The following is a 144,179-nucleotide window of genomic DNA, read 5'->3' on the forward strand; positions in this document are numbered from 1 at the left end:
ACCCAGGCACCGAGCGAGCCCCACTGCAGAGGTGACAGCACATGGGGTCACCGGTGCGTGGAGGGTTGAGGCAGTGGGCCACAGGAGGGGACCTCGACCTCCCCGCCTGGTGTCCCCCTTTGCTCCGAGCCCTGAAATACTGCCGCCAGCCCTGAGTGAGGGAACGGTCCGGTCGGGAGGAGAAAGACAGGAGGGGTGGCTATGGGGTGCAGGTGAGAACGGATGCGAAGTGGGGGGATGGGTAGAAGCAGGGCCCGGGAATTGGGTGCGGTCTTGAGGTGAGATCTGAACCCAGTCATGACTCATAGTATAAATACATGAATGAATAAATGAAAATGCTACTTTAGGGGGAAAAAAAAAAAAGGAAACACGCTCATGTTATCTCTTTACCACATTGCACACGAGCGGATTTCCAGCCGGTTCCGCCTCCTCATCAGCGCCAGAAACTCACTTCCACGCGGGCCAAGTTCTCCTCTTCCTGGGACCGTCTCAGAGACTATTCGAATGAACGAATCATAACGTATATTGGGTTCCTGTTCCCGAACTCATATATCAGATGTTCCATAAATACCCTGCAGGTTTTGTCGACAGATTGATTGATCCTGGATTTCCATGGGCCGAGCCCCCTCTGCATCGCTTGAGCCACCCACTGACCTGTGCCCCGGGAGGCAGAGGGCCCGGCCCCTGCTTGCCCAGAGCCGGGAGGAGAGCCTGCGGGTCAGGACAGGCCGCCTGCAGCCACGTGCTGTGACCCCTGCCCCGGCTTTGCCCGGCGGCCTCCTCCATGAGATCACTGAACTGCCTTCTGTCTGCACTACGTGAATTATTACTCCCTCCGCACTACTTTGCGGGAGTGGAAGACATTCATGAACACAGGGGGATTCTCACTTCAAATAAAGCATATCTTCTCGCAATTAGAAATGGAAAAAAGAGGGGAGCATCTGTGTGAGGGAACAGGATGGCCGGGACTCAAGCCTCCGAGTGCTGGCCCCCAGCGTGGGGGATGAGTCATGCTTACTGAGCTCAGGAGCTGAACGGACTCCAACCCCATCCCCCTGGGCAGCCTCTCCGTCTTAATTAAAGTCTCCTACGTTCCCAAATTGACAGAGCGAGGGGGTGCGCCTTAGAGGTGGCCTGGGTGGGTGTGCGAGGCGAACCCCGGTGCCTGAAACGTGATCTGGACCCGGCTGCGAGCTGTACCCCCTGCTGCCGGCACCTGCTCGGGCTCCTCTGCCTTTTCCTTCTTCCTGCTGCAGGCAGAGCCAAGGAATTCAGCTGTCTAAGGCGGGCCTGTCGGCAGAGAGGTCGGACATGAAGTCACGTTCGATGACCTTCCCAGGGCTCTCCTGGTGTGAGAGCCTCCTGAAGGAACCTTCCATGATAAGGTAATTCTGTTGACAGCCAGCCAGGAAGCACGTCAGGGCCGCCTCACTTCCTAGAAACCCCACTGCAAGGCCGCAGGCACCCCCTCCTGCATCGGCCACCTCGCAGTCCAAAGGGACCCTGGAAGAAGTTTGAAATGTTCAAGCACAGAGAGGTTGTGTGACTTGCCAAAGTCACACAGTGAGTAACTAACTCCCTGGTTTCAAACTCAGGTACATCTGATTCTAAAAGCAGACTCTTTCCAATTGACCAGAGTCTCAGAACCTCATCTCCTTAAAGAGTCTCCAAGTATTTCAGAAACAAGTGTTTTCTACTGCCCCCCCCCAAAAGTTCTAATATAATATTTTAATTTTTTAAAAAAAATTTAGTCAAAAATACCACAGCTCCTTGATCTATTTTTAATCAAGATTCCTCATCAGATTTCCCGTCAAAGAAGTTTGAGCCGTGTTACACTGAACCCGACGCCCAGTGTGCTTGGTGAAGACAAAGTGAACCATCCCGTCCAGAGTCCCTGCATTGACTAGGGACTGGCCAACAATACAGCAAAATATAAGAGCACCACTGGCTAGGATACCAGACCTGGGGGTGTGCCCCACCCAGATGTGGAGGGGGTGGCGTTCCCCCAGCTCCTCCTCAGGGCGGAGGATGCTGGCTCTGAGGTCCCACAGTCTTAGGCAGATCTCACCCAAGAGCCCAAGCCTTCGGCAGGTGCAGCTCGGTCCAATCCCTGGCCGGTGCAGAGGAACAGCAACCTCACCTGCAGGACGGCTCAGCCTTTCGCTGCAACTGCATCTCAGCCCAGCTTCTCCTTCTGCTCAGTTCTCACCCCAAACTCCCCACGCTCCTGGGCAGACACCTGCACTGCTGCACGTCTAGTTCCGAGAACCCCACCAGAGACAGGTGGGCACAGCTGTGTCACTCAGGGCTGTAAGACCTGTCATTCAAGAACGACTCTTAAATAGGAAGTAATTCTTGCAATTTTAATACGCAGTGATTTACAGCTAAAACATGGGGTCACATAGATTACTTAATACATACACCGCTCTCCCATGCGGTCACACGCTCCCTCCAGTCAGCACGCGGCACGTGCGTGACGCCACCAGCGAGGGAGCCCTCTGCCAGGCAAGCAGCCCTGACCCTGGGAACAATCCCCCACACATTCAGAAGGGAAGAGACTTCTGTTCTCATAATGACAAGAGATATCTGAAGTCCATGTGACCAAATCTGTTAAAACCGAGCGGCGGATAATTTCTCTGTGTGTCTGACATTTTTTTTATCCTCACCCGAGGACATTTTTGCATTTATCCTCAGATAGAGCGGGAGGGCGAGAGGGAGGAAGAGAGAGAGAGAGACATCGACGTGAGAGAGACACATCGAGTGGTTGCCACCTGCAAGACCCCAACAGGGGCCGGGGACAAACTGCAACCGAGGTACGTGCCCTTAGCAGGAACCGAACCCGGACTCTCCAGTCTGACCGCTGAGCCAAACCGTCCAGGGCATGTCTGGCATTTTATAACTAGAAGACATCATTGTTAATTGTAGGCCTTCGCTTTCAAGCAGGATCCCAGCAGAGGATCACTGGCCATAGAACAGTTATCTGATTGCTGGTCCTGCCATTGACACGCTACCCATCACCCAGGACACGTGTCGCCAGCTCTGTCCCCTCTGAGTTTCCCAGATTATGGAAAAGTGCGGAGGCACGAGCTGGAGTTATGAAAGCGTCTGTTCTATTTTTCCTTTCTTCCTTAGACACAGCAATCCTGATAGCAACGGGTATGGGCTGCCTGCCGGCGTCTCCCACCACACCTGCAGCTACGTGTGGCCACGTGACCAATTTTGACCAATGGTATGTGTGTAGCTCCCTGGCGTGTCCCCAAGGCGAAGAGACATCCCCTTGCTAGCTCTCCCCTTTTCCTGTTGGCTGGAATGAGAACACATCGTGGACAATGCCATCCTGAGGATCACGAAAGGGCAAGACACAGTCCTGGAGCCGGGCGCTCTGTTACCGAAGAAGCAGACCGGTCTCTCTTCATGAAAGCGCTAGGTTTCGGAAGCTTGAAGCGATCTGTCGCATGTAGGTGAACCTAGTCATAATAAAAAACAGTCACTAAAAACGCCATCATTTCTAGATTGGGCCTCACTCCACTTCGGAGAGATGACATTGGTTTCATTCAAACCCTGCAAAGAGGTGGAGTCACAGACACATGCTCAGGAAGGGACTTCATCATCAGAAATCTGCTTTCTTCCCGGATCCCAATCCCTCGGCCACGGGGGTGAGAACTGGTTTGCAGCTGGGTATGTGGAATGTAGTAATGTCGCAGTTAATACAACTGCCTATATTAGTATCTTAATTCTTTACTTCTTTTCACTTTACAGACCAGTTTTTCACACCAGATCATAACATGCCTGAGAATACCTAAATAACAAGGTTTTGTCCATGATAAATGTTCAGGGGGAAATTTTAAATTGCTTATAAAAATTCTAGCTATATTGTAGAGTTCATAATTTAGTTAAGTAAACCTGAAATCGTTTTTGTAAGTGTGCAGCTCAAAGGACGAAGCAACTTCATCCGGTGATTAAAAACAAATAGTACTCGCTTTGATGACGAGAAAGACAAGGACTGAATTTTAGCAACGTCACAATATCGTGAAATTCCTCCTCGCCTCTCCCCACCTTTGGCCAGAGACTGAAAGAAGCAAGATCTATCTTTCAAGTGGAGATTGCAGACTGAACACACATTCAGTCTGCATGTGTGTCACCTTCCCTGAACACCTCAGTGAATAACAGTAAAGCAATGTTTTAAGGTATGAATCGCCGAGGACAAAGAGAACTGGAAAGGAAATAGTGGCCACAGAATTTGGGGAGCTAGGGAACAGAAGAATGACCAATAACTGACTAATGACCCCAGACTGGTGACCGGCAGCCAACTTCAACCAGGGCACCTCTATAATGTTCAGGAATAAGCACCCTCAGCACCCCATGGAGATGGGCATAAACCTGGAGATGAAAATGGGTAAGTAGGTTGAAAATCTCTTTACAAAGCCACTGGGTCTCCATATCCTTGCGACCACTCCGACTCTGGCAGTAATACAAGCATAGTCTCTAGGGAAGGTAGAACAGACAGGATGTCAAGGGGCCAGGGGGTCACCACACCAAGTTCAAGTTTGATGCACACAGAACAAGAAAACTGTGAAAGTCTGCATTCTAATTATTGATATATCCTAGGCTCTCGGGTCTCTAGAAGCCTGGCTTTTATTCTTTAGTCGGGACACTAGAAAGAGTCTTCTCCAGGAAATCTGAGCAGCTCAAGCAAAGTTATATAAAGGTCCTCAAGTCAGAGAAGCCCCTGCCAAAAGCCCAGCCATGGCGCCGTCACATGCAGCCCAGCTCTGCCTCAGACTGCTTCCCAAACTGAGTAAGCACAGAGCTTCTCAAGAGGGACTTGACGCGGGAAGACATGTAGAAATGCCTTCGAGTTATGCAGGGAAAGCGACTGCCAACTGTGACGGTTCATTTTATGTGTAGATTTGACTGGGCCATGTGGTGTCCAGATTTTCGGTCAGAAATGATTCTGGGTGTTTCTGCGAGGGTGTCGTCGGACGAGAGGAACATTTCAGTCCGTAGGCTGAGGAAAGCGTATTGCACTGCCTAGTGTGGTGGGCTTCATCCAGTCGGCGGAAGGCCCGAGGGGAACAGAAGAGCTGACCCTCTGCTGAGTGACAGAGAATTCCCCCTGCCTCCAAGTGTGGACAATGGCTTTCTCCCTGCCTTCAGACTCAATCTCTAACATGGGCTCTTCCTGAGCCTCGAGCTTAATGAACTTCAGACGAGAACTAGCTCACTGGCCGTCCTGGCTCTCAGGCCTCTGCGCTTGGACTGGATCATCGGCTCTCCCAGGCCTCCGGCCAACTCGCCTTGTAGTTCTCGGGACTTGCCAACCTCCAAGACTGTGTGAGCCAGTTCCTTACCGTCCATCAATCGATCTTTCTCTCTACCTACGACATATCTCATTGTTTCTCTTTCCCTAGAGAACCCCGATTAATACACCAACTTAGGCAGTGAAATATTAATTCAGTGTGACGAGAATAATCACATGTCCAATACCTCCCCCAAAAAGTTAACTCTTTTTCTACTTTCCTCAGAAAATTAGAAAAACAGGCCCTCTACCAAAGGGGGCAGACCAAAAACTGTGGAAGTCACAGATACTGGAACTAGAGACTCCCACAAAACAGACAAGAGTATCTCTACAATGATGGTTTAGGGCAATTCTATAGTTACTAGTCCACTAGATTAAACCAAAAGGCTCCAACCGAGCTGTCTCTCAGGTGATAAAGATCAAATGCTACATTGATCTTATTGTATTGAGAGGAGATTCAGCAAATTGGGAGAGAATTTGGGGAAGTTAGTAATAAAGTGTATTAACAAACAAACAAAATTAAGTGTTCTACAATAGAGTGGAAGTATTTACAATGTGCCATATTGCTCGGCTCTTATAAATTAAAACGATTGCCAGTAGTAAAACATTTTTGGCCAAAAATAATGGCAATTTCATAGGCTTCAACCTAATGCAATGCATAGCCATAGGACAGGGATAGTGAAACATGGACATGTTGGCCGAGGCAGGGCATGAAAGAGACCTACGTCTTTGTCTTCCATCCCAGGAACTCGGTCAGTAAGGCCTAAAACGGAGACATCCAGAAACAGGAGGGTGAGCATGTCGTCTAGACAGATGGAGGCACATATTTAAAGGGAAAACCGAACCGGTGAGGACTGCTGCGGGGGTGAGGTTCAGCAGACTGGTGTGGGGGGAACGGCACTGTCCTTGTCCTACTAGACTGTGTGCAGCTCCAAACCACATTGTTCATAGAACTGTAGTCAGAGTTAAATTTAAAGCCAAAAAGCAACTAAGCCAGACATCAGGGTAAAATAACAGCCCTGCTCCTGATGCTGGAACAAAGCCGTCAGCGCTCTGGGCTTGGTAGGGCCAAGGAGAGTTCAAGTCAACCGACTTCAGATCAGCCGGAGAATCAACCGCATGAGTTCCTCTCCACTGCTTCTCACAACCCTTTCCTGAACATTCAGAAAACACCTTGCATTTCAAGGGGCCCGTGTTCCTACATCCAAGCAGAACGCTCACCAAGAAGTATAAAGTTTGGGATGGGCAAGGAAACATGCATAGTTAACCATTGAGTCAAAATGAAAACCTGAGCTAGATTCAACAATGATGGCAAGTTCATAAAGAATCAGTAAAAGCAAATCGCAAGTTTACAAAAGTGCGTTTTCCTGTATATTTTGTTTTAAACGTGTCGCCCTACTGAACCCTATTGTAGTGTTGCAATTTCTGTGCTTAGCTCCTTTCATTTTTTTTTTTTAAGAAAAATCAGTTGAGTGTGGGAGCAATCTTAGTTATTTCCCCTCTGACCAAGACTCTGATTCCTCCAAGCTTTCATATTACAGATCAATAAGCAGTGGTCCCTCTAAGACAAGAGAGTTTCCCCAAATTATATAGAAAATGTCCGTCAAAAATATGTTTTCTCTCTAATAGGCTAGCCAGTACAAACCCATCACGAGTGGGGAAGGCTACCAACACAGAGGTGCTTGTGTACGTGCAGCAGGAGGGTTCATTGATGGGCAGGAAGTATGTGCACCTTGAGCAGAATACTTTCCGTGAAATAGTAGAAGCTGAAGCCTGGCTTCAGGAAGCTAAAGAACGGGTAGGAAATGAGGAGGTGTCGATACCAACTTGTACATAACGCTACCAAATTTAACTATAATGAAATAAACAAAATAAGATAGTAGCAGGAAGGGATGAGATCAAGAAAGTCTGTTTTTCTGTTTTCATTTAAGATGAATTGCCTGTGGGATATGTTTGGAAGCGAATGAAGATCAACCATTGGCAGAAGCAAGACACAGAACCAGTCGTTAGAGTCCAAGTAGCCCATGCTCATGCCTTCGTACCTTCCATGTAACCATGACCCGGAAATGGCATTCAGTGCTTTCAGGAGTGAGGAAAAGTTAGGAAGAAAGATACCCATCCTTTGTCAACTATCCAACTAAATCATTCCTAAAAAGCTGGGTTTGGTGGAGGGAGAAGTTAGGTCAGAGCTGACCGTCGGTGCATACAAAAGGGTGTAAAAACAAGACCAATAGGCAGAGAAATATTCTTGCCAGCCCTTCGGGTATCTCACATCTTCCGCAAAAAGGCTCGCCTTTACCCAACACAGCAGAGCCCTTCGGTATAGGTCACATTCCTCCAACAAAGGGGAAGTCGGCGCAGACAGAACCATTCCTGCATCCGGCAGACTCCCTCACTCCTGCATCTCGGAGCTGTTCCTTGGCCGCTGCTGAAGGTGCCCCTGAGACATCTCAAGCAGCACAATGAAAGGGGAAACTACACACAGCAGATTTGTTAAACCAGGCTAGCACATTCAGAAGGAAATATCACCCCCAAATAGCATTGCCATTAGCAAACAATATAATATTTATTAAGCACTCTACTGCCTGGAGTACCCTCCTGTAACCAGTAAAGATTAGGAGTTAAAGGCCATAGGAAACATGAATTTTCCTTTTGTAAATGCAGACAGGGAGTTCTTTATAGTTTTTCATAAGCCGAAGTAGTGCATGGTCTCTGGGAGAGTGATCATTTTCCCCACCGCCTCAAACACCAAGTCATTCAAGTTCCTGGGGCCCCTCACTCTGGTTTCCTGTCCTTTAGGTCTTCCTCCAAGTCGCAACGCAACTCCCCTTTTGGGAAGTGAAAACAGTTGGAAATGAGTGACGCCGAGGTTATTCATACGTGGAAGGTTCCAGTCCCACAACCTTCAGAGACGGTGGTGGGCCCTGCCCCGCAAGTGGGAGGTGCCTCATCGATGCTTCGTGAAGCTCGGAATGAATGACTGGATGAACACATGAAGAGAGAGCATTCCATTGGCTACTGAGTGAGGCTGCATGCACAAGAAAGATAAAACTGAAATAGAAATCAGGACATCTGGGTTCCAGCCAAGTCAACTCAGAAGAGTCAAGGACCTTGAACTGGTTTGCTTGTTGATCTCTAACGATAAAGGCCGGCCGGACGTGTGTAACACACTCCAGTCCCCTGAAGCTCTCCATCGGTGGCTGATGACAGATGGCATGAAAATGCTCTGCTCCCTCGTCCCTCAGGGGGGACAACTCTGAGGGGCCACATCCGCTTTTAAGATTCAACCTGCATCTGCCTGGATGCCCGAAGTGCTCCCCTGAGCTTTCAACTTGTGTGTCCACCTTGACGCGGACACCTCCACATGGATTTTCCCAGGCACTTCGCCTCCACAGTTAAATTCACGGTGGTGCTCTCTGCATGTTTTCATTCTCAGTATTGGGTGTGCCATTCACTCACCCATCCCGTCAGCAAATCAGGATTCGTGCTCGACTTTCCCCATTCTCTCCCTCTGTGCTCCTTCCTTCCACTCCTTAAATGGCCCTGACTTTACCTCTCACACCGTCTCTCGCCAAATCCTTCTCCCCCACCACCAGTGACGCCAGCCTGTCTTACATGGTTGCCACTGCACAGTCCTAACTGGTTCTGCTCACGGGGCAGCTCACTCTACCCTCTGCCTGTCCTTCCAACTGCATTTCTGACTCCTCGGTGCGTCCTCTTGCCCTGCAGACAGGGGCTCACCCTCTCTGCCCGTTATTCAGCCTCCGGCCTCATCACTGCCCACCGGGCTTCCAAGTTCCACTCTGGTAAATATGGGCTGGTTGTTGCTTCACCAGCCCACAGGGTTTTCTGCCCCAAATTTTTCTTTTTTTTTTTTTGCTGGAAGTTTCCCATCCATCCTTCTTCACCTGGATACAGCTTTATTCTTCAGGACTGAGAGCATCCATTACTCCCGGGAAGATGTCTTTAGCCTGGACCCTTCTATACTCACATAGCATTTTAAGCATCATGTTGAAATAATCTCTTTCCTCAACCTGACCATAAAGTTTTCCAAGCTAAGAACTGTAAAGGCTTGTTCTAATCTCCACAGCACCTAATACCAGTGCACCCAGCCCATAATGGGAAGCCAGTAGAAGTGCATTTGGTCGAGCCATGACCTGAAAGTACTGCAGTGTCCAGCGAGAGCTTGGGAATATATCCCTTGGCTTTGGGAAGCGGATGACGTAGTCCAAGCAGGGTTCCATGATGTCACTCCAGTGGCAGGATGGTGGAGTAAAGGGAAGGGGTCCGTCTTAGAAATGGCATTTTACTCTACCTGTTTTCCCTGTTATGACTATGATCCCTACGTGTAATTATGAACTAATTTCTCCTTACTGTCTTTTAACTCCTGCCTCCCCGTGGCCAGTGAATTTCATTTCTGTGCAGACTGTCCAGTAACTAGCACAATGCCTACTACGATCACCGGACAGGCCTTTGTGGTAAAAGAAATGCATCTAGCATAATTGCAGTTTTTATCTTGGATAGCAGTGGATAGCAAAAGCATTTATGATTGACTGTAACACATTTTAAAATGCATCGGAAAATAATAATATGGATTGATTAGTGGATAGAAGGAGAGAGAGATAAAGAAAGACATGATAAAGGAAGCCGAGCAGATCATTAACGACAGAGTCTAGGTGGTCGGTCCCTTGGTATTCACTGTGAAATTCTTTCCGTGTGTCTGCGGATTTTCATAATAGATGTCGAGGATGAGGAACGCATTTGCGATCAGTACTGACTGTTCTCCAATGGAAATGAACAGTGGTGAGAACAAGACCAGGGAATGAGTCATTCTCTCTTCCAGTTCGAGAAGCCATGCCCCCTCCTGCCTCATCCCACAATTCCAGCTGCCACAGCCCTGAAGGTGCCAATGAACCCTGTGCATCTGTTTGCCATCCGCTGTTCTCCGCTTCCGACACAAATGCTTAATAAATCAAAACAGCCCATTTCGGAGCACATCAGTAATCCAGACTTCACTGTTCACACAAAGCCGAGCAGATAGGCTGTCCCTGCTGAATCCTCCTGTTATTCTTGAAACAGGAAGTTCAACTTCCCCACCTGCAAATGAAACGAGAAACCTCTTCTCCCCACCCTCAAAAGGACTGGGAAGGGGGGGAGGGGCTTTCAATTAGGAAAACTTTTTTACAAATATACAAAATACTTTTCTTCTTTCTTAGCACTTGGCAAGGACATCAACTTTCCCTGAAAATGCTGAAAATGACCTGGGGAAACTTCACGATTGCTCATTAGGAGAAAATCACATCAGTTGTAAAAAGAGGTGGTTATGTTTTGTTTTCCAATCTTCTTGATATTTGGGATTTTTAAGAGTTTTCTTCCAAAAATACAACCTAAGTCAATGTACCTATTCTCCCGGTCCTGAAACATGGGCACTTCTCATAACTTTGCAAAGAGAAGGCGGTTGTTTGCCGGGCCCAAGGTGTACACTGACTCTTTCATGCAAATATATCTTTCTACTCCTGTGGCCAAGTACCTTGCTGTTATTGCCCCGTGTTTGTTCAAGTGGTGAGGAAATATGAAATATCACACGTTCTCAGCAGAGACCAGACAGTAATTGTCAACAGATGTCAGCAGCAGGGGCTGACAGAGCCAGAGTCCTCCCTGCAGGGGGCTTGTGCCCGACCCAGGCGACCCATCGGCCACACACCTGCGGAGGTCAGGTGCGGGTAGCTGCCAGTTCATCTCCCACTTTTCACATCCTCTTAACCTCGCCTAGGTTAGGCAACATCGTAAGCAACTAATTCTATTTCCCCTTGGTGGCTGAGAATGTAACGGTGCTCGGGCCCTGCAGTCATCCCCCGGGGAAGGGAGGTGCCATCGTGAGGATGCTGTGTGCCTTGGGAAATGCTCAGAACACAACCTGCAAAGGGACAGACGTCAGTTCAACAAGTACAGGCCGAAACGCTGCTTCGTTCTAGGAGAGCCGGTCACTTACAATACGATGTCCTAATTGCGGCCATGGAAACATATGTACTAGGTAGAGTGTCATTAAAATATTGTCCTGCCCAGCTGGTGTGGCTCAGTGGTTGAACATCACCCCAGGCACCAAGAGGTCGCTGGTTCGATTCCCAGTCAGGGCACATGCCCAGGTTGTGGGCTGATCCCCAGTGGGGGGCATGCAGGAGGCGGCCAATCGATGTTCTCTCTCATCGATGTTTCTATCTCTCTCTCCCTCTCCCTTCCTCTCTCTCTAAAATCAATAAAGAAAAAAAGACATTTAAAATAAAATAAAATATTGTCCTGATCAACTGTGTCTGGGGTAGACGCTGTGGGGGTGCAGGGAGATGACAAGGATGGCTTCAGGAGCGGTGACATCACTTCTGGGCTCCTACATGAGAATCCATGTGGCCCTGGCCGGTTTGGCTCAGCGGTTGGAGCGTCGGCCTGCGGTACAGAGAGAGAATACATGTGTTCCACAAAAGTGCCAGATGAGGGGTACTTAGCACTGAAGGAGACAGACAGGATGTCAGCCCTAATGAACCTCCATCTGCAGGAAATAGAAAGAACACAAGAGGGATTTTCCCAGCAGACACGGAGGCAAGGGCCATTCCTGAGGGGCAAAGGCACAGAGGTAGGGAAGAATCGGCATGCGGGAGAGTGCAGAACAGCTTGTCGAGTAAAGCCAGCAGCCCTTTCTTTGGTCCATGCATTTATTAAACCAAGGTTTGTGCCAGGGCACAGGCACTGGAAACGCCGGGCTGAACAAGCCTGGTGGGTTGTTTGGATGTGGCCCACCCTCACTGGGGACAGCCTCAGCTATACTCAGTCCACCCATTCAAATGCTAATTGCTTTTGGAACACCCTCACAGATTCACTCAGAGATCATGTCTTCCCGGCCAGGTGGGCATCCCTTACCTCAGTCAAGTTGACACATAAAATTAACTATCACATCAATCTATCATTTTTTTATATACATATTTTTTATTGATTTGAGAAAGAAAGGAAGGGAGAGGGAGAGAGAGATAGAAACATCAGTGAGAGAGAAACATTGATCGGCTGCTTCCTGCATGTCCCCCACCCGGGAACAAGTCAGAAACCCAGGAGTGTGCCCTGACCGGGGATCGGACTGGCGACCTCTTGGTGCATGGGGCTCAACCAACTGAGTCCATGGGTCAGGAAACATCATTCTCTTTTTACTTTTTTGTTCTCAGTTTTTAAGATGTCTACCTTCTTTTTTTCACTGCTGACTTGCAATATATAAATTGTGTTTCTATTTCAGTAGAAATTTCCTAATCTTCTAACACATCTAAACTTATTTACTATTTTTGTCCTCCTACAAAAAGTCAAGGACTTCATCATGTTTTTAAGTGTCCCTTTAAAGCCTTGCATCAACCTTCCGTTTTGTATTTTCTAGACATTAAATTTCACATTTTTATTTTTAAGTTATTTTCACCTTTATTAATTATCCCTTTCACATCGATGTTTCTCTCTCTTCCTCCCACTCTATCTGAACAAAAAATGGAAAAGTGTCCTTGAGGATGAAAAAAAAAAAAAAAAGACCGGTCCTTTTAAAGGTAATGTTCTAGAATTTTACTTTGATAGTTTAGATCTGTTTTTACTTATCCTACTTAGTTCTGACTCTTCTTTCACTCTGGGATATTCATAGCCATTAGGTCTTCCAAAACCTCTTCTCTACAATTCTCATAATTTTTATTTCTTTATATTGTAGATAAATAACTTAGTTACTATCTTCCAATTTATTAACTGTTTTTCAGCCTTGTCCAGTCTAGAATGTATTCCATTTACTGGGTGCTTTAGATCTATGGTTATATTATGTTCCAACATATTTCCTTATATATTTTTAATGTACTTGGTTCACCCCTGGCCTGTTTTTGTTTATACTTTCTTTTCTGGGTTCCTGCTCACCCCTGACATAGTATTTGCCAGTCTTTTCAGACTGTTTCATGAATTTTATTTCCTGCGCCATGACACATCCGATCATGGATTTTATTGACTGCCTGTTAGTACTTCTATACGTTGGTTTTTCTCTCTGAGGGCGGAGTGACTATGTTTGTCTTCATTTACTCCTCCATGTCTAGATGTTTCTGCCTTCGCCCAAGTCCCTAGAGCTTGGGCCAGAACTAGGTCTCATATTAGAAGCTAGGAGTTCTTGCCCTTGGAAGAATTCACAGATACAGTCACTGAGCCACGAGATTCTCTTAGCCCATAATTGAAATGTACAAACTCCATACAAACTAAAAAGCAGCAACTTTTCACACCAGGAGGGGGAACAGCACCGTTGTACTGCTGAGGGGTCCTTGCACTACCAGGGCAGCTAAGTTCCAAGACCCCCCAGGGTTTACATGCTGAGCCTCCCTGGGAATTCAGAGCCCATCAGAGCTTCGTCACAGCTCTCAGCTCCTTTTTGTTTTCCTGAACCACAAAGGTGTGCACCCTCGTTTTGAACTATTGTGGAGGCTCTTCCCCCTTTTATTATATTCTGTCTATCATCTCTATGTCTGGGAAGCAGCAGAGGTGAGCAGCCCCCAAAACATAAAGTTACATCTTATTTCTGACAGAGTACCCGTCATCCGGACACCAGATGATGCCCAGGATCACCTCCCTGCCACGGTCCCCAATTATTCCTCTTGCACATTCCTGCTTCTGACACCCTCACTCTTTAAGACGCTGTTCATGCCTCTTCTTGTTCAAGAATTGCTCCATAACAACCGCCGCCGTGTCCTCCAACCCTTCATCTGCCTCACCCTCAACGGAGCGTGAACTTCCTGAGCACAGAGGTTGGATTGGTTAGATCTCTCATCCCTTCTTAAATTTTATTTTGAGTGCTTGATCAATATTTGGTGAATGAGCAATTAATGAATGCATATTTCTCTGAGTTTTAAAAAGTCCAAATGTACAGGGTCTTATTTTGACTTTCTGAAATCTATCAGCAAGGCTAAAAGCAAAAAGTGAAACTAAAACAACTTTTCTCTCCAAGACATCTCAAACTCCTAAACCCTGCTCATATGTCCTGAAAACGTGCAGAGACTTCGCAGTTTTCCAGCCCCCTGAAACCCAACGCAGTCTGTTCTCCTTGCCATTTAGAAACATAAATAGGATTTGTGGAGAAATTATGCAAGCTTTCCCTGGAAAATAAAAAGATTTCTAAAAAACCCACAGGCAAACTTCTGAAAAGCCAAAGTCAACTAGCTTCATTTTACATGTCGGACTTTCTACACCTCACTGTAAAATAATGTGGATAATTAAATCCACTAAAACTTAAGAAAATCAACGTACCACACTTCACCAAGGAATATTAACACGTACACAGAGAGGTGCGTCCATATGTATACATACATGTGTATGTATATGTCTACAACATGTGAACAACAATAGCATCTTCATGTAACTGAAGAAATAAACAGAGGATGAGAGAATTTAATCGATAATTATTTTTAGTGAACGGGCACTTATACTCTAAAAGTGGAAACAACTTACATTTTGCCCAGTACAGCTTGCTCCCAAGGCCCCATGAATTTGCAGTGTTGTCCCTGGAATGGCCTCCCTTATCCTGATGAACCGGATAAGTCTCAGCAAAATCCTGCCTCCACTGTCTGGGCACCTCTGGCTCCTGGCATACCCTCCTTGCCCATCTCTAGTAGAACAAGTATTGGGATTTCTTTCTTTACAAGTCTGCCCTCCATCAACCCATGGGCCATCAGAGGGCAAAGACCAAGTGTTTTCATCTCTGAATCATAGCCGAGCCTGGTGCCTGATACATGACAGGTATGCAATGCACTTTTGTTGAATGAATGAATGAATGAATGAATGAATGAATGAAACCCATGAGGAGAACCACTCTGCAATGTATTTCAAAGCGTGACGTGATCAACAGCTTCAGCTCAACCAGAGAGTCCTCTGCTGCACACACCTGCAGTGTGAACATCACGGTTCTTCTAAAATTAAAATAGGCACCCCTTCCCCTAAAGAATCTCAGCCATTTTACACAAGCAAATAAACACTCAAATGACATGTTTTTCTATTAAAAACTCATGGGCCTTAAATTTCTTTTTAATCACAGGCTTTAGTATTATTACACGTGTTCCATTAACAGGCATATCCAATGAATTCCCTTTCATAAACACTAGTAAGTTCAGTGCAAACCAGCCAGGTGATTAATTTATAATTCTTGACACATTAGGGAGGTGTGTTGGAGGTAAGAAGTAGCGAGCGAGTCCTGGGATGGACGGCCTTCTATGCCAACACCACGGACACACACAGAGAAGGGCACACGCAAACACCTGAGCTCACGTACACACACACATGCCACCCATGAACACCCACTGTGCTGAACTGGCGTTGGATCCAAATTTGACATACCAACCCCTGAAGGCAAATAGCTGAGCCTAAACTGTTGCAGGTTCCTTTTCCCATAAAAATAATAATAACGAATAAAACTCGCTGGAGCTTGGCCAGAGCCTTGTGCAGCGTGATTTCTAAATTCAGCATCTTCCTTCCCCACACACATGCTCCCCACCGGTTGCACCGCCCCACCCCCCACGTCTTCCGAGTCAGGTTACTCTGCCCCGGATGAAAGGTCATTCGATATCCACTTCCCTTCCCTAATGCTTTCTCCCAGAACCACAGGGACAGAGATTCACTCTGCAGGAAGGAAAAGCTCTTCCGACTGGAACTCAGTGGCCACGAACTTGCTGTGTGACGACAGGGAGTCAACTCGCCTCTCTGTGCCCCGCGAGTGAGGTTACAGATGAGTCGATGAGTTTGGCTGTGCTGATGCCTTTCCCTTCTCATTTTTTATGTAGCAGTTGAGAGCACAGACTTTGAAGCCAGACTGATGGGGTTGAAATCCCAGCCCTGTATGTGTCTGTTACATAGTGACGGTGATCGGCATGAAAATAGATACTGTCTCATCGGTTACAGTGAGTGTTAAATGACATACTCTGTGTAAAGTGTTTACAAGAGGACCTGGCAAGCCTTATTTAAAGAATAACTGGTGTTATAAAAACCAAAAAATTACTTCTGAAGACCATACGATGAACACTTACTATGTCACTTCTCTATTTCTGAATGGGAGAGCAATAAACAAGTCCAAAAATGAACACCCCTGGTCACAAGGGGACAGCTGTTCGGCCTCATCCCTAAACCCTGTGACTCTGGGACCTTGCAAGTCCGTCCGCGCAGCTGGGAGGACGGAGGGCGGAGGCGGGGGCCACGGTGAGGAGCGTGGGCGCTGGCAGAGCGCAGGGAACTCACACGGAGCCGTGGCCACGCGGCTCCTGGCAGCTCCCAGCCCTCTTCATCTCTCAATTTCATGGTCACCAAAAATCACACATAAAAAGCCCAGTGACTAAATGAATATGGAAATTGGACGGCTTAAAAAACCCCGAGATGCGGTCAGTCTGGGTCACCTTCAAGTCGTGCTGTGGCATCCCAGGAGGATGGAGGGCCGGGCTCGGCAGCCCTGGCTGGGGCACGGAAAGGGGGTGGAAACGTTATTCCAACCTCCTGAGCTATCGATGCAGAAACCTTCCCAGGATCTAAGTCCAGGACAGAAAAACAAACACAGTTCAAATTACTCAATCTTCCAATATCCTAGTTCATAGGAGATTTCCTCCTAAATGAGTCACTGGAAACTGCTCTTTAAAAAGCAGGTATTTATTTTTCTTTTATAAAAGTTTGAATACATTGCTTAGTAATAACAAGGAAAAAATAACAGTGATGCAAACTAAGGCGAGAAGACTGGGTGGCAGGACGGTCATCCTTGATGTGTGCATTCAACTTTCTTTATCCACATCCTCCCAGAGCACTGTCCCGGGAGCCCAGGTGTCCCCGGAGGAGCCGTGTCCGGAGGAATCTCTGAGCCACTCTGGGCTGTATCACCATGTGTTCAGTGAGAATGGCAGATCCATTTTGCCCGACTGTTCCATGGTTTCAGGCTGTCGTCCACCTGCCCCACCCTCTGTTGGTTGAAGGTTTTCCCATCACCTGCTTAACACCCTGCCCATCCGGGTTGGCATGTGCCTCATCAGGGTGGCCAGGTGTGCCAGAAGCAGGTAGACGAGCCAGAGCTCAGGCAAAGTAAAAGACAAAGGAGGGCCGAGCGATGCCAGGAGGACGTGCTGCGACACCACCCTGGTTAAACTCCAGCGCACACCTGGGCCTGAGCACCGTGGCCCTCACCTAAATCCTGGGCTCCCTTGGTGATACGCTGTCGATAGGAGTTCATCAGTCAGAACACACCTACCACCCCGAAGTAAGAAGTTAGGAACAGGGGAGCCTGTGCGGGGGAATTCTCTGGACTTCCTGCTCAGTTTCTCTGTCAACGTAAATCTTCCCTAAAAATAGGCAATCGATCCAAAACACTCAGCTCTCCCATTCTCTGGTGCATGTCACAAGGAACCGCGTGTCAGTCAGCGGCGCCGCGGTAACAGGTGCCACAGCCTGGGTGCTGACGCCACAGCCTGCTTCTCGCCGTTCTGCAGAACGAAGCCGGATCAGGGCGCCCTTGGGTCAGGTTCTGGTGTACGCCCTCTTCTCGCTTGTCTCTGTACCCTCACGGGGTCAGCTCTTCAGTCTCTTCTTTTATGGGTACGAGCCCCATTTGTGAGGGCTCCTCCTTCGTGACCTAACATCTTCCAAAGGCCCTGTTCCACACACTGAGGGTTACATTTCAACCTATGAGTGGGGGCAGGGGCACACGCACATTTAGTCATACAGTATCTTGTCCACGATGCTCATTCCTCCTTCTTCCCCGTCACTCAGAGCTATCTGACAGCATTACTGTACCTGTAGTTATGCCTCTTGTTGGTACCCAGCCCTTCCTGACATTAGAACACAGGGCTTCTCAGTCTTTTGCTTACTGGTCTATTCCCCAGCAATGCCTTATATATAACCGATTTTTTAAATAAACCAATGAACTTCAATGGCAGACTGAGTGGAGGAGAACCCAGTGGAGATGGGAATAACCCTTAGGCAAAGGAAAAGGAGGGAAAAGGTTTAAGTTGGTAACTACTCTTCCCCCAAAGCTAATCAAGTCTCCTTCTGCACTCCCCACACCCACGACATGAGTGAGAAATTCACTGGGACGGGCGCGGGAGGGGAGCGTGGTGCAGGACACTGCATCTTGAGGTCCCGCGTGGAAGGCGGCGCTCTTCGTGCTCCACGTGGACGACGCTCGCGGTCCCCACGGCATCCCTGGGCGGGAGGATCATTATCCCCACCGCAGCGGAGGCAACGTCAGGAGCTCACCGCGCCGCTGACTCTCCTCCCACGCACGGGCAGGTCACGTTCCCACCCCTCCCCCTTCGTTGGACAACAGACCGGACTCTGGTTAGTGGAATGTGGGCAGAAAGGGTGCCCCCGCGTGGGGGTGGCTCCTCGGCCACGCATTCACACCGTCCACCCCCTCCTTCATCAGACAGCCACGTGTCCAGCCACTGAGCGCTGTCCTTCCCGGCTCCTGGCATGGATTACCCGGCGAAGCCCCCACTGCACCGAGAGAAAATGAGCTCGCCTACCCACCAGGGCTGGATGGAACGCAGGCCATCCGTCGGAACCAAGAGCTTAATCCGCTCCAAGTGCGGGCTCTGGCGGCCACAGTCCCTTGGTCCGGGGACATTCCCTGACACCGGGGCGGTCACAGAGCTAACACCGGGGAAGGCCTCACACCTCCACGAACCGTGGGCAGACAGAACAGGCAGGTTTGGCAGAATGGGCCGCCCAGGCGTCCTGCGTCCGTACGCAAGGTACATACTTCATTTTGATACAGGTGGTATGTGGCACTTTCTGTTCATTAAATGCCTCGATATAAATTTATGGTAAGAATGCTTCTTATATTTCATAGCGCCCCAGGAGAACTAGGAAAAGGGATTAAGCCACCCAGCAACACCGCATAAACGAAGTAACTGGCAGGATTCACAGGTGCTCGCTCGCCAAAGAGAAGGAGGCAGAAGGGAGAGAGGAAAATGTCTACGGAGAGACGGAAGGAAACGCTGGTTCCTCTCATTCTCGCCAGGCAGCTGGGAAGGAGTGTCTTCAGACTGCGCATCCTTCCCCCCTCCGACAACTCTGGGAGGGGCATCGCTGCCCCTCCAGCATCGGCAAGTCAGGGAGGCGAGAAACTTCCCAAGACTCCCGGACTCACACAGGGGAGAAAAGAAAATCAAGATCAGCTTTGACTGCCCGGCTGGTGTGGCTCAGTGGTTGAACATTGACCCCTGCACGAAGGGGTCGACAGTTCTATTCCCGGTCAGGGCACATGCCCTGGTTGTGGGCCCAGTCCCCAGGGGGGGGCATGCAGGAGGTGGCCAATCGATGTTCTCTCTCATCGATGTTTCTCTCTCTCTCTCTCTCTCTCTCTCTCTCTCCCTCTCCCTTCCTCTCTAAAATCAATAAAGAAAAAAATATTTATTTTTAAATAAAAAATTTTTTTAAAAAAAGAATAACTTTGACTGACTAGAGTCCAAACTCTTGCACTGCAACCGATGGCCCCTTGATAAGATTGTTTTTAACTGATAGAAAATAATCTTCTTGATTATTGTGAAGTTTAATTTTTTTCCTTGCTGTCCCATAACTTAAGTACTATGAGGCAAAATTGATAATAAGTACTATGATATAAAGCCCACATGTGTCATGTTAACATGATAAGGAAATGTAAAAGAGAAAAAATGAAGATACACATATATACATATTCATAAAACAATAAAGAAGAAACACGCATGACAATTGCAGTGTTTTCCTCTGTGACTGGTCACGTGGCCGCAGCTGGGATGACGACCCTCTTCCACCACCCACTCACCTGCCCATGTCCTCAGCAGGCCCCTCCACCGGTCGGCTCTGTCCCAGGAGGACTGACCGAAGCCGTTATTCCTGAAGGGTCTCGGCCATTAGCAGCACTGCCTGGACCGCTCTGGGTTTCCATGGGCCTTGAACACAGGGCAGGGTAGAGCTAAGAGACACCGGCGGGAGCTTCCGTGTCCCTTCCCGGCATCCAGTGTGGCCGCAGTCCAGTTTCCTTCCGGCAGTTCAGATCAATCAGTCCAGCCAGCGCAGTAACTCCACTTTGCCTTTTCTCTTTTAAATATGTTTATATTGATTGTGGGGGAGAAGAAGAGGGAGAGAGAGAGAAACATCAGTTGGCTGCCTCCTGCACGCCCCCTACTGGAGATCCAGCCTGCAGCTGGGGCATGTGCCCTGATGGGAATTAACCAACGACCTCACTGGTGCAGAAAACAAAGCTCAACCGACTGAGCCCTTCTGCCTTTTGATGACGTCACGAGGAACCCGAAGTAGCCGCTGGCAGTCAGCTTCCCTATCAGTGGGGTCACCTCTGTGTCTCCTGGAGGAAGCACCCTCCCTCTGGAACTAAGATGTCCAGGCCAGCAGAGCCCAAGGTCGTGAGAACAAGAAGCGAACATTTGCTGGTAGGTCCCGAAGGGTAAGAGTGAGAGGTCGGTTCCATTGCTACCCCTTGATTCCAGCACCTGTGGATCCTGGCTGTGGCTGGAACAGCACCACATGTTAGATGTCCTTCAGGAGAGCCTTCTGAAGCCCTGAAAGACAGTGTCACCTGATTGGCACTGTAACTGTGTCTTCAAAACACCATTCTCTCAAACCAGCGGTTCAGGATGGCGGGGAACATGGATGACCAGTGAACCCCATGATCATGGGCCCACCCCATTTCCTGTGCTGTGAGGGGAGCTCCCTCCTCGGAAGCAGTGCTGTGCGGGACACTGTGACAGTGACTAAGACACGCTGCACGTCTGTGAGCCGTAGTTGCAGCAGAAGCACTGAGCGCAGAGAAGGCAAACCGATATCCAGAGTAATAGCCTTTTCCAGCAGGAACAAAGGGCTGTCCTTCCATGACAGGTGTGGTCCAGGGCCTCGACCTGCCCCCAGGAAGCTGGTAATCACCTGGGGCAGTGCCATCCTGGGGCCTCTAGTGGTGGCGACCACAGCCAGGCCAGCCTTGGTGAGTAAGTCTGTTACTGAGGCCGTGCGTTACCTCCGTGTCTGTCACTGTGGCAGCTGTTCCCGAGCCCACTGGGAGATGACAAGAGTGTCCGGGAAAGAGGCAGGCTGGTGTCCACAGAGCAGGTCATCTGCACCCCTCCTCTGCTGAGGTCACTTTCAAGTGACCATTCCGATGGGACACAATCATCTTTACATTTTCTGCCCATTCACAGAGGTGTCTCCACAAATGTCTCCTTGTCATGAGTTCTTTCTTCATGTTCCCCCCAAGCCCCCAACCCTGAAGGCAAACCATTGGCCATAACCCACGCCTTGGTCCGTGATCACACATCTGGCCATTTCTCCCTAAAGCCAGGTGAACGGGCGGGTGAGCGGCTGGACGCTCTGCCACCAGGGGACTTCCCGCCATCACTGTCTCAGGAAGGTCCTAGGATGTGGCTGCGGTGCCGTGGTGTCCACACCGGGGTACCTTCCAGACACGAGCAACCGTCTGCAGACCAAATCTCTTCCTGCCGGCTGATCGCAGGAATTCCCGCGAGGCCATGGGTGTGGGCTGGAAGGAGGAAGGCAGCACAGCAGGAGGGGCCCCCCCGAGCATCTGGCCCCTTCATGGGCTAACTTACCTGTGCTCTCGGGGCTGCTCGCGCCCCGTCGGGTCTGTGCCCCTTTCATTTGATGACGGAGTGTTGGCTGTGCACACACAGATTTATGCCGTAGGGGGTCAGATAACACCCAGATCGTGACTGGTAGCTCAGGTCGAATAGCAATCGGTGGTCCATGGTTAAGTATCCAGTCTCTACGAAGGCTCAGCAGCAAGCCAAGAGCTATTTCTCAAAAAGAGAGTAGTTACCTGTGGAGACGGGCAGGGCTTTGCTCCGTGCTGCGATCCATCCACAGGGGCCACCAAAGGCTCCAGCCAGCGTCCCTGTCCGCGTCTGTCGCCGCTGCTGACTTGTACGGACCAAGCAGCAGAGCACGGCAGCCTGGACCCGTGCAGAACCTTCTCTTATTCTGGGCCCCACGCAAAACTGGCAGCTTTTCAGGTCACTGGGTGAATGGACCAGAGTAGCGCACCCAAATGAGGCATATGTTGCCTCCGAAACTGAGAGTCTCACAGGGCATGGTGCCTCTTTTTGGGTTGTCAGGCAGACGGTTGTCAGATGCAAGAAGGGATACCCTGGCACACACCGCACCGCTAGATCGCTAGAAGTCTGGCTGCGAGTCCTCTCCGCACTCTCTAACCTACGAATGTCCTTCCAGTCAGTCTGGAATAACCGCTATCCCTTGCTCACTGGGCCAATCTGCACCACATCATCAGTGTAACGAGCCGCTGTGTACATCATGGAGGGGAACAGTGATCAAGATCCTTGCGAAATCAGTGATGACACAGAGCTGGAGAGACAATATCCCTGAGGCAGGACAGTGAAGCTGTGTTGCTGGCTTGGACGGCCAAGCGCAAACTGCTTTCGGGGGTCCTTACTCACGGTACCGGGGAGAAAGCATTCCCCAGGTCGATAGCTGCGGACCAGACGTCAGGGGGTGTGTTGATTTGCTCAAGCAATGAAGCCACATCTGGCACAGCAGCTGCAACTGCGTCCCCACCTGGTTAAGTTCACGATGATCCACTGTCCTTCTCCAAGGTCCGTCCGTCCTCTGCACGGGCCAAAGAGGTGAGTCAAAGGGGGATTCGGTGGGAATTACCACCCTGGTCCTTCTGATCCTCGGGAGTGGCAGTAATCTGTGCAGTCCCTGCAAAAATTCAGCTCTACTTTTGCTTTCCTATTTTCCAGAGTAGAAGCAATTTGAATGCCTTGCAATCCTGCCGTAACAGCCTTCATTCTGTAGGTCAGGGACCAGCGTGGGGTTTTCGTCAGCTGCTGAGTTTATCTACCCCAATAGTGCACACAGAACTGGGGCGTAAGAGGAACCTCTGGCCTCCCTGTGAGATGAACCTGAGCTAAAATTCCACTGGCCACCTGACCTCCATGAGCCCCTCTTCTGACTGGTGGCCCCAATGACGTTTGGGTCCTTTGGAACGGGTGTCAGTTCAGAGCCATTATCCTGAAGTGTCTGAAAGTTCCGGTTATTCCCTCTCCCCTGACGTGCAGTTACCCTGGGAAAAGGTCACAGCCTTTGGAGGGCTGAGAGATTAACCCTATATATTTTGGGTGGTGTACTGGGATCCTTCCTCCTGGGGACCCCATGTCCCTTTCATTTCATGTCAACCAGCTCCAGGCTGTGACTTTCTGTTTGTATGATTCAAGATCAACTTTTCTTCACTTGACCTAGAACTTTTCCGCTTCTACAGATCAAGGAAGAATTTGGCAGACTTCCTGACTCTTTCACTTCCAAAAGCTCTGTGGCCAGCTACCAGCGCCACTGGCCGGCACAGGTCCGAGTGTTCTGGCGGCCGGGCGGACTCTGCCGTCCGTTATGATAACCCGTCTCCCTCACCTTCGGGGCTTGAGTGCATCACTAGACCCCTGACCTTGGGGATGCGAACACTCCCACTGCAGTTATATGTCCTAGTTTACTGCGGTCCCCAAGGAGAGTGACCACAGAGCGCTTTGCCGATGCCGGGGCTCCCCTCACACATTTGTTTCTCCAAGTACTGTCAACACCGTGTCTTCTGGTCCCTCCTAGTACAATAAGTAAGTCTTAAACGACAAATCCCCTTGAACATTTCCAATCTCCCTAAGCCTGTGAATCCCTCCACCTACATTAAAACAAGCAAGGTCAGCCCGGCTGGTGTGGCTCAGTGGTTGAGTGTCAACCCATGCACCAAGAGGTTGCCAGTTCGATTCCCTGTCAGAGTATATGCCCAGGTTGTAGGCCCGATCCCCAGTGCGGGGCACGCAGGAGGTGGCCAATCAATGTTCTCTCTCATCGATGTTTCTATCTCTCTCCCTCTCCCTTTCTCTCTCTCTAAAATCAATAATAAAAAAAAAACCTTTTTAAAAAACAATAATGTCAGCATTTCTCATTTGCCCACTGTGGCTACCTTTTTCATGTCCACGTTTCAGCCAAACAATCAACAAACCTGTTAGAGACCTTCCTAACTCCCTGAGCTACAACATTAAATACAGAACCTCTGCGTAGTAAGCCCGTATCAATAAGTTCAGACTGATCCAATTCGATGCTTCCTCCACCATGATCCCATACCCTTCACATGCACTCCCACACATGTCTCCCGTATTTATGTCTGTGTAAGTTAGAACACTCGAGTCATTGTATGTGAATGCATCCGACCTCCTTAGAGGGAATACTCTGCACCTCATCTTTAGGTCTAGAGGCAGAGGAGGGGTTGGGGTGGGACCTACGGAGAACACCCTGCCTTGCATGGCAGCTGCCCTGGGGGCAGCATTAAGGTTTCCTCAGGCAAGGCAGGGTCGACCCCCTGAGGGGAGGATGGAGAGGCCTGTCCCATAGGGAATAGGGTGAGCCTCTTCCACGGGCAAAACCGGCTCATCAGAACTTAGAAGCTTACTGTCCCCAGCTTCATCAGCGTCTTCCCACGCGTCCCCATCCCAGCCTACAGGGTCCCCTTCTTCCCCATCTATGACCTCACTTTAAAAGCAGACACCCTGCCCTGGCCAGAGTGGCTCAGTAGGTTGGGCATTGCCTATTCGATTCCCAGTCAGGGCACATGCTGGGATTGAGGACTTGATCCCTTGTAGGGGCATGCAGGAGGCTGCTCACCAATGTTCACTCTTACATCAATGACTCTCTCTCTCCCTTTCAAAAATCAGTCAAAGAGAAAAAGTAGACACTCCATGAGGCTGAGACGTCAACTTGCATTTTCGTTCAGCCCGTTGCAGGATGAGATTCTGCATTTACGTTTCATAAATCTCAGCCCCACACAGAAGCTCCTGGGTCACTCATGCGGCCTGTGAGCTGGGAATACGAATCCCTGTCCAGCAACGTCAGGGGCAACCGGCCAAGTCTATTGTATTCGTTACTTTTCTAAAAATGGTTGAAGTCTCATACGCACAATCGCCCGATCCCTGCTTCTCACAGGCAGGTGGTTAGGCGTCTGCAATGCTGGTATTTTGCATAACTCGATGCAGACCATGCCCTGGACTCTCAGGGCCTTGACTACCGGAAACGGGGTCATTAGCATCTTCAAATCTAATCCGATTAGAGGTCCGATTCCAGAAACCTCAGAACCAAGTCAGAAAATGCATCCCTCACATTCTGTTCCTTGAACCATTCTTACTACCAAAATCTATATTAGTCAGGGTTCCCCAGAGATTTATTATAAGAAATGGATACACACGGTTACGGAGGCTGAGAAGCCCAAACCCTGGAGAACCGATGGCATTGGTTCAGCACAAGTAAGAAGGTCCGAGAACCAGGAGAGAAAGTGGTTCCAGTTCCAGTCCAGGGCCAAGTCCAAAGGCAGTAGATCACCGATTTCCCAGGTCAAAGCCAATCAGAGAGAGAGAGGACAGATCTCACTCTGCCTTTTGTTCTATTCAGGCTTTTGGATTGGGTGTGACCCATGCACACTGAGGAGGGAAATTTGCTTCGCCCAGTCTACCCATTCAGATGTTAGTTACATCCAGAAATACCTACACAGACACACCCAGAAGGATGTTTAACCAAAAATCCGGACACCCCATGACTCAGTCAAGTTGATACATAAAACTATTACAATGCCTGACGCAGAGCAGACTGTCTAGAAATACATTTGGTGACAGCATCTGTCCCACTCCGTACCTGACCCCTTGCTCTTATATTCAATATTCATTTATGAGACCCTCCGGTTCCTAATATCGCCTCTCCGTGGTTTCAAATTTCCTTCTAGAACACTTGTGATTTCATCACACACACACAGTAAGTTTACACTTAATGTCATCAATAGCTTCTGTGACTTTAAGTGAAATGGTGTGTAACGAAACGAATGTTACCACAGGCTAATTGCTGCTAATGAGAGTTAAGCTTCTAGGCATCTCATCAGCCCCGTAACAGCTGGATGTTGAATGAAGTGACGTTATTCCTGCAGCATCTCATCAACATTGTAACAGCACGCCCTTAAATGAACCCGGGTCGTTGGAGGACCCGCTATACTGCGACCATCACAAAAGCCACTTAGTGAGTGCCTTCGCTATGACGATACTGTCTTAAAGGTTTGCTAGTCCATTACTGTTTACTGTCTCAACAACCTAATTAGGGCAGTGTAATAATTAGCTCCCCATTTAGCAAATAAGAAAAGTGAACCTCAAAAGAAGAAGAGCTCTGACTTTGCACCCCAAGAGTTAAGCTCAGAGCCAGGACGTGTCCTCACAGGACCAGCTTCTGCTTCGTGGGGGCGGTGGGAGGCGGACGGGGGGCGAAGGTAGGCGCCCGCAGCTCAGCTCTGCAGCGAGAGCTCTGGGCTGACCCTGTGAGTCTGAGGCGAGAAGTAGGGTTCCCCAGTGAAGAGCAGTAGAAAGAGAGCACCTTACACCTGAAAACACAGAGCCAAGGTAGGAGACCGTGGCTGTGATAGAAGAGGCGGATGCTGAGGCTCCGTGGACGGAGAGAGGGGCGGAAGGCGAGCGCCCCAGAGGAGCGATGGCAGCGTGGTGGCCGCAGGCGCAGCAGAAGCGGGAGGCCCGGCGCTCCCCGCGGGGTTCTGCGTGCGCTCGGGGTTCTGCGGGTGCTGGCCGCTGGCTCCTCTGCTCGCAGGGCCCTGGTCGCCGCCGCCTGGCCCGCTGCTCCCGTCTCCACTCTGTGGACCAGGGGCGTGAGTTGTTAGAGAAGTTAAGAAATTGCCTGTGATTAAGTGAGTAACAAGTTAATTTTTTTTTAAAAGAAGGACATCAAATCTCGTCCGGCACCATTCTGAAGAACGCGGGGTGAAAGTCCGTGTTTAACAAGCAAATCCGATGTCTCCTGTCACCTGGCCGTTGGGCAAACACAGAGCCATCGGGCTGAATCGCACCTCCGTGGTCAGCTGCCGCCCAGCGGCCAGACGCTGGTGGCTGGTGCAGGACAGCTCAGAATCCTGGGCCGGGGTCCCCGACAGCGGAGTCAGCGGGGCCACGGGGACGGAGCTGGCAACACCCCGGAAGGCAGGGTGTCCTGCCCCGAGAAGACTGTCGGCTTTGGGAGTAGACGAACCTGAGTCCAAACCCCAACATCTCATCCAGCAGCTGTGACCAGGCAGGTCACTGAAATGTCCGAGTCTGGGCCGCCTCACCCGTAACACCCGGCGGGATGGCTCCCCACAGGGGCGCCGCGAGGCCCGCCGTCCTGCGGGAAGTGTGCGCCTCACCTCTGCGGTGTCCCCACCTGCCAGGCAGCCGGGACAGAATGCCACAGACGGTGGCTTACAAACGACACGTTTACTTCTCCCCGTTCTGGAGGCTGGAAGCTCGGAAGAGGGGGCAGCGGTTCTGTGTGTGGGCAGCGCCCACTTCTCTCCGTGCTGTGTCCTCGTGTGAAAGAGAGCAGATCGGGCAGCGAACTCTGGACTCGTCTCCAATCCCAGCACAACCTCCTCTATGCCTAGTCCACTCCCAACCCATCACATTGGAGAGGACTGGGGACACAGAAACACTCAGCCATACCAGTGGGGACCCTGGAGAGATCAGAATTTTAGTAACAATAGCGGGCACTTCGTGTGCATATGTGTACACATATGTATGTGTGTGTGTGTGCTCGTGCACGTGTGTGTGCTCGTGCACGTGTGCACACGCGTGCAGTGCTGCTCAGGAAAGAACACCCATGGCCGTATCTGTCCGGGCCTTGTAAGCGGGCAGGACAGGCAAGAATAACGGTCGCAGTTTCAGGGAAGAGTGAACAGAGGCTGGCTGGGGTGGAAGGAGCCACCCAGGGTCTCCCAGAGAGAGGTTGTCTCAGAGCTAAGACTGCAAACTCCTTCTGCTCCCTATTCCTAGATCTTTCTACAGTACCTTTCCCAGAGCTGGAATCTGAGGAATTGGGGAGATTCACTCCCAAAAGCAGGGTGTTGGAAGTGGGGAGGCAGAAAGGGGCGGGGGAGAGGCGAGGCAGAGCGCAGCTGCAGTTACCAGCCAGACACTGACACGAGGTCTTCTAAGCGCTGGGTCTGCTGCTGAAATGCTCAGACCTGAGCTCCAGCCAGCCCCTCCCAGCCGAGCCTGTGGCTCATGGTGCTGTCTCTCTCGCAGGGCGGCCACAGGGCCAGCCTCAGTAACACAGCGCCAACCTTCCCCTTCTTCAGCTCCTTGTCTTGCTGCCCATCGTGAATGGTCAAGAAACCAGGGTGTTGGCCAAGCTCCTGATTCTCTGAGGGGATGGGGGAGGGGCAGTCCCCTTCCAGACACTGGCTCCTCCCCTTTCTCAGTGCAGACACATTGGCAAAGCTAAGTGAGCCTCAGTGTCCTAACCTGGAAAATGGGGGGGGGGGGGGTAAGAGGTGGGAATACATGAGACAATTCAACATACGTTTTGTCACATACATGCTGTGGTGCTGGCACCACCCAGGGTGCAAGAATGCAGTGGTGACAGGCCCAGATGTGAGCCCTGGCCTCCTGGAGCTTACCCCCAGGGGGACATGCATGGAACCTCTTTATACTTCGAGCATGTAATCAATGTCCAGTAAATGTCACCCACTGAAGGAAGTCAAGGAATCAGCAAAGGAACAATGACGCGTCACCATTCATATGATCCCTCCCCCAGTCTCGGTCTCTTTCCCCCACTGAGGACGACTAGCATCGCTTTTGATTCCATTCAGGACAGGAGAAGAGCACAGTCAAGGCAGAGGCCAGTACAGCGAGCACTTCGATCTCTGTCAGCTTTGTAGCTGAGGTAGGAACCTAGACCCTCTTCCCCCACCTCCTACACGCAGACTGATAACTAATTCCTCCAAAGTGCCTGTCTGGGACAGCCCACGTGGCAGGTCCCCCAAGAAGTGCCTGTCTGGGACAGCCCACGTGGCAGGTCCCCCAAGAAGTGCCTGTCTGGGACAGCCCACGTGGCAGGTTGGCCAGGATTTCCGAAAACGATCAGACAGTAAATATTTTAGGCTTTGTGGACCAAGGGACAAAACTGAGGCTATTAGGAAGGCACTTTTGTCACTGGAGAGAAAATAAATTCCCCAGAAATGTTTCATGGTTAAAATTCAAAATATCATTAAAATTGAGCATGTTTTTGTAATATCTGTATGAAGAAACTACAATTCCTTTTTTTTTTCCTTTTAAACTTATCTGTATTGTTGTTGTTTTTTCTTTATTGATTTTAGAGAGAGAGGGAGGGAGAGGGAGAGAGAGATAGAAACATCAATGAGAGAGGACATCGATTGGCCGCCTCCTACATGCCTTCCACTGGGGATCGAGCCCACAACCTGGGAATGTGCCCTGACCGGGAATCAAACCAGCGACCTCTTGGTGCAAGAGTCAATGCTCAACCACTGAGCCACACCAGCTGGGCTATCTTTATTGTTGACTGTATTGCAGATGTCCCCCATTCTTGCCCCTATTGACCCCTCCCACCCACTCCCACCCCTCCCTTGCCTTCTCCACACTCTTGTCTGTGTCCATTGGTTATGCATATATACTTATAAATTCTTCGGTTTAGCCCTGGCCAGTTTGGCTCAGTGGTTAGAGCGTCGGCCTGCGGTCCGGAGAGACCCGGGTTCGGTTCCCGCTAAAGGCACGTACTTCGGTTGCAGTTTGTCCTCGGCCCTGGTTGGTCGTGCGGGTGGCAGCCACTCGATGTGTCCCTTTCACATCGATGTTTCCCTCTCTCTCTCCCTTCCTCTCTCTCCCTCCCACTCTATCTGTACAAAAAATGGAAAAATATCCTCGGGTGAGGATAAAAAAATATATATAAGTTCTTCGGTTTATCTCTTCCCATCCCCTCCTTCCCTTTGAGGTTCATCAGTCTAACAATCAATTTGTTCTTCTTAATTCCTTCACCTTTTTCACCCACCTTTGTTGAGAAATAATATGTGGCATAATTGGGGTTCAAAGCTGCTGTTCCCTGTTATCAGTATCAAAATTGGTTGCAAAGGTTCACCTGTGACTGCTGATCTATAATGGCATCCTATTTCATCTTTGAAAATGTAGTCTTCTTTTGATTTGTAGACTTTTCAACCATTTCAAAATGTAAAACCCAGGCCCTGGGTGGGTAGCTCCATTGGTTAGAGCATCACCCCAATACAACAAGGTTGCAGGTTCAATCATCATTCAGGGCACATACAAGAATCAACCAACGAATGCATAAATAAGTGGAAAAACAAATCAATGTTTCTCTCACTCACTCTCTCTTTCGTTCCCTTCCTCTCTCTCTCTCTCAAATCAATAAATTATGAAAAAAATTAAAAATGTGAAAACTATCGTTGGTTCATGGACCATGCAAACACAGATGGGGCGCCCCGCACCCCTCTCAAGTCCGTCCACTTCTGCAATACAACTGCAGGGCCTGTCCTGGCTCAGCCAGACGACTCGATGGTTATTTCCTGGACGGATACTGCCATTCCCACCTTCGGTTCCGGCGGCTCCTTTCGACGTGAGTTTGACAAGCAACTCCAGCATCCACAGCACTTTTCAGTCAGAGGGAGGGGAGGAAGCCGAAGAAGGAGGGAGGACGGGAAAAGAGTAGATTTTTAAAGGTCAAGTGTATTGCACTGTGCTGATGTTATACATATTATTCCATTTAATCCCAATAACCCTATAAAAATGTGTGATTATCCCATTGTACATATGAGGAAAGTAAAGCTCAGGGAAGTTAAACAGTTGGCCCCAAGTCGTAGAGCAGATTGGGTATCAGAGCCCAGCTCCCGCTCAGGCAAGTTTAACTCAGAAGCCTGGTCCTTCCCCCCTTTACCTGCATCCAATCGACAAGCCCGAAGGCCAGGGACCTCCTACCACTGCATCTGTCTGTTTGTTGCTTGTTTGTTTGGGTGATTTCCATCCATAAGCCTGTTTCTGCAAAAGCCACAGCTGGGCTCATCCAACGTTTCCCTGGAAAACCCGGAGGAAAGCACGTGCTCAAGTTCAAGCAGCGCCTGGCACTGGGGAGTGTTCGAGAAGAAAGGGCTCTTTGTGGCTGGCGTTCACCGTGGACGTAATCTCATTCTCAGCTAATCAATTCATATACAGTAAAAAGCCTAATGCGATTCCTCATTAGCCAAGGGCCGTAAAGAAGCCGGTTCCGAGGCTGCACGGATCCCAGCATGGCTGGCACCTCCTGCCCGGCGATTATCAAATTGGCTGGCATTAATCATTTTTAATGGCCAATCTGTGTTGTTGTGTTTGTGTGTGTGTGTGTGTGTTTTTTTCTTAAGAAAAAATGGTGGTGGGGGCGGGGTGGGGACTCGTCTGATGACTGGTGTAAAAGAAAACAAGCAGGTTTAGTAAAATCTTATTTAAAAAAAAAAAAGTGGGAGAGAACCGAGGTGGGGGCAGGGAGCCCGGATCGCTTCTGTCGGGGGTTTAGCTGCGACCAGCAACGCCGACCGTCAAGAGGGGTCCTGTCAGCAGAGGCCTGCAGGGGGGGCCCGTCAATGGCCCCTTTATTTGTGAAAGATGGATTATTTTAAATAAATTACAGAGCACTTTCGCTGAATAAACAGCGCCTCTGTGGCTCTGTGGAGCTGCGCACGCTTAATTGAGACAGAAAATCCTGAATGACTCCCGAGCCCGGCCGGCCTTCCGTTTCCCCGCGAGGACCTGCGTGGAGGCCGCTGAGCTGGGCCGCGAGGAAGGGGAGCGAGCCTCGCAGGGAATATACGGCTGTGATGTTTCAGAAAACCACAGAGATGGACGGCTCCCAAATCCGGACAAGGCCACCTCAGAACGCAGCCCTCTGCGTGTCATTTTTATTTGCGTTGATATGTTAAGTGCCCTCCATGCTTCTGGTGGGGGAGCCCATTCAAACTCCGCAAAGGTTCTGCGGCCAAAGCAGGACCCTGACCTGCCTTCGCTCCTCCCCCAGGCGCACCCACCTTTCACCGTGGACCCTGTGACGGTCCCTTTTCTGGCCAAAAGGTCTACCGTGAAAAGTGCACGTCTATGGAGATTTTTAAATCCCTTTTTAAGAATCGCAGCACAATCTGACCTTGTTTTGGAAACAGGTTAAAGTGATTTATTATGTGAGGACCCAGAGTGACTACAGGCAGGAGCCAGGCTAATGCTGGAAGCAGGAAAGGGCATTTGAGCCCTTCCCAGGGACAGGGAGCCTGGGTAAGAGACGGTGAAGAGCTCAGACTCGAGCGGTCAAGTCTGGAGAACAGGCTCCCTATGTCTTGTGGGGGGGGGGGGGGATTGGTTCCCACAACCAGCATTACCGAAAGTAAACGACTCTCATCTGCTAATGTCTCCCAAACTGAACTGCAACAAGCAAGCCGCTACCAGATGCCTCGATGAACAGCAGTCAACACACACACACACACACACACACACAACCAACATGGATATAGTCAAGCCTCACAAAAATCATAGAATCTGGGCTTTCTCTTGAGAATTTCAACACATACTACTTTAATAAGGGACTTACCACCCTCCCCCAAGTGTAGCTGTGAAATTCTTCCCCAAAGGTGACACAATTAATGGCATTTGCAGTTAACACAATTAAAGTGCAGCTGAAAGACTGGCTTGCACCTAATAAATCTCAAATGTTAAGAGGGATAATCGAGTTGATAAATCGCCGGGTTGCGCCACCTGAGAAAGTATATGAAAGCCCAAGGTCGTGGGAAAGGATGAGCGACTGATGGTGGACAGCACGTTGGCCCGGCCACCTTCGTGGAGAGGTCGCAATTGTTTTGAGACCTCTTCTTACTTAATTTTGTATAAAATGGTAAAGATTGCTTTAAAGATGTCAAATTTGAACTTGCTCCCCCAGGAGATGCCTGCCTCACTCCCCACACTCCAGATGTCCATCATGAGCTCCCGATCTTTCTTACATAAATCAGTAGGATGGAGTAAGTTAATAACGATGCCTATTCTCAAAGAACGTACAATAGGGTAAGGACCTAGAACATACTCAAAAGAATAATGAATCCTTCCAAAAAGATGTCAGTCTGAACATGTAAAATCTGTAAAATGGGCATCTTCTGGAACAACCTACTTAACATTCTCTGAGAATTCTGTTCCTCGTATAAAAATAGGGTGAGTATGCCCAATTCAACATTCAAACGGTTGTTAAGAACAGAGTGACATCTACAATCGTCAGTGCACAATAAATATCTGCATTGCTTTCCAAGAACGTAAATGCTGTCGGGGAAAAGAAAAGTGTGTTTGGTAACTGAGCAGAGTCTCATTCAGAGGCCCAGGGAGCTAGAACTGATGAGGCAACAACAGCTTGCTTGCAGATCACAGATCTTAAAGGCTGAACTGTGGACTTGGTTCTCAGAGCAGAGAGGAGCCACAGGTGGAATCGGAACTTGGCAGTGCGTGGTGTGGTACAGGCACGTGCCCTGTCCAGGCAGGACAGGCAGGTCTGGAGTGCGAGCGCAATGCGTGGGTTTTGTTGCAATTATGTAGACATGAGGGAAGAACTGGACGGGGCGTTTTCCATATGATTAAGAACGAGAGGACGAGAAGTAACAGCAGGCAGAGGGCAGAGGAAAATCAAATTTGAACCTGAAATCTGAGACCTGCGGGTGGGAAAGTTTGGTCATTACTGATTGATTTAAAATGCCAAAGATGTAGAAGTAGGGTACAGACTGACAACCCTCAGAAGAGGGGGTGGGGGGAGGGAAGAGATAGACCACAGATCTTATATGTATGTACGCATAACCGATGGACATGGGCAACAAAGCTGGGGACGGGGGGGGGGGGGGCATGGGGAGGAGGGTGTCAGTGGGGTAAAAAGGAGAAACATCTGTAACAAAAATAAATTTAAAAAGAAAGAAAGGAAAAAAAATTAAAATGACAAATCTAGGTGCCAGTCAACAAAATCAAATGCATTTAGTGAGCACCTATTGTTGCCAGAGACTGTGCTACAGAATATAAACAAAAAAGAGCTCGCATTCTAAATAGCCTGATGGTCACACAGATAGATAAGGACAAGGTCACGGATCCTGTTATCAGGATACACCTCACAGCACACAGTGTGGATGCAAACTCCGTCATGTGGAGCCCCGGGCAGTTGGAACAAGTCCCCAGAGGTGGGGAAGGTGGTGCTGGGGCTGGATCTAAGAGCTTCCCCAACAGGGAATGAGGGAAGAGTATCCGGGCAGAAGGAGCAGCTTGTACAAGAACATGAAGGCATGCTATTTGGGGGAGCACGGAGAAGTTCAGCATAGCCGGCTTTTAAGTTGCATGGTCAGGAAAATAATTTTAAGTGGCATGGACAGGAAAATAATTTTAAGTTGCATGGTCAGGAAAATGAAGCTGGAGAGGTCAGTGGAGGCCAGATCGTGAAGGCCCTTGTGCATCGTGACAAATAGTCTAAATTTTACCCCACGGGCCACGGTGAAGCCCACAGAAGCTGTCGGCGCTCTAAGCAGGCTGGTGTCATGGACAAACATGGGCCTTCAGAGGGAGAACTCACATCAGAGGAGAGATGCTGGTTCTGATTGCGAACTTGGTGCACTGGAGGGGACACCAGGTCATCCACGTGGACATGGGAAGCGTGGAGTTAGGGGAGTAACTCTAGTCTGTGGGGAAGCAGCCAGGTTGGAAAATGAACCTCCAAGTTGCTTCGTCAAGGTCACTGGTGAAGATTTCAGAGTGGCTGAGATTGGGGGACAGGTACAGAGAGAAGGAGAACCCCGGCTGATCCGTGGAAGCCTGTACTCGAGGAGAGGAAGGCGACAGCGCGTGTAAGAACCAGCACAGGGCTGGGCGGGTGGCCGGGGGCAGGACACCAGCAGAGTCCAGAAAACCAGAGAAGAGACAGACGAGGGAGGCCACAGCCACCAAGACGGCCTTAGCTGGACAGAGCCTGCGGGGTGCTGGGCGTAGCAGAGGGAGAGAGAGCAAGGACAGCACCCCAACGAGGACACACTCTCCTCTCCTCAAGACACCCAGTCCTTCCCTGGTTAACCTCGTTTAAGTAACAAAGAATAAAAGACAAGATATAATTCACTCTGCAGCGTGTGGCACCTTTCCTCAGAGCTATCGAAAACCCGAGGGCAGGTTTTACTATCAGGAAAAGTTCACGGATGCATTTGACTGGCCTTGGCCTTGAAGGACGGGAGAGAACGGGCTCGGGAACGAGATTACAATAGGCCATTCTAGCAGGAGGAAATTCCTGAGCGCAGGCCAAGAGTCAGGAATGAGCGCCGTGTTTTGACAGGACAGCTAGGGGCCCAGACTGTCGGGTGGAGAGTCTGGATTTGGAAGCAGGAGGAAACAAGACAGGATAGGTTGGAATGGCTAGAATGGGGACGGCCTTGAGAGTCAGGGAGAGAAATCTGTGTTTGTGGGCCCAGCCTGCAGCAGGCACACGTGGGGAGCACACACTTGAGCTGCATCGGGCCGGGGGTTCACGGGCATCCATGCATTCGCGTATTCGCTCGTCCGCGCAGCAATCATGAGCTGGATGCCACCGACGGGAAGGCCAGGAAGGCTCAAAATGCCAGAACAATCACCTCCATCCTTACTTCCTCCATAATCTGAATGTCAATTAAGACATTGCAGCAGGACAAGTGCACAGAGCCCGGAAAGGCCAGTCTGCCCTCGGGAAGATCCCCTGTAACTGAGCCCCTTCTCTGAACCTGCCATAGATTTTGTTCTAACGAAAACCTGGCTCTACCCTGAGGACACTGCCTCTGATAACCGGGGGCTGGGGAAGCGGTTTCCGGCCAAGGGCCACTTGGGTATTTATAACATCATTCTCATACAGAGTTATCAGCTGACGCATTAGCCTGCTAGATGTGGTCAGGCATCGAATGAACTCACCCCTGATGTGAGGGCTGGAACTGCTGCTCCGTGGAGAGGCTGTGACGTCAGCTGGTACCGATGATGCTGCTCCTCGCAACTGCTTTTCCAGCTTAGCGTCTGTCAGTCTGGAGCGCAGTCGGCTCTTTGCGATGGTCCGTTTCGGAAAGAACTGCTCACAGCCGTCAGTTGTTCTGCGCCCAGGTGCACGTTTCGGTGCGTGTCTCCTCAAGGCGGGAAATTCATCTTTGCTTATGGAGCGTTTGTAGAACCCCGGCAGAGGGAGGTGGGCGTACCCGCTCTCAGCTCGTCATCGCTCTCAGCTGAACGATTTCCTGTTGCAGGTCAGCAGGCACGTCAGCTGGTTCCACGTCGAACGGTGTAGCAAAGGTGTTCAGTCCCACTTGGTTACGTCCGTGAATCTTTCATTAAATGCCTCAGTTGGTTGCACTTCCCACAGCCTTCACTTACCTTCGGATGGTTTCGTGGGAAGGCAGGGAGCTGAGAAGCTGGTTGGGGCCCCGCAGCCTGACGTTCAGCTCTGAGAGGTACTTGGTCATGTCCACCACGAACGCTAAGTCACACAGCCACTTGCTGTCACTGAGCTCCCTGACAGGGTTTCCCTTCATCTCCATGAACTGCTCGACTTCATCCCGCAGTTCGTAAAACCTCATGCGCATGTTCCCACGACTCAGCCACCGCACTTCAGTGATAAACAAGATCACCGTATGCAGAGTCGAGGTCATTCAGTAACTCCTTCAACTGGCAGCTGTTAAACCCTCTGCTTTTCACAAAATGTAAGCATGACACTGCTGTCGACGTCGTTGAGCCGCAACAGCTGTGCACAGAGACTTTCATGGTGTAGGGTACAGTGGCATAGAATGGAATCACTTGGATCAAGACAGACGATTCAGTTCTTCTTGACAAATGCGTTACCCTCTTTGTGAGCCAGCCATGGCTGGAGCCCCATCTGTAGTAAGGCCACTTACCTTTCCAAGTGTTAGCTCCAGTTTTTCCATGGATAGAATGAGTCTCCAACAAGTCCCTTGTAGTGCCAGGCACGGTTTCCAGGGACAGCAGTTCCTCTCGCGTGTCCAACTCTGCAGTTATCCCACGAACGAAAGTGACCACTTGGGCAGTATTTGTTATGTCCCTGTCTCATCACCAGCCAGAGAGGAAAATTGGAAATCGCCGCAGAATCCTTCAGTGTCTTTTCAATATCCTGTGCTAAGTCAGGAGTCCGATCTGAGATGGTTCTCCAATACAAACTAACCCTCTGGTCCGGCCGGTGTGGCTCAGTGGTTGAGCGTCATCCCCTGCATCAAGAGGTCGCCGGTTCGATTCCCGGTCAGGGCACATGCCCAGGTTGTGGGCCCGATCCCCAGTGGGGGGCCTGCAGGAGGCGGCCAATCGATGTTCTCTCTCATCGATGTTTCTATCTCTCTCTCCCTCTCCCTTCCTCTCTCTCTAAAATTAATAAAGGGAAAAAAAACTAACCCTCTGGAACGATCTGACTTTGTCTGGTGCTAACGACTCCGCGGCAGCCACACGCACACACCCTCCCTACAGGAGCTGCAGCTTCTCTGCGAGGGGCTCGCTCACCACATAGCTGGTCTGAGTAACGTCGTCTCTGCCCCAGCGAGGCCTGGTGAGAGCGGCTTCTGATTCCAGGCTCCGCTGAAGAGCGTTGATTCCATCCGGATGCACTTGGCCTCGCAGTTCATTGCGTTTCCATGTTCTGAGCTGTAATGATGCTCCAGGCTGGCTTTTTCCATCACTGCTAACGCATCACCACAAACTACGCACACAGGTTTACCTTCGACTTCAACAAAAACAATCATTTGTCCATTTCTCTTGGAAAGATCGACACTGCATCAACTTTTCTATGTAGTCGCCATTTGTAGGATGTCACACCCCTTAAGTTTTAATAACTATCCAGTGTGTGTGTCTCCAGCAACATGACTGTTTTGCTTTGATCACTGTCCTAATCCTGCATCTTGGATTTGGAACAGGTCCAGTGTTTGTATGATCAACCCTTGAGGTCTTCTCTGTGTACTGTAATTTCCTTAATCTTGATCTGAGATTCAGTTTTTGCGAGGGTTGTTGATGGTGGACATGTGCATATAGTTTGGATTGGAGTGATCGTTTGTGTCGACAAAGAAGTTGACAACATCATCATCAGTCATTGGAGGCAAGGTCATCAGTGTCACGAGGAATCATCTCGTCGCATCTCGTCTCATCGTCACTGGATGGCTGCAGTTTCTCCACAGTGTCTAACACTTTAGCGACCGGTACACCCCCAGCCTGCCCAGCGCTGACTGAGTCAGCACAGTACAGGCAGACGGGCCCCGGGCAGCCGACGAGAAACACGTGTCTGTCCCGTCATGTACTCGTACATGCCCTGTCTATCCCATAATGAACCTTTATTGCTTGTCCCTCAAAATTTATGTTATTATGATTCATTTACTATAAATATATGTTGCTATAAATAAAGCTCCTAGATTTATTGAATTTTGAGTCCCACCTGTGTTTGCCTGGGCAGGGCCAGACCAAATGATTTTGTGGGCCTTCTACGGCCCGCGGGCCAGACGTCCCCAGGCCTGTGATAACCTATCGATGGCGGCTGCTTCTCTGTCAAGCTCTCTAGAGCCGGAGGGGAAGGGAGTAAACGCCCCATTTCCTCCTTATTCACACCCCCAGCCACCATCTCCTGTTCTCCCCTAAAATCCCACTGCTCCCTGGAAATGCACACCGTCCGCCCACACCACTCCACGGTCCCCTCGTGGCAGTCCTTTGGAGACCACGGGACAACGTCCCCACTCCTTCCTGACAGCAGCTTCTGGGCCACTGCCTCTTTCCAGCACCACTGTCCTTCGAGAATCTGGGGTCTTAGGTCCCTGGCTGTTTTTCTCCAGCGGTCTCGTCTTCCAGCGCCTCAGTCGTGTGGCAAACCCATCACAACCAATTACTCTAGCCCCCTCCCTCATCTCAGCGTCAGCCCCCCAGGGGCTCCCCCTGCCAGCCCTCAGCTCGCTTTCCCTGGTGAGGCTGCTCCGTGGCCCGGGCCCTCCTGCCTGGCTCCGACCCCACGGGCTCCTGCCGAAGCCCTCAACCTCCCTGTGTCTATGACCTCTGCTGGGCTCCCCTAGAAATCCAAGCCCCGGGTACACTGAGGTCTGCCTCTGGACCTGGGCAGATGAAGTGCTGGGGGAACACATCCGTGGTGATGGCTCTCACCATCAGTGCATGACGGCCGTTCTCGGGTATGTCTTTAAAGCTGCCAGGCAAGCCCACGGCCTTTCCCTCTGACGTGTGTTCCCCACTCTCCTGGACAACCTACTGTACGGGCGCCTCGCTTCTGAAACGCCCTCTCAAATGATGACCGTATACATCAGGTATCGGGGAGATTCACGGTAAGAGTCACCGGCGCCCGATTCCTCTCCAGCTGCGAGTCTGCGGAACCAGGGAAGTTACGTGCTTCCCACCTGCAGCATGCGGACAGGTGCAGAAGAGAGGGTCCCATTCCAAGAGAGGGAGATTGGGAGGAAACAGGGATGACGGGTCCCCAAACCTAGCAAGGCAGGTAAGTCTTGAGAATAATCCCCTTTGGTTCAAAGCTGCCTCCTGGACCCCTGGAGCGGTAGTCTCCCCTCAGGACCCACGACGAGGGCAGTGATCCCCGCGACTCCGTCAGGCAGGGGTCGTACCCCACAGCTCCAGGCAGCTGCTGTCTGGCCTGTTGAAACCCCGGAGGCAGCCCAGATCGTCTGAGTCAGCTTCGGGTGGCCCTCCCCTGGCCTCGAACAACAGGGCGTGTTTGCAGGTGCACAGCCCCCAGTGCTGTCGTGCAGAGTCTACGACACCCAGCAGCCTGTCTTCGATGTAGCGCGTCCCCAGCCCATCCTGCTGGCTGGTTCGCCAGACCGCGGTTCACACCCAGCCTGACCTCCTTGGAAATGGCTGTCCCGCCACACCCGTGGTGCTCTCTGAAGTACGCATAGGCTGAGACGTTTCCAAATCTTGGATCCTGGTCCTGTCTGCTCAACAATCCCTTCTTCCCTCCACCCGTCTCCTCTCTATCTCACCAGAGCACTCAGGAGGAGCCAAGCAGTTCCTTCCACCCTCTGCTCAGAGATCTCCTCGGCTAAGTGTCCGGTTTCATCGGTCGCCAGCTTTGCCTCCCATGGAACATCAGCACAGAAAGAGGTCAGCCAGGGCACCAGTCCCTTTGCACCAAGGACTGCTTTTCCCTCGTTTACAAACATGTCCGGTCACAGGTTCCTTGTCCCCCTCTAAGATTTCACCAGAATGGCCTTTCCCATTCATATTCACCAGTATTCTGTTCATGATCAACCACGCACTTTTTCTTTTTTTTCTTTATTGGTTTTAGAGAGAGAGGAAGGGAGAGGGCGAGAGAGACAGAAACATCGAAGAGAGAGAACACTGATTGGCCACCTTCTGCATGCCCCCCACTGGGGATTTTGCCCATAGCCTGGGCATGTGCCCTGACCGGAAATCAAATCAGCGACCTCTTGGTGCAGGGTCGACGCTCAACCCCTGAGCCACACCGGCCAGGCCATCCGTGCGTTCTTTAAGAAGATGGGAGCTTTCTTGGGTTCTCCTCTCTCCTTTCCGAGCCCCCGCCACCGTCTCCTTTAACAACCCCTTTATGGCAAGCCTGCCATGGTCTTTAGCATGCACCTCAATATTTTTTCAGCTTCGACTCACGACCAAGCTCCAAAGCCACTTTTACATTTCTAGGTATTTACGCAGCAGCACCCACCGGTACCCATGACTGTCCTGAGTCAGTTCCGGCCGCTCTGACGAACACTGGGAACTGAGTGGCTTACACCACAGACACTTCTTTGCACAGTGCTGGGGGCTGGGGAGCTCCAGGTCCAGGTGCCGGCTGATGGGGTTCCTGGTGAGGGCTCGCTTGCTGGTTTGCAGGCGGCCACTTCTTGCTGTTTGCTCACGTGGCCTCTCCTTGGTGTGTGACCCGGAAAGGGAATCTGTCTCCACCTTCTTTTGAGGGCACTGCTCCAACTCTCATGACCTCACTAAGCCCGAATACCCCCCAAAGGCACCACCTCCAAATACCATCCCGTGAGAGTGAGGGCTTCCACACACAAATCCGAGAGGGACATCAACCTTCAGCCCATAGCACCCCATGTCTTATTTCCCTGAGAAAATAAACAATCAAAGGAAGTCCACACACCTTGTCCAACCCCCCAATCTGCTGGTGTCCGTGCCCAAGGATTCTCCCTCTTCCACTGTTACCATGAATGACTGAGCGTGCTCCCAGCTAAGGTCAGTAGGCTTGGGCCAATCCCACAGGGCTCTGGGGAGCGGGGGGAGTGGGAGGGTGTGCGGCGGGGAGAGAGTGCTCGCCCCCTCTGCTGGGCACTGTGAGGGGCAGTGTGGCTGGGGGTCTGGGCTGACAAGCAGGGCTGTGCCGTGAAGGACGGACGTACCCACACAAATCCCACCCACAGCAGCACTGAGCCACTGCTGCCTGAGCTCCGGCCCCAGCTCCTCCCCTCACCAGCTGCTCCCTCCAGGTTCTCCACACGGACAAGGAAGCGGCTTAGTCTGGTCCGCTCTATCCCTTTGTTCCCAGCACAGCCCCGGGAAATGGGGCCCCCGTGGTAAAGAACAGAGACTGTCACCTGAAGTCACCGCTCCGGGTCAGACTCTGATGCCACCTTTCATTAGCTGTGCGACCTCAGGCCAACTATTACCTGTCCGAGCTGAGTTTCCTCGTCCACAGTATAGAGCTAACACTGATACTTCCATGTGGGGCTGAAGAAGAAACTGGATACTATGTGTCGGATATCCAGCGCCTGACAGAGCAGGTTCTCAGTAAGTGCTATTGACAGCAGGTTTGCCTTCAGAGCTCTCACGAGGTACTGTTTGCACCAGGTGCTCATCGGTTTACTTCCCGTAACACGGCTTTTATAAGCCCTCGAGCGCCCAGGGCAGTTGCTTCACGTGTAGATAAGCGGAGCTCCTGACACGGGCTCTCCTCCGACCACGCTGTGCAGCTCAGCCGAAGAACAGGGGCTCAGCAGCCGTGTGCGGGTGGCAGGCTCTGCTCCGGCCCCTCCATGGAGAGCAAACCCCTCCATCCCCCCTTTCAGGGGTCCCTGCTGCTTCCTCTCTCGCTTCCTTCCTTCTTCTTTCCCGTTGCCGCCTTGTCTGAGCACTAAGCCTCAGGTAGGGGTCTCGCCTTCAGCGCCACGCCAGACTCTAAGATTACTGTTTTCATTTCTCCGACTGCTTGGTGACCGGGCTGTGGCCCTCGGGGTGAGGGAGCCCAGGAGAGGGTGTGACCAGCAGGGATCCCATTAAAATACAGAGCAGTCATGCAGGCCAGGCTACTTGGCTCCTTCCCGCCTGCTCTGGCCACCCCGCCCCCAAATATGATCATAACAGCACAGAGCTATAAAGTTGCTTTTCATAGCACACATCGCCCGGCTCCCTAACAAGGTCCGACTGTCAGGAAGAAAAGGAGGACATTGTAAGGAGGGGATTAGAGGACGGAGCGGTGAGCTGAAGGGGAGCAGTGGGGTGCAGTGGGGAGATCCCCCACCTGTGACGCGGGACCCGGTGAGAATTGCTGTATGCTGCAGCCAGCTTACTCTCTGATTGGAGGAAGGTGCCTCCTGCTTGGGCCTTGGTTTCTCCACTTATAAAATTACAGTCTGGGTCTAGATTGTCTTCATGTCTTTTCCAGCCTCTGGATGCTGAGAAACGCTGGTGGACACCAAGCGTAACAGGAAGATGTAAACCCTGCTTGCTCCGAGGCCTGCTGCTCAGAGGTAATCTAGCTCGTAAACAGCCCTGGGGTTCGGGCTCTGGAATGGGGACACCGAGTCATGGATTTTGAACCACGGACATCTGGGTCATCTCAGTCTGCCCCGGTCGTCATTGAGAGGCTCAGGTTTCTAGCACCAGCCCTTCAAAGACGTTAGTAAGTGCATCCTAACACATAGGCGATGCTTGATAAATATGCGTTCAATTATGTCCAGCTGGTGTGGCTCAGTGGTTGAGTGTCATCCCATGTCCCAAGAGGTCGCGGCTTCGATTCCCGGTCAGGGCACATGCCCAGGTCGTGGGCCCGATCCCCAGTGGGGGCATGCAGGAGGCGGCCAGTCGATGTTCTCTGTCATCAGTGTTTCTATCTCTCTCTCCCTCTCACTTCCTCTCTCACTAAAAATCAATAAAGGAAAAAGAACATATTCGTTGAATTAATAAATGAGCACATAGAGTGGCTTGGTGCTAGATTCTTTTGCATCATGTACAATTCCTTCACTCACTGCTTATTGAGCGGTTATTATGTGTCAGAACCCGGAGATGCATTCGCGAACAAACCAGCCAAAGACGCCGCCCTGGTGGCGTTTCCATTCTAACAGGAAGATGCAGAAAACACGAATGAGAGAGTGATGCCTCGCTGCGTGGTGACAAGTGCTAGAGGAGGAATAAGGGAGAGTGAGGGACAGAGGACTAGCAGGTCCACATTGCCGTTCTGCACAGTGTGATCAAGGCGGGACTCCTCAGAAGGGTGACACTGGAGCACAGACCTAAGAGAAGGAAAGGATCCGCCACAGCACTGTTGGAGGAAGTCAACTGCCGGGTCAAAATGGTAGTAAGTGCAACGCCCCTGAGGCCGGAGTCTGCTCGGTGCATTTAAGAACCGGCACAGAGATCTGTGTGAGCAAGTTGGGGGCCCTTGGATGATGTCAGAGGGCCAGTGGGGGTGCGGAGTGCAATGAGAATTTGACGTGAATCCAGGGAAGTTGGCATCTGGGAAGGTTTGCAACCAAGAAGAGCCAGGATGGGATCGAGTTTAGAACTGGCCAGAGTGAACAGCATCGGCAGGAGATCACCTGGGAAGCCAATGAAATGATCCAGGAGCGAAGCGACGCGGACTCCGGCCAGCACCGTGTGGTAGGGGTGCGAGAAGGGGGTGGACTTAGGACACAGACTGAAGAGTCCGTCAGAGCGTCTGTCCAGTGTAACCACCTCTGCAACGTGTCGCTAACTTTCTTCTCACTGCATCACAAGTCCTCGAAGGCAAGGGCAGACCCCGATAAACCTCTGCTCATCTGACCTGACGCTGAGGAAGGTCAAGCTCCAAAGTCCTCTCCCAACCTGCACAACTGCACCTGCTGTCCAGCTCCCCAGACAAGCATTTCCCCTTCCAGCCCCTTGGAAGAAGGACCCGGGTGGTCAGTCGAGTGGAAGAGAGAGGTAAAGAAGCACTTTTTTCTTTGGTGATGGAGGGAAAGAACAAAATGCTTACATGCTGATCAGAAGCACCTTCTACAAGGAGGAGCTGTTGAAGGAACCATCAGGAGAGCAGTGATTACAACAGGAAGTCCCGGACACACGGGGAGAGGACGCTACAGAGGAAAAGCATCACAAGGGTTGCTTTCCGGTTTCCCGGCAGAAGATGGGAAGATGTCTCCTCCGACGGGCTTCTGAGGCTGAGCCTGAGCACACAGGGCGGGGTCGAGGCAGGAGGAGAGGGGAGCATGTGAAACGCCGGCGGAGAGCAGACGGGGCGTGGAGAGTGGAGCAGAGGGTGGCCCCCGGCGCGGAGGCAGCGCTGAGGGTCAGGGCGTTGCTCCGCAGCGGCCTCCAGCTGCAGGCGAGAGCTGACCTGGCCTGGAGGGGCTGGGCGGCCGGGGTGCGCTAGCTCCCTCCGGGGGTGAGACAGTCCGCCAAGCTGGCGTTGGAGCTGCCGGCTGCTGAAGGGCTGGAGCGCGGGAGCTGGGAAGGAGGGTGAGAGGACAGACAAGGAAGAGGCCCCGACTCGCAGTCCCACCCGAGAGCCAGAAGGTGAGCTGGGTGAGCGAGGGCACAGGGAGAAGGGGGCTGTGGTCAGGCAGTGGGAGGCGTGAGTCCTGTGGCTTCCGATGTGGAGCAGTTCCCGGGAATGACCAAGTCCAGGGTGGAGCCACAAGACTGGGTGAAGAAGCAGCTTGGAGGAGAAGCCACCGGAGGCTGAGAGGACAAGGGGTTGGCGGGCACATCGGCACAGTCCTCCCAGAGAGTGGCAGGGAAGGAGGGGGTGTGTGACAGACACCAGCTCCTGCCGCGTGAAGGGGCGGGTCCAGGAAGGGCCGAAGAGGGTCCCAGTGAACCAGGGGGCACCCACGGAGCAGACTCTGTTTACAGATGTCGCGTCAGGCCATAGGAAAGAAAACTGTTGAGTCACCTACATCACCACCAAAGTCGTGTCCTCGTCTCCAGACCACAGGATCTAGTGGGGGACATGGAAGTGTTAACTTTGGGTGCACACCAGCCAGGATACAATCTGAATTCAACTGAAGAGACTGTTCAGTAGATGTTGTGGCTCGTGCGTGGAATCGTGCGAGGCCCGTTAGCTGGTAACCATCACTGCAGTCACTACACCGAGAATTCAAGTGAGAAACCAGGAGACTCGAAGGTGGGCTGGAGAAGGTGAGGAGGCTGCTGGAGGGGGTGGAGTGGCCCGAGAGCATCCAGACTGGGTAGAAAAAGTGGGGAAGGGCACAGATGAGAGGCAGGGGGAAGACTGTCACCCTATGGGTCCTGGAGCTACCAAGAAGCAAAAGTCCTTCTTCGGAGACGTGAAGAAGAGCCCAGACGGTCTGCTTGGCTCCACGTCCTATAAACCTCGCAGAAACCTCTAGGGCGAAAGGAGAACCTTGAGGATGAACCCCTGCAGGAGCTCGGCCTGTGTTGTGAGGAATGGGAAGCCGTGGGTGCAGAGGAGACGTATGTAAGAAAGATCACACGTGTCCTTCTGGAGGATTCGCCGGCGGACCTGGGAGGGGGTCCCAAGGAAAGAGCCGCAGCCAGGCTGCTGTGGTTGCCCAGAGAGGCTCAGGAGCCTGACTGGGGCGGGCGGGAGGGAAAGGGGCAACCGGGAGAGGCGGAGGTCTCTGCAGAGGCACACACAGCAGGACTCGCCACCTGCCTGCGTCTGCACCCGGCCGAGCACCGCGGAGGCTCTAACGCGTCCGTGTCCACACAAAGATCCCTGACGCCGCCTGGAACCAAGTCTGCTGTTCCTGTCTTAGGAGAAGAAAATCAGACACCAAGAGGGGAAATTAACCTTTCCCTCCCAGAAGCCATAAACAGCATCCAAATGTGGCCGAGACTGAAACGACCGGCCATGTGTTCCAGGGAAACCCGATATCATTGGCCGACGGACACGGGACCCAACCAGGAAACAGACGCCGCATTAAATTCTCGTGCACAGGGGCTTGGGGTCATAAAAAATAGACACAGTGGGCTAGAGAGACTATCTGAACGGATGCGGCAGGGAGAGGTCGGGTCTGCCAAGCCACCGCCGAGAGGTCGCTGGGCGGAGGTGACGGGAACCGGGAAACAGCCATCGGAGGAAAGGTTCTTGGCCACCAACGAGCGATGACACAAAAGGGATTCAAAACTGCTGCGTCGGAGAGAAGCAGGGAGACAAGGCCATGACCGGTTGGGGTGTACTATATTCCAGAGGGGGGGCCAGGCTCCAGAGACCCCCCTGCCTCGACTCCCCACTCCACCCAGGAAGCTCTGTGCCACCCAAGGCAAGTGATAGAAATCCCCCGTGACCTCCAGGCGCCTTACCTGTGAATGAGGACAGTCCCTTCCATTTCATGAAACTGGAAATGAAGTCAGACGTGTGGGTGACCGGAGGGCCTGTCAACATTGATTGTTTTTCAATTCATGGAAAACCACTGGCATGAGAGTGGTTCCCAGCTGATGATTCTGACATTAAAGCTCTCAGGGGACCCTTGGAACGGGCCTTTTTGCCCAGGAGGTCATATAAATGAAGAGCCAAGAAGCCTGCAGGGGGAGGTGCTCAGGATGCTTCTGGTAGGGGCGCAGCGGTTGCCGCTACCAACAGCTCCCCCTCTGGCCAGGCCATAGGAGTCTGAGGGCGTAGACCGCACGTCTGTTTCCCGTACATCTCAGTCCATGTCCAGGACAGTGCCAGACACGAAAGAGACACAGACTCAGTATTTATTGAACTGATGAGTTGTTACAGCAAAGTCTACAAAGCTGGGAACCCCACGTCCGTTCTCGGCCTCTAGAAGAAACCCTGACCTGCAGTGGTGACACGCAGCGGGTGTTCCTTAGGTGACAATAAGTGACCAAGCAGAGCTCGATGTTGGTCAGCACCACATGCATTACCACCGACAGGCTCCCCTTCCCTCCGGCGTGGTTAGAAGGGACACAACACTCTGGCCTAAATGTATCTACCTACACGATTTCTGTGCGATATCTAAGCATGCTGTACATGCACCAGCACCTGCGCACACCCGCATAGAGCCCTGGTCCCCCAGGCATGAGGGTCGGTGGCAAATTCACCCACCAGCGTTCTTTGTCACCATTTGAACTGCAAAGACTAGTGAAGGAAGTCCCAGAGAACCAAATAACAAGTGAAAAGAATAACTGTCTCCATAGCAGGCTCCACGCTCAGTACCACACGGGTATTCTCCCAGGAAGACCTACAACAGTCTTGGGAAGACAACAGAGTCATTGTCCCCATTTGATGAAGAACCTGAGACTCAGAGGGGTTGAGAAATTTGCTGGAGTCACACAGCCCGACCGCCGACCTGTCCTCAGCGCACCGTTTGGCGAGCGTGGGAATTCCCCTGTGTCGGAGGGAGCCCCGTGGACAGTCCTCTTCGGCCCTGTCCTTCCCCTTTGCTGTCCTCTGTCTCTGGCCCAGCCATTCTGAGTGCACAGAGACCTAGACGCTGTCGAGACCCAGAGGACTGCTTGGCGCGCCGGAGGGAAAGCTGCAGGTAGGTCTGTTCCCGCCACCAGCCACCAGAGGAAGCTGCCGCAGGCGCAGAGCAGGGCTGCTCAGGACTGGCTCAGTTCCCTCGCATCCTTCCCTGCGCAAGGCTCTGACCACCCACAGCCCTCTGAGAGCCCCCGCACTCCTGACCTGACGCCAGATCCGCCCTCAGCCCTCTGCGAGCAGATGGGGCGTCTCCAAAGGCACTGAGGGCCCCAGGGTCACCCCAAGGCCTGAGCCAGGCCTGGAGCTGCGGCCTGGACGCCTGCAGAAGGGCCCCCGGAGGTGCTGCAGTGGCAAAGGGCCAGCGCATCTGTTCAAAGCAGAGGAGACTTCGTTCAGCTGAAATCCCCAATGGAAAAGGCAAGTGAGAGCACACTGCTGGGGTGGAGCAGCGGTGGGGTCCCCCGTCCCACGAGGGGCCCTCGGGGCTCCCCAGGACACTGTCCCAGCATCTCTGCAGCTCCTCAGAGCGCAGTTGAAATGCTCTGATCTGGTCTATGCAGCCTGCTTCCATCAGGGACAAAGAGCAAGGTATAGCGAGACCAGGGACAGTGGCCGAGGTCCTCGCTCTCAGGCGCTGGGACCGGCGCTCCTCACACTCCGCCGTCATGTGACACTGTCTCAGCTTCAGAGGGGCAAACAGCCTCTCCTTGCTGGCCAGTTCTGCCCGTCCTGCTTTCCGTCACCGTGGGCATCACTGTCTACCAGCATCCGTTCCCTTCTAAGACATCCCCATTTGCGGCCGGAGGAGAGAGCATCCTGGATCCGGCCCCCAAGGGGACGAGAAAGAACAAGACTCACACTGCGGCGACCCGTAAAAGCACAGGAAGACACCCCTGTCCTTGGAAAGGAGAGACAGGAGGTCTGAGGGGAGATTTCCTGGGTCTGGGAAGCTCTCTCCTGTCCCCAAGCCCCTGTGGGCTCCTGTCCCCCCAGAACCTCTGTGCCCTTGCCATGACACCCTCTGAAGGGCACACTCCAGCAGCCGCTCTCCTCACAACCGTTAATTGTGTGGCTCCCACATTTGTCCCTGTCCCTGTGGAGCCCCTGGGTGGAGAACTGGGGTCCCACGCGTCACTGCCACACCCTGAAGGGCAGGTTCTGCACCGATCATTTTATGAGCTTCACGCATGGTGCTCAAAGTTGCACCAACGGGCTGGCCCCCCTGTGGTCACGCTTTCTTGCACCTTGTAGAATAGAATTCTAGAGATTTATCGGTCCTGAGTTCAAGGCCCAGCTCTGCCACCTCCTAGCTGTGTGGCCTCAGCCAGGCCAGTGCGCCTGCCCCAGAGACTGCCTCCACCTGCACAGCATGGTCACGACAACCCACAGGGCCTTTGCAAAGACGAGAGATCATGAGTTTAAACCACTTGGCTCATGGAGGAACCCAGAAAGGGGCAGCTGGCTTGTCTTTTCTACTAGATGATAAGCTTTTGTTCACAATTATGTCACCAGCCACCAGCAGGGTGCTCAGCCAAGGTTTGTGGCAGTCACAAGGGGTAAAGAGCAAACGGATGAACTAAGGAACAATGTCTACACGTAAGGAACCGTAAAGGGCACCAGACCTCACCTCCCAGCCACTCAGGGTGCTCCTCCAGCACGCGCCCAGGGTGGACACTCAGAGTTCCACAGGGCCAGCTCGCCGCTCACTCCTGCCCTTTGGGGGAGGGTTAGTCAGAAAGGCAACCTGGTATTGAACAGAAATGTCACCGTGGTTCACCGTCCACCCGGCTTTGCTCATCCTGCCCTCCTCCACCATGCCGCACACAGTAGGTGCTCATCCCCACCCTGCCGCACACAGTAGGTGCTTGTCCCCCATCCCCTGCCACACACGGTAGGTGCTTGTCCCCCATCCCCTGCCACACACGGTAGGTGCTTGTCCCCCATCCCCTGCCACACACAGTAGGTGCTTGTCCCCCACCCTGCAGCACATGGTAGGTGCTCGTCCCCACCCCCTGCAGCACACAGTAGGTGCTCATCCCCCCTGCTGCACACTGTAGGTGCTCATCCCCACCCCTGCAGCACACAGTAGGTGCTCATCCCCACCCCTGCCGCATACAGTAGGTGCTCATCCTCCCCCGCGCTGCACACAGTAAGTGCTCATCCCCCACTACACACAGTAGGTGCTCATTTCTCCCGCTAGCCTTGCTGACCAGCCAGCCAGGGTCTGGGTCAGGCTGAGTGTGCGGAGGCAGCCGTGTCATTGGGGGCTCACCTTATAGCCAGATAGACGTTAAGCAACTAAGTGGATAATTAATTGCTTAACAGCAGTTACAAGGAGCACACTGACAGAGAAGAGCTGGGTACCATGGAGGGAGAGACCGGGAACCCTAACCTCTCCGTAAGGTGGCCGGAGATTTGATTGAAGAAGTGTTGGGAGGGAAGGATGGAGGAATGAGGGAGGAAGGGAGGGGGGAGAGAACTTTTTAACAGACTGTGAAAGTCACCTCTAATCCTTCCTGAAAACCCATTTATGTTAATGCTCTTTGTCGCCAATCCACGATTATTCATAGATTCGTGAAATCTCAGCAAGCCAGGGCTGAGGCCCCCCAGAGCCTGTTATTAACACCTTTAGCAATGACGACTGCTCCCCTGCAGCCCGAGGAGGAGGGGCTCCTGTCCGGTTCCACGGACACTAAAGGCAGGAGCCCCCAGAGCTCTCAGCGCAGGGTCCCCACAGGGCAGCGTGTGCCCTCGTCACCGTGGGACCCAGGTCTCACTGCCGCACACTCCCTGGGGCGGCAGCGCGGGGTGTCAGCGACGGCGTCACAGGCTCCCTGAGCCGAGCAGCCACAGAGAAGACTATTGCACGCATTTCTCAACGTTCATCATCAGAAATAAAAGGTATCCGTGAACGAACACGAACACTTTCCTCGGGTCCAGTGAGGACCACGTGGAAAGTTCAGAGTGTGAAATGTAGGTTTGAAATTTTTTTTAATCCTCACCCGAAGACATTTTTGCATTTTTCTTCAGATAGAGTGGGAGGGAGAAAGAGAGGAAGAGAGAGAGAGAAACATCGATGTGAAAGAGAGACATCGAGTGGCTGCCACCCACACGACCCCAACCGGGGCCGGGGACGAACTGCAACGGAGGTACGTGCCCTTAGGGAGAACTGAACCCGGGTGAACTGAACCCGGTCTCTCTGGTCCACAGGCCAACGCTGTAACCGCTGAGCTAAACCAGCCAAGGCTAGATTTGAAAGTTTAAAAAAAAATCTTCAGCTCTGGCCGGTTTGGCTCAGTGGTTGGAGCATCGGCCCGCGGACCAGAGAGTCCTGGGTTCAGTTCCCGTTAGGGGCAAGTACCAAAATAAATAAAAAAATAAAAAAACTTTACTCTTTTTATAATTAACTCACAAGTCTTTAGTGGGCCCAGGACTGTTCTAGAAGCTGAACAGGGCACAAAGCATAGGACAGACCTCTTACCTCAGAGGTCTTATCTTCCCGTCGAATACCCCACAAAAGGCCAGAGCATGGACCTTTTTGTGTGGGAGGATTATTTAAAAGCTGAAGGGAATATTGCCCAATGCTCAGAAGCCCCGGCTCGGGTATTTCTGGACACCGATTTACAGGAAAACCTCTGCCTCTGACCAGCCACCCACCGTAGAACTCATCCACACTACTGACACCAACAAAACAAGTTCCCCTTGGATGTCAGAGCGTTTAACCTCCAGTGTTTATTTCAGGACATTGACCATCACAGGAAAGTAATTCCTCTCCACTTAATAATAACCTACTAATAGAAACTAATTATAGGTAGGTCAAGAAACAGACATTCTGAACCAAATAAACACCTTCCTGTGAGCAGGCTTCCTGAGACTGTCACACACTAACATCCATTCATCGGCCTGTCAGTAAACAGTTCTGGAACACCTCCTAGTCACAGCCCACCGTAACGAGGGCTCACCACGGCCAGCTCCTGAGTAAACCACCACATCCCTAGGAGGCAGGAACTATTCTTATCCCCATTTGACAGATGAGAAAACAGAGTCACAGAGCGCTCAGCTACTTTCCCTAAGGCCACACAGCAAGGAAGGGGTGACGTCCGGCTTCCCGGGAGGGGTGCCGGTCCCTGCTCTTCGCTACCACTTCTGAGAAGCCCTGTCCGGATGCTGACAGCAGGCCCCTTCAAACCGTACCTTACAACATTCTCTTCCACGGGGGATGCTCTCCTTCAAAGTGGGTGCTGGCAAAGCCCTCTGGACTCATGCCCACGTTCTGTGCCCCCCCCATTCCCTAGCATACGTGCCCCGCTTACTAACCAGGCCAGCCTCTGTCTTTCCCCATCACCCGAGTCAACTCCAGGCTCACGGCCACATCTCTGTCTGTCCAGACTCCTCCGTGCCCTCCCCACCCCAGCTCCCCATCCTCCAACGTCCTTCAGAGTCCTGCGTCACCTTCTCAGCACCCTGCCCCTCCACAAACTCCCACTGCCGCCCGAAGCCCCCCTTTTGTCGTTCATCCTTAACTGTGTGTCATATTTTGGCTCCTTGGTCTAGACTATGGTGCAGTAAATTTTAAAAATAATAAGAATATCTGCACTCATTGAGCATGGCTTTATGCTAAGGCCCTGGGTTTTACACATAGTCTATCTCATCCTAAGAGGTAAACATTGTGTGCCCGAGCTGTAGATGAAGAACCCAGGGATCAGAGAGGGTGAAATATAAGCCAAACAAATGCCCCCCCCCCCCGAATTCCACCTCTTCTACTCCTAACTCCGCCCTCCTTCCCCTACTCAGTGTAGCACTGAAGGGTGACAGTATTCTGCTTGATCATCAGACATGACATTTAAAGCGGCAGCTCATGTGTCCGGAACCTCTGGAAGTACTTCTTAAAAGAGCTGCAGAGTGTTTCACAGGATACATACGTATCAGGTTTTACGTAACTTGTATCACTGGACATGGAGTTCCTCCCAGCTTTGTTTTTACCTATAAGAAACAGAGCCGCCCAAAAACTAGTGGCTTCCCCTTGTTTTGGATTATTTCCTCATAATAATCTCCCAGGAGAAGCATTACTGTGTCGAAACATGTTTTATGACTGATGGTGCACACTGTCAACAGCAAAGTCCTGCACCGAGGCACACTGCTGTCCCCAACGCAGACGCCACCCCAGTCACAGCACCCTCAGCAAAGTCCTGCACCGAGGCACACTGCTGTCCCCAACGCAGACGCCACCCCGGTCACAGCACCCTCAGCAAAGTCCTGCACCGAGGCACACTGCTGTCCCCAACGCAGACGCCACCCCGGTCACACCCCCCTCAGCAAAGTCCTGCACCGAGGCACACTGCTGTGCCCAACGCAGACGCCGCCCCGGTCACAGCACCCTCAGCAAAGGGCATGATTGCTTTGCTTTCTTATAACTAATGAAGCGAAACAATGTCTGTTAATCTATGTGCTGTGAATCACCTCGTCTAGTCATTTCTATGTGTGCCTGTCTGCATTCTGATGGCATTTTTACTCATTAGTAGCAGTTCTTCATAACATGGTGTAAGTCTTGGGCTGGGCAGACTGTGCTGGACCTAGATTGGTTCCGCTAATTACACTCATTTGGCAATGGATACTTGTATCAACTACAGTGTGCCACCATGCTGGCACTGGGGACACCCAGATGAAAATGATATGACTTCAGGAAACCAGAGACCACAGAAGCAGGTCAGATGGTCGGCCCTGTAAGACAAACTCGAGTTCCGATGACGAGCTCCTTCTACTCAAGATGAGGAGACGGAGCATGAGAAGGACCGTGAATTGGAAGGGGTGAGGGCACCCTGGCTGGGGTGTTTGGAGCGTCACCCAGAACTCCAGAAGGATGCAGGTTTGATTCCTGGACAGGGCACACACCTAGGTTGCGGGTTCGATCCCCTGTCAGGGCACGTGTGGGAGGCAACCGATTGACGTTCCTCTCTCATCGATGTTTAAAAGAAGAAAAAAGAAAGTGGTGGAGACAGCCAGGGAGGGTTCTACAGCTTCAGAAGAGCAGAGAATGGGGAGCCAGGGCCTCTTCATGGAAGATGCAAGGTTTAAACCAGGCCTGAGGGACAGTGGGCCTGGGGGAGGGGCAGAAGGAGGGATTTCTGGCTGAGAAGCCTTGTGGATCGGGGCCAGAGCTGGTATCGCAGCTGCGAGAGCAAGCCGGGGAGCAAGCCGGGGAGCAAGCCCGGGAGCAGGGGTGGCTGGCGCACCTGGGGACCATCGCTGCACGCGGACCCAGGAGACTTGTTTGTCCCCTGCAGCCTGGACGCTCTCATGGGGGTCCATGAGAACAAGACCACGTGGATGACGTGGACATCTCTCTCTCCGAAGTTTCTCCTTGTGAACGCAGCTCAGCCGACCTTGTGTTTGACCGGCCCATGAAGGACTTATTAAGTTCTGACCTAAATGTTCCAGGGCAATGAAGATTTTTTTTCCCCAAGGCCTGGCGGTGAGGCTCAGGAACTTAACCAGATTATTTTCCTGAGTCAAGACAGGGTCTTGCAGACATGAGGAGGAGCTGCCCACCCCCTGAGTACTCTGAGAAGTGGGGTGAGTCCCCGAGACAGTCAGCTTACTTCCCAGTTGAATACGCACCCGTCGCCCAAGGTGAGAAGTCGACCTGATTGGACCGACTCAGGGAGATGACTGTGACTCTCGCTTGTAGGTGGCTTTGGGTATCTCAGCGACAACTTGGGTGTTCCTTAACTCCAGCCAATAGTCTGCTCTGAGCGCCAGCAGAGAACCTGTCTTCACTGTCCTGCCTCCCGAGAGCTGATCAGGAGAGATCTTACACACAGGAAATGGCCCTGTGTCCACAGTGACCGGCACCAAAGGACCATCCAACAGCAATGGGGAGTTTTCTGGAATTAGTGGGAAGACTGTTCCCAGGCTACGCAAACCAGGTTCCGAGAGGCTGACACAGACTCTTAGGATCACAGATGGCCAGTCCTCCAGGGAATGCTCAGTGACCGCTCACAGGCTCGGAGGCTCACCCACCACCGGGTCAGCAGGCTGGCCTCAGAGGCAAGTGTGGAACAGGCATAAGGGCGCCTGCTCAGCATCAGACTCTAGTCCAACTTTCGGCCGGGGCGTCCTCAAACACACCTTCTATGTCCAGGCCTCTGCACTGGTGGTTGTGCCCACCTGAAATACTCTTCCCCCAGCATATGGTAACATGCTTCCCTCCTTCACTCCATTCTGGCTCTGCTGCAACACCACCTCCTCCGAGCAGGCTTCCCTGACCACCTTGCATAAAACCGCAGCTCTTCACCCTCCTCTTGGTACGCTAGACTTTCTTCCCGGCACTTGTAACTACACAAAATCCTAACGATTTAAACTCCGTGATGCCAGGGATCTGTCTTGCCTGTCCCCTGCTATATACCAAGCACCTAGAACAGAGCTTGGCATATAGTAAAATTTCCATAATTATTTGTTGACTAAAACACTCCATTTCTCACATGAGCTTCAAGTAGTCCCATTAGGCTTGTCCTTAAGTCCCCTAAGGCTTAGTCAGCTGCCAGTCTTAGGTCCTCAAGACAAATTTTACTCCTTCCGATGTCTATTTTCCTCCCTCCAGACAGAGTGCTCTGCTCATGCCTGTCTGGCTGTCCACCTCTGTTATGCCCGGAGCCCAGGCACGAAGCTGACTCCATTAGAGATCCCAGGAGGGGATGACACACTGATCTTATCCAAGCTTCTCAGAAAACTGCCCATCAGAGAGGTGAGGGGCTTCCCAATGTCACACAGGACTAAGTGAGTGGCAGTCGGGACGAAGGACCCAGGTTTCCTGACTTCTGCCGAATGGTTGCACCCAACACACCCGCCTTTCTCCCTTAGCTGCCAACTGGACCCCATTTAGAGAAAGGCATGGGCACTGCTAACGGGGGGGACTCTGTAAAGGAGGCGGAGAGATGCGGAGGACGGCCCCGCTGGACGAGGAAGAAGGCAAGGCCTGGCTATCACAACCAATTGTGGAATAAGCGCCCTGTCCACACAGGCGCTCAGGTGGCCCCACCTCGGCAGCTCCTGGACAGCCTGCCCACGGCCTTGCCAACCCCAGGGCGCCACAGGCAAACCACAGCGCCCGCGGCCAGCAGGACCAACCACATCCGACCCGACATGGGTCTGAACACGTGCAGCGGGCGGACGGCGAGAACGCCGAGGGGTCCGGGAGGAAAAGGAAGGCCCCGGGCAGAGGCCGGCCGGCCAGGAAACCAGCTCCGACTTTGACGGACACAGGCAAACACAATAGACACAAAAACCTGGCACGACAAAAAAAAATAAAAATAAAAACGGCAAAGGAAAGCAAGCTGGTGAAAAATAAAGGCGGTCCCAAAACACAACAAAACATTTTTTAAAGTTTATTTTACCTAGAATTAATGACAGGAAAACCCCATAAACATGCAGAATGTTCAATGCCCCGCCGAGTGCCAACATAATGCCATTCATCTGTCCTTGCAGGTGTATTTTTTCTGGTCCCCGGGATGAAAAGCAAAACTGCTTTTCACATCTTTTATAGTACTTAAAAATACATATTTCCAGGGCTTTATTGCCAAAGGCCCCGCGTTCTTCCAGAGCCCACAATAACTAATCATGTTACTGCCACCGAGTCTAGAAATTGGAATTAATAGTAGGTGGGAGGGTTCGCTTCCATCCTGTGAGCGATCTTTGCTTTAACGACCCTCAGACTTAGTGATTTTGCCTAAATATTTATTTCTCCCTGAGGGAAAGATTTCTCTAAGAACTTTCTCTCTGCCCGAAATAGTCACAATTCTCGATCTGTTTTTCTTCTATTTGTCCACTTAGAGTTTTTGCTGGAATCAATTTTATTAATTTCCTTCTGAAAATTAGCAAGTCAGAGTAAATCACAGGGAGCTTTTCCCCTCTTTACCATGTGAATCCGCTCCCTCCACTTTCTGCGTCTTTCTTTCAACAGCCTGGATTGGCTTCAGTTTTTCTCCAGAAGAGCGTCTCTTCCAATTAAAAAGAAGAAGAAAAAAAAATGTTAGAGAAGAAAGAGACAGAGATCGAAAGGAGGAAGATAGGGAGGGAGGAAGAAATCTAAACTAACCTTAAAAATCATTGCGACTTAGACATCGCAACCCACGGCTATGCCTCTGTCATTTTCCCAAATGGTGCCCGGTTTAAGATTCAACAGACTGCCTCCATCAGAAAAAGGATCACCCAACACTGTCTCGGGATCTCGCCGGTCCACGCTGACCGTCATGCAGGAACTTCTGGTATCGGCCCCCTTCCTCGAAGATTCCTGTTCAAATGATTGGAGTAACTCGACTACCATCAAAATCACGTGTCACAGCTGGCCGCCACCACGGGGTCTCTGGTTCCATAAGTTTGGGCCGGTCGCCTACACTCTCTGCACGGACGGGCTCCCCCTGTGCGAAATGAAGGCGCTAGACCAGATGGCTCCGAGGTCCTCTGAAACTCATATTCTGTCCGCACGTTGCTTCTCAAATCAATGACTTTCGCTTACTTTGATGAGGACACGGTATTCGCCAGTGATCCAGGGACTTGACCTCCCGATTTAAAAGGTAATAGAGATAAAATAAAGTTTTTCAATGAATGCTTTACCAGCCTAGAATCTGTTACCAGAACCCCAAACCCAGAGAGTGAGAGTCACCTCGAGGCCATCTGCAGCCTCAGTTTTTCTCTCTTGTTTCACAACAACCCGAGACCCCCTTCGAGTCGACAGTGAGGGCAGAGCATGTCACCCAGCCGGCAGTTAGGCATCTAGATCTCCGGCTGCAAGGGAAGGCCCACTGGTGCTGGGGAAGGAGTCACCGGGAGGTTAAGTGACTTATGCAATCGGACAGAGCGAGCCAGCGTCCGCGACGGGATTCTGGACCCGGAGCCCTGGCTCTTGGGGCGGCGGTCTGTCCTCCCAGCCGCACTTCTTCCCTGAACGCTTTCTAATCTGGCACGATCCACAAATGAAGGAAACTGTGGTTTTCACGTCATGACGGGGGTTATTTTTCCGCTGTGAATAATAAAAGCAGAGGGACCCACGCGGAGCTTCAAAAACGTTCCCCTTCCAGCCCGCATTGTTTACTCCTCGGGCCTTCAGCAGTTTTTGCTTCGAGATGTCAGTTTTTAACGCGTTTGCATAATTCTGCATTTTATTTCGGGATCCTCTGTCATAACCGTTCATTTCCCCCCACCGCCTGAGTTGTTGAAAAAGAAAACGGTGTTTGGAGGCCTGTCCAATCCTACAATTTAAAAGCTGGCCGGATCCGTCTTCCTTTTTTCCCCAAGGAGGATTAATTTGCTTCTTTTTTATTCTCGAAGTTTTATGATTCCAAATAAAGGATATAATGGTACCATTGAGAGTTGGGGAAATGTGGAAGATAAATAGTCTATGTGGGAACTGCTTAAAATGAGAATGGAAGTTCTGGGGGGGGACGCGGGGACGGTTTTTAGCATGTGAGTGTGGCCTATTAATGATAAAGGAAATTTCCTCCTAATGAGTCCTGCTTTATAGACTGAAGTGAGGGCGAACGGTTCCATTCGTGTCATAAATGTAAAGAAGCTGAAATCGTACTCCCAAGAATGTAATATGTTTAATTTTGAAGCTGGGGGAGCGGCTGTTAAAATGTGTGTTTTTTCTGGGCCCTGCAACATGGAGTCTGGGCTTTTCATCCCCTTTCATTGCCTGGATGCCGACACGGTTAAGAAACACGCTAACATCATCTGCAGGAAAACTAACGGACGGAGGGGAATCACTTGAATAAATTCTTGGGGGCGAGTTAACCCTACTCAGCTCCCGACCTGTGGGGCCATCTGTGGGAGGAGCCATTCATACAGCTTCAAGGGCCCAGCTCATGACCAAAGAACTATTCGTGAGAGCCCCTTGGCATTTTACAGAATAAACCGGGCAGACGTTACCAACCTCCGGGAGCTAATAATTCAGGTCAGGGCAGTAGACCTCGACTGGCTAGCACTGTGTGCCAAGTGCCGCTGGAGAAACAGCCTGCCAGGCTGGTCCCTGCCCTCACGGAGCTCGCGGGCAGCGGGGAAGGAAGAGCATGTCCCTTCATTCGTCCACGGTCACCCTGGAATCTCGTGCAGCAGAGAGCCGTGCTGTGGGTTTTCCATCCCAGGCGACGGGCGAAGAGGCCTCCAGCAGAGAGACACAGGGCGCGGATCTGCTCACGGTGCATCATTGCTCACACGCGCTTGGCATCAAATCCTGCCCCTTGCTGTGACCTCCAGCGCCTGTGTCCTCTGGGCCCTCCCCAGGTCTTTGACCACATCTCCTACATGCCCCCGTGCTCACCCCTCCTGCCTTCCAGGCCTCCTGGTGTTTCTCAAGCAACGCAGACTTGATCCTGCCCTTGGCCGCCTCTCCAAAGAGCTTCTGCCTCCAGAGCTGCTGCCCCCTACCGTGGGGCCCGGGGGGTTGGGGGGAGGGGGTCCTTCCGTGAGACCTCCCCGACCACGACCACCCCACCCGGCTCGGCAGGCCCTCGCCAGCACCACTCTCCCCATCCCCGTCTCTCCATCCCTGCCGCCTCGCTTCCGTCACAGGTCACCGTCAGGGAGGGGTCCCCTGTGCACCGTCTGTGTCAGCCCTGCCCAGCCCAGAACACGCCTCCGTGACAACAGGGAGTCTCCCGAGTTGTGTACGGCTGATTCCCTTCACCGGAGCCAGGACCGGCCTGCAGTTAACATCAGGTGAGTGACTAAATGAATCACGGAATAAATCAGCGAAAATAAAAGATCAAAGACAGGTCCTTTCAGCGGAGGGTGGGGCGACGGGAGCACTGAACCAGCCGTGAAGTCCAGGCGGGGAGGCCAGCTGGCCGCCTGGGGGACCAGCAAACGGGACGTCGTCAGCAGTCCGTGGCCTGGGAGCAGCAATCCACTGCCCAGCCTCCCCACACTGGGCCCCTAAGAATCGAAGTTCGAGATGGTCAAGGCTGCGGGTCTCTGCCTAACCTCCATATCCCTCAAAATTCCCACCATGGATGAAGCGCGTGCATCTCATCGTTATTCCCCTTCCGCATCCAACGAAGTTGCTGCACGCTCCCTCCAGCCGTGGCCGCCCCCTCCCCCGCGCCAGGTTTTACCCTCGGCTCACGGGGGAAGAGACCTTTGACCCACGTGGAAAGCCCTGAAAAGAACCACTCGCTTCTCAGCACGAGCTGCAGAGGCTGTAACTTTGGAATGTGTGGTCTCCATCCTCCGCGTCGGGGGACGGGCCCATCCTAAGAGTATCCAGAGATGTCAGCTGTCACGTCTGAGGGCAGACACCCCGCCGGCTGCCCCGCAAAGGTGGGCCTGTTATCAGAAGGCCATCGCGGAGCACTTAATGGACTCCGCTCCTAGACAGACACGGAGGGGCAGGCGGGCCAGCCGGCCATCCCGGTTGTTTGTGTTCCTGTCAGACTCGGCAGTTTCCCTGGTCTGCGACATTGCATGTACCTCCCGGAACGGGCCACCGCCTTCGTGGGCACTGGCGGCTGAACTGGGAACAGTTTCATGACTTGCAAGTCGTCACGAGGCGACAGCCAGGCTCTGCTCGGCAGGGAAGATTGATCTTCCCGGGTGAGACCATGATCCTGGGCTCCCTCTGCCTCCCTTCACGGCATAACACTGTCATCTTCGTCCCTCAGGGCCCGTGAGGTCTTGGGGGAGGCCCTTTAAAGTCTGGAGCTGGAGGATTCTCCCAGTGTCGAAATGACCTTTTAATGGCACTGGCCACCGTTAGGTGCTACCTTAACTCTTTCGGGGAAACAGCAGTTTCACAAAGATGGGCTGAATCAGGAATGCACGACCGCTGTCCTGGCCAGCCGAGAGCACTGGATCCGTGCCTCCATGGTCCCTCTGACCGCTGAGCTCAGAGGGGTCCAGTGAATGAGTCTGCTTTGGGGCATCTCCCAGCCGCCCAGGCTTCTGCAGCCCACGCACCCCCATTATACACACTCTTATTGGCTAAGGTCTTTGTGCCCCTTCCCACGTGTTAAATAAAACTACGCTTGGCCTCGCTGGTGTGGCTCAGCGGTTGAGCATCAACTCACGCACCCAGAGGTCACCAGTTCGATTCCCATTCAGGGTATGTGCCCAGGTTGTGGGCCTGATTCCCAGTGGGGGGCGTGCAGGAGGCGGCCAATCAATGTTCTCTCTCATCGATGTTTCTATCTCTCTCTCCCTCTCTCTTCCCCTCTCTCTAAAGTGAATAAAGGAAAAATATTAAAAAAAAAAAAAAAACTATGCCTGTTTGGAATTGTCTGTCGTTTCATCTAAAGCAAACAAGTCCGCCCAAGTGTCAGAAGGGGCGAATCGGTCTGCTAACATCCTTCCAATCCAGTGAGCCGGGCCTGCGAGAACCGTTCCGATGGGCCTCGTTCCTCTTCCTTCTGCCTGCTTCCAGGTCCCAACTCCAGCCCCCCAACAACTGGAACAGAGCTTAGCAGGTCCCGTCAGAAACATGTTGGGAGACACCCGCCACTGCCCGGTCCCCTCACCTGGTGCGGGCCATCCAGCCCAGAGGGACAGGAGGCCTCCGCCCCATCTCCGGTACCTAACTGGACCAACCCCAAAGACTGCCCTCGCTGCGGGACGCCTCATTGAGGGGACACTGCCGTTAGTCTCTCTCCTGAAGGGCTGGGAGGGGGCCCCCTTCCGGCGGGACCCCTGAGTGCTGAGACCTGCAGGGTTAGGCCAGGGCGGGGCAGGGTCTTCCCTTTCCCCTGATGGGACCGCCCTCTCTCTGCACGAGGACATCCAAATGCCAGCCCACGAGGCAGCGATGTCCGCGTGCAGGAGGCCCCTGCTCCAGTCTCTCTACTTCCAGTTCAGTTACCGGCACGCAACCTCTGTCCAAAAATACTAAACGGGAAATCCCAGAAACAATTTCTAGGTTTAAAATTGCACGCCGTTCTAAGTACAGTGGTGAAATCTCGCACCCCCTGCTCTGGGACACTGGACATGCGCCGCCCCTTGGTCCAGGGCACCCAGCCGCATGTGGGTACCGCAGGGTCCTCAGAGCGGGAGAACACGTTCACGTAACTGTTACAGCGCATTGGTATCATCGTTCTGTTTATTGCAGTCGCTGTTCATCTCCTGCTGTGCCTTACTGACTAGTTACACTTCATCGTAGTACGTATGAACAGGGAAAACGCAGCGCATACAGGGCTCGGTACTCTCCCGGGGTTCAGGCGCCCACCGGGGGCCTGGCCCTTGGTCCCCACGGTAAGGGAGCAAAACTGTAGAAGACACTCAAGGTGCCTGCTCCCCTTTTCTTCCTAAAACGCAGCCCTCAAGCCCATGTCTGTCCCCACTTCCCAGAGAGCAGTGTTTTTCTATTTACAGCAAAAACAAGTGTATGCGCACATCACAGGTGACCCCTGGCCCTCGGCTCCCTTCGAGGGGTCTGGGAGAAGTAGACAGCACTGCCCCTGTGCACTGAGCAGACACCACTCGCTTCCAGCAGGTTCATACCAAACAGAAAAAGAAAAATTAAAGAAGCCTCCAAACCCATTTTTAGAAGAAATCCCCTAATTCATAGATATTAATTTAAATCTAAAATAAACATAAAGCCTGGCCGGTGTGGCTCAGTGGATTGAGCATCGTCCCATGGACTGAGAGGTCCCAGTTCGATTCCGGGTCAGGGCACAGGCCTGGGTTTCGGACTCGATCCCCAGTAGGCGGCATGCAGGAGGCAGTCAATCGATGTTTCTCTCTCTCTCTCCAAAAAAAAAATTAATAAAAACATATTAAAAAATAAATAAAAACAAACATAAAACAACATGGGTCGTGGTCACTACAGCCTCAGACAGAAGCCATTCGGGAATGGATTGGAGCGAACGTCTCCTGAAATACAGTTTATGATGGTTCTTAGACTCTTAGGGGCTGCAGGTTCCAGGGTCCTATAAGTTTAGAGAACAGGGACCTAAATAACGTGAGGCAGGTTTCTCGTCTCAGGCTCTGATCTCCAGTGTGCGCTGCGCGTTCTGAGAGGCCGTCTCGCAGGCGAGGTCTCCCTCGTGCCCGTGACCATGAGGCCCTCTTTCCGGACCGTCTCAAGGGGCCGCTGAGCCACAGAGCAGCCTGGGGTGCTGGCCTAGGCTCAGGGGTCTCATGCTGCCCAAGTGCTAGGTTGCTGGCTGCAGGCCAGGAGCACCAAAGAAGGAAGCCTTTGTGGTCCACGCAAAGCCCGGCAGCTCCCCGGGAGGCGACCCGAGGCGTGGGGACAAAGCCCTTTCCTGTGATAACATGCTTGTCAGCTGGGCCTTGCACATCTCTCTCCTCCGGGGACCTCCCGTGTGACCCTGTAGGTCTTTCCTTCCTGTCACACAAACACTAGGTGGGGGTGGTGGGGGCAGAGACTCAAGGACACGCCTCCTTGTACAACATTTAAGTTTGGTTGGATGGTGGAAGTGAAGGCGGAAAAACACAGAAAAACACGACACTCTGCTCCCCAGGGTCTGGGCGGAATCCTACAGGGGTCATGGAGAAGCCCCAGACTTGAGTGAGAATCAAGAACGACTTCACGAGCTTGCCAGACGGCCAAGGGCGACAGTGTCCCGGCAGAGATGTACCAGCCACCAGCAGATCTCAACTGGGTGTAGTCCTGCTACCCCAAGGGGTATATATTCGGCAATGTCTGGATATGTGGGGGTTTTTTCATTTTTTTTCTTTATTGATTTTAGAGAGAAAGAAAGGGAGAGGGAGAGGGAGAGAAACATTGATAAGAGAGAACATCAACTGGCTGCCTCCTGCATGCCCCCCACTGGGGATCGGGCCCACAACCTGGGCCTGGGCCCTGACCGAGAATCGAACCAGTGACCTCTTAGTGCGTGGGTCAACGCTCAACACTGAGCCAACTGGCCGGGCATGGATGTGTTTTGATGGTCACAATGGAGGGGGGTTGCCCCTGCATAGATCAGGTGGAGGCCAGGGATGCTGCTAAATACCCTCCAATGAACAGAGCAACCCAACCGCCAAGATGTATCCGTCGCAAATGTCTACAGCGTGAAGGCTGAGAGGCCCTGCCACGGGCAAAGCACACAGGTATGAGGACAGGTAACCTGGGGACCTGCCAGCACCTGGCATTGGAACAGGGGCCCCAGGGGCCTGTCTCCCTGGCCCACCATGGCCAGGTGAGAAACGCCTCGAAAGCGCGGACTTGCTCCACCAGAGTGTCTGCTTCCAGAGCCCAGACTACGGTAAGGGCAGGATGAGTGGCCACAGAGGGCACCCCGAGGGGAAACAGTGATGAGAGCGGTGCAAAGAACACAGGTGTCTTCAGCTCCCGGGCAGCCAGGACAAATGGCCATAACACAACGGCTGGAACAACCGGACTGGAGGCCCCTGTGGTCCCGGAGACCAGAAGTCTGCCGTCAAAGCTGCGGGCGGGCCGTGTTCCTTCTGGAGCCTCCCAGGGAGACGCATGATTCCAGCCTCTGTCCCCGTCTGTCCGTGCGTCTTCACCTGGCCTTCTCCTCCGGTCTGTCACCTCCTTCCCTTTCCCTTGAAAGGACATATGTCACTAGATTCAGGGCCTGCTCGGCTACTCCAGGAGGATGTCATCTTGAGATCTGTCAATTACAACTGCAAAGAACCCTTTTCCACATAAGGTCACTGTCACAGGGCCGGGGAGTTAGGATTGACCAGGGGGGGGGGCCCATTCCAGACACTGCAGCAGGGACCATGGACCTGGAAGTCAGACGAGGAAAACACACACAGGAAGCAAAATGAATCCTCCACCTGGGCCATAGTGTCTGTAAAAGTTGCCCACTTCCGTTCTCACTTCAATAAGGCAGCAAGACGAAATGTTAGGAGCAGTTTTTTTTAAAATGCAAACTATTTGCGTACAGATACATGAGCCCAAAATACTCCCCATGCTGAACGAGCCTGCTGGGAGCGAACCCGGGGGAGTCAACAGAGCCCCCCACGTCGCGCGGCACCCCGAGACGTCCCGGGTCTGGAGCCGCCCTGGGCAGATCCCACCCTGCTGTCGGAGGAAAACCTCGCTCTCCTGGGCGCGCAGGGTAAACCTGAAACTCTCTAAGAAGCCGGAGATGCCACAGAGCAGCTCAGTCTGAGCCCAGTCCCCAAAATAAGGAACACTGGGCCTCTGTTTTAAAATTGGCCCTGTCACCGTAAATTATTCCCGCTTTCTCGTCTTGACACGGCCTCGAATGGCTGGCGTGAGACACGGTGGCATCGAAGCCGTGCTGGGCAAGGGCCGCGGGCTTCCAAACGACAGGCCTAAGAAGAAAGCCCTCGGCGTCTACATGGACAGATTCTTTTAAAGATGAAAATGACTCCTGGAACACCCCGTACCCCAACATTCTCGATAAGCCTCCTGGAACCCGGGCTCCGCAGGTCTGAAGACCCGGACTCGGGGGAAGCTCCCGTACCCTGCAGCCCCCCGGAGGGGAATCAAAACAAGTGTGACAGAGAGCAGGGCCCGGGGACCTTTGAAAGTGACTCCAGGGTCACGTCACCAAAGCCAGCGTGATTTCAGAGGACGGAAGACGCACGGCCGGTGTGACCTAGCTCCCCCCCGACCTGGACTGTCCCACTTCACGCAAATACCCCGGGCCCTTGCTCCCCAGGAAGGCTGGAGGTTGGTTTCCCAGTCTGAATGGCTTTCAATGTAATAATATTTAATACTCTTTTTTGAAACGGTTTCCTCTTTTTCCGAATATTTTCACGGGACTGTAACCCATTTGTACGTAAAATTGGTTGAAAGTGACATGTTGAAAAGTCCAGAAAACACTGCAGCGCGCTCTGTTTCCAAGGAATATAGAAGCGGGCCGTCTGACACCTCGAGCGCGCTTGTGAGAACAGACTGTCACGTCTCAAAGGGTTATTCTTGATAGTTTCTTAAAAAAATAAAATAAAATAAACAGACCTCTCTCGGCCAACAGCCCCTTTGTACTCCGTTTCCATGGAAGCGCTGGCGATTGTCCTTTCCACGGCAGGGACTACCCACTGGCTTGTCCACGGTCTGGGTGAAGCGGCTGCTTAGTGACCTCAACACCCAGGAAAGGGGCGTTCTCTGGGCAGCGCATGGCGTGTGACGGATCTTGAAGGGAGTGCCCATGCCCAGCCCATGGGGCTCAGTGCTTGAGCATCATCCCATGGGCCAAGAAGCCACCAGTTCGATTCCCGGTCAGGGCACATGCCCAAGTTGTGGGCTCAATCCCCAGTGGGGGCATGCAGGAGGCAGCCCAATCGATGTTCTCTCTCATCGATGTTTCTCTCTCTCCCTTCCTCTCTGTCTAAAAATCAATAAAAACATACTTTTTAAAAAAAGAAAGAAAGTGTCCACGCTGTGGGCCCTGCTGAAAAGAAGAAGCTGTGTATTTGTGGACCAAGCCAGAGGAAGGGGTCCCCATTTCTTCCTGAGCAACATTGCTACGATTATCCATCTTATCCCGCATCTCTGTTTTGAAAAGTTCTGGATTTAAAAGACCAGACGTTTGCTATTTGGAATCTTTACAGAAGAATACCCGGTACTATGTCAACACTCCATTCCCCAGAAGGTGAAGTTTAACTCCCCTCCCCTTGAGTGGCTGGACTTAGTGACCCACGTGAAAGAGTAGAGTGTGGAGGGAGAGAAGTGGCAGCTTCCGGTGAGGACACCTGGTGGACACACCTTGACCCAATGCTGAAGGTTAATATCCCCAGTGGTAAGTCACGTTGACCCACTGTTCTCCCTGACGTGAACCACTGAGAAAGGTACAGTACTTCGCCTTGGCCAACTTGGCTCAGCAGTTAGAGTGTCGGCCTGCACACCAGAGAGCCCCGGGTTTGGTTCTGCTAAGGGCACATACCTCAGCCGCAGTTTGTCCCCAGCCCCAGTTGGGGTGGTTTGGGTGGCAACCAGTCAATGTGTCTCTCTCACATCCATGTTTCACTCTCTCTCTCCTCCTCCTTCTCTACCTCCCGCTCTATCTGAAGATAAATGCAGCAAAAAATGTCCTCAGGTGAGGATTAAAAAAAAGAAGGGTGTTTCACCTCTGCAGAATTTTTCCCCAAACACAAAACCCCAATCTAATCACGGCAGAGGGGAGGAAGACATTGGAGGGACATTCTACAAAGTACTTGACCAGTAATCTTCAGAGCTGTCAAGATCATAGAAAACAAGGGATGCGCCCGGCTGGTGTGGCTCCGTGGCTGAGCGTCAACCCCTGCACCAAGAGGTCACCGTTTCTATTCCCAGTCAGGACACATGCCCAGGTTGTCGGCTAGATCCCCAGTGGGGGGCTTGCAGGAGGTGGCCAATGGATGTTTCTCTCTCATTGATGTTTCTATCTCTCTCTCCCTCTTCCTTCCTCTCTCTCTAAAAAATCTATTTAAGAAAAAAGAGAAATAAGTGACTGTTGCAGAGCAGGGAGACTAAGGAGACAGATTTCCTGAATTAAAGCCTGTAATATGGAAAAGGACATGATGTGACAGCTAGTTAATTCCAAACTCGTCCGCAGCCAGGGCAGGTCGTGCCTGGTGAGCTCCTCAGTCTGACGGCGGCGCCATGCTCGCCCGTTAGGGACCAGGAGGCGGGAAGGAGTAAATGGCAGCCCTCTGTGCTGTCTCCACAGCTTCCCTACAAACGTAAAATTATTTTGCCATTAAAAAGCATATCTCAAACACAAGATAAATGAGCACATTTCAAGGCTAAAAACAAAAAGACCAAACAAAAAATAAGAGAAAGATCCTGTCTTTTGTGCGATGAGGCGACGTGTTTCGAGATGACATACTGAGACGGGACTAGAGGAGCAGGAAGTGGAAAAGACAAGGCAGAGATCTTTCAGACAAAGGTCCAAGTGCTGAAGAAGAATCAGAGTTGGAGAGAAATCCAAAACCAACTGGCAGATGGTTCCCATTGCTCAGGACATGGATCCCCAAACCACGATCTTTGAGGAAGCTTCGTAAAAATGCATGTTCCTGGGCCCCTCCTTCTTGATCCTAAATCAACAGATAGGAGGTGGGGCCCAGTCATGCATATTTCACAGAGATGTTAGCACCTCTCTGCAGGAAAACACAGACTCCGAAAGAAGTGGAGTCTCTTCCTACTCCCACTACCTCACTGATAATGGACTTTGACCAATAGAAACAGGAGAAATGACTTGACCTAACTGTGATGGTTAATGTTATGTGTCAGTTTACGTGGGCTTTGGGGTGCCCAGGTGTTTGGTCAACACTTACTCTGTGTGTCCCTGAGAGGTGCTCCCGGGTGAGGTTCCCATTTGAGTTGTAAACTGGGGGAAGCAGATTGCCCTCCCTAGGGCAGGTGGGCCTCATCCAATCAGTTGAAGGCCTGAGTAGAACATAAACGCTGACTCTCCCCATCCAGAAAGAGGGAATTCCTCCTTCCAGGCGGCCTTCAGTGAGACAGTTCTCCTCTGCCTTCTGACTCGAACTGAAAGATGGACTCCTCCTGGTCTGGAGCCTGCCCGCCTTCGGATCGAAACTACACACCAGCCCTCTTGGGTCTCCCGCTGCCCAACTGCCAACCTTGGGGCTTGTCAACCTCCATAATCACATGAGCCATTTCCTTATAATAAATACCTTTACGTATACACGCACACGCATCCTATTGGTTCTGTGTCTCTGGAGAACACTGTCCAATACGATAATTTACACAGCTAAGCATTGAGAGACCACAGCATCTTTGATTCTGTGTTTGGAGGGCTCCTTCTTGTTGCCCAGCCACCATGCTGTGAGGAAGCCAAAGCAGTTTCATGGAAAGCCCCCACCAGAGCAGGGCTGAGGCCCCACAGGCGGTCCAGTTAAGCTCCAGCCAACAGCCAGCCCAGCTGCCAGTCAAGAGAGTCAGCCATTCCCACCGGTCCAGCTCCAAGGAGGCGCCCAGCGGTCCTCCGCCCTGGGCACCAGGCGGAACAGAAGAACTGCTGGGGCGAACCTGACCAGTCCAGACTGGCGAGAGCCGCTGCGTGGAGTTCTCACACAGACCAGCCTGAGCTCTCCCTGCGAGGATCTGACGAGGGGACGGACCGAGACAGAGGTCCAGACAGAGGCAGCAGGAACCATCCACGTGGGTGGGCGGCATCCTGTGCTGGGAGCATCTTTTATAAAATACTGTTTATTTCATTTACTTTTTTTAAAAAAGGGATTACTATTATGCCAGATATGTAAAAATACAAAGAAGCAGCCCAACTCTAACTTTTCAGAACTAGATAGGTTGCAAACGCGTTTCCCAGACAAACGCCAGCTGTCCTCCCCAGAGGCATTTTGTCACTACCTTTACACCAACAATGGAAGTTTCCCACCTGTTTACCATCCCTCCGAATTTAATGAAGAGGGGGTGTATTTTAATGAGCCCTGTGTTTATTCCCAGTTAGTGTGGGGGAGGCACGGTGGAGGGCAATGTTAATTCTTTGTTTATTGAGGATATCAAAACTTTGTAATAAGTTTTGAAATCTTTTTGCCCTCCATTATTTGCATTTAGATTTAGTGTAGGTTTTTGACATGGAGAGTTCTGAAGTATGTTGTTAAAATAGCATTCTTGCCCTGGCCGGTTTGGCTCAGCGATTAGAGCGTCATCCTGTAGACTGGAGAGTCCCGGGGTTTGGTTCCCACTAAGGGCACGTACCTCGATTGCGGTTTGTCCCTGGCCCTGGTTGGGGTTGTGTGGGTGGCAGCCACTCAATGTGTCTCTCTCTCTTCCTCCTTCTCTCCCTCCCACTCTATCTGAAGATAAATGCTAAAATGTCTACGAGTGAGGATAAAAAATAAATAGCATTATTTTGCATTTGCAATTCCTCCCATTGTTTTTATGCTCAGAACAGTTACCCATCTGGAGATTAGAGGACTGTGTATGTGTCCTTCCAGTTTACATACATGATGCACAGCCCACCTGGAATGCACGGAGAGCCCCTCTTTCGGCCCCTGGAGCAGGTCTCCCCGGCCGCGGGGCCCATTTCAAAGGCCCATTTCTCTGACTCTAGTACACTGCGACAAAATGATTTTAATCAAATTTTAAAATAACATGGAAAGATAAAAATTACATAATTTATAGCCACAGCAAGCCTGCTCTATAGAGAACAATTTAGAAACTAAAATGACCTCATAAAAGTAAGTATTCATGAAATCAAATATTTGAAAGCCCAAATATTATTTTTTTATGTGACAGGAACCTCTGATTTATCACTTCTTGGCTGTGTGATCTTGACTATGGTCCTTAACTTCCCTGAGCCTTAGTGTCCACTCTGCAAAATGCTAGCACCTATCCTGAAAGGTTATTAAGAGCAATAGATCAAAATTACATGCAGAACTCATCACGGGACCTCGAACATCAGCTACTGAACACGTAAAGTATAAATTCTTTTCTCCTCCACCCTATTTGGAGGCATGGACAGACTTCAACATATGCACTTACTGTCCTCCACTCTCCCCATTTATGTTGGGTCCATCCCCCTTCTGGATTAACAATCCTTAATGGCAAGCCTGTGACTTTATTTCTGCATCCGTAGTTCCCATATGGCCCAGTAGGCCCTCAAATCATGTGTTGAGTAAATATATGATTCTAAAATATTAAGTGAAATACCAATAAGTGCGAGAGAATATCATCTACACTCAATACAAAAAATATTGAATATCAGACTACGGAGAACACAACTTAACTAAGTTTTAAAGGAATCACCCAACAGCCAAGATCTATGTGCAGGTGTGATTAGGGGGAACTGGAACATTTTGGTTGCAGATAAAAGTGTGTTAACATGACAATGTTCACAGGCGTCCCCTTGCCGCCACTGTGCTCTGATGTTGCCCTCCCCTCTCCACCACTCCTGAGGAATGGGCTCAGCCTGACCCACTCTGAGGCTGTAGGGTGCAGACTGGGAGACTAGAAGGAGAAGAATAGCCCAGAGGGTGAGAAGGACTTAGGGAGAGGTTAGGACTAGCTTCAGAGTAAAAGCTGGGACTGGTGTGCAGGGGAAGGGGGAATATTCCAACACACTCAAGAGTAGAGAGAAGAGTATAACGGACCCCTATTTATTTATCATCGAACTACAATTATCCACATTTTATGGGTTTTATTTTATGTAATCCCCACCATTACGCTATTTTTGGCTGAATCATTCAAAAGCAGACTTCAGCTATCATGCCATTCTATCTGCAGATACATGAGTGTGCATGTCTACTGATAAGGATACAACATAGTCTCCATGTTATCAAACCTAACAAAAGGAACGAGACTTCAATCAAGTAAATCCTAGACCAGATTCAAGGTTCCCGGTTATTTCTAAAGTGGAAAAAGAAAAAGATTCTTTGATGGGAGGGGAGTGTTTGTGGAGAATGAGACACTTTGAGGAAAGAAAGCAGAAAGCTGTGAAAGGCAACGTGAAACATCGCTGAGTATCACGTAGACGGTCTCCGTCCATTCCTTCTGGAGAAATGCATAAGGATTGGTTAGTTTGGGGCTATTGCAGTGAACCGCGGGAGTAGCCCAATCACTCAAGGATTCCACAGGATTGCACGTTGATATAGCAGAAGAGAATTGAGATACAAATTGCCACTTGCCAAAAATATTCTTTTAAAATATATGTATATGTTTTTATTGATTTTTTTAGAGAGAGGAAGGAGAGAGAGGTAGAAACATTGATGTGAGAGACGAACATTGGTCAGCTGTCTCCTGCACGCCCCCTACTGGGAACTGAGCCCGAAACTCGGGCATGTGCCCTGACCGGAAATTGAACTAGGACCTCTCAGTCCATGGGAAGATGCTCAATCCAATAACCAACACTGGCTGGGCACCCAAAGTAGTCTCTATCAGGTATGACAAAGGTTAATTAGCCATGATAGAGAACAAAATAGAAGTCATTTAAATGTATGAGAAAGAAAATCAAGACCCGTAGTGAATTGAATGGTGGTTCCTCTACCCAAAGTTACCTGTGTCCCAATCCTTGGAACCTATGAACATGATCTTATTTGGAAAAGGGTCTTTACAGATATAAGTAAAGTTCTTGAGCTGAGAAGATTGTTCCGGGTCACCCAGGTGGGCCTTGACCGAATGACAAGCACGTGGGTAAGACAGAGGAGAAAAGGGAAGACGCGCAGATGGCGATGTGGAGACCGGAAGAGAGATGCAGCCCAAGACTAGGAATGCTAACAGCGCCAGCAGCAGGAGGGAAGGGACAGGTATTCCCTCCCGTCACCGGAGGGTATAAGGCCCTGTGGGACGCTGCCATCAGACGGCCAGGCTCCAGGCTATGACAGAATAAATCCCTGTTGTTTTGAGTGATCCAGTTTGTAGTCCACAGGAAACTAAGACAAGCCCAGAGAAAAATACGGCCCACATGAAGAAAGACGAAAAAGATGGAGCTGCCCATTGCAGAACCAGTGATGGCTGGGAAGGTGAGTGCCCGGTAGGAATTAGGGAGAAAGAAGAGTCTAGATGGGTAGGAGGAGCCGATGTCATAGTCTGCATGGCCACAAAGGGGAGTTTGAACGTGACCTGTGGAGAACTACAAGCCACTGAAGGGACCTCTCCTCGAGAGACACAGGAAGGGCTATGAACAGATGCTTCAAGAAGAAAGAGGAATAATGGATAGAACCAAGAGTCCTTCCTCAGTCTGATCACTCAGTGATCCCCTCACTGAATCAGAGGCACTAAGTGAAGACAGAGCTTAGAGGCCTGCAAGGGAGCTAGATGTTAATAAGCAAGGACATCAATTAATGCACAACCACAGACTGACCTCCGCGCCCTGAAAAAGAGTTGGGTTCTGAGAGTTTCGCGCCTGTCCTAAGCCAAGGTGCGCGAAGGGATCAATACCCGTGTTCACCGGGCATTTTACAGTTGGCCACGCTGTGGGCACCACATCTTATATTTTTTCTTTTAAAACAAAAACTAAGGAGAGTGCGATGCTGTGACTTCCAATAAAACGTATATATTTTGTCTTCGTCCCTGTTTCTGGCATGAAGTCTCTAAAATCCTGGGAATTTCCAAGTGATGAGAGCAGAAAGGGGATCTGTTGTTTGTTAGTGAGGTGACTTTTGGACAGCACCTAAGGGTGGGCCTTGGTGGCCAGGAGAACCCGCCGTGTAATTAGAAGGTTGGAACTTTTATTGCCACTCCCCTGCCCTCCCAGGAGGGGACACAGGTGAGGAGTTGAATCAATCCCCAGTGGCCAGTGATTGAATCAGTCATGCCCATGTCATGAAACTTTCACAAAAACCCAAAGGACAGGTCCGGGCGCTTCCCGGTGGAACCAGAAGTTATCCCCGTGCCCCTTACCAGTCCTCAAACTCCTCGAGGACAGAAGCCCCTCTGTCCGGGACCGTGCCCTGTGCATCTCTTCGTCTGGTTGTTGATGTGTGTCCGTTAATCTCTTTGGTAATAAATCGGAGATCTGGAGAACAAATGGGTTTCCTAAATCCTGTGAGCCGCTCTCGCAAATTCATCGAACGCGAGGAGAGGCCCGTGGCGGCTTCTGGGGTCTGGCTGCTCGTGACCGAGCAGAGATGACATTGGGAGGGAGGGCGGTCTCGAGGGACGGAGTCCTGCACCAGTGGAATCTGCTCGCTCTGGGCAGAGGGGTCAGAGTGGGGCTGGACTGAAGGATGCCCAGCTGCGTGAGAAGATTGTGTGGTGCTGGGGGAGATCCCCTGCACATACACTGGAATCAGAGGCAACCCCTTCAGAGGGGGTGATGGAAGGGGCGCCGCGTATCTAAAAAAGAATGTTTTCGAGACCGGGCTTCCCGTTCCCAACCGCCCTGCTGCGCACCCCGAGTCAGTGGGCTCCAGGCGGTGGCCTGGTTATTGACCGACACCGTGCTTCGCTGCAAACTGGAAAAGTCAAGGTTTACGTTCACCTAGAAACGTTACTTTCCAACTATCAACTAGCTGAGTGCCAGGCTTGTCACAATCACAGTACTGGACGTTTGGTCCCCGTTCAACACATTCGACCCTGAAGACGAGCGACACGGGAAAGTCTTCCATCTTGAAACAATCTGGCCGCGCTGTTGTCATGGTCTGAGGGACCAGGTAATTTTCCATGTAGAGTTGGCCTGGAAACACAAAGGAGAAGTTCACACAGGGACACGGTGTCTCTTTGGCCTCACCCTGCAGGGATGTTTGCCTTAACCATACGTTTTTTTATTGTCCAGTTAAGTTTTGAGTAATTCGGCTGATGGGATTTTCAGCCCTGCCCATGGGCTGTGACTCATTCCACCTTCAAATTAACAGCTCTTTCGGAAAATGTTTTTTCATGACTTGGCCAAAACTTTCCATGGCTTAATTTTATCCCTTTCTTCCCAGAGAAAGTCTTTGAACAAGTCCAGTGATTGCACACTCCAGAGGAGCCTTTATTTCCAGCCATGGCCAGTGCCTGACCAACCCGTCAATTTCCGCTCCCTCAGCACGCCCCTCCGTATCTGCTTATCAACTCTCCGTTCACGGCTACAGATGTCCAGTCCGCTTCACGGCCGCAGTGGCGTCTGACAAAGGCACAGGAGAGCGGTCAGGATGCCTGGATTCTCTCTGCTCCTCTAAGAACAATGAGATTTCAACCAAGCTGCTTTCCCTCTTGACTTCTTCATCTGTAAAATGATAAGGCTGAACTACGGGACTTTATACTACTTTCTACCTATGAAACTAAAGAGCTCAATCTATTTAGATCCATGTGAAACTTAGACACGTTTGTCTACAAAAGTCAAGTACCAGGCGTGGCACGACAGAGGGTTGGCTGAGAACACAGAGGTGCAGAGATGCACGGTCCTGACCACTGGATGAGAAAGGTACATGCGCAGTTATTAGTCAGCAATTCCCTTGCTAACGCTGCATAACAAGGCAGCCCACGGGTAAGTGGTCACCATCAGTAAACATGTATTCTCATGCTTGTGGGGCCACAGGTCAGCTGGGGCGACTCCACTTCATGCCATGGGAACGCTGGGCATGACTGCAGGCCACAGGTGAGATCCACGCCTACTCCACATGTCTCTCATCCTCGTGGGGCACGCGCTTCTGGTGGTGCTTACTGGAGCCAAGAGCCCAGCCAAACTACACAAGCATATTTAAGGTCTCTGCTATGTTCCATCCTCTAGTGTTCCACTGTGACCAAAATATGCCACATGGCCAAGCATGAAGTCCAAGGGGGTGAGAAGCATGCTCTGCCCACAGTGGAGGGGGGTGAGCATTTGAGCATCGCTGAAAAATCATTCAAAGCATCACAGCGTTCCTCCTCTCATTACCATATATATTTATATGCACTACACCGGTTTCTAGAATACATATTTTGGAAAGAAAAAAGTCTTTAAGAAGTAATATATCTATCTTACAATTTCCCTGAGACAAAAAGCAAACTCTTCTGCAACTGTGGAAAATTATACAAAAAACTGAGATTCTGATGAGTTCAGATTACATGCCAGATACTATCCCAGGTTCTTCTTATTTATCACCTTATTTAATTGAACTATTATTTAAGCATCCCGGCTTGATGTTTTATCACACACAGGATACCCTGAACAAAATCAATCCTTAAAAGAAATAATTTTCCAGTTCAAAAATGTCTTCATTATTGGACCAATTTAATCAGTATTTACTAAATATCTCTAAGTCTCACTTTTCCCAACAAAGTCTAAATTAAAGTGTTAATATCCACATGTTGCAGATCAATGAAGTTGAGAAAACGGGGTATTTTCTAAAAGTAGAGTAAAGAAGTAAAGAGGCAGGAATATGAACCATGATACATCTGACACCAAACCCATGAACCAGGCAACAGTGAGGGCATTGCCTTGTTTTCCTGGCTTATTCCTACCCTCCCTTCTAGACTCACCTCCTCCAAAAAGTCTTTCCCAACCCAGGCAGAAACTATGAACTTCCTGCGCATCAGGTCAAGACCAATTAGCTACCACCCATAGGTCCATATACTGGGGCCAGAGGTCTGGTTCAACCTGCCATTATTCTGAAGCTAATCTATCAAATGCACCAAGTCAAAGGGCTGAAACAGTCACCAAGAAGGGAGTCAGCATCTCAATCCAGGAAATATAAGAGTGTTTATGCAACCACAAAGAATCAATGGCCAGCTGCCAAGTTAAAAACTAAGAGTCAGCCCAGCCAGTGTGGCTCAGTGGCTGAGCATCGACCCTGCACCACAAGGTCACCAGTTTGATTGCCAGTCAGGGCACACGCCCAGGTTGTGGACCAGATCCCCAGTAGGGGGCGTGCAGGAGGCGGCCAATCGATGTTCTCTCTCATTGTTTCTGTTTCTCTCTCCCTCTCCCTTCCTCTCTCTCTCTCTAACACCAATAAAGAAAAATATTTAAAAACAACAACAACAACTAAGAGTCAGAGAACAGAATAAGAATTTGGGGACCAGACAGGAGAGCTCATACAACTCAAGAAATATTCTCTCTTTTGTGTGATTCCTGGAAAATGCCAGAGCTAGATACGTCCTCCCCTCTGTTTCCATGGCAACTGGGCAAACCTCCTTGCGCAGCAGCCACTCCCACTGCTGTGGGGCTTCCCGGAGCCAGGGTCCTGCTGCCTTCCTGTGTCTCCAGCCCCTGTGATGCTCAGGCCTTCAGGGAGGGAAGGACCTGGAAAAGGAAAGAGGCAACAGGAGAGGGCGTGAGGAAGGGAGGGAGAGGAAGGAAGGGAGGAAGGAAGGGAGGAAAGGAGGAAGGGGAAGGAAGGGAGGAAGAAAGGAGGGAGGGAGGGAGGGAGGGAGGGAGGGAGGGAGGGAGGGAAGGAAGGGAAGGGAAGGGAAGGGAAGGGAAGGGAAGGGAAGGGAAGGGAAGGGAAGGGAAGGGAAGGGAAGGGAAGGGAAGGGAAGGGAAGGGAAGGGAAGGGAAGGGAAGGGAAGGGAAGGGAAGGAAGGGAAGGGAAGGGAAGGGAAGGGAAGGGAAGGGAAGGGAAGGAGCTTCTCAAAGTTAACATGGTCACAGAGTCTTGATATCTGCCACCTTCCAGCCTCCAACAGTCCTCCTTCCAGGGTCTCCAGATCTGCCAAGGGTGCCCTGGCCAAGCCTGGGCCCGACCTCTTAGTCTTCTTCCCCTCACCCCTCACATCTGGTTCGTCGGCACAGGCACCGACCTCCAAGTATGAAGCGGACCCAACCCTCCCCGTCAGCACTCAGCCCTTCCCAGTGCCCCGACCTGCCGCAGTCTTCAGCCGGCCTCCCTGCTCCCCTCCGCCCTTCCTGCGAAAGCCAACGTGACTTTTTTTAACTGTAAGTCAGAAGATAGTATTATTTTGCTAATTAAAATCCTCCAACAACAGCCATAAACCTTCATCCAAAATCAAAGTTCTTGCCGTGGCCCATGGGGCCCTGTGTGATGTGCGCTCGGCACGCCCTCCTCTCCACCCGGAACACCTGGCACTGGCCACAGGGCCCGCATCGTACCCTGTGCAGCCGCACGCTCCACTCGGGGCCTGGGGGCCTGACAATCTCTGTCAGTGCACAGCCGCCATCTCCACTAAGTGTCAGCTCCTCAGGGAGGCTTCCTCACGTCCCTAGTGAGTGCAGACACACAGACACTTGCACACCTGTCACACACATGCACAATCACACACGACATAAATACACATACACATGCGCACACTCTCACATGTATACATACCTGCACACTCACACACATGCACACCCATACACATATATACATGCCTGCACACTCATGCACAAATATACACACATGCACACTCATACACATACATATATATACCTGCACACACATGCACACTCATACACTATATACATGCCTGCACACTCACACACATGCACACTCATACACATATATACATGCCTGCACACTCACGCACACATATACATGCATGCACACTCACACACACATATACACACTCACACGCACATACACACATATGCACACTCATACACATATATACATACCTGCACACTCACGCACAAATATACACACATGCACACTCATACACATACATATATATACCTGCACACACATGCACACTCATATACTATATACATACCTGCACACTCACACACAAATATACACACATGCACACTCATACACATACATATATATACCTGCACACACATGCACATTCATACACTATATACATACCTGCACACTCACACACATGCACACTCATACACATATATACATACCTGCACACTCACACACACATATACACAACTTTCACATACACACATGCACATACATATCTGCAAACTCTTACACACACATACACACGTGTACACCCTCCACACACATACACACATGTACTCTCTCACATGCATACATACACACATGCACATTCTCACATGTACACATGCACAGGTTTTAGCCACCAAAGACAAAGTTAACAGTTAACTGCATAATTCCAGTCTGGTTCCTACTAAAAATGTGATGTTTTATTTATCCTACAAGGAATGCATTCTTTATCCTAATTTCTCAAGTTCTATGCAGAAAACTGTTTTTGTTTACATGCTAGAATAACCTTAGGAAACAGGCATTTTTCACGGTAGTCTGGGTGGTGCTATAAGGTGCGTATTGAGATTGTATTTAGTTCTGTGGTCTCTCCCAGAAAGTAGAGCGGGATCCTCACTGTGACAGCCTGAATCTTACAACCCCTGAGAAACGAGGGCTTGAATGTTAGGCGCCTGAATGTTACACCAAACTGCAATCCTTACAAACGTCACAGGTCTTCTGGGGTCTGTGAATGGCCTCCATTCAAACTCAAATGCCCGGGACACAGCTCGCAGGGCCCGGAGAGCCTACGATGCCGCCACAGTAACTCCCCTGGCAAGAAATGAGCTCCACTGCCCGTGGCCCGGGAAGGGCCCGCCTGACCCTCAGCCTCAGTCAGAGGTCCTGCGTGCCCCGGAATCCTCTCCAGAATGCCGCTCCACGGGCAGGCTGCTCAAGCCCTCGGGGCGCCTGCTCCGGCCGTGGGAACCTGCACGCTTCTCTGTCCTCCTCTCTGGGAGCAGACGGCCACCTCCCCACGGCGTACGTGAGAATGAAAGGCTTCAGCCCACGTCGGTGGGACCACTGCCCCCGGCCTGGGCCCGGAGGGGCAGGCACCTGGGAGCGAAGCCCAAGCACCTGCTCCAGTGCATAGGGCGAGCCAACGTGGGCTCCCTGTTCTGAGCACGCAGAACGCCGGGTTGATTCTTGCATTATTATTTATTTATAATTATTGTTTTGCACATTATTATTAACCTACTTCTGCCCACCCCTTAAGGTGGCATGGAGCTATGCGATCAGTAGCAGCCTGCACAGGGAGGTGCTCAGTAAATACTCATCTTCCTAGAGACCAGGGACTCACAGAACGTACCCAGTGCCAGGGTGACAGACCTGGACAGAGCTGGGGAAGAGCCATTGTCCTGGAATAATTATTTCTTTCACCATTAGAACGACACCAGCTTGGACAGCCAAGTGCCCGGGCGCCTCGGCCCACGTTCTCATTTCTGCAGAAGAGGAAACCGCCGTGTGCAGGGAAGGAGCCCTCCCCACAGCGGACACCCACCCCGACCCCTGGCCCTTTCCAAACCCTGGAGAGATCTGGGGACCCATAGCCCCCCCTCTCCCCGGTCTGCGGCCCTGTCAGTGTGGGAGTCCTATAGCTTAAACCACCCTCCTGTCCCCTGACACGGCTCGGATCACAGAGGGTCAGATATGGACCTGCACGGGGCAATGTGTGTCGTTGAGATGACCGAACCATGAGACCTTATTATTTACTTAGATTCCCAGCCGCCGTTGGCCCCCTGCAGACTGATGACTGGCAGTGGCTTGGAGGCAAGGGCATAGCCGATGGACCCAGCACAGATGTGCATTCCACAGCTTCGTGACGGCCTCGACCCCAGCGCCCGAGTCACCAGACCCTCCAGTGAAAACGAGAACGCGGGAGATACGGCCCCTCTGTCTTGGCAGCAAAGCTTGAAGTGAGGCAACAGGGATGGAAGGGGGGTAGGGAGCTGTTAACTCTGAGACAGGCGTCATCACTCCACTTCACAGACAGGGAACCAGGGCCCTCCGTGACCCGGGTGTCAGCCCTCTGATGCGTCTGATGGCCAGGCCGCAGCCCCGTTACTCCATCAGCCAGTTCTTGGGGTCACTGGAGAGCTGTTCTCTAGATGGGATTGAAATGCGTAACCAGTCGGCTTTAGGCAGGGAAACTGTCCTAGAAAATGCACGGAAAGGCCTTAAGAGCAGAGCGGAGGCGCTCTGAGGAAGAAGACACTCTGCCCAGGGACGGCAGCGTCCCACCCTGAGGCCTGCCGTGGGTCCCCGACTGGCCTGGCCAGCGCCCATCACAGAAGTCACTGCAGTCAGTCCCGTCATCCAGCCCTCCTGCTGGTTCTGCTGCTCCACCTAAACTGTGACGGAGACACCAGACAGGAAGAGGTGTCACTTCTGCGAACAGGTGACATAAGACTCTGGCCCCGTCTTGCCAGTAGACTCTCCCCCTTGCTGATGTTGGTGAGGCAAGCTGCCATGTCCGCGCTGCCCTCCGGGGAGACCTGCATGGCCGTGGCTTCCCGCTGAACGTCCAGCAAGGAGCCGAGGCCCTAAGGCCAACGATCTGCAAAGTCCCGAATCCCGCCAACAATCACATGAGCTTGGAAGGGGGGTTTTACCCAGTTGGGTTTTCAGATGAGACCTCAGCCCTGACCAACACTTTGACTGCAGTCTCATGAGAGACGCTGCAGACCCAGCGAGGTCATGCCTGAATTTCTGACCCACGCAAACTACGAGGCACTAAGTGCATGTTGCTTTAAAACCACTGAGTCTGGCCGGTGTGGCTCAGTGGTTGAGCACAGACCCATGCACCAAGAGGTCACCAGGTTGTGGGTCCAATCTCCAGTGGGGGGCATGCAGGAGGTCGCCAATCGATGTTCTCTCTCATCAATGTTTCTCTCTCTCTCCCTTCCTCTCTCTCTAAAATCAATAAAGAAAAAAAAAGGAAAACTACTGAGCGATTGTTTGTTGCACGGCGGCAGATAACCAACATACCCCTTCGAAGCACACTCAGAGCCACAGCCAGAGGACGGTTCCAGACACAGGCCTGATGATGCCCTTCCTCCGATTCAAACCCTTCCTTCAGTGTCACAGGCAGCAACAACGGCCGCCATCGAGTGTCTACTACGTGCTGATGCATTTGTGCGCCACAGCATTTCATCCACAGTGTGACCCAGCAAAGTTAAGGTATGTACCCCCTTTTACGGATACGAGAACGAGAGGACTGAGTGACCTACTGAGGACAGCAGAGCTAGAGAGGAGCTGGGAGCTGAGCTGTCTGGCTTCAAAGCTCTTCCTGCCACACACCAGGCATCCACAGCCGCAGTGCTTCCTGGGGGGGGACGGGGAGAAACACTACACAGCCTGGGGCGGGTGACCTTGCAGACCTGGGAGAAGGGGACGTTCAGTGACACATGGCAGAGGAGAAAACTGGAATGTCTCTGCACATCGTCTGATGTCCTCGGGAAAATGGGAGTTCGACAAAAATAAGCTTGTTTATTATTCATCCCAGGGCTCGGAACTCCAGTGGACCTAGAGTGTTTTAAACTGAAAAGCAGAATTAGGAGCCCAGCGTCCATGGACTTCGTGCATCGGGCCACGGCGAGGCCGGGGTCTGAAAGAGCATCTCCCAGAGCACTGGGCCCGTCCCGTCTCGGCTCCGTGTCCCCCCGGAGCGAAGTCGCATCCTCTCTCACCTCACTGTTCGGTGCTGACCAATGTCAAACCTCCTAGAACGATCCCACTAACCTCGTAAACCCCCCACATCCCCGGAGCTGCATCTGCCTTCGCAAACCCGAAGGGCAGAGGGGAGGAGCTCACAGAAAGCTCCCCAGAGTGTTGAGGCGTTGCAGGCGCGTTCCCAGAGAGGGGCCCTTTGATAAACTGAGCGCGAGTCTCAGCTCGCGAAGAGCCAGGAAGTCCGCCTCTTCGTCCCCTGGATGGACGGCTCCTCCAGCTGGAGGCAGACGTAGCACTTCGTCATCATCAAAGCTCGGGGAGGTGAGAAGAAGAGCGAGGAGACCAGGGGTCCCCCTGGGATGGAAGGATGCCTGTTTTATGTAACATACGTGGTCTGTGTTCTAGCAGGCACACGGCATAGGAAACCCACTTTAATAGTCCCCATAAAATAAATACTTTCTTTGCATTAAGAATACAAAAAGATGGATATGCTCCTTGCTTGGAATGTATAAAGCAAAGGTTAAAAGTTCCCCCGTGCTTTCTGCTCATGGAAAATAACTTTGGACTCATCGGCCCAGAGTCCAGGTTTCGCCTGGAAGGACGCAGCACGGAGACCAGAGCGACCGCTCGGGCGGCGCCCAGGCCGCCGCGTCCAGGCGCTCAGGGCGTGAGGGCGTTTCTGGTCCTGGAAGAAAGACAGGCTCCAAACGCCGACGGAACAGCAATCACCACGCCAGAGCGCCGTCATCGTTTGCAGAACTCCGCCACACGTGTGCCCCGAAGACGCGCCGCCCGAATCCCGCACGATCCACAGCTCCGTCGGTATTTCCCACGTCACACTTGCTCTCTGGTGTGATGGGACTGACGGAACACTGCGAGGCAATGCTGTGGTCACGGCAAGACCAAAGGCGGAGAGAAGCCAACAGCTCTGTTCTAAAGAAACAACAGAAGAGAAAGGAGACTCTCAGGGGGCTCTGTGTCCCGCGACCCGTTCCGGCCAAGTGCAGAGATGTGCCTCAGCACTCGGTCTCGTCTGAGGAACACCCTGCTCCTCCACGTCCGCAGAATTTGCCAAGGCTGAATTAGAACCGAAAAGGAGCATCAGGGACCAGAGGGCCAGCCACTGAGCCGAGCTGGGAGCCCCAGGGCACTGCGTCCCCTCTGACTCACCCTTTCCCTGTCTGTCTGTGAAACGAGACTGAAGGATCTGTGCTCGCAGACCCTTCTGGCACCTCGTCGTCCATTTCTATCCGTCACTGTCATCTACAGGCGCTGGGCCCTGGCCCCAAGGTGTGCCAGCCACGGAGGGGAGAGGAGACAGCCTTCCATGTAACATCCCCAAGGACAGCGGGGACATAACCAACCAGAAATGGCATCATGAGCTGCCACAAATCTAGAATCAACCTCGCAACTTTCTACATCACCAAAGCGTAGCGTCTTTTCTGTTCCAGACCCATGCATGGTGCCGTCGTTCTCCCCTAGTCTTCTGTTCTTCCTGCGACATGCTCCCCTTCATTAAGTCCGTTCTCCCTAGCAGTCCCATCTAATATGTGCAAATCCTTCCCTGAGCAAAGGAGGTCGTGCGTAAAGAAGCACAGGAGTCTTGCCTTGGCGAGGCCGTCATGAGCGTGTGCCTCCCTGGACAGGGCTGGGGGGCAGGGCCTTGCAGGCTGTTCCCTGCTCTGCTACGTGACGGACACGTCGTCCTCGGGCTGACCATGGTGATCGTAACGCAAATGTTTCTATTTGCATCAGCGCGGAGTGGAGATTTATATAAACCTTTATAGGCGCTCTAGCAGTGGTTCTAAGCTACAATAAAACGACCCACATGTGCGCGGGGCTCCGCGAGCTAATGCCCCTCACTGGCTGTGGGCTCAGGCTCCCCTCGTGGCTGACCTACGTGCTCACAGGTGAGCCTGCTTCTCTCTCTAGACACCTATGTCTCCTAAGAGAGGCGCCCCAGGCCCAGACTCTAGGCTCTGGTCTGCCTTCTGTTCTGACACAAGGGCCTGGCAGGAACTTCTCCCTGGGCAAGAGGTTGGGAATGAGGGAACAGGTGGACACATGCCCCTCGACCACTCAGAGGCGAGTCAGCCACATGCCGGCCCCTGGCCTGAATCCCTGTCCTGGCTCGGCCTCTCTGACGATGATTCATCTTCAAAGTCCATGTCTCATGCTCCACGTCTTCACCCTCTGCTTCCTCGGGCCTCATCACAGAAGCTCCATCTCCCTTGTAGCCGATGCTCCTCTGACCAAGTCCTGGAAGCGGAGACCGTCCTACGTCCGTCTTCCTCAGCCCCGGAGACCCCTCCCCAGCAAGGAGCACGGTGCTGGAGCCCGGAAACTGCTCAGCGACTCCCTAGGAAATCGCCCTTTCTTCTTTCCAGCTCTCCTCTCCTTTCTCATGACGACTGGGACGACAAACACCGCCGCCAGAATCTTCGACAGCAGGATCAGCAACCGTTGTCCGCCCATGAGCAGGGACACATGTGGTCTTCGGTTCCCGGTGACAACAAAGGCCTCAGCGTCCTGTTTCGTTTTCACCGCAGTGAAGACAGAAGAGCACACGGTGGCACCGGTCGGGTCCGAGTTCCGATCGTGAGTCCGTGATTCGGGATCGGCGAGGCTCTCCGTAAGTCTCGGAACCTCTTGGGCCTTGTTTTATCATCTGTGAGGCCAGAGCAACGAGGGCCGACGGGGACTGCGGGGGAGACCGAGCTGGGAGCCCGCGGCTGCAGCCCAGGGGCCACTCCGCAGAGGTGGCTTCCTCCCTCGCCTCCAGGAGGAGCCCCAACTAATCCCGCCTCCCTTTCCAAAACACACGGACGGAGAATCAGGCAATGTCAGAAGGAGTGAGCACGTTTGTATAAAGACCCATTCCTGCTCGTGCCGGCATAACTGAGTAATTCATGTTTGCACCCAAAGCAATTAAATGGCCAAGCCCCACAGACACCCATCTATGCTCTAGACATGGGAATTTATATTAAAATTTTAGTGTGCTTAGGATCCATAATTCTAAACCTAAATAAGATTGAGCTAATGATGAAAAGCATACCATTTTTTAAAAGTCAAGTTTTGAATGTTTTTCCTAACAGAGCATTAGTGTGCCTCTCTTTATATATATGTGACTTGAACCATCTGCTCTGAAAAAAAAAAAAAGACATAGCGAAAAGAGGTCCGATCGTAATTGGCAGCAAGAAAAATCGCATTCCTCCTGCCCTTTGCTCAGGCATGGAGCCATCAAAGTGTTATGCCATAAAATTTAATTTTTGAATTTTGAATGATTTACAGGGGAGCAGAGCTTATAAATCAGAACAGCAACCATCGCTATGAATAGAGATGTATGTTTTTCCCAAATGCCCAAATTAAATACTTTAAAACACACGAAAAGACCTGCTCAGTTCTCCGGACGCAGCCGTCATTGAAGTTAATCACGCTGGTTTGGACACGGAACGTCCCCGACACCTCGGCACCCCCCTCTCTAAAGTGAAGGGATCGGAGGGCCACCCCCTCTGCGGGGTCTTCCGTGCCTCCGCAGCGGGGCGTCGCTTTCTGTGAGCTGGGCCAACCCTTTCTTCCATCTCGGATGCGGTTCTGGAAATCGTCAGGACACTCGGACGATCGTTACGTGATAACCGTTGTACTGACAGAGAGTCCCTTCCTCGCGGCCCCTCCGAACACCCAGGCTAACAGCATGTCCTGTACTCTCTGCCACTCTGTCCATCGCGCTGTTCCGCTCCCTCCCCGTCCCTTACCAGGGTCACTGCCGCAGCCCGCGCCCCCATGTCCTGCCTGCCGCCCCTGTGGGGACCGTGTAGGAGCAGGCTCCCCAACACGGGTCATAGATGGCAGTCCCTTCCTTAAAGTCCCCAGGGCCTTCCCATTGTCCTCAGCGGGAGAGCTGTCCTCCTCACAGTGGCTTGCAGGGCCTGGCCCTGCCACTCACAGCCCTGGCCCGGTCTCTCTCACTGGCTCTCCCTGTCCAGCAAACGTGTCACTTTGTCCAGACTCCATGACGCCAAATGTGTGGGAAAATTCTAGACGGAGAGGTCGAGATGGATGGAATTATCTATCGCACACCAAACATACAAGAAGAAAAAACACCAGCGTACCCATAGCCTTTATCTCTGATGGATGGGACGGAATCTAATTTGATATTCTTCTCTAGTTGGCCCTGAATTACAAACTGTTGGAATTGAACATATTTTAGTTCAGGAGGGGAAAGACATCCAACGTAGGCTGTAAGACCCCGGAGGGCAGAACTAGGCCAGAAGTCTTTCCCTCACCTTCTCCTCAGCCCTCGATGTCGCTCCCGAAGACTGACCCATCGGAACGGGCTGAACAGCGGTGCTCTGACCGCTGCCCCGGAATGAGGACAGAGGACACCTGCCCCGGCAGACCAAGGCAGCCACTGGGAACAGGCCTCGGAACTAGGGAGCGAGTCTGCGATCCCAGGGGCCACTGGGCATCTGGTGGGACTCATAATTGCTTAAAACGCTGACTGTCCCCAACTCGATGTAAGCTCTATAAAGACAGGGACCTTATCTATCCATCTTATCTGCTCACCATATGTTGCTGAGAGCCCACTTCGGGCAAACTCTGTTTTAAGCAGACGACACAGCAGCAAAGAGAGAGGCGTGGCCCGGGACGCAAGAGATTGCACTCTGAAGAGCAGAGAAAGAAAATAGACAAGTTACCAACGATAGCAGAGAGTGACGAGTGGTACCAGACAATAAAGACTGAGGGAGAGATGGAGAAAGACCAGGTGGCTTCTTGAGAAAGTATGCCTAGAAGTGCTCCTAGGAGCCGAGGCTAGAGCTGAGACCAGGGAAACAGGACGGAGCAGCCCAGGACAGTGCTTGTCAGGCAGGGGACAGCAGGGCCACAGCCCAAAGGAGGAAATGACCTTGGGAACAACAGAAGGACAGCTGGTGTGGCTGCAACATGAAGAGGGGGAGGAGGAGGATAAAGGTAGGAGGTGAGATCGGAGACTTATGGAGGGACCAGATTACGAAAGGTCTTACCCATCATGCTGAGGAGTCTGTCTTTTTTCTAAGTGCACTGAAAAGCCACTGGGAGATCTGGAGACAGGGAGTGAAGTGATCTCATCTAGCTTTGGAAAAGCCCACTCTGCCCGCCATGTGGGGAATGGACTAGAGGCCCCAGGAGAAGACCAGGTAGGAGGCTATGGCTGAGATGAAGAGGTCTTGGGATAGGACAGAGCCATAGGGCGGAGCGAAAATAAACGGGTTCTAGGCTAGAGGTGGAGTTGACGGGATCAGCAGGGGGCTGAGAGGTGTAAGGCTGAGAGTGAGGGAAAGCTCCCAGGTTTGGAACCATCCACTCAGCTCAGGCCCCAACATCATGAGCACTTGACTATTTGAGTGGGCGGAAGGATGGAAGGATGGGTGCGTGGTCAGTGGATGAAGGGATGGGAGGAAGTGCAGGCTAGAGCAATGCGGGCGTGGGGTCGGGGAGGGAGACAGTAGGCCTCTTCCCCGCTTGCTGAGGCCCTGCCAGGCATCTTCCAGCGGTCTTTCCAGGGACAGCAGCAGGTGACAATAGTGCAGGTGGGGTTTGGTGATGCCGTGGAGTCAGGCAGATCTGCGTCTAAGTCCCAGCTCCGACCCTCATGCACTGAGTGTCCTTGCATCACTTTGTTCACCTCTGAGCCTCAGTTTCTTTATCTATAAAGTGGGGGTAACAGTAGCACCTCAGAGTCCTGCCTCTGCTGTGCATGGTCTATGCGATCGTGGGTGGTGACCCTGGGTGAGCCACCGAAGCACTCTGAGCCTCAGTTTCCTCATCTGTAGGATGGAGCACATAACCACTACTACCTCTCTAATGGGACGGTTGGACGGTTGGGTGAAAACAAAAAACCATTGGCACAGGAGTGCTTTGCCACCCTTGAGAAACAGACTGGAGCCAGCTCCTCCGTCCACTGAGGCAGCAAGACCAGGTAGGGGGGGAGGAGCCCATGAGCAAGCCAACTCCAGGCTCCACAGAGACACAATGCCCTCCTCCCCAGGTCCCACGGCCATCATGTCAGACTCATGGTTCCAGCAGCAGCAGGGCCATGTCTGCCCCCCACCCCCACCCGGCCGTCGGGAGGGGAAAAGGTTTTAAAGAGCCAGAAGGAGGCCCGGGATCGCGTGCGGGCCCCGCGCTCCTGCAGGAAGAGCACCGCGCGGCGGGCCCTCCAGCACTCATTGAGGAAGACGTGCTGGATAAACGTATTTATAGCTGCAAAACCCAGAGCTTTCTGGCTGGCTCCCCAACCTGCTCTCAATGCGCCGCACCTGAGGCCCGCTGGGCAGGCGGCTGGCGGGTAAGGGGGGGACTGGAGCGGGAGGGCCGGGGACCAGATACAAATCCCATCCGGGCTGTTTTTTCTAAACCCAGGAAATACCAGTCAATTTATATCTCATCATCCTAACCCTGCAGGTCTGGCTAACGGTTTGACCCATGGATTCTTTCCTTTTCCAAAATCTTGTACCGTTCCCTCTTAAGGTGATTTACTCTACTTACTGCAGCTGCTGACTTTGGCAGGTCCTCGCTCTCAGCCGACCACGCGCGCTGATCCTGAGTGGTGTCCCGGGCGGCCTGGAGGGTGCCCCTGCCCCTCCCACAGCCCCGGAAAGTGCCCGCTCGCTCTCAGAGGCCGAGCTGCAAACCCCCTCCCAGGCCCCCCCTTCTCACTTTCAACACCCCGGCGCCCTTCGCCCTCGGGGGCGCAGCATGGAAAGTCAGGCTGCAAGGGCCCTGTATTTTTACACCATATTTGACTTAGCTGTTTTATCTGGACTTGAACCTGAGCAGGGAGACAAGGGGGGCAGAGAGGGCCTTTATGGACTCAAAACCAAAACAGACCGTTCAGGCAGGGCTGAGTGAAGTCACCGAATGCGCCGTGGAAAGTACTTCCAAGGTATTTTATAAATTCTGCACCCAAAAAAGAGCGTCGGCCAAGCTGCGTTCAGATAGCCAAATCCTCCCTTTTCCTGCGATTTTTCCTATGGCTTAGCGACTTGAGACAGCAACGAGAGCGTGTCCCAGAACGTTTCGTGAGCGCGCGAGGAAGCTCACCTTCCTGCCAAGGAGCCTCAGCCTTACCGGCTCTGAGAAGGACGCGACCTTCCAGAGTTCTCTCTCCTCCCTGCTCAGCTTCTCTTCTTTCTCCCCTTCCTCCCCTTCTCCAGGTTCCATCGAAATTCATTGACCAGATCACGACGGTTCCTGCCCCCTGGGCTCCTGGTTCTACTCACGCTTCCCAGGGGCCCCATTGTGAATCTTGAAACCTCACTGAGCGCGTTAGTGGTTTTCCTGGGCAATCTGCTGTGTCTGCACACCCCGTTTCTGCTCCCACACCCCCTCGACAGAGGGCGCTGCCGCTGGCGCCCCCGTACCCCTGTGTGTGTCCTCTCTCTGGTCTTTGCTCCTCCTGGTAGTGCACTTCTTCAGCCCCTCGTTCTCACTGCTGCCCACTGGAGTCCACCCCCTGCCCCAGGACCCCAGGACCCCCTCGGCCCCCTGCCCCCAGACTGCTTCTTTTTCTCTTGGCCAATGCCGCCGGCTCCACCCAGATAAGCGCCCTCGCTCTGGGACGCATGAGCTGTGTGGCCATAGGCACACAACTTCACCTTCCTGAAACTCCGTTTCGTCTGCTGCGAAATACGATGAATAATATTGCTCTCACAATATTATGAAGTATAAAGTGAAATGTAAAAACATACGTGAAGCCCTGGCCGGTTTGGCTCAGCGGTTGGAGTGTCGGCCTGCGGTACAGAGAGACCCGGGTTCAGTTCCCGCTAAGGGCATGTACCTCGGTTGCAGTTTGTCCCCGGCCCTGGTTGGTCGTGCGGGTGGCAGCCACTCGATGTGTCCCTTTCACATCGATGTTTCTCTCTCTCTTCCTCTCTCTCCCTCCCGCTCTATCTGAACAAAAAAATAGAAAAATGTCCTCGGGTGAGGATGGGGAAAAAAAAAAAAAAAACGTACGTGAAGCCCTTTAACGCAGGGACCGGTACATTCTCATGGTTCTGAAAATGTAAGTGGCTGGTGTATGACCTTATCCCCTAAACCCTTGAGCCTAACCATGGTTTTCTGAGATAGCATGAGCCTCTGAGCATCAGGATGAACAGTGGTCTGCCTTTCATCTCTCGCCACCCAAGCTGGAAATGATGGCCAAGGCATGCCCCTGCTGCTTCCTGCATTTGCGACGGTCAGTGGGCACGTGGCCGCCTGGCCAGACTGGCCTCCCTGAACAGTCCGCCACGCACTAAGCTAGTGTTGCTGATAAGGTATTTTGCAGTTGTGATTAACACCTATAATCCGTTGTCTTTAAATTAAGGAGATTAGCCTAAATAAGCTGGGTGGGCCTGGTTCAGTCAGTGGGCAGATGTTAAGAGCAGAACTGAGATTTCCCAGAAGAAATGCCACCTGTGGAAGGCAGCACCTGCTTTGCCTGAGAGTTCCCGTGTGTCCCCCGTGATGGCCTGCCCTTCGGGTTTCAGACTGCCTAGCCAGCCCCCAAATACAAGCCCATTCTTTGTAGTATACATACATGCACAGCAGGTCCTTGATAATGCCGCTTCCTTCAACATCATTTTGTTTCAACGTTGACGGATGCTGTGGGAATTTAACTCCTGTTTATATCAATTAGACTATGGCAAAATCGGTTTGGTTTTGTCATTTCACTTACAGTCGCAGAACCTATCAACAAGTGCTAGGTTTTTAAGTGAGGACTGTACATATGCTACTGATTACATTTTTCTGGTGGAATCCTAACTGAGACAATATTAGTACTTTTTTTTAATCCTCACCTCAGGTTGTTTTTTATTGAGAGAGGAAGGGAGAGAGAGAGAGAAACATGGATGGGAGGGAGAAACATCAATTGGTTGCCTCCAGCATACACCCCCACTGGGCAGTGAACCTGCAACCTAGCTACGTGCCCTGACTGGGAGTCGAATCCGCAACCTTTCAGTGTACAGGATGATGATCGGGCAGGACAATGTTAATCCTTTTTTTTTTTTTAATGCTCACCCGAGGATATTTTTCCATTCACCTTCAGATAGAGTGGGAGGGAGAGAGAGAGAGAGAGAGAGAAACATCAATGTGAGAAAGACACATCAATTGGTTGCCTCCCGCATGATCCCGACCAGGGCTGGGGACCGAACTGCAACCAAGGTACGTGCCCTTGACCAGAACTGAACCCTCGACTCTTTGGTCCACGGGCTGATGCTCTAACCACTGAGCAAAATCGGTCAGGGCAGTACATTTTAATATCAATATCAGTGATGTCTACATAGCACCAGAGATGTGACGTTTAATTTTATGTGTCAAATTGGCTAAGCCACAGTGCCCAGATATTTGTTCCAGTATTGTTGTGGATGTTTCTGTGGGATTAACATGTAAATTAGTGGGCTTTGAGCAAAGCAGATGGCCCCTCAGAAGGTGGGGGCCCCACTCAGTCAGCTGAAGGCCTGGCTGGAATCAAGACTGACCTCTGTGACACAGGGACATCGGCCAGAGGAAGACCTTCAGACCTGGACTGCAGCGGCAGCCCCTCCCGACTCCTGCCTGTGGCCCAGCCTGCAGGGTTTGGACTTCCCAGTGTCCATAACTGTGTGAGCCCCTTCCTTAAAAGAGATCATTTGTCTCTATGCACACACCCCTTTGGTTCCGCTTCTCTGTAGACGCTGACTGTTGCAGAGTCTTAGGACAGGTCCTGTTGGTACAGTCGCTATGACTATTAGCAACAGCTACAGTGTCAGTACAAGTGTTAGCAGTGCATTGTCCTGGTATAAGCATTGGCTCTGTTAGGACTGTGATCGGGATTAACATCCTGTTGGACACCTGAAGCTACACAGTGTCAAAGGGAAGTGCCTTTGACACCTGAATTCTAATCCTGCCCTGTGAGCTACAAATACCAAGTCCTTCCCACCACCTGCTCCTCTCTCCCAAGCCCAAGGGCTCACACCTGGAAGGTATTTGATAAATATGTATCCAGCACAGTTAAACAAACTGGAAGATGTGCAAAATCCATTTCCTGTGGCATGAAAAACACAAGGGAACAGACACTTCAGAGATGTGCCTTCAAACTCCTGAGTAATTTTGTGAGTTCAGAGAAAGTCTATGAAAGTGGTTTCCACCAGAGCAAAGTCCACGGAACCAGAACACGTGATAGACGAGAGAAGTCCCACATATGTGCTGGAGGTCAAGTGTTATGAGGATGAGTGTTGTACACAGGAATCATCTGAATCGTGTACATTATGGACGGACTCCAGTGGGTGAAAAACTGTGACCAGCCTGAAGTATGACTGCTTTCAGCCATCGGCAACAAATAGCCACAGGAGACCCTGCCTGCGACCACAGGGAGGAAGACACCCCTTCATCTTGTCGCATTTCTCAGTGTGGGGTCTTCCGAGTCAGAAACTTCCCCTACGTGTCAACAAGGCGCATGTGAATGTTTAATGTATTACGCACCATCTGAGGGCCCAGGAGAAAGCATAGGGGTAATTATTTTTCGAGACAGAACTATCTCCCAACTATCCAATTAAATTGAAAGGGCAACGTAAAGATAAACTATGGCACGATGCATGTTAGCCCTGGTCTCGACAGGTGCATCTTTCTCCAGACGGAGGAAGGTAGGAGAGAGGTAAACCAGTGGTCCTGAAGCACTTACATGTTAGACACTCGGGAAGGTGCCTTCACTCAGTTAACGAATTCCCCCCTTCGCTCAGCACAGAATGGGCTGGGCCCTGCCACTGCTCACGGGTCCTGCCACCGAGGACACCACTCCGCTCACTCTCCACGGCTTTGTCTAGGGGACACACATCCTTAAAGAGCTGGCTGTGGCGTTTCAGCATGGCCGCCTTCAAAATTCATCCGAGATTAGACTGGCAAGATTTAGCAAATGAAAGTGCAGGATGACCAGTTAAATTTGAATTTCAGGAAACAATGAATAGTATTGTTTTGTGCATGTCCCATGAAATATGTGTGACATACTCATTTTCTAACATTATTCACTATTTATCAACAATGCACATTTCACCGGATGGTCTCTATTTACCTGGCACACCACTTAAAATGCTTCACCTTTGCCACTGCCTGCCCCCAGAGCCTGACCCCGCCTTAACTGCAGGGAGACGCTCCCTCCCCACCTACGGGGCCCCCTCACGCTTCCACGCTGTTGCCTTCCTGGCCTTCTGTCCTCACACTACCTGCGCATCAGGGTCCGCAGGGGGCTGTGTTCATTAGAGCCACTCTGGGGAGAGGCCACTGGAGCGGCCACCAGCCCGAAATCAGAGCGCTCAGGAGAGTCTTCCAAAGCAATGGACTCTGCCAGCCCCAAAGGGATGCACGTCTCTCCCACTGACAACACGAGGTGCCCCCTCCACAAAGGGGCCAGGAAGCAGAATTCTGCCCTGTGCCCATTTTCCAGCATTTCTGCCTCTTTCCCCCTCTTGTCGCCATTTTTTACTGCAGATGACCCTCAACACTTTCGGCTGGGACAACTGGGAGACCCAATCCCTGCTTCCATGATTCATGACAGCCTTTGATCCTCACAGCAACTCTGCCAACTCGTTCTTATCCTTCCCGTTTTGCAGAGTAGAAACAGGCATGGAGATCCTCAACGTCACGCCAAAGGCCCCCCAGCCCGTAGACAGAGGACCCAGGTTTCAGACCTGGCCCAACACAAGCCGCCCTTCTCCCCACAGCCCCCACTGCCACGTACGGCCCCGCTTTTCCCTGTAAACCCGGTTGGCTCCCTCCCTTCAGATCCTCCGTGGCCAAGCCAAAGGAGGAGCGGGAATGTTTAGCGAGATGTGTTTGATCAGAGAAGGAGAACACGTAACGATGTTGACGGGGTTCGGTTTTCTTCAGTTGCCTTTCCTTTGTGTGAGGCGATGGAGCAAGGAAGGGGTCTAGAACACGGGGCAGAGGCGAGGCCCGTGATATTGCTGGGGAAGCTTGTGCTCCTTTTTAAAGACCCTACAGGGACTCGGACATGTGTAGGCTGGCCCAGTCTGAAACTCATGTTTCACGGAGTTGATTCCTTATAGCCCATAAAACAGCTTTCCTTGTCCCTGGTGCTATTGTAGAAATACGTATCGGAGAGGCCGGAAGATGATCAGGCGGTCTCTTTCCAAATGGCACCAGTAGCAGTCCGTCTGTTTCTCGGCTAGGAGGGCACGGTCGGTGTTTCAAGTCGCTGCCATTGGGACGGCCGTCCTGCGAAGCTCCGTGAGCCCGGCTTCTGGCTAGAACTCAGGAGCATCCGCGGTGTCCCCACAATCTGTCTCAACCTCTCGATAAATTCGCCGTGTGAAGTTGGTCGTATTTATTTGTGGAATAGTTCCTGACACCCGTTACAATCGATCTACACTCCCCGACTACAGCCTGAGTCCTAAGTCTGCAGCATTGGCCGGAGCCCTGGGCCATGGGCTGCTCCTTCAGGGAAAAGCTCCCTTTCTAAGGCTCAAGGATGGCACACTCTGAAGCAAAAGCTCCCAGGGAGGGCAAATCCTCGGCCAGAAGAAGTCAGATACAGGAAAGAGAAACCCTGGATTACCAAGCTTTGGTTCACACCGTTTAGACATCTTCCTTTTTACTTCCCAGCCTCCAAGGAGCGCGAGCAGGCCTCCTCGCTCCCGGCGTGCACACCGGCAGAGATGGACGCGCCTGGGTACTCAGCAAGGGCAACCCCTTCCCGTTTCCACGGGCCCCTGAGGAGACGCATCTGCCCCCTGAACATAGGGAAACTGCCACACAACACGAGGGCGACCCCTGTCTCCCAGCTGCAGGCCTAAAGGAAGGTGGAATCTGACCTGGGGGGAGGAGTGTCCTCTGCTCTAACCAGGTGACCCTGGGGGGCTCTTGGATGGCTCCTGGGAGGGGGCAGCTCACCAGAAAGCCCATGTCATGATGGCAAGCTTGGCATGTTCAGCCCCATCCCACCCTCCATGCTCCAGAGAGGGGAGAGGGGCTGGAAATGGAGGTAACGATCGATCACGCCTACGTGAGGAAGCCCCCATAGGGCCCCGAAAGTGTGGGTTTGGAGCGCGCCGCGGTGGTGATCGGCGGAGGTGCTGGGGGCTCGGTGCCCGCCCCGGACACGTTGACCTCCGCATCTTCCTCCAGGGTGTCCATCGGCACAGCGTCACCAGGTCTTTCATGACAAACTGGTGAACAGCAAGCAAACGGTTTCCCAGGACAACAGAATCTGGGCGTAGCAGGAAAAGGCAGTTCACTCGGGGTGGGGCACAAGTTGGTTCGCAGTTCTGAGTACACGAAACACGGAGCTTATTCTGGTATTGTTATTTATTAATCATTGTATGTTTCTGTATGAACAACTGTAAACCGACTTCTGCCTCCCCTGTATGTGTCCTGACCCTAAGTGGAATTTAGCCCAGAAATGAATACATAGCTTGTGAAGCAAACAATATGTCTAGCGTTACAATGGCCTCCAAGTCTAGGAAACAGCCCCTATGCACACACGCGTACACACACGCAAGCACACACACACACATGCACACATGTGCGCACGCAAGCACACATGCACGCACACACAGGCCTCAGAATCAGGCCGTCCTACAAAGGGATAGCCCAGAAACAAAGCCTCCTACTTCACAGATGAAGAAACTAAGAGTGCTCCCCAGTAGATGGTGAAAGACACCCAGATGGACGCAGCAGTCAGGAACATAATCAGTGACGAGGTCATTATCCTTACATGCAAGACAGAAGCAATATTCAAAAGGGAGGGGGGTTCTCATAGAATCAGTAGTGCCTGGTCTTCATCTCGTTAACTGTGAAAACACTGGGGAGTTTAAAATATCACGAGGCTCTTTGTCTTCTCAGGGTACCATGGCGAGGGTGTCAACCAGGAGAAGCGAGGCCCTCAGAGCCTGCTCCTCTTACCAGGCCAGCATTCTGCCAGTCCCTGGTCGTCCTCGCCGGAGTGCCTTGGTCAGCCTCCCCGCCAGAGAACAGGACCCGAGGAAAAGGCAGGAGAACCGCACGGCTGCAGGAGGCACGGGAGCTGCTCTGAGTGTGTGAGAAGTGAGTGATCCCAGGGACGGAGCACCGATCGGCCCCGCCGCCTCCCGGCTCACAGGGCCGCACCCCGGACCGTGCAGCGAGCAGGCACTTCATACATCCAGCCAGCGCACGGGGTGCTTCCGGCTCTGGGGGAGACGCTCTGTCTCCCCAAAATGAAGTGCTCGCTCTCAGGGGAGCCCCAGGCTCTCCCCTGCGCGTAACCAGATACACTAAGATTTTAGTTCCCGGTTTGGCTGGTGTAGCACTTTATACTTTAAACTGTGAGAAATCAAAATACATAAAGATAGATTGACAACAAATGATTTCCTAAATAACTCAAAAGAAATAATGTCTTAAATGGAGGCACCTCTAAATATTCCTTGAGTCTCTTTTTCCTCCAACAGACAAAAGGAGGGTGAGCCACGATGCCCCATGACAGGTGAACTAGAACTACACGTGGCTACCATGTATTGACCTCAGTCCTGGGCCCTATGTCAAGAAGTGGATAACCATCTTTCCATTTAATCTTCATGGCAGGCCCATGAGATCGATCTCATTGCCCCCCGATTACAGGTGGGACAGCCTCAGAGAGGTGAGGGATACCCCACGGCCAGACCAGGGCGAGGAAAGACGGGCACTGAGCGCGAAATTTAAGGAGGCACCCACTTGCAGGGTTGGCCCAGTGCAGGGCCGGGGCTGGAGTGTGAGTGCCTCCTTAAATTCACACCCTAAAAGCCTCCTTGCCTCAGTTTAGCCACTGCACACACCGCCCAGCAGTGCCCCTGGGATTCAAACGCAGGCCCATCTGGATTCAAAGACCTCGTCATACCGCCCATCCTGGTGTGGACACAAGTAACTCTACCTGTAACAGTTTGTACAAGGGACTGCGCACCAACATCCTCGAGAGCCGAGATCACAGGTCACCAAAGGGCAGTGTCAGCTGCAGGAACCCGGCTGAGTAGCATGGAGGTGTGGGGAGTGCACACGCACACGCGCGCACACACACACACACATGCACACACACACCGGCCCTCCCCTGCCCTGAGAGAACCAACCCGCGATCATGTAATCACAGGGTAACCCAATCTCCTAGAAGGAAAAACCATTTTGTAACCGTCCCCGAAAGGAAACGTGAGCACACGAAATCTGCTCCGTCTATTTTAAACCTACGTTATTGATCCATTTGTCCTGGGACAGAGAACGTAGAGCGTATTTTTCATCAAGGTGAAAACCGAAACCGGAGTTGCGAGTCAGTGCCCTGGCCCCCCTGCAGCCCCGCTCTGCCCTGCCCGGGCCCCGGCCCGACGGAGCGCCCGCCAGGGCCGGAAGGGCACACGCGTGTGCGAGCAGTTCGCCCACCGCGTCCACGGCTGCGAGGCGAGAGTCACTCCCCGTGTCGAAAGCTCTCTTCCCTGACCTGCCATTGGTGGGGAGGATGTATGGGAATTCTACAATGTCTGAGTTTGTCAAAATTACCCCAATTATGAGCGATATTATCCAAAATGGCTCTTTTCCCTTGCTAGTCACGATTTCCCATCGTAATTTCCATTTTCATCTGAAAAGCATTTTTACCAAAAATAAAATGGTGTATTTTAGTTTGAAAATGAGCATCAGCCAGGTGTTGGCCATGTGGCCTATTGGACCTGAGTTGATCTAATGCACATCTGTCAGAAGCCACCGACCTCAGGATGGTGAGGGCGGGGGAGATGGCGAACAGGCGTGAGAAGAGGAGCCGGTTCTGATATGCCAGCAGTGGGTAAGGTTTCCGGCAGCCCAGTGCCGAAGATCTAGCCAGGCAAACCAGACAGAAAATTGGCCCTTAAATTTCTAATGTTTTTAGCTTAGTCTAAGAAAACAATGAACTCATATTTCAGTTCAGGTTTCCATCCCAAGTATGGTGTTTCCATCTTCCCCAGCAGAGGAACAGAGAATGGCAGGTTTTGCATGGAAGGTGACCCTTCATCACTCGAATTCTCACCGAGTCATTAAATAGTGACCTTGGGGAAGTTACTGAGCCTTGAAGCCTCTGGTTAGTCCCGCAGATCCTGGGGCCCAGCTCCAAGCCTGCTGAAGCAGAGACTGCCTTTCAACAGGACCCCCAGGCAATTCCTGGGCAGGCTAGACTCTGGGACGCACTGGGAACCCCAAGATCAGGGACAAGAGCAGGGACATAATGCTCACCCCATTACAGTGATGGAGTGCTCACAGTGTGCTAAGCAAATGCTCTGTTCCAAGTGCTGTCATTACTCTCACAGTAACTCCGAAAGGAATGCACAATTATCCCCATTCTACAGATGAGAAAGTTGACACTCAGGAAAGCTCAGTAACTTCTCAAAGGTCACTATTTAATCATGACAGAGCCCAGATTCTGTCTCGAGTCTCTCTGATACCAGAACCGGAGCCTCGCCTGCTAGGCCCTGGGGTGCACTTCAGAAGAATCTAGCAACGAAGAATGCACCCGCTTTCTAGAACTGCTTCGATTCCGCGGTGTGGTTCTTGGGCCCAACGATACACTACGGCCCTCTTTAGGTGCTTCAGAAACCTTTCCTGGGGGAATGAAAACCTCTTCAAAACTTCTTCAAAACTAGTTGTGGACACTCCTATAGTTACAAAAAAAAGGGGAAAACTGTCTACATTTTCCCCCAAATCACTGGCTATAAATATAACCAAGACATTGCAAACCATTAAAGGACACTCAGTGGAAAAAGACCATTCAATGTAGCAGTCCACTGAAAAGTGCCTTTAAATTAGTATCGCTGATCAATTCTCATGTCACTGATAAGTAGGGCTGATGAGCTCTCGATATGAGAAGCCCTTCCCCTACCCTCAGACCCTGAGCCTCTCAGAAGCAATAACGGTGGTGTTGTTTTGTTAAAACTTCACTTTTCTAGAGCAGTTTTAGGCTCACATCAAAACTGAAAGGAAGGTACAGAGATTTCCCATAAGCCCCTCTGCCCCCACACGTGCACAGTTTCCCAATTATCAACATCCTCACCAGAGTGATACATTTGTTACCACAAACAAACCTGCACTGATACACCCAGAGCCCAGAGTTTTCCTTACAGTCACTCTTGGTGGTGAACATTCTATAGGTCAGGATACATGTATAACAACATGCTAGCATCATACAGAGGAGTTTCACTGCCCTAAACATCCCCTCTGCCCCATCTGTTCATCCCTTCCTCTCCTTTTACCCCAGAAAGCAGCTGATTTTTTGTTTTTGTTTTTATTGTCTCCATAGTTTTGCCTTTTCCAGAATGTTCTGCAGTTGGAATTGTACAGTATACAGCCTTTTCTGCATGGCTTCTCTCACTTAGTAATGTGCATTTACATTTCCTCTGTGTCTTTTCACGGTTTGATAACTCATTTCCTTTTAGTGCTAAATAATATTTCGTTGTCTGGCTGAACCACAGTTTATCCATTCACCTACTAAGGACATCTCGGGTGCTTCCAACTTCTGGCTTCCTCTATAAATAAAGTTGCTATAAACATTGGTGTGCAGGTTTTTCTGTGGGGAAGTAAGTTTTCAACACTTGTGGGTAAATACCAAAGAGCACAATGGCTGGATTGTATGGGAAGGGTGTGTTTAGTTTTGAAAGAAACCGCTAACGTCCAGAATGGCTGTACCATTTTGCGTCCCCTTGAAGGCATCTTTTCCGTCTTACATCTCTGGGTCCTTACGCCATAGCTCATAGGTAGCACCCAGCACTCAGCAGGTATCTGTGGAATAATGAAGGAATGAATGGGTGGCGGACTGTTCAATCACTAAGCATTCCCTTACTTAGCAAATATTTATGGAGCACCAACAAACCCGGACATTGTGCTAGGTATTCGAGACAAAACCTTCAGAATAGCTGGGGAGCTCACAGATAAGGGGTGCAGCCTGCCTCTGTCGCCACGTCAGCCTCTGCAGGTCTCTTCCATCATCCATAGGATGGAAAAGTAAGAGTTACTTTTTAGGGTGGTTGGCCAGGGAGACTAAAACAATGTATATAACGGTACTCCTGTGCTTATCACATAGTATAAGCTCAAAAGCAGTAGCTACAATCATTGATATCATTTGTTCATGATAAAAGATTTATCGCCTTTTAAACATTTACAAAAATGGGTGTAAGTCCTGCCCTTCAAAAACCCCCTTTCCTTTCAGGTGACGTCAGTCTCACGGTGGCCCTCCTTAGAGCAGACAGGAGGAGCAGACAGGCATCCAGTGTCTCCCAGCGCCCCTGGTTGAAAGGCGCTTTGGGGAAACCGGCTGTGTGGGGACGAGCATCTTCCCTTCGCTGGGGTGGAGCCAGCCTGAGCAGCAGTCCGAGTGGCCCTTGCCGAGGTTTGCCACCTCCCAGAGAAATAAAACTCAATTTACTGTGACGTTACCATGGTGCGGGGGAGGAGGAGTCCTTTTCCCAGCAGTTACCAGGTGTGGCTCTGCCAATGGACACCTTACCAGACACATCTGAAAAGGGAAACGAGCTACAGTTCAGGTATCTTTCTTTGCAGCATCCTCCACCAAAACCAAGCAAAAGTAACTCAACCCCTGGAAGAGAGCAAAGCAGCCACCATGAAGCAGCCACAGCCATCCCGGGCATGGCTTCTAGACGTGTGTGCCAGGCCCCTGCGCTTCCCACTGCCCCCCACAGCCTGGCACCTCTCGGGCTATGGCTCCTCCCTGCTGGCAGGGCCTCCCGAGGCGGGCTCCCAGAGGCTCTGGTGATGGGTTTGGGATCCATGTTCAAACAAACCGAGATGTTTTCTTGTCTTAGTTAAGAGTGTGGCTTCTGGCTCATCCTGGCTGTACCTCTCGTTAACTGTGTGACCTTGGATAAATTATCCACATCTTGGCTGTCTCGTTGTCTCCAACTTTGAAGTGAGGATTATAACAGTATCTCATCATAGCATCGTTTCCAAGAAGTTAAAAAACATGTCACAAATATAGAGTGCAGAGTAGTCAAAGCTCTAACTCATGAAGTAGGGGTTCGACAGGTTGGTAAAAGTGGTTCAAAGAACATTGGAGGAACTGAGATTTTATAGGCACTAGAAAGAATATCAGAATACAATTGCCAGATTAGATATATAACTGGTTAACGTCCTACAGCAACAAATCTATAATCGTTGGAGTTATCTTTTTCACTAGGAAGAAAACATTTGCATCTCTAACAATCAAAACCTACATGTTGAAGAGTCTGGGCCCCATTCAATAATAAATAGTAAGTAAAACAAAGGTACCCCTAGCACTGTACCATCAACAATGGCAGACATTAGCTCATATGGCTATTTAAATTTAAGTTACATTTTTTTTGTTGCTGAAAACACTTTATTGTTTCCATTTGGTCCAACGCATGGGAGAGGGCTCCAGGGTGCCTCGTGGTTTCAGGGAGAGACTCAGGCTGAGGCCGGACTCCAGGGGGTGCAGAGGGACCCCTCTAAGGTCTCTGGACTCCAAAGCTCCTGGTTGTGCTTGAGGGTGAGCCTTTCGAAGAGACACTCGGCCAGCCCAGCCTGGGGGCCGCCAGCCTACGGAGGTGAGTCGGGTGGTCTAAGTCAATTAAAACGAAAGGAAATTTCAAATTCAGTTTCTCAGCAGTCCCGTTTGAAGTGCTCCGGAGCTCGGTGTAGCCAGCGGCGGCTGGACGAGAGGGCAGAGCCGAGAGCCCCTGGCGGGTGAATGCTCTCGGAACCAGCAGTGGAGAAGTCCTGGGTGGGGGCATCAGCTCCCTGTGGGTGCCTACACACAGTCTCACGAATGTAGCGGCTGAAGTCAGCACACGTTTATCATCTCAAGGTTCTGCAAGGCAGAGTGGCTTAGCTCATCGGTCTCTCCGTTCCAGGCTTCCCAAGGCCGAGGTCTGGGCCCGCGCTGGGAGGCTGCGAGGAGACCCCACTCCCAAGGCCTGGGGTCCCCTCCCTCGAGTGGAGGTCTGCGGTCCCTCTCCTCGCTGGCTGTCAGCGGAGGCTGGTCCTGCTCCTAGAAGCTGCTTGCGTTCCTTCTCCTGCTATCCAGGTGGTCCCCTCTGGCAATCCCTCTCACCCCTCAAATGTCTCTGACCCCCCTTCTGTCGTGTCTCAGGGACTAGCAACCACTGGAGATGGTTCTCTGCTCCTGTTAAGGGCTCCAGGGATCAGACTTTGCCCGCCTGGACAATGCAGCGTCGTCTCCCTCTTAAATTCTGTAGTCTGAATTACTTCTGCAAAGTCCTTCTGCCAGGTAACGTCACAAATTCACAAGATGCAGGAATTAGGGTGTGGATATTGTTTGGAGGGGGCATTGTTCTGCCTACCACAGCGGGCATGTTGGACAATGTTGAGTCTGACCTCAAGAGAATAAACAGTCATCTCCTCGTCTTAATTCCAAGCACTGGATACCTTCTCTTGATGGGTTCCTAGCGCCCCGCTCGTGAGGGTTAAAGGTATGAACCCACTGAGGTGCTTGGAACAGGGCCCGGTGTAGAGTAAGCGCCACCTGCCTGTGCCATTCAACTTTCTGTGCCCATCTCCACACCCGCTAGAATCCAGTCGCACCTGTGCCTCCGGTGTGAGGTTACCGTGAGGATGAGAAGCTAACCCCGGTGAAAATTAAGTACAGTGTCCTACACAGGGCCAAGTCCCAGACGCCTCTGGCCTTGGTGGAGGAACAAAGGTGGTGGAGTCAGCAAACACAGCCCTGCTTCCTCGGGGGGGGGGGGCAGTCCCCTTCCCCCCAGCCCTGCCTCTCAGGACGGACAGCCACAGACTCACAGAGGCCCAGTGTGGGCAGCTCAGGGTGAGCAACACCCTCCCTTGATGAGCTGTCTCAGCAGAATGCCCACACTTCCTCCCATGGGGCACAGGGGACGGGGTCTGCGGGCATGCAGGCCGGAGGGGACACGGGGAGTGGAGGCTCCGGGAATAAGGCCTGTGGGTCCCCCCCTCACCAGGAAGCCAGAAGGGCCATTGAGGTTCAAGTCTTCCTCTCTGTAGCCTTCTGTGGTTGAAAATCATGTGCGAAGGGCAGATGTTATTGGCCTTTTGTTAACTGCTGGACTCAAGACCTTCAGATCTTGACCTGGTCTTGCCCGTGAGGCCTTTTCTGCCTCTCCAGTGGGCACTGCCCCTCCCTCTGTCGTGCCCCTGCTGTACCCACAGGGACTCCCAGCGGCAGGATTTCTACCCTTCGTAGGCCTCATCTTTGTTGCAGGTGCAAATCTCAGGAGAGTCCTGGACACGTGTATGTGAGAAATGCACCTGTCTTTCCAGAACTCGATGCCGTTTCTACCTGAGCCCCATTTCCACAGCGAGGCTGTCAGCGATATGGGGTCTCCCACCCCCATCTGCCTGGTGTCTCAGGCACAACTGAGATCAGCAACGAGCCGAGGCTGTTGGGAGGTGCTAGGCTGGGAGGATGGCCCGGCCGCTGCGCCACCTGGGCTGGCGCGTCCCGCGTGCGTGGCGCTCAGCAGCTGGTTCCCGGGACACTCCTGGACCCACCCCGAGTCCTGCCACGAGAGGGACTTACCCCTACGTCTTACTGCCGCGCATACACAGCAGTCCGTAATTAGTTGCTCCGCCGTGCGGGCTCTAGGACCCATCGGAGCCATCCCCGTCCCATCTGCACAGGTACCTGAGAAGCCCCAGCACTTGGCTGGGGAGGCGGCTCTGGAAACCATCTTCCCCAGCACAGGCTCGCAGATGCTCGCAGCCCTCAACACCTCTCTCTTCCCCGGGCAGGGCGCAGCCAGCCAAGCCTGCTTCCCGCCCGGAGAGGCGACTCTCCCAGACTGGTCACATGGATAATCACTTAACACTAATTACTCACTTGTGTCAGAGAGATGGCCCCAAACATCTGGTTCCGATAAGCCCCTCCTCCTCCCCTACCCCAGCCTGAAATGTTCCACCAAATGTTGCAGGAAGAAGCACAAGCTGTAGGGCCTCGCTGCTGGTCAGTGACCAGCTGTACCGCGGCAGGGACCACACCGGCACCGGCCCGGAGGGTCTGATTTCAGTGGGATCGGTTCCCATTCAGGGCTGGATGCTCCCACTCCTCCCTCTCCGGCTCCCCAAGAGAAGCATTTCACCCTGAAATCAGGGGCTGTCACCGAGCTTCGGGTGCAGGCACCGTGCACTCTTCCTTGGTCGCTCCACCTCACCTGCCCCTTCCTTCCCTGGGTTACTCGGTAACCCTTTATCGGAGTTCCCAGGCCCAGGGCACAAAGCGGGCCACATCTCAGACAATGCCCACAAAAGGGAACCCTTGTGCACTGTTAGTGGGACAGCAGATTTGTTCAGCCACCATAAAAACAGTGTGAAGATCCCTCAGAAAACTAAAAATAGGTCTCCATTCCACAAGCATTTCCACTTCTGGGTATTTATCCACAGAAATAATTCAAAAACATATGTGCTCCCCTATGTGCACTGCAGCTTTATTTACAAGGGCCAAGGTAAGGACCCCACCAGAGGTACAGCCATACAATGGAATATTACTCGGCAATAAAAAAGAATACAATCTTGCCATTTGTGACAACATGGGTGGACCTAAAGGATATTATGCTAAGTGGCATAAGTAGACAGAGAAAGACAAATACGGCAGGATTTTGATTACATGTGAAATGTACAAAAACAAAACAAAGGAACAAACAAAACAAAAGCAGGCTTATCAAAACAGAGACCAGAGGGATGGCAACAGGAGGGGCAGGGAGGAGGTACAGGGGGATATGTCACTGACATTGTGATAGATCAGCACAGTAACAATTACTAAAATCAGTGGGGTGATCACACTGTAAGTATAAAAATGCTGAATCAGTATAGTACACACCTGAAACTAATGTCAGTAATATAATATTATATACCAATTATACATAATTTTTGAAAAATAAATTTTAGAGAAAGTTTTCAGTATGACCTATGGCAACCCTCTCTCGAAACAGAGTAGTCCTGGGGACGGGAGGTGACACCCACAGCCACACGAAGACTGCAGCCGCGCAGCCAGACTAGAACCAGCATTGCTGACCTCTCACACCCATGAGGAAACGGAGGCCTGAGACGTACAAGCGCAGCTGGCCGAGGATGTCAGCTGAGACACACAGACTTTCCATCCTCTTCAAAGTTGCCATCGGTCCCCCAAACCAAGGAGAAAACCTTTGTTTTGTGCCGGCTGCTGTTGTTGCCCCAGCAACTGCATTTCTACCAGTAAAGAGATCCTCATTGTTAATCTGGTTGCTAGTCTAAGCAACTTAGAATTTTCCAGAAACTCCAGGGCAGCTACCATGCTAAGACTCGTCGGCTCCTGCCCACCAGGCAGGGCTTGAAAAGTACCTGGATGTTCGAGGTGCCTGTGCCTCCTTCCTTCTTTTTAATTCTCTGTGGCTCCTCTGCGTCTATTCCAGCCCATCTGTCTGCGTCCGTCTCCCCTCCGGACTGGGAGTGCTGGCCCTTCCCGTCCTGGCTCCCATTCACAGCTCCTCTCCTCGCACTACTGCCAAGTTTTCTGGCCAATCTCTCAGCCCCCGTCCACCACTGTCGATGGAGTGTCTATAAAATGCAGACCTCGTCGGGACGTATGCCCCACCCACCCTGCTTCAGTCCTCATGGCTTCCCACAGCTAGAAAGAACCCTGAGAACTTCACTGGCAAGACCTTCCTCGATCCAGCACCAACCGATCTTTCCAGCCTCGCCGGCCAGCAATCCCCATGGCCCACCCTGTCCAATGATCCCATGGAACTAAAGGCCACACTCCTTGCCACAACCACCACCGTCCTGTGTGTCCTCGTTGCTATCATGTTGTACATTGTTTGCTAAACTACTCTGAGAGTCCTTATGGATACAAACTAGGTGTTGTTCATCCTTCATTACTTAGGTTCTCGATCCAATTAGCTTAATAAATCAATGCCAAGACCTTTATGACTTAATCAATGCCAAGATATTTTAAATATCTCTATTTCTGATTCCTAACATGTGTGATGGCATATAATAAACACTCATATTAGGTCTGAGAAAAAAAGAAAGAAAGAAAGGAAGGAAGGAAGGAAGGAAGGAAAGAAGGAAGGAAGGAAGAAAGGAAGGAAGGAAGGAAGGAAGGAAGGAAGGAAGGAAGGAAGGAAGGAAGGAAGGAAAAAGAAAAGAGAAGGAAAGAAAAGAAAGAGAAGAAAAGAAAGAAAAGAAAAGAAAAGGAAAAGAAAAGAGAAGAAAAGAAAGAAGAAGGAAAAGAAGAAAAAGAAAGAAAAGAGAAGGAAAGAAAAGAAGAGAAGAGAAAAGAAAAGAGAAAAGAAAAGAAAAGAAAAGAAAGAGAAGAAAAGAAAAGAGAAGGAAAGAAAAGAGAAGGAAAGAAAAAAAGGCAAACTTGCCTACACTTTCTCCCCTTCATTTTCACCCTCTACGTGCATCTTCTGCTAAACGCCTCCACTTCGCATTCGCTGGGCCATTTCTTAACTTTAGGGTACTCCAGGTGAAGGGGTTGGAGCAATATTTGCTGTGCAAGGCAGAATTTTTTTTCCTACATACACCCATTAAAGCCATCAATAAATTAGATTAGTGGTTTTGACATTTTTCTGCCTACTTGCTGAGCTAAGCCTCTAAATAGAGGCTCTATAGTCCTTTCTTATAGCCCATCTCAGTGTTTATAAGGTGGTAGAGGTTGTGGGACTTACCTGTCGCTGGGCCAAGGTCAGAGGGAGCAAAGAACAGCTTTATTAGACTTTGGAAAAGTTCCCAATGGGAGACTCCTTCTCACATATATCGTTGTAGCTGGTAAAATACCTTCTAGCAGCTTCTAACCCTGCTGAAAGGGTGGGCCGTGGCCAGTAACCCTCACCTAATATATCAACATAAATCTTACTCCTATCACCTTTTATTCCTTACTCTTTCTCTCCGCGGCTGGGCGGCATGAGGTCACTAGGAAATTGTTAGAGTTCCCTTCCCCCAGGACCAAAGAACACACTTCACATTTCAGTTCCTGCTACTCAGATTCATTACAGGAGGGGATTGGGGTTTATGCGAGTGGTATGGCAGAATCCGAGGCTCCTAGAAGCAGGGGAGTGTTAAAAAATCATCTCTCTGAGTTTCTCGTTTTACGCCGGAGGAAGCAGGAGGTCTGGAGGGGATGAGTCCTCTTGGGTCGTAAGCAGAGGTAAACTGGCTAAACAAGCCTTCGGAAACCCACTACCCACATGGCTTGGCTCAGTCTGCGCACCAGATCTTGACTGAAATAGACAATGCTGTGTCTGTAGCTCGGGCGTCTCTGCCGAATGACACCTGTAGGGGTCTTTAAGGCAGGACCCGACAGCGGGGTTTATTCAAAAGCACTTGCTCCCTGCTCTAAAATGAAAACTAGTTATTTTTTTCTCAAGTAACAGATTAAGCTTGTATTCATACAAAATGATCAGCTTCTAGCTCCTCCTGGCTGAGAAACCAAGGAGAGTCCTGTGCTGCAGTCAGAGAGACCCCTGCTGCTGTCTGTTCTTCAAGGCTCATCAGCCCTCCCGGGGCCCCACAGGGTTCTCATTCCCTGGGATCCCCACTTCCTTTCTGAGTCAGGGGCACAGTTTCAGCTCTGGCTTGTGCTTGTTTCTAAGCTTCTTTGCTATGGCAACAAAAGGCCAGTTTCATAGTTGACAACGTATTACAAAAAGGTTCAACGGGGCCCTGGCCGGTTTGGCTCTGCAGTTAGAGCGTCGGCCCTTGGACCAAGGAGTTGCGGATTCGGTTCCGGTCAAGGGCACGTATCTCGGTCGTGGTTCATCCCCAGCCCTGGTCGGGGGCAACCAATCGATGTGCCTCTCTTACATCGATGTTTCTCTCTTTCTCCCCCCTCCCCCACTCCATCTGAAGATAAATGGGAAAATGTCCTTGGGTGAGGATTAAAATAATAATAATAATAGCAATAATAAAAAGGTTCGGTGGGGCACCAGGGTGGAGTCCAATGTACAGGTGGTTTGCTCCATTGGCTGGAAGCAGGGTGACTTGATATTTTCTGTGTGCTATTAATAAATACTCACCGTAAGTGAGGCTAGTCAGGGTTTTTCCTAATTAACCATTTCATGCCTCTTATTCATGGACTGCATTAGCAGGGAGGAAGGATTCCTTGGGGAGTTTTTGTGATTTTTTTTTAATGTAGCTCGATCTGGTTCAATAACTTTCCAGAAAATAATTTACCTAAATTAAAAGAGTGGTTTTTCCCTTTGGACAGTGCTTGATACCTCAACCTACTGAGATCCAGTCCCTTTGAAAAACATTTACTCTGCTAAGTGCTGGACTCACTAAGCTCTGAGCTAAAGACATTACTATTATTTCATTAATTCTCACAACAACCCTATGAGATCGATACTGCTATCATTGCTCTCTCACAGATAATGATGCTAAGGCTTAAAGAGGCTCAGCTGTGCAACAACACACACGTTAGGTGGCAGAATTCGATCCATTTGGCGCTACAGCCAAAGCAGAGCGTTGAGTCCTTGCCCCACAATGCTCAGCACCTGGAGTCTTGGGCGGTGCTGTGCTCCTGTGCTCAGTGCTTAGGAGACCTAGGCTTTAATGGCGAGAAAGGCTGCTCAGAGGGCACTCTTTCCCGACTGCCAGTGCGAGCCGCGTCCTCTCCAGCATGACCTGGAACCTCACGTATCCTTTCTTCTGCCTCTAATCTGTTTGGCTTTAGTCCCCCAGAGCCTCAGCACTGTGGCAGGCTCACCCTTTGGCAAGGCTGGAGATGACAGTAGGGTGTATTAAACTCACAGGTTTACCTGTCAGTGACCGAGGAGGAGTCAGATCCCGATGGAAAAGATTCATGTCAGAAAACTCAACCGAGTGTCTTTAAAGTCTGGGACACAGATATGTGAACCCACTTTGCCCTTTTCGTATACCCTTAAGTTTAGGTGCACCATGGATTTGTGGTTCACACTCTATTCCCAAGCCTAGCTCTGTATACCTTTTCTACCTCATTCCGTACTTCAGATTTATTTTATTCTGCTGTTGCTGGGTGAAATGTTCTGTAGATGTCTGTTAGATCTGCTTAATTTATAGTCTTGTTCAAGTCCTTTTTCTTCATTGGTCTTTTTCCTAGTTGTTCTATTCATTATTCAAAGTCAGGCATTGAAGTCTTCAAATATTATTGTTGAATTGCCTTTATTTTCCTTCAACTAGGTCAGTTTTTGCTTCATGTAATTCGGGGCTGTATTGTTACTTTTACTTTAATTATAGGTTTATAATTGTTATATCTTCTTAACAAATAAACCCTTTCATCTAAATACAATACCCTTATTTGTCTCATATAATAGTTTTTATACTTAAAGTTTACTTTGTCTGATATTAGTATAGACACTCAACTCTCTTTTGGTTACTGCTTGCATGGTATAACTTTTTCAATCCTTTTACTTTCAACCTATTTGTATCTTTGAATGTGTTTCTTTTGTAGACAACATTTAGTTGGATAACATTCTTATCTATTCTGCCCATCTCTGTCTTTTAATTGTAGTATTTAATACATTTATATTTAATGTAATTACTGGTAAGGTAGAGGTTACGTCTGCTATTTTGCTATTTTTTTCTGTATGTCTTATTTCTTTTTTCTTACTCTATCTCTAAACCTTTGCCTTTTCTTGCAATGATTAATAATAGGTATTTATTTTTTTAGTCTCATATTTTAATCCTCTTGTTTCTTTCGCTATTTTTTCAGCCATTTTCTTCATGGTTGTCCTGGAAATTGTAATACGTATGTAATGTATAACAATCTGGTTCAGATTAATACCAACTTAATTTTAATAGGATACAAATTTTGCTCTTGCAGAACACCATTCCCTTACCTCTTCTTTCGTCGTCGTACAAATTATATTTCATATATTTCATGCCATCCACACAGATTTATAATTATTGCTTTATGCAGTTGTCTTTTAAATCAGGCAGGAGGGAAAAAAGTTACAAATAAAATATATATTTATACTGTGTTTTATATGTAGTTACCTTTACTGATGTTCTGTATTTCTCATGCAGGTTTGAGTTACTCTCAGATGTCCTTATGTCAGTCTAAAGGATTACTTTAGTGTTTTTATAAAGTGAATATGCTGGTAAATTTTTCTGGTTTTGTTTATCTTGGGGTGTCTTAATTTTACCTTTTTTTTTTTTTTTTTTTAAGGATAGTTGTGTGAGGTTAAAAAAATTCTTGGTTGATACTACTTTTTTAGTACCTTGAATATGCCATCCCACTGCCTTCTGGGCTCCGTGGTTTCTGTTGATAAATCAGCTATTAATCTTATTAAGGGTCCCTTGTACTCTCTCTTCCTGCTTTCAAGATGCTGATTTTGGTTTTGATTATAATAATGTTGACGTGTATAACTCCTCAACCTTAGCCTATTTGGAGCTCATTACACTTTTTAGATGTGCACATTAAACTTTTTCATTATATTTGAGAAGTGTTTAGCCTTTACTTCTCAAATATTCTTTCTTTTTCCCTATCTCTTCTCCCTACCCTGCCCCACATTTTTGAGACTCCTATTATATGTAAGTTGGTATGCTTAATGCTATCACACAGATCTCTCAGGTGCTGCTAATTTCTCTTAATTCTTTTTTCTTTCTGTTCTTTAGACTGGATAATTTCCATTATTTGTTTTCAAGTTTGTTGATTTTTTTTCTCCTTGCTTGTTTAAATCTAATGTTGATCCCTACAGTAAATTCTTCATGTAGTTATTGTAACTTTCAACTCCAGAATTTCTATTTTGTCTCTTTTTATAATTTTCATCTCTTTATTCATATTATCAATTTGCTACAACATCATTTTCATGCTTTCTTTTAGTTATTTAGACATGTTTTCCTTTAGTTTTTTGAATATTTAAAATAGCCAATATAAAGTCTTTGTCTAGTAAGTCTAACATCTAGGCTTCCTTGGTTTTTGGCAACTGCTTTTTCTCCTCTATAAGAAACATACTTTCTTGCTTCTTTGCATATCTCATAAATGTTTGTCAAAACTGGGTATTTTAAATAATATGGCAATTCTGGATATCAGATTCTTCCCCCATCCTCCAACCAGGGTTTATTGTCATTGCTATTGTTTGTTTAGTGAGTTTACTGAACTAATTCTGTAAAATCTGTATTATTTGACATGTATCAACAATAAAGTCTCTGCTTTGTTAGTTTAGTGGTCAGCTAATTATTAGACAGAGATTTCCTTAAACTATTGGAACCAATAAGTTTCTCAGTTTTGCCAAGGAGTTCTGTGTAATTGCTGATTATGCCTTCAACACTCAGATATTCAGCTAACAACTCTGTCTTAGCTCTAATTTCCCCCTGAGAAGAGCCTCAAAGTCAGCCACAGATGAGAGCTCAGAGCCTTCTCAGTTCTTTCCTCAGCATTCACACAGGCCAAAGCATGCATGTGGGCTTCTAAATTCTCAGGCATATTTCAGAGTTTTTTAAAGCCTCATATGGAATGTTATTCTCCAGCTTTTTCTTTTTTTTTTTCTTTTTCTTTTTCTTTTTTTGGTTAGACTAATGATTTGTCCCAGTTGTTATCCACTCTCTTAGGCAGCCATGATATTAAGCAATTGACCTTCACTGTTTTCAACAAGTGTCCCTAAGAGAAAAACTTTTCACACTAGGTGAGTTCTGAATCAGCTAAATAATGAGTGTCTTCCAGGACACTACCAGACAAATCAAATAAAGGCAATTCTATAGAAACAAGGCTTTGAAAGAGTTCCAGTCCTGTTCTTCTCTCTCTGGTGGATGGCAGGCTACTAGTTTCACTGTGATCATAGGCTGCTAGTGTTCAAGCTTACCATGGAGCTAGAAATAAGAGGGTGGGAATTGAGAACATTAAAACTCCACTGTTCATATCAACTTCTCATACTAATATTCAGCTGTGTTTTTTTAAATAAATGCTCCCTGGATTGCTTCAAGCTTTTGGTTAATTTCCTCTGATTTGAAAGAGTTGGTTCTGACAATTTCTGTAAACGGCCTCATTGTTTTTAGGGGGAGGCTCTTCGGAGGCTCTAATTCCCCCACTGTCACTGAGGGCCGAACCAGACTCATTTCAAGTCAATGTTTCTTGGCTCTGTTTGACCCATTTCAGTTTCTGGCTGCTCTGTTTCTGCTCCTTTCCATTCCAGTTTCCTCATTCCCCATTTTCAATCAAAACATTTTTTTTCCTACCTCAGGTGTTTAAATATTCTTTCATTTCCAATGTCATTGGATTTACTGTGGGGTGTTATCCTCTCTCACCCAAATTACTATAACAGTGTCCAAACTGGTCCCTTTGCAGCATGTCTTATTCTCTTCTAATCCATTCACCACCCCACAGCGAGGTTGACCATTTTATTTATTTATCTATTTATTTATTTATTTATTTATTCATTCATTCATTCATTCATTTATTCATTCATTCATTCATTCATTTATTTTGGTACGTGCCCCTAGCGGGAACTGAACCTGGGACTCTCTGATCCGCAGGCTGACACTCCAACTGCTGAGCCAAACCGGCCAGGGCGAGGTTGACCATTTTAAAACGTAAATCTGGTTGTAGCTCCCATTGCTTAAGCTCTTCCATTGGTCCACATCACCTGAAGGATACAGTCCAGTCATTGCCATGTCAGGGCACACAAGGCCCTCTTGCTTTTACCCTGAATTCCCATTCTGCCCTTGCAGCTCTTACTTACCCCAGCCACACATAAGTGTGGAATTCCATATAAATTCTGTACTCTTTCCTTACTATTCTTGCCCCTTGCTCTCCTAGTGAATTCATTCATGTATCCACTCAAAACATATTTTCTAAACACCTACTATGTGTCAGGCTCTATGGAAGGCCCAGGAGAAAAAAAAGTGAGCAAGACAGGCAACGTCCCTCTCCCTGAGGCTGTCACATCAGAGCAAGACACTAACAATAAACAAGTGAATTAAGCCCTGGCCGGTTTGGCTCAGCGGTTAGAGCGTCGGCCTGCGGTCCGGAGAGACCCGGGTTCGGTTCCCGCTAAGGGCACGTACTTCGGTTGCAGTTTGTCCCCGGCCCTGGTTGGTCGTGCGGGTGGCAGCCACTCGATGTGTCCCTTCACGTCGATGTTTCTCTCTCTCTCTCTCTTCCTCTCTCTCCCTCCCACTCTATCTGTACAAAATATGGAAAAATATCCTCAGGTGAGGATAAAAAAAAAAAAAAAAAAACAAGTGAATTAATAAACAAACTGGATAATTTAGAATGCTGTAACTGCAGTAAGGGGATTAAATGGGGTGATAGTAACAGAAAGAAAAAAAAAAAAAACTTTCATCATCACTTTGAGAAGGAAAGTTCTCCCTAAAAAAGAAATATTTGAGCTGAGACCTAAAGAATGACCAGGAGCCAATAAGGCAGGAGGGGAAAGAGACTCTCAGTGCAAAAGCCCTGCGACCAAAATAAAACCCAGATAGAAATTAAAATAGAGAAAAATTACCCCAGAAACCTCCACGCATTCCAATGAACACACACACATGCGCACACTTAACTTAGGTTCCTCAAGTGAGTAACTGCTGAATGGACCAGCTGACAGATGGGAAATCCTTGCACAGAGCTATGACAAGGGGAAGTCTGTGGGGAAAGGTGGTGTTATTTAGCTGGCCCACCCCTGCTGAGTGAGTTCAAAGTTTCCTTTGGATCCATTCCCACCTGAACTTCCACCCTATGAGCTAAAAAGGCCTTTAACATTCATGTTTTATACAAAGAAAGAGATGAGGATTAAGTAGCAGCTGCTTAGGGTTGGATGTAGAGAAGAAACACATATATGCTTGGTTGTAAAATGACTATATTTTTAAAAGAAACTTAAAACCCTCCATCCATGCCTCTCAGAATTGTGATCCAGTTAAGGAGTGTTGGGTAAGCAAAGTCCTTCAAGGGAAATGGCAAGAGGAATGAGAAAGTGTTCCACAAATAGGGAAAGAGGGGTGTTGAATGAGGAGGTGGTAGGCTCTTGCAACTGAGTATCCAGCCCGCAAACGCAGACGCTGCCGACATGGAGAATTTCGTGTGGAAGTAGAACCACTGCCTGATGGTCCTGGAAAACTCTCCCTGGTGCTAGCCCTCTCTGCATTCACGTAGGTAATAAATGACTATTGGGTGCCTGCAATGTGCCAGCCCCTTCTCTGGGTCAAAAGATACAAGAATGAACAGATAAAGACCCCTTATAGGATTATATTTTAACGTGAAGAAAGTCAGACACTACGTAAATAAATAGGTGACAAGATGTATCCAATGTTAGTGGGTGCTGTGGAGGGGAACCGGGGCAGGAAAGGGAATCAAGAGGGCTGAGAGGTTCTGCTTCTAGACCAGAGGGAGTAACAGGAACCAGCCTTCCCCTTCCATTTAAAACAACTCAGAAATCTGGTCAAAATATCTAGAAAACTGGTTTTCAAGTCATTTGATGTCAGGTGATACATCAGAGACAGGAGACAAGAAACAAACAGAAGTTGGCTTACTGCCTGGAGAGTGTCCAGGCTGGGGTGCAGGGAAGAGGAACACAGGTAGTACGTCCTGACTTAAGAAGATGGAGCTGAGAGTCTGGGGAGACCAACGCAACTAGAGTTTTCAGGAAAAGAGAGCTGTTCAGAGGGAAAACTCTGGAGATCTGCAAAGTATTTAGCGGGAACAAGAACAGCGAGTGGTAAAAGTATGCCTGCAGGGTTCAAGGTAGTCTACTGTGGTTGAGATGGTCCAGGAGAAAGTAGTAAGAGATACTGAGAGGCAATGGGTTGAGGGCAGCTCAGGGAGGGACTTTCAAACCACTGGAAGGTCCCAGCTCATGTGGCTCAGTGGTTGAGCGTCAACCCACGCGCCAAGAGGTCTCTGGTTCGATTCCTGGTCAGGGCACATGCCCAGGTTGTGGGCCAAATCCCAAGTGTGGGGCATGCAGGAGGCGTCCAGCCGATGTTCTCTCTCATCAATGTTTCTATCTCTTTCTCCCTCTCTCTCTCTAAAATCCATAAAGAAAAAAATGTTTTTAATAATATGAAACCACTGGAAGGACTTTGGGTTTTGCTCTGAGTCAGATGGGGGCTGTGGCCGTTTTGGACGAAGAGGTAGCATGATCTGTCTTGTGTTTTACTTTAAGAGGCTCACTCAGGACTGAGTGGGGAATCAATTTCAGGGGCGTGGGCAAAGGCGAGGCAGCCCCCTGGAGGCTCTTCTCAGTCCAGGAGGAGTCCGTGGGGGTGAGGACCACGGCAGAGCAGTGAAGCTGGTGAGAACATAGCATATTCTGAGCGGTTTTGGGGAGAACAACCCGACTGGTTAATGAGTTTATTCCAGAAAGTAAGACTGTCTTTATAACAGGAAATCTTTCAAATAGACTTGACCTCTGTTATTTCTTTTGATCCATCATACATCACATGTCACGAGCTAACTCAGACCTTTCTCCAAGCAAGACCAGCCATAGTCTCTCTTCATCTCTTCTCTTCAGGGGACCAGAGTGTAGAGACCTGAGACTTTGGTTGGGTTTGGCTATAGTGAAATAGGAATAATAATTGCCTTTGCCTACTTTAGTCTGAAGCCAAACTAACTCAGAAAAAACTGGTGTTCTGTGTAGTCCAGGGCTGTCTTTAGAGTTCTTTAAATTGGAACGTGAACTTCCTTGTAATTATTCCTTGTGCATATTCCCCTTTAGACATTTCGTTAGGAGGCGTGGCAAGAGCTGGAGATGGGATTCAGTTATTCCTGGTTCCTCCGACCGATTGCCGTAATATTCTTCCAGACCCACACATGACTTCCACAGGATGTTATTAATATAATTCACATAGCAATGAACTAATTGAATAAAGCCATGTATCAATTTTAACAAATTCTTAAACAATTTACAATAAAATTCAAAAGCCATATATTGTTTATTTTAAATCTTAGTAAAAGTGAATAGAGGACTATTTCTTTAACATGAGAAAGAATCTTGATCTTAAAATTAATGGACAGAATCATCCCTAACTGTGGTATATCAGAGGAATTCCTATGAAAGTCAGGATAAGACAAGGAAAACAGGTACCCCTACCTTATTTACCATCTTTGTGGAATTTCTGGATAATACAATAAGGTAAAAAAAAAATTTTTTTAAGACTTTTGAATGTCTTATAAGTAAAAAAAATAAAAAAATAAAAAACCTTTATTTATTTGGAAGGTATATTGTTGTATATCTAGAAAACACACCAAAAATAATGAATGAAAACTTTTTTTATATATTTTTTTTACTTCATTGATTTTAGAGAGAGAGGGAAAGATAGATAGAAACATCGATGAAAGAGAGTATCGATTGGCTGCCTTCTTTATGCCCCCTACTGGGAATTGAACCTGGGCACATGCCCTGACAGGGAATCAAACCGGTGACCTCTTGGTGCAAGGTCAGTGCTCAACCACTGCGCCACACTGGCCGGGCTGAAAAACTTTTGAAGTAACAAAATAGTTCAATAATGTGACTGGTTGCAAATATGTATTTTTTTAAGTTTTTTCTACATATCTAAAATAATAAATTACAAGATATAAGATCCCTTTATAATTACAAAAGTATTTTAAATTCTGAAAAGCAATGTGCTAGAATCATATCCAGAGCACTTATATGCCATTTATAGAATTTATACTATATTGACATAATGCAGTGTGCAGATTAACACTTTAATCATGGAGAATTCAAAGGAAAAGGGATAATATTAGAGACTGGCAAGTCAGTTGAGAAGCTATTGATAGTTCTAAGAGAGGATAAGGCTCTGAACTGGGAGGGTAGCAGAAGATGCGGTAAAGAGGAGAAAATTTGGCTGATATGTAAGAGTTAGACTTTCACAGGATGGTAACCATTAAATGAGAGGTGCAGAACGGTTCAGGGTATTTCCTAGCCTGATGCAAATCCCTGACTGAGCAGGAACACAGGATGAAGAGCAGCATCTGGACAGGAGAAAGGACAACGATTCAGACATGCTGTATTTGAGGTGCTGTGAAGCATGAACGTAAAATCCAGGTAACTCGATGTTTGCTTCTTGACTTAGAAGAGAAATTAGTCCATTCATTCTATTAATTCAATGTTTATTGAGATTGTGGCCAGAGATGTAGACTTTACAGTCATCGGCCCACAGAACGTTAGGAATAGGAAGAATATATGAAAGGGGACGAGAAAATGGGCAAAGGGCAGAACTCTAAGGGGTCACCAACATTAACATCAAGCAGGAAAGAGGGAACCATAACAGAATAGGAGAGGAGTGCCCAAGAGATAAAACATAAAACCAGACATAAATTATATTGGATTAATCAAGAAAAATGACCCTTTATTTTCTATTTAAGATAACATTACATAATACCCAAAAGCTGCCCACACTGGCTTCTCAGACCTAATGAACATGTCCTGTTATGATACTTTGGGCTGCAAGGAACAGAAAACACCAATTCCACTTGCTTAAATCAGGAATACGTATTATCTCACTTAAAGGAAGCCCAGAGGCGGAGGCCCTCAAGGGTTGGTTAAGTCAGACAATTACAAATACTAAGTTTTACCGGAGCAAGAACCTGGCTTGGGGTCCCTGTGCTGCCCGTGCCTAGGAAGTAAGTTCCATTCCACGTGGGCACTTCAGCAAGATCATTCGGCTGTCACACCCAAGATGTGTCCCCAGCCAGTTTACCAGGAATGAAGATTGTATTTGGACAACTTTCCTGATTCTTGTCTCTACCTCTCAGTCGGGTTATAATCTGGTCAGGGAAGAAAGACATTATTTGTCAACCCTTTTCAAATTCCAGCAGCCATGATGACTATGTGACAAGATAAAATTCTGGCTCAGTAACTAAGGCTTCCCTTCCCTGAGTCAGGCAGTGAGTAATCAGGCATCCATTACCCCAGGAGGTGATCCACGGAGAATAGAATTTCTAAATGAGTATGCATTAATTCGTAGCACAGAAATGGTCTTGAAAGCCAAGGCTTGTGAATGCAGGATCAACACTTGACAGAGGAAAGTTTTATTTTAGTTCCCAAAGTTTAGCTTGGAATATCAAAAGCCGGGCCCTACGGGACTTTGTACACACATTAATACTACAAGCCAGTGTTTTCAAACTGCAGGTTGCCATCCATTAGTGGACTGTGAAGACCACGTAGTAAGATTGCAACTACCTTTTTATAAATGAGAGACCGGAATAGAATTAAATGCCAGAATGTATTATATATACAAGGATAACTATTGTCTCTTGAATTTTTTATTGCACACATGTGTGTGAGCGTGTGTTGGACCTCAATGTAAAAGTCAAAGCTATTTCTTGCCGTGAGCTGTGTCAATGATTTGAAAGACACTGCATAAGTAATAAGTTTGGGAGACACTGAGGAAGAGTCTGCTCGGCCAGCCTCTCAACAGACAAGGTAAATGAGCTCCCCAGGAAGATGTGTTGGATCAGAGGGAAGCAGAGTCATGCCAGGTTGAAGGGAGGGAAGAACTGCGGGAAAATGCAGCCCCCGCGAGTCATGCCCCCTGACTCACTGGGGAGGAGGAGAGCGTGCGGGGAGAGGAGCAGCAGGTGCAAAGACAAGAAGGTGGGGACACAACAGGCTTTCAGAGGATGAGGGAGACGGCCGTGGAGCTGAGGCGATCCAAAGGGAAGTCCACGTAGTCGGGGCGCCGTTTCTGATGGTCAGTCTGGTGTCAGAATATTTTTGCTCTGGCGAATGGCGTACAGATAACAGGGTGCCCTGGAGGACAATGGAACCAAGTGGCCAGAAGAACTTTTAGAAGTCTCTTGAATAGCTCGACCTGAGGGAATAGACAAGATTTGAATGGAGCCACAGAAATAACAAGTACGACGTAGTCTAGGGCGAACGACGGAGAAAGCTCTTGGCATGGGCAGCACGCAAAGGACGAGAGCAGAACGCTGAGCTAAAAGTCTCCATCTCTTGGGCATTGCAAATAAGTCCACTTGTTACTCTTGCTGAGTAACCAAGGCTTCCTCAGTTGGTATCGTCAGTAAGTGTGGTTCTCCTTCATTTCACGTCCAAGGGTTTGCACATTCATTAGTCACCGGATTTTCATGACGACCCTAACAGGCAATGAGGGGGTAACCACTAACTCAGTCTGAAGGTAAGAACACGATACCCCAGAGTTCTCCTGGTTTCCCAAGGTCACGACTCAGTACCGAGCCCAGGCCCACCAGATCTCGCCCCCGGCCCAGCTCGCACATTGCCTTTCTCCAATAATGGCCCATCCATTGGTTAATTAAAATTACTCCAAGAATTGAATTGGCTCCATATTTCAGGGAGAAGGCCCATTAGAAAGGTCACTGTGGCTTGGTGTAAGTTTATTTAATAAATATTTTTCTTATTTGGAGGTTTTAATTTTAAGTATGTGGTTTACTCTTTTTGTATGATTATTTGCTCAAAAAAATTTTTAGTCAGCAACACACCTCATAAAAATTTAATATGTTTCAGAGTTCTTTTTACTGTTTAAAAAAGCACAAATCGGGCATTCTTGCGTTGAGAATGCGGCGCCCCTGTAATTGGGCGCTCTCCGAGGAAGGCCCTTCCAAACCCCGTCGTGAAATTGGTCTTTTGCAAGGAAAACAAGCCTGGAATGGAGGCCTGTCTCAGACCGTTTCTGCTCTCACCAGGAGTCCGGACATCAGCGGCTCAGGGTGTCCTGACTGCCCTGGTCGCCGGCAGAGTTCTTCCTTCGGCGTTGAAAAGGCCTGCCCTCCGGTGTGCCTTTGGCTCTTGGGCAGGAAGCGGGGATGACGCCCAAGACCGACAGCCCTGGTTGAAAGGGCCCCCCTGGCTCCCCTTGGACATGGGACCTCGAACAAGTGAACTCACCCCTCTGAGCATCCCTTTCCACCTGTACCACAAAGTGGTTACAGCTCACGTCACGATTTATTATTGTCTGGATGTAAGATAGCAACTTGGAAACACTGAGCCTGAAGTGAGTCCCCAGTAAATAGGGAAGAGCCTCTGAAAGACAGGGTTCGCCAGGCAAGTGATTGTGGGGTTCACACAGGACTTACCTGGAGAATTAGCTCTGCCACCTCACTCCCTCACTGGCCCAGAGATTCACGCCTCGACCTGGTCATATTCTACAACCCGCTGCTTTGAGCCATAAGCTGGTCATGTGCTTCCAGGTTGGAGGGCAACAGCCTGACCTCAATTCCTTCACTCAAAGAAGTACCTATTGAGCACGTCTGTGGACCAGCCATCATTCCGGGCATTGAGGAGACAGAAATGAAGATGATGGGCAAGATGTCTGTCCTACTGGGGCCGACCCTCTATTGAGGAACACAAACGATAGGTAGACCAGCAAATACACAAGAAGCGATATTCGGGAGCGATGGGAACAATCAAGAAAGTACGTGGCGTGTCGGAATGTCGGGAGGCACGAGAGATGGCGCAGCCCAGGAGGCCTTCCTGAAGGAGGCGCGATCAGCCTGAGAATTCGCTGCGGCAGGGCCGGCCCCCTGACCATCGCGGTGAAGAGGAAAGGCCCACAGTGGAAATCAGCTCTGGTTCTGGAACAGGAAGAGCACAGGGCCGCTGGCATGAGCCTGGGCTGGAGTCCCAGTGGGGAGGGGTGGACGGAGGTGGGCGTGAGGAGAAGGAAAGCAGGTCATGCCGTCCGCGGAGGCTGGGGAGGCGGGTTTTCTTCTAAGAGGATCTGAGCCCAGTCGAGGACGGTAGGCAGACGAGCGTCCTGACTTCCATTCTCCACTGTTGACTCATCCGCTCCTCGGCGGCAAGCACAGGACCCGGACCACTCTCTGAAGGCGTGGCAGAGGTCCAGAAGGAGAACGGGTGATTGGACAGTGGAGGTCATGGTGGAGATGGACAGACCGACACAGAACATACTTCGGAAGTGAAATTGAGGAGATGGGAGGCGGGAGTGGTGGGGAGAGAAACCGAGACAGCCTGGAGCCGGCGCGGTCAGCGGAGAACTGGGTGCTGTGCACTGAGGAGCGGAGCCGGGACGGAGCCAGGGGACGGGGGATGTCAATGCTCTCTGTTGGCTTCATTCAAAGCCTGGGTCTCAGGGCAGGAGTGGGACTAGGACCACAGGGCAGGAGCCGGCACCTCTCCATCCGCAGGCTCAGTGCAGTGCTCACAGCCCGGGGACCTCGGGGACGCGCACTCAGGGGTCAGGGAGAGAAGAGCAGAGCCTGGACAGCCCAGGTCTGTCGCTTCCTCCACAAGCCTCTTCCTTTCTCTGCACTTCGATCTTGTCCTACAACCCGGGAGGACAAGGCTGCCTGTGCCTGTCCCGTGGAATGCCGCCTCAACATTAGATGTGCACGTAAAAGTCATTTGAAACCGTAAGCCACTGGGCAAGCTGAGTTTCACAGAGGGGATTACGACCCCATGTTAGGAGGTGAGCTCCATGAGGACAGGGGCTCGGTCTGCCTTGTTCAGCATCGCCACCCCTAGAATGAAGGTTCTCGATGAGAATATGTTCAGTAAATGAACGAATAACCGCAGAGGCTTACAGAAGGGAGGACCGGAGGTGGTGAACAGTAAGGACCCCCTCACAGTGTAATTACTTCGCTGCACGTCTGCCTGCTGCGTCGCTCCAGAACTGGTCTCATTCCTCTGAGGTCCAGCACACAGCAGGTGTCCACTGAATGCCTCCTGAACTGGATTCTCTGCCACCAGCCTGTGACCCACCAGCAGCCAGCTCACAAGCACCCGGCCTCCCGAGAGGCCACGTCAGCCAGTGCCCTCGGACACCGCCTGCTCCCTGGGGCTGGCGACCTTACGGTTTCCCCTTTCAGAGCTGGGTGCTCGCACAGGGCAGAGTGTGCCAGAGAGAAAAGGAACACAGGAGGCCACAGGTTCAACACGGCGCCTCCGTGACTGGCCAGTTTTACTAGAAGCGTGGAACGGGGAAGACAAGATAGAAATAGCCCACCTCTTAGGTCTGTTTTGGGCATAGTATTTTCTCAAAAGATGCTTCCTGCATGAATGAACAAGTAAATTCATGAATACTATTAAAACACACTTGGAAAGGTTATAAAGCGGAATTCATATCTCTAGAGATTAAACAGGATTCTTAAGAAGAATTTGAAGTTTGAAGGAGACCATGCCTGGTGTGCCCCCTAGGTGCCCATGGTCCGGGGGGCCCACACAGCCTCTGCCCTCTGCACGAATGAAGCGTAAACAAGGGAATGAAACTGGAGGCTAAAGATACAGGTGCACTCGGTTCATGTCCTCTCCTAACTCCCTCTCCAGCCATCCTGCCTGGGCATTTAGGGAATTCACCTTCCAACATAGATGCCCTTTCGCTCAGCACACAATGTGATGAGAAAAAAAATGGGTCATCCTCAAGGGCCCCCGATGTAGTCTGTCTGTCTGGGGCTTGACACGTGTCCCCTCACCTTCACATGGAGAAGTTTCTCTGAAGGGTCAAATGGTTATAATTATATTGGAAAAGCCCTCACATCTTGGAGACGCGCACTGGGATGTGTAAGGGGGGACTGTCGCCATGTCCGTCCTTGAAAATAATGAAGCAGGGAAACAAGTAACAGTGGAAAACTGATCACTGCTACTCGTCTAGATGAGCAGACTATGGAAGTGTGTCATTTCTAGGGTGCTATAGATTTGAAATTTTTTTCTTGATAAAAGTAGAAATAAGTCAAAGTATTATTTAAAAAAGGAATATCTATCTGGGAAGATGATTTAAGCGGACTGAGGGAGACACTACAGATGCAGGGTAGGTGCTCGCTTCCTACGGACCCACTCACGCGTGAGCTCACATGCAGACACGTACTCTTAGCACCTTCTCCTTGGGAAACAGGCAGCAACACTTACTTCTGGGCAACAAGATAAACCATGTTATTTAATCCTGTTTAGAAGCCTTGTGTGGTAGCTTTGTATTCAAGACCTCTTGGGCACAGAGACTGTGACACTCCCCGTGATTGGCCATCCAAGAGTTTTCTGTGGACCATTTCCTTCTGGAAAGAGGGGTGAGGCTGAGATAAGAGCCGTAGCTTTGAAGTTGGAGGGATGGGGGCGCCTCCTCACTCGGCACATAATAAAAGCACAGACTAGGCAAATGGCTGTCTTGGTGGAGCCTCAGGCTTCTTGGCCACGTGACAGGTTTGCGGTGCTGTGGGTGCTGATGCTCTGAGGGCCACAGCTCCTGCACGCGGGGGTGAGTGACGGCCAACGCTGCAGGCCCGCCTGCCCGAGGAGACACACAGAATGAGCAAGGGGCCTTTCGGGGGTGTACTGAAGAGTTTGGACTCAGGCTGGCTGATCGTTGTGCGCATTCATCTTTGGTTAGCATCGACTGTTTTGCTTTCTGTTTTGTATTGGTTTTCTTTTCATTAACATGGACTATGCTTTCAGGAGAAAATGGAGAATGACAAGAAAATCTTATTTCAACAAACAGGTCACTTTTAGAAGGCGTCCTGGAGTAGGACTGATTTAAGCCACAATCAGCATCGAGCCTGTCATCCAGAACAGGTCTCAGGGCCCTCATTTTAGTCAAGGAAACCGTGTCATCAGCTGAACAAGAAGAGGGAGAGAGCAGGCCAAGCCCTGGGGTGCACAGGTGTGCTCTCCCAGAGACAGGGAGAGCAGACAGGACAGGAGAGAGCACCCACCCTCGTTCTGCAGCAGAGAGGTGGCAGCCCCTGGCCAGGAACATTCCTCAGCGTAGACACTGGCGAGGGGGTGGGGGGCCTTTAAAGGGCGCAGAGCAGCTGATTCACGGGGGCAGGAGATCAAGCATCAGCAGCCTCCTGACTGCCCGGAGCAGAACACGAGGATTCCCTGGGATTTGGGAACGTCTGCAACAGGCCTATATTGAGGAAGACCCAGAACACCCTGCAACAGACCTACAGTGAGGAAGACCCGGAATGTCTGCAACAGACCTACAGTGAGGAAGACCCGGAACACCCTGCAACAGACCTACAGTGAGGAAGACCCGAAACATCTGCACCAGACCTACAGTGAGGAAGACCCAGAACACCCTGCACCAGACCTACAGTGAGGAAGACCCAGAACACCCTGCAACAGACCTACAGTGAGGAAGACCCGGAACACCCTGCAACAGACCTACAGCGAGGAAGACAGAACGTCTGCACCAGACCTACAGTGAGGAAGACCCGGAACACCCTGCAACAGACCTACAGCGAGGAAGACGGAACGTCTGCACCAGACCTACAGTGAGGAAGACCCGGAACACCCTGCACCAGACCTACAGTGAGGAAGACCCAGAACGTCTGCACCAGACCTACAGTGAGGAAGACCCAGAACGTCTGCAACAGACCTACAGTGAGGAAGACCCGGAACGTCTGCACCAGACCTACAGTGAGGAAGACCCGGAACGTCTGCACCAGACCTACAGTGAGGAAGACCCGGAACGTCTGCACCAGACCTACAGTGAGGAAGACCCGGAACGTCTGCACCAGACCTACAGTGAGGAAGACCCAGAACGTCTGCAATAGACCTACAGTGAGGAAGACCCGGAACGTCTGCACCAGACCTACAGTGAGGAAGACCCTGAACGTCTGCACCAGACCTACAGTGAGGAAGACCCAGAACGTCTGCACCAGACCTACAGTGAGGAAGACCCGGAACGTCTGCACCAGACCTACAGTGAGGAAGACCCGGAACACCCTGCACCAGACCTACAGTGAGGAAGACCCGGAACACCCTGCACCAGACCTACAGTGAGGAAGACGGAACGTCTGCACCAGACCTACAGTGAGGAAGACCCGGAACACCCTGCAACAGACCTACAGTGAGGAAGACCCGGAACACCCTGCACCAGACCTACAGTGAGGAAGACCCGGAACACCCTGCACCAGACCTACAGTGAGGAAGACCCAGAACGTCTGCACCAGACCTACAGTGAGGAAGACCCAGAACGTCTGCAACAGACCTACAGTGAGGAAGACCCGGAACGTCTGCACCAGACCTACAGTGAGGAAGACCCGGAACGTCTGCACCAGACCTACAGTGAGGAAGACCCTGAACGTCTGCACCAGACCTACAGTGAGGAAGACCCGGAACGTCTGCACCAGACCTACAGTGAGGAAGACCCAGAACGTCTGCAATAGACCTACAGTGAGGAAGACCCGGAACGTCTGCACCAGGACCTACAGTGAGGAAGACCCTGAACGTCTGCACCAGACCTACAGTGAGGAAGACCCAGAACGTCTGCACCAGACCTACAGTGAGGAAGACCCGGAAGTCTGCACCAGACCTACAGTGAGGAAGACCCGGAACCCCTGCACCAGACCTACAGTGAGGAAGACCGGAACACCCTGCACCAGACCTACAGTGAGGAAGACCCGGAACGTCTGCACCAGACCTACAGTGAGGAAGACCCGGAACGTCTGCACCAGACCTACAGTGAGGAAGACCCGGAACACCCTGCACCAGACCTACAGTGAGGAAGACCCGGAACACCCTGCAACAGACCTACAGTGAGGAAGACCCGGAACGTCTGCACCAGACCTACAGTGAGGAAGACCCAGAACGTCTGCAATAGACCTACAGTGAGGAAGACCCGGAACGTCTGCACCAGACCTACAGTGAGGAAGACCCGGAACACCCTGCAACAGACCTACAGTGAGGAAGACCCAGAACGTCTGCACCAGACCTACAGTGAGGAAGACCCGGAACGTCTGCACCAGACCTACAGTGAGGAAGACCCGGAACACCCTGCAACAGACCTACAGTGAGGAAGACCCAGAACGTCTGCACCAGACCTACAGTGAGGAAGACCCGGAACGTCTGCACCAGACCTACAGTGAGGAAGACCCGGAACACCCTGCACCAGACCTACAGTGAGGAAGACCCGGAACACCCTGCACCAGACCTACAGTGAGGAAGACCCGGAACGTCTGCACCAGACCTACAGTGAGGAAGACCCGGAACGTCTGCACCAGACCTACAGTGAGGAAGACCAGGAACACCCTGCAACAGACCTACAGTGAGGAAGACCCAGAACACCCTGCAACAGACCTACAGTGAGGAAGACCCGGAACACCCTGCAACAGACCTACAGTGAGGAAGACCCTGAACGTCTGCAACAGACCTACAGTGAGGAAGACCCGGAACACCCTGCAACAGACCTACAGTGAGGAAGACCCGGAACACCCTGCACCAGACCTACAGTGAGGAAGACCCGGAAGGCCCTGCAACAGATCTACAGTGCGGAACACCCGGAACACCCTGCAACAGACCTACAGTGAGGAAGACCCGGAAGGCCCTGCAACAGACCTACAGTGAGGAAGACCCAGAACACCCTGCAACAGACCTACAGTGAGGAAGACCCGGAACACCCTGCAATAGACCTACAGTGAGGAAGACCCGGAACACCCTGCACCAGACCTACAGTGAGGAAGACCCGGAAGGCCCTGCAACAGACCTACAGTGAGGAACACCCGGAACACCCTGCAACAGACCTACAGTGAGGAAGACCCGGAAGGCCCTGCAACAGACCTACAGTGAGGAAGACCCAGAACACCCTGCAACAGACCTTCAGTGAAGAAGACCCGGAACACCCTGCAATAGACCTACAGTGAGGAAGACCCGGAACACCCTGCAACAGACCTACAGTGAGGAAGACCCGGAACACCCTGCACCAGACCTACAGTGAGGAAGACCCGGAAGGCCCTGCAACAGACCTACAGTGAGGAAGACCCGGAACGCCCTGCAACAGACCTACAGTGAGGAAGACCCGGAAGGCCCTGCAACAGACCTACAGTGAGGAAGACCCGGAAGGCCCTGCAACAGACCTACAGTGAAGAAGACCCGGAACACCCTGCAACAGACCTACAGTGAGGAAGACCCGGAAGGCCCTGCAACAGACCTACAGTGAGGAAGACCCGGAACACCCTGCAACAGACCTACAGTGAAGAAGACCCGGAAGGCCCTGCAACAGACCTACAGTGAGGAAGACCCGGAACACCCTGCAACAGACCTACAGTGAAGAAGACCCGGAAGGCCCTGCAACAGACCTACAGTGAAGAAGACCCTGAACGTCTGCAACAGACCTACAGTGAGGAAGACCCGGAATGTCTGCACCAGACCTACAGTGAGGAAGACCCGGAAGGCCCTGCAACAGACCTACAGTGAGGAAGACCCGGAACACCCTGCAACAGACCTACAGTGAGGAAGACCCGGAATGTCTGCACCAGACCTACAGTGAGGAAGACCCAGAATGCCCTGCAACAGACCTACAGTGAGGAAGACCCAGAACGTCTGCACCAGACCTACAGTGAGGAAGACCCGGAACGTCTGCACCAGACCTACAGTGAGGAAGACCCGGAACAACCCTGCACCAGACCTACAGTGAGGAAGACCCGGAACGTCTGCACCAGACCTACAGTGAGGAAGACCCGGAACGTCTGCACCAGACCTACAGTGAGGAAGACCCGGAACACCCTGCACCAGACCTACAGTGAGGAAGACCCGGAACGTCTGCACCAGACCTACAGTGAGGAAGACCCAGAACGTCTGCAATAGACCTACAGTGAGGAAGACCCGGAACGTCTGCACCAGACCTACAGTGAGGAAGACCCGGAACACCCTGCAACAGACCTACAGTGAGGAAGACCAAGAACGTCTGCACCAGACCTACAGTGAGGAAGACCCGGAACGTCTGCACCAGACCTACAGTGAGGAAGACCCGGAACACCCTGCAACAGACCTACAGTGAGGAAGACCCAGAACGCCCTGCACCAGACCTACAGTGAGGAAGACCCGGAACGTCTGCACCAGACCTACAGTGAGGAAGACCCGGAACACCCTGCACCAGACTACAGTGAGGAAGACCCGGAACACCCTGCACCAGACCTACAGTGAGGAAGACCCGGAACGTCTGCACCAGACCTACAGTGAGGAAGACCCGGAACGTCTGCACCAGACCTACAGTGAGGAAGACCAGGAACACCCTGCAACAGACCTACAGTGAGGAAGACCCAGAACACCCTGCAACAGACCTACAGTGAGGAAGACCCGGAACACCCTGCAACAGACCTACAGTGAGGAAGACCCTGAACGTCTGCAACAGACCTACAGTGAGGAAGACCCGGAACACCCTGCAACAGACCTACAGTGAGGAAGACCCGGAACACCCTGCACCAGACCTACAGTGAGGAAGACCCGGAAGGCCCTGCAACAGATCTACAGTGCGGAACACCCGGAACACCCTGCAACAGACCTACAGTGAGGAAGACCCGGAAGGCCCTGCAACAGACCTACAGTGAGGAAGACCCAGAACACCCTGCAACAGACCTTCAGTGAAGAAGACCCGGAACACCCTGCAATAGACCTACAGTGAGGAAGACCCGGAACACCCTGCACCAGACCTACAGTGAGGAAGACCCGGAAGGCCCTGCAACAGACCTACAGTGCGGAACACCCGGAACACCCTGCAACAGACCTACAGTGAGGAAGACCCGGAAGGCCCTGCAACAGACCTACAGTGAGGAAGACCCAGAACACCCTGCAACAGACCTTCAGTGAAGAAGACCCGGAACACCCTGCAACAGACCTACAGTGAGGAAGACCCGGAACACCCTGCAACAGACCTACAGTGAGGAAGACCCGGAACACCCTGCACCAGACCTACAGTGAGGAAGACCCGGAAGGCCCTGCAACAGACCTACAGTGAGGAAGACCCGGAAGGCCCTGCAACAGACCTACAGTGAGGAAGACCCGGAACACCCTGCACCAGACCTACAGTGAGGAAGACCCGGAAGGCCCTGCAACAGACCTACAGTGAGGAAGACCCGGAACGCCCTGCAACAGACCTACAGTGAGGAAGACCCGGAAGGCCCTGCAACAGACCTACAGTGAGGAAGACCCGGAAGGCCCTGCAACAGACCTTCAGTGAAGAAGACCCGGAACACCCTGCAACAGACCTACAGTGAGGAAGACCCGGAAGGCCCTGCAACAGACCTACAGTGAGGAAGACCCGGAACACCCTGCAACAGACCTACAGTGAAGAAGACCCGGAAGGCCCTGCAACAGACCTACAGTGAGGAAGACCCGGAACACCCTGCAACAGACCTACAGTGAAGAAGACCCGGAAGGCCCTGCAACAGACCTACAGTGAAGAAGACCCTGAACGTCTGCAACAGACCTACAGTGAGGAAGACCCGGAATGTCTGCACCAGACCTACAGTGAGGAAGACCCAGAATGCCCTGCAACAGACCTACAGTGAGGAAGACCCGGAACACCCTGCAACAGACCTACAGTGAGGAAGACCCGGAATGTCTGCACCAGACCTACAGTGAGGAAGACCCAGAATGCCCTGCAACAGACCTACAGTGAGGAAGACCCAGAACGTCTGCACCAGACCTACAGTGAGGAAGACCCGGAACGTCTGCACCAGACCTACAGTGAGGAAGACCCGGAACACCCTGCACCAGACCTACAGTGAGGAAGACCCGGAACACCCTGCACCAGACCTACAGTGAGGAAGACCCGGAACGTCTGCACCAGACCTACAGTGAGGAAGACCCGGAACGTCTGCACCAGACCTACAGTGAGGAAGACCCGGAACACCCTGCAACAGACCTACAGTGAGGAAGACCCAGAACACCCTGCAACAGACCTACAGTGAGGAAGACCCGGAACACCCTGCAACAGACCTACAGTGAGGAAGACCCTGAACGTCTGCAACAGACCTACAGTGAGGAAGACCCGGAACACCCTGCAACAGACCTACAGTGAGGAAGACCCGGAACACCCTGCACCAGACCTACAGTGAGGAAGACCCGGAAGGCCCTGCAACAGACCTACAGTGAGGAACACCCGGAACACCCTGCAACAGACCTACAGTGAGGAAGACCCGGAAGGCCCTGCAACAGACCTACAGTGAGGAAGACCCAGAACACCCTGCAACAGACCTTCAGTGAAGAAGACCCGGAACACCCTGCAATAGACCTACAGTGAGGAAGACCCGGAACACCCTGCAACAGACCTACAGTGAGGAAGACCCGGAACGCCCTGCACCAGACCTACAGTGAGGAAGACCCGGAAGGCCCTGCAACAGACCTACAGTGAGGAAGACCCGGATGGCCCTGCAACAGACCTACAGTGAGGAAGACCCGGAACACCCTGCAACAGACCTACAGTGAGGAAGACCCGGAAGGCCCTGCAACAGACCTACAGTGAGGAAGACCCGGAACACCCTGCAGCAGACCTACAGTGAGGAAGACCCGGAAGGCCCTGCAACAGACCTACAGTGAGGAAGACCCAGAACACCCTGCAACAGACCTTCAGTGAAGAAGACCCGGAACACCCTGCAACAGACCTACAGTGAGGAAGACCCGGAAGGCCCTGCAACAGACCTACAGTGAGGAAGACCCGGAACACCCTGCAACAGACCTACAGTGAAGAAGACCCGGAAGGCCCTGCAACAGACCTACAGTGAGGAAGACCCGGAACACCCTGCAACAGACCTACAGTGAAGAAGACCCGGAAGGCCCTGCAACAGACCTACAGTGAAGAAGACCCTGAACGTCTGCAACAGACCTACAGTGAGGAAGACCCGGAATGTCTGCACCAGACCTACAGTGAGGAAGACCCAGAATGCCCTGCAACAGATCTACAGTGAGGAAGACCCGGAACACCCTGCAACAGACCTACAGTGAGGAAGACCCGGAATGTCTGCACCAGACCTACAGTGAGGAAGACCCAGAATGCCCTGCAACAGACCTACAGTGAAGAAGACCCTGAACGTCTGCAACAGACCTACAGTGAGGAAGACCCAGAACACCCTGCAACAGACCTTCAGTGAAGAAGACCCGAAACACCCTGCAACAGACCTACAGTGAGGAAGACCCGGAACACCCTGCAACAGACCTACAGTGAGGAAGACCCGGAAGGCCCTGCAACAGACCTACAGTGAGGAAGACCCGGAACACCCTGCAACAGACCTACAGTGAAGAAGATCCGGAAGGCCCTGCAACAGACCTACAGTGAAGAAGACCCTGAACGTCTGCAACAGACCTACAGTGAGGAAGACCCGGAATGTCTGCACCAGACCTACAGTGAGGAAGACCCAGAATGCCCTGCAACAGACCTACAGCGAAGAAGACCCTGAACGTCTGCAACAGACCTACAGTGAGGAATACCCGGAAGGCCCTGCAACAGACCTACAGTGAGGAAGACCCGGAACACCCTGCAACAGACCTACAGTGAAGAAGATCCGGAAGGCCCTGCAACAGACCTACAGTGAAGAAGACCCTGAACGTCTGCAACAGACCTACAGTGAGGAAGACCCGGAATGTCTGCACCAGACCTACAGTGAGGAAGACCCAGAATGCCCTGCAACAGACCTACAGTGAGGAAGACCCGGAAGGCCCTGCAACAGACCTACAGTGAGGAAGACCCAGAATGCCCTGCAACAGACCTACAGTGAAGAAGACCCGGAAGGCCCTGCAACAGACCTACAGTGAAGAAGACCCGGAAGGCCCTGCAACAGACCTACAGTGAAGAAGACCCGGAAGGCCCTGCAACAGACCTACAGTGAGGAAGACCCGGAAGGCCCTGCAACAGACCTACTTTGAGGAAGACCTGGAAGGCCCTGCAACAGACCTACAGTGAGGAGACCCGGAACGTCGGCAACAGACCTACAATAAATAACGCCCTAGCCCGTTTTGCTCAGCGGTTAGAGCATTGGTTGCGGACCAGTGAGTCGCAAGTTCAATTCTGGTCAAGGGCACGTACCTCGATGAGGTTTGTCCCCGGCCCTGGTTGGGTCGTGCGGGAGGCCACCAGTCGATGTGGCTCTATCACATCGATGTCTCTCACCCCTCCCTCTCACTCTATCTGATAATAAGTATAAAAATCCTCAGGTGAGGAATAAAAAAATAAAAAAATAAGACCCAGAACGCTCTGCAACAGGCCTACAATAAATAAGACCCAGGGGAGGGGCCTGGAGCACTAAGGTGCTACTTCTCAGAGGGGCAGGCAGGGTGCTGCCGCCAGTGGGGTCGCAGGTGCCCACAGATGGCCCCAAGGACAGTGGGGGTGGGGACGATGTCCTCCTGGGACACCCAAGTCCATTCCAGGTGTCTTTCTGACAGGTGTGTTCCTGCAACACTGCGTGTGCTGAGGACGCGGAGGAGGCTCCGAGCTCAGACACGCGACACAGAACCCGCTCCCGCCTCTGACTCACGGCGGCGCCCACTCACTCACTCACTCACTCATCCTGACAGACAGGCACGGAGCGCTGCTTCGTGGCAGACACCACGCTAAGCCCTGGGGGCTCAGACACTGCAGCTGGTGCCCCCGCAGTCACATGTTCATTCCCATACTCGTCCGATCAGGGACAGGACTGAGCCGCTCTGCACGCTGAGCCCAGGGTCGCAGCAGCGAGCGAGGCTGACCTCATCCCTGACCTCACTGAAAGTCTCATGGAGAGAGGGCTTCTGGGGTCAGTGGCCTCAGGCTGAACTTTCCAAGCCTCGGTTTCTCCACCTGTACAATGGGCATCACCCCCCACACACTGGGTCACTGAGCAGTCCCGAAGTACAAGGTGCAGACGCCCCACTCCGGTCCTCACAGGCCGGTGAGCATTCTCGGGGGGGGGGGGGGGATTCGTCACTTTCCCCAGAGCTATTTATCTACAGACAAAGAGGCACCGAAAAGCTGTATCGAGTTACTCACTCATAAATGGGGGATGGGGAATTTCATAAAGAGACCACTGTGAACGCAGTGACTTATTGAGTGTAGAAGACTGTTAGGGCAGGGCAGAAATCATTTCCACTTACATCTGAAGAGCATTCTGTCGTTCACAAAGGCGGTTTTGTAACACACAGAGTGCCCCCCAGAGTCGGTCTTGCTCAGGTGTGACTGTCGGTGGGCAGAAGCTGCTTGCCCGGTGTGCCCACCCTGGGGGCGAGACACCTCCCTCCAATGTTCCACCGGATCTTTATACTCACAGAACTCGGGAATACGTTGCGAATAACTGATCCGGACGATGGACAAGAGGACGAAATGTAGACCTGTACACACGGGATATAACCTGGCCGTGAGTCCTGACTTTCTCAGACAAGCGAGTCGTGCCCATTGGTAACACGGGAGCCCCCCTTATGCACAGCTTCACCGTCCACAGTCTCAGTCACCTGTGGTCAACTGCAGCCTGAAAATATTCCATGGGCAATTCTAGAAATAAACAATTCACAAGTTTTAAGCTGCACACCTTTCTGAGCCGCACGAGGGACCTTGAGACATCCCTTTGCTGAGCGTCTCCACACTGTCTACTCTCCCTGCCGTTGGCAGCGGCTCGGTTGTCAGATCTACTGTCCCTGTATCAAAGTGCTTCAGGAGACCCTTCTTTTGTTTACTAATGGCCCCACTGCACAAGAGTAGTGACCCCGGGTACATCCAAGGGCAGCGCCTGTGTGCACAGGAAACTCCGTGGTCTAGACCGACACCGACTGTCCTCAGCTTCAGGAACCCCGGGGGGTCTTGGAACACGCCCCCGTGAACAAGCAGGGGCTACTGTCTTTTGTATGTAGTCATTTCAGCTGGTTACTGGTTGAGATGTGGGAAGAAAGGGAGGCGAAGGGATGTCACCAGGGAAACGCTCATTAAAATCTGTCTGGCAGAGGGGTGGGGGGAGAAGGTATTTAACAAAGTCTCTCGACACTTGTCCCCCAAGTGGAGAATCGCGTGGGCTCCCTTTCTCTGCTCGGACCCTGTTCGGTGCCTGGACCGTCTTTACCACCCTGAGATTCCATCTGCAGCCCCCTGTTGCCCATGATGACCTGAGTTTAACCCCGTCTGATAGCTCCTCCGGGGCTGGAATGTCTCCGGGATGAGAATCCTGTGTCTTCATCGGCAATCTCTTTATCCTGGGCTGTATTTCCATGGCTCTCGCTGCTGCTTCACGAACAGCTACAGAGCAGCTTTCTGTAACCCCAAAACTCAGACACCCCTGGTCTTCCCCCGACACCCTGCAGGGCTGCCTGCTGCAGACGGCTGGAAGCTGAGGGTGACTTCTCTCTGCCCCCACGGTGCAGGTGCAGCCGTGGGGAACCTAAAACGGACAGCTCCCATTTTCAACACAGGTCGAAAATGCTCCCTCGCTGTGCACACGTCAACACTTCATGCTCTTTCCTGCACTGGAGAGAGAGAGAGAGAGAGAGAGAGAGAGAGAGAGAGAGATCTGTCTGGAGCACCTTTGCCTTTCCTTCTTGCTGACCATTTCCAGCTCAGCCGTGTGCAGACTTCACAGCAAACACCACATTTGATCCTCAAGATCACACTGCGTCACCAAGACCAGAACACATAGAACTTTATTCATTGTGTGTGTGTGTGTTTTAAGGACAGAACTGGGTCTCATGTAGTTCCAAGCTCCGAGGGCCTCCTCCAGTCAAACACTTCAGCTCTGTCACGAGGCCTCTCTGACCCTCAGTCTCTTCATCTGTAGGTGACCCAGAGGCCTGCTGTATCTTCATCCAGACTGTTCCTGCTTTGACTTTGACTATAGTCTGACGTAGAAATTGGCCTCTGTGCCAGCTTCCGTCAGAAATCCAGTCACAGCGGGAAGTGTGTGACGTTGTAGCCATTGTATCTGAAGACGGGCGCCCAGGAAGAGGGTCAGACCAAGCAGTGCACAGCATTCCCCTAAAGAGCCCACATTCTCCAAAGTTCCCATCAGGGGTTCTGGCTCTCTCCGCATTCCCCTCCCCCATGCAGCCTCCCAGGCCTCCCTCACCCACGAGAGACAGGGACCTCCTCTGTCTTCCTGAAGGCATCTCTGGTCCAGCCATCTTTCCCAGGCCTCATTTAAATGTTTCTGCAAAGGCCGTCCCTTCTGGAAGGGAAAGTCGAGGATACAACTCTGCCTTCCTGTACTCGAAGACTGAGGAGAGTAACACTGTGTCCCTCCCTACCCCAGGCTTTGATGGCATCACAGGAAGGAGTGGGTGTCAACAGTCTCTGTAGAATATAAAGGATTAAGCAAATGTAAGGGATCGTGAAGGTGCTCATAGCAGAAATGCAACATGAGAGATAGGAGAACACTAGCCCAGTGTTTTCCACACGTTTTCAGCTACAATGAACAGTAAGAAACGTATTTGACGTCCAGACCAAGCCCGCGCACGCGCGCGTATACACACACACTCACACACACACAGTTTCACAAAGCAGTATCCACCTTGCTCTGTGCAGTCCACTCTCACTCTCTACTCTGCTCCCTCTGTTGCATTTTCAAATGCTAGATGTAGCCACAAAATTCCTTTCGAACCCACCAGTGAGTCACCAGCCTCCCTTAGAAGAGGCCTGATATAGCCTCTCATTCTCCAGAGCAGAAGCCAAGGCCCACTCATTTTTATACCAACATTTACCGCCAGTCCAGCCACCCACACCACGTGCGGAACTCGGGGGAGGGCAAGTGCATGGCGCCCCCAAGGACTTCCTGGGCCAGCAGAGGGGTGTGAAGAGGTAAGTCTGGGCAGAGACTGGCCAAGGTCACAGCACTCCAGGGAAAGGACTAGAATTCATACTGCACACTTTTTAAAAAATACTTGCCTATAGTTTTTGTTTGTTTTTTATCCTAATCTGAGGACATGCTGAGAAAGAGAGAGAGAGAGAGATGCACTGATGTGAGAGAAACATCGATCGGGGGCCTTTCAGCAGGCACCAAACAGGGGATCCCACCACAATCCACTTACGTGCCCTGACCAGGAATCAAACTGGCAACCTTTCAGTGCATGGATGACACTCAACCAGCTTAGCCATACAATTTTAATTGTATTTTTAAGTATTTCCATTTGCAGCTGACGAAAGCTAAAACTTTCTTGCACGTGTTCATACGTTTCGCTCTGCGTACAAATCTGCTGGGGCCTGAGGACAAAGCAACCCGGCACGCGGGGGACAGCCCGGCCTGGGCAGGGCAGAGAATGCAGTCCCAGCTTTTAAATAAAGGTTTATCACTTACAAACCTCTTCCATATCACACTGCTTATTTCAGTCTCCTCAATAATCCGGTGGCGTTGCTCCCAGTGCGTGGACAGAAAGCTGGCCACAGGCAGTGACTCACCCAGGGTCACTCAGCCAGCGAGGAGCAGGAAGGACACACCCCTGACGGGCTGTGACGGGAAATCAGGCAGCAGCCAGGTCAGGGCTGGATTGAAGGGGGCCTGGTTTCTCCTACAGCAATAGTTACAAGATGCCGCAATCCCTTATACATTTGAAAAATGTCAAATCACTGTGAAAATCACCTCACTTTTCAATGTATCATAAGATGTCCTCAGAAGCTCCACTTTACCGTCCCTGCCCAGGCAGGACTCCTGCTCCCGGGGGAGAGGCCAGGAAGCAGCATTCCCGGACCCTCCAGATTCAAGTCCCACTGCAAGAGCCCCGAGGTTTAAGCCCAAAGTCCACGGCCTCCATCCCCTCCACCCCCTCCTAGGCTCCTCCCAGAGTGAGTTTCCTTCTCCAAACTGTTTATTTATTTCCAGAAATTCTCACAAGGCTAATGACAAAAAACTTGACATTTGTCTAACAGAGCTCCGGCGGGGAGAGAAGGCAAAGCCCCGAAGGCATAGTTGTGTGAGTTGGAGAGACGGGATTTTAAACCCCAGTTGCAAATCGGAGCAAGAGGTCATGGTGAGAACCAGACAGGAGACAAGTTCAACTGTACTTGATCCACACAAGGCCCAGATCCTTGCAGGAAAAACTCCATATAAATAAATAGAACATACACTTCAATATGTCAGGCTCACAGAAGAACTCCTCTCTTTTTTAATTTCCTTTGTCTGTCATTAACACGCACACACTCACACACACACCCCGTGCAGGCAGAATTTCAGATGCACTTCACAAGGATAGTCTACAAGGATATACAGTAGGTCGCAAGGCTGTCTCAAGCCCATTTGTCCATTGCTTTTTGGTTGAGGCAGTTCCGAACATCATTGTTAAAACAGTAAATGCAAGATGATCTCGTGAATGCCAGCCGGGTTCGGCACGGAACGGGAGGGGCGGCTGAAAAGGCGCGATGTGCATCATGGGAAGGAAAGGAGCCTGCCGGAAGTCAGCAGCCACTGAATGGCTGGGCGCAGTGGGAGCTACATGACCCTACTTGCATTGCCGAAGGCGGTCCTTGCAGTCGAGGGTGGATGGGTGGGAAGACAGCAAGACCAGGTGAAGCTTGGCCGGTGAGGCTGATATTGTAATATTCCACACAGAAGTGATTATTGTCTCTGGGCAACTCCAGGAAGGTGAGAGGAGATGCTCAACAAGAAAGATTTTAAAAATCAAAAAAATAAATCAATAATAAAAAGATAGATGGCCAGGTAGATGATACATGGATGGATGGATAGATAGATGGATAGATAGAATGGTAGGTAGAGAGATAGATGTAGCTATAGATGAAGATAGAGAGAGACAAAGAGACAAAATGCAAAAAGCAGATTCCAAGGGTTGCTGTGCATCATGAGAGACCGCCCTCTAGTTCTTTACATTCTCCATGGGCTTCATCCGCGTGCATACCTTGTGAGTGAGGGACTGTCTACCTTCTGTTCCAGGCTCTCTCTTCAAGGGTCTTTGTATCGCCAACAGCCTTGGAAGAGATCGTGTCTCCCTGAAGAACAGAGGGAAGGTTTGCTTACAACTAGAAGATAGACCTGGTGTCTCCCCCACCCGCCCAGAACAAAGAGCAGGCATGCTTCCTGCCCTTGGGTTCCCTGAACTCGGGGTTCCTCCCCTGTAACGCCACTCGCTGGGCGCGCAGCTGTCTGCTGGCTCTCTTGGCCGTCTCCTGCTGGTGCTCCGGCCACTGTGGACGCCACCAGCAGTAGAGGGTCCTTCGTCTCTGACGCCTGAGACTGGTGTCTTCTACCAGCATCCGCAAAACCACCGCGGGCTTGAGTGTTCCTGTGTAAGGAGGGAGCAATCTCTGGCCCTCCGCAGTTCTTGACACTGGGATAGGACTGTTACAGCAGACATGGCGAGAAAAGAATAACTTGAAAGACATCTAGGTTACTTTGGCAGTGAGAGAAGAGAAAATGTTAAATGTGAAATAAGTCCATTCCCCCTCTTCAATACCCTCCCTCCTTTCTAAAGACATGTCTGTGAATGTACTCAGTTCTTCATCTTCTGTGGTACTGGAGGAGATGTGCATTAGAGAGAAGTCTGAGAGGTGCAGGTGATTGTGGGCCTGACTTATATCCAAAGAGTCCAGAGAAGATCATGGAAGAGCAGAGAGAAATGGAAATAAAAGATCCTTGGGTTTGGGGATAGGAGCAGGCTAGATTTGAAGAGTCTGGGAGCTTTTCAAGAAAAAAAAAAAAACCAGAAAAGCAGCTCTTCGGTATAATTAAGATAGATCTGATGCTCTCAACAAGAAAGATTTTAAAAATCAAAAAAATAAATCAATAATAAAAAGATAGCTGGCCAGGTAGATGATACATGGATGGATGGATGGATGGATGGATAGATAGAATGGTAGGTAGAGAGATAGATGTAGCTATAGATGAAGATAGAGACAGACAAAGAGACAAAATGCAAAAAGCAGATTCCAAGGGTTGCTGTGCATCATGAGAGACCGCCCTCTAGTTCTTTACAAGATTCAGTAAAGGTTAAAATCACTTAAAATTTTAGTTTTTGGTTGCCAGACTTCTGGGGTTTTCCCTAAGAAACTAAGCCAAGGCTCAGTTCAAGGCAGACGCCAACGGGCCACAACGTATGCGGGGTGCAGGTGGGAGACTTAGGAGAAGGCAGTCCATCAGATGTGCCGGATTTGAGGGGGAAGGGATCCATGAGAGCAGGCAGGCTACTAGCTCACATAGCTTGTTTTATGGGGTGCCCCTGACCGCCTCAGGTAATGCGGGTGGGGTGAAAGCTACAGGGTTTGGTCTTGAACAAGTTGAGTTGGGAGCACGCAGGTGGAGTGGCCGGGAGTCGGTGGCGATGACAGAGGCTGCCGCCAGGGGTGGCTCCCGGCGCTGAACACAGGGAGGTGACAGGACCAGGCCAGCAGGAGGGAGCAGAGGAATGGCGTCACGAAAGCCAAAGGAAGGCCGCGCATCACGAAAGACCACAGATGTTGCTGTGAGACCGGGCGGAGCTGGGATGGTCTTGGGCTCGCTGTCCTCTAAACAATAGACACAGCAGTAAGAGGTCTCTGCAGAAGACTTAAAGGAAAAGTAACCATATTCCAAAACAAGGGCCTGCCTCCCCGGCCACACTGCAGAGAAACCCCCAGCGAAGAGTAGGAAGGGAAGTGAGGCCTGCGGGGCTCTGGGCCAAACCAGCGGGGCAGCTAGAAGTTCAGGACCGAGTGGGACAGAGACTCATGCAGTGTGATGGGGCACCCCGAAACCCCGAGCTGAGCAGGACCCGTCTACCCTCGAACACAGGCTGAGGACGCCGCCAGCTGCCGGTCCGCTGCTGGCCGGCGGAGCAGAGGCAGCCAGGAGGCCAGCGGGACATGGGCACAGCCGCACAGCGCCCCCTGCAGGGCTGGCCGCCTCGCCCAGGGTTGGATGTATGAAAACTGCGCTTCGGCGTCCTGTCCGGTTTGTGTTGCCTCAGAGGTGAGGGTAGATCTGGTTCCTGTTACCCCACCTCGGCTAGAAACGGAAATTGTTCCTCAGACTGTAAATGCCATCTGTCTGTACGTCGCCGATGCCCATGTTCACACTTCCAACCTCTGCCTGTCCCGCACACTCCAGCTGCCTGCACAGCATCTTCATCCAGATGTGTACCCGTCACCTCCCACGTACACGGCCCGCGCGTGCACCTGCTCCTCCCTCGGCCCAGCTCCGTCTGTAGCAGCCCATCTCCTCACCTATGCAAGGGGTTCCCGGCCCTTCCCGTGGCGCAGCCATCACCCCTACTCATACCCGTGTGCACCATCCAACCAGCTAACAGCTTCTGTCCCTCGCTCACGAACTGCACCCTGCATGTGTCCTCTTCTGCCCGCGGTGTCTGCGCCCAGGTCCAGACGACCAGCAGCATCCTTTGCCTCGAACGCTGCTGTGGCCTCCACACGGGTCGCCCCTGATCCGTCGTGCCCCCTCCACTCTCTTCCACGGAGCAGGCGGAATGGTATTTTGAAATATCCGTCCAGCCGTGTTTCTCCTCTGCAGAGGTCTTTCGCTGCACTGAGTGGAAGCAGAGGCCTGCCCGTGGCCTCCAGGTCCCGCGCGATCGGCCTGGCTCGGCGTCCACCTCCGCCCCTGCCCACCCACTGCCCTGGCTGCCCGGCGGTCTTGACCCGGCCACGCCCACTCCTGCCCCAGGGTCTCCGTGCTGTTTCCTCCACCTGGAAGCCACTTCTCCCCCTGGTCGGAGAGCTGGCTGCCCCACCTCCGCTCTGTTGACAGTCACCTCCGCAGGGAGGTCTGCATCGTCCACCCAGCAACGCAGGCCCGGCCCGTGCCCATTCGGCGTCTCAGCCGTGTCTGTGTCTCCTACAGGTTTTCAGCGCATTGTTTCTACTCCTGTTTGTTCAGTGTCTTGTCTTCCCCACTTGAAGGTCAGTGGCGGGAGGACAGGTACACGGCCCGTCCTGCTCATCATTCCAACCCCAGCACCTAGCACAGTGCCTGGCTCTGTAAGAGTTAAGTCAGTCAGTCCATCAAAACTCAATGGACTGACGAATAAGTAAAAACGTGTACTTACGTCCTGGAGGTAGAGAGCGCTGGCTCTGCTGTGGACCACGGTGGAAGGGGGCAAGCCTGGCGGCACCAGGGATATCCTTTGGGAGACGACGGAAACAGTTCGGGCAAGAGCTGACCGTGGCCGTGGTGACGGCCGGAGTGGGCCAGTCAGAGAGCTGCAGGAGACCTAGACGCAGCGGCGCCCAGCTCCGGCCCACCCGGCTCGGGCCTGCTCCTCCAGGCGGCCTGGAAGCACGGGGGCTCTCCTTCCGTTTCTTCACCTGCTTCCCTACCATCCTTTCGAGCTTCCAGTGTTCGTCATCTTAGCCCCCTGCCACCTCATCGGCCACAAGTGGCATTTTTGTGAAGAGGACGTCGGGAAAAGTTGGAGGCTCAGAGAATCTGAGGGCTTTAGAGCAGAGAAACAGGAAGCCATTCATCTAGTCTAAGGATCCTGGAGCCTGCACCCACCGAATGCTGGCGTCTTGGGACTAGACAGGATGGCCCAGTGGAAAAATCCAACAATCATAAAATCGTCCTATCTTGTGGCTGGGGGGGTTTGATGAAAGGAAGTTAAATAAATACAATGAAAGTCATTTACGTTTCTGAAAACCACTCTTCTCAAACATTTAGGACATCTGCCTCTTCTCTATCTCATTTTAGATGGTATGAGACTTGGCAGGGCATAAGAAACAGGTATTTGCCATGCGAATACATACTGTTTGGGTCCTGCCAGGAATACTGTGACTTCCATGGGCTCTGTCTCCGAAACATGATGGAGAAATGACTCCACCATCCTTGTTTTCCAATACAATACTCAGATGCCCCGGTTCACCACATAGGTTGGTAGCAGTGTCCGAAATGGGGACCCCCCCTCATCAATGCTGCTCCTGTTCCAATCTGCTCTTCCCCCACAGTGCTTTCCCCAACAGGTGTGCTGCCCGTATCACTCAGGAGGGGCTCAGCTGTGCTGCTGTAACAAACAGCACCCAACTCTCAATTTAAACACCCAAACACACGAAGGTTTTATGAGTGTGCACAACTCCAGTTCAGTTAGATGTTGGGGGGCGGGCTCTGTTAATCCTGATCACTCAGTGGTCCAGGTGGGTGGACACTTCAGTTAGATACATGTTTCCAAAAGTGGGAAAGGAATATGGAAAATCGTGCATGGAATTTTTAGTTTCTCCCAGAAGAGACACATGTCACTTCTGTTCAGCTTTCATTGGTCGAAGCCAGTTGCGTACCTGCGGCTGATTCCAGAGCAGCAGGAAGTGCACCGTTACCAGGGGGAGAAGGATCTGGTGAGCAGCCCAGGGGCTGCCGCGCTTCCCTCTAAGGCCACAAGAAGAGGAGGAGGAAATGCAGAAATACGAGGAGAAGAAAGATTGAAAACCCCTTGTGCTATGGGATTAGAAGACTTAAATTTCCTTAAAATGTGTGATCTGGGGTAATTTACTTGATCTCATGAGTCTTAGTTTCCTCACCTGTAAAACAAGACTAAGGCCCTGGCCGGTTTGGCTCGGCAGTTAGAGCATCGGCCCGCCGACCAAAGGGTCAAGGGTTCAATGCTCAATCAAGGGCACATAGGTTGCAGGTTTGATCCCAGGAGACAACCAATCATGTGTCTCTCTCCCGTCAATGTTTCTCTCTCTCTCTCTCTCTCTCTCTTTCCCTCCCTCCCTTCCACTCTCCCTAAAAATCAATGGACAACTGTCCTCAGGTGAGGATTAACAACAACACAACAGGCCAGTTGTACCTGCCCCCTCCGGTGCTGTGGAAAGTTGGTTACATCATCTCTGTAAAGCGTTCCCCCACGCCTGGCACAAAGTGGGCGCTCGGTCTCGCACACAGGGCTGTCAAAGCCCTTTCTGGCCCGTCAGCCCATCTGCACGGTCAGTAGCCGGACGACTCTCACCGGTACTTTGCAGACGCGGCCACGGAGGTTCTAAATGGAGCTGCCCGAGTTGTTACGGGGACGAGGCCAGGCCTTCACCCCGTCCTCGTGCCTGCATGCCCCCCGCTCCCCTTCTCCCTCTTTTCTGGGCTTTTATGTTTTAAAACTCACTTGTGACAGGTGAATATTTAGGCATATATCAAAGTGAATGACTGAAAAATCAGAACGTAAACAGGAGAATTTGGCCCAGGCCAGAAGATAAAACACCTGTGTTAGCAGATGTCAGCGGATGCCTCCGGACATGTTTTTGGAACACGTTTCACATGTGTCCATGAAACACTCACTTGGGCTGCACGCAGAAGACAGACGTGTCCAGGACGCCAGGGGTCCCCGAGTGAGATCATCCCCGCCAAGGCGGAGGCCCAGGAGACGGGGAATGGTGCTGTTCTGGTTTCCATTCGGGGCTGCATGCCTTGTTGCCTTCGGTCAACATTAAACTATCGGCTGCGTACGAATGAGCTGTACCGAAAGCAGCTGGAAACAGACACAGCGCAAACACCTTCGCCCGTGCCTTAGCCTGGGCACAGGCTGGTTCCTAATCCTGAGAGCGGAAGTCAGAGCAAGTCCTGTCTTCTAGCAAAGTGAACACCTGAAGAGAGAGCCCAGGCTTTCCGGAAAGACAACACATGCCCTATTGCCACCTGCGGTCACCCCTGCCAACTGCTGGGTAGGCGAGGGTCTCTAGGTCGGGGCTGAGTAGGAGGCTCAGCTCTTCCTCTCTAGTCGGCGCTTAACTGAAGCAGAGAGGGACGGGGGTGGGTTGGCTGTGGTCCCAGCAACCTGGGCATCTTGAGGAGAAAACTCCACCTCCCTTCCCAGAGCTCTGGAGCGTTCCGGAAACTCATCTCTAGAACTTGGTCTCGCAGCGGCCCCGCCCCGACAGCTCCCACCCACCCTCTTCTCTTCCTTCTGCTCCGGGGACTTCACACTGAGACCTCGGCGCACCTCTGACTGTTGCTCGTGCAGGGGGTTATAGGAAGACCCCGGCCCCTCCATCTCGGATCCGGGAAAGCTGGGCAGGGGTCAGGTTGATCCTCAGAGGAAGGCACCTGGAACTCTGGGTCCCGGGGTGGGGTACACAGCAAGGTGTGGACATGTCTGGGTGAGGGATCCGGAAGACCACAAAGCCTGAGGGGCACCCGACACGGTAGGGAAGAACTGGGTGCTGAGGGACAGAATTCTCCTGCTCTACCCTCAAATCTTTATTCAAGTTACTAAACGTACAGGGTTTACCGATATGAGTAGAATTTTGGGGATACATAAAATGGCGAAGGGGCCAAGGTCTGTCTCCCGACTGGCCCAGAGCCAAGCCCAGATGGTGCACAGAGTTGCAGTAGCAAACAGGAGGAAGAAGGTTAGGAATTTGCAGAACTGCAAGGACCACTCTGGATTCTCACCACCAAAACTTTGGGTCTTCAGACAATTCTACCTAAAGCCCCCCAAAACAGCCGAGTTCCTCTCGTGTGTTTGTATTATTTAGTCTTCCCAACCCCCCCCCCAAGCCTGTCGCGGGTAGACACTGTCCTGTCAGTTACTGCGGCATCACCGCCCCCGTACCCCTGCGCAGAGCTGGGGCTCCAAGCCCGCTGACACCAAGCTCTCTCCACGCTCCAACACCCGGCACAGCTCCCCCAGGCCGTGGAAATGGACCGAAGGAGCCGGACAGTGCGCTTCTCCTCGCTGCTCAGCGGTTGGCCAGCTGCGCCACCCGAACCAGGTGCTTGGCCCCGCCGGGCCTCAGAGTCCTCGGGAAGTGCAATGAGCACTAAAACCGGACGCAGGACCCTTGTATCAGGTACTCGATGGGGCGAGGTGCTGGCGAGACTAACGGGTGCACAACGGATCCACAAACTATGCATGTTTATAAATCCTTCTCTTTCAAATAGTCCGAACACCGGGACTGTACGAGGAAAAAAAGGAGCTTCCGCACAGGCCGAGCAGGTCTGTGACAAGGTTCTGAGCAAAGCCCGCCACCTGGACACAAGCACAGGGCATCTGTCGTGCCTGCCGTGACCCTGCTGCTCACCTTCCTGCCACCTGCTGCGGCGGCTGGGCGGAGCCTTTCATCATCTCTGTCTCTCTGCTCCTCCATCCTGTGCGCTCGGCTGCAAGTACCGCTCCGTGCCTGTCTCCACGCCTCTCTGGTCCTGTTTCCACCATCGTCTCCTGTCTCACTGCCTGTTTTGACCCCTCTGCCTCCCCTCCTTCCCCTCAACTGACACATGGCCTTGTATCTCCTCCCTCGGTTCCTCTGC

Source organism: Molossus molossus, unplaced genomic scaffold, assembly GCF_014108415.1.
Source record: "Molossus molossus isolate mMolMol1 unplaced genomic scaffold, mMolMol1.p scaffold_m16_p_1, whole genome shotgun sequence".
Lineage (NCBI taxonomy): Eukaryota > Metazoa > Chordata > Mammalia > Chiroptera > Molossidae > Molossus > Molossus molossus.